Below are 144,179 nucleotides of genomic sequence, written 5' to 3' on the forward strand. Positions count from 1 at the left end.
GCAGGTCTCTTCATACAAGCGGGAAAATGTGGATTTATGATAAAAAAAAGTAATGATGTACTTGTATCGTGCCTTTAACGAAAAAACTTCAAGAAGTGCCGGAAAGTTAATGTTTTTTCAATGTTTAGAAGTTGTAATTTATTTGATGGTTATCCATGACTATTACGACGATCATTCTCATGATTTCCGGTGTTCGTTGGAAAGAAGGTCGTGTTTATTCCAGGGTGCTGCTGCTATGAGTTTTAATTACGTAACACACACTTATGTTAGTTTGTTTATGAATTTACAGTAGCTTTATCAACTATAGATTGAAATATAACACGCGCGTGTTTTTGTATTTATTCACTTCGAAAATTCGTATGCATTCATTAAGAGGGCCGATACTTACGGAATCCGGATAGTGCCTTCAATAATCTCGCCCTTCTTTTATCAAGGGCGACGCTAGACACACGAAGCGATACACGATATTTTTCGCTACAGTCGCGGCGACGCACGATATTTTTCGCGACAGTCGCGGCGAAGCACGATATTTTGCGCGACAGTCGCGGGACGCACGATAAATTTAACACGATATATCGCCCTTGTGTAGGTAGCCCAAAATGCGATATACTAGTATCGTGTTTAATACATCGTGCGTCGCCGCGACTGTCGCGCAAACTATCGTGCGTCGCCGCGACTGTCGCGAAAAATATCTTGCGTGGCCGCGACTGTCGCGAAAAATATCGTGAATCGCTTCAAGGGACGCACGATATTTTGCGCGACAGTCGCGGCCACCCACGATATTTTATTGTTCAAATATCGCCCATGTTATCGGAATCTCGTGTATTGCGGTCTAATTTCAGACCGCGACACTAGACACACGAAGCGATACTCGATATTTTTCGCGACAGTCGCGGCGACGTACGATATTTTTCGCGACAGTCGCGGCGACGCACGATATTTTGCGCGATATATCGCACTATCCGGTTTCCGTATAGACATGCTAGTAGGAGTATTTTAGTAAGGGAAGTAACTCGTACGAGCTTAATTTATTTTTCGCGGGAAATTCATCTGAGTCAGTCAGCGCTTGAAATACGATCAAGCGTATAAAGATGATGGGAACAAAAGCCAAGAGCTGATAAACTTATGCAAAGAATTCGTGCCTTTTACGCAATGTGTAGATATTCATCAGATTAAGCGGCGATTATATATTGTCAAAGGAAATTCTATATACAGGTATGAATTTATTTTGTTTGTTTGCAAAATATTATCTTGCCGACGCACTTCTTAAAAAGCAAGTTAATTGATAAAATCGGTGTAGTTGAACGCTCTTTGAAACAATGCGGGATATTTAATTTACGAGTTATTATATCTGACATGTCAAGTGTATGTTTTCTTCTTTCATCGGTCATGATTCACTTATTTATTTAAAAGAGATTGTAATTTCTGTTGGAATGGCATTGATTGGTGTTGCTGCTGAAGATGATGATAATGAAGAAAATACCCATGGATGGTGTCTTGTTGTCAATAATAAATTTGGCATGCTGAGGTAAACATGTTTTTGAATTGAATTCATATGGCATACAACTTATCTGCATATTAAATGTCAATAAATATTTATCTAAAAAAAATAATAATGGTACCATCAGAGCTCCAGATAAGGTTTTGTGAAATTCTTAATGTTACTACCAGATTTTCAAAAAGAATTCTTAACTCTGAAATTTTATTCTTAACGTTACAACTAAGTTTTGGAAAATAATTCTTAGCTTTTTTAAATGACCTAAAAATAAATAATAATGGTTATTTTCAAGCAAAAAATCATAATAAACATACTAGCAACTTTATTTATACGAGTTCAACAGTGTCTATTCAGTATTATACAATTTTATTTTTCAAATACCTTCATTGTCGCCATTGTTTTTTGACAGATAGACTGTGCACGCCGCTTTTATTGGAAAAAATGCGCTTTGTTAAACAAACCCGATAACCATTTTATATAAGCACCGAAAAAGATCTTTAATACGCGAAAAAAACTCAATAAAAATCGATATGAACCGATGTAAAAATAATATTCGTAACTTGATTTTGTAATTCTTTATGGCATACGTCCCGGATTGTCCGGGATTGTCCCGGAAATGAAGGACGTGTCCCGCAGTCCCGAAAATCTGTCAAATGTCCCGGATTTTACAAAATCCATATATACATGTACCTTATGCTTAACTGCACCTCGAGTCCGTGTTCCCACTAATCCGCAGCGTCTCCACGGCAATGCCTACCCAAATAGGTGACTACGCTACGTGTCAAAATCAATCAATTAACAGGGGTCCTGTTATCATATCGATTGTCTCACGTTCGCAGTCAAAGCAAAAAGGCGGCATTGTTTAATGTGGTTGTTAATTGTTACTACGTTATAATTTCCCTCTGTGTAAGGGAAAGATTCTTGCGGTTGTGAATTAGTCATGCATGAATAACCCCGTGCCACTATCAATCTATAGTTTCAGTGGCTTTGATATGTCACACTAATCGGTACGTATTGTGTACTCCTCCACGATAAAATCGTGGACCGTTATTTTGGAGACTTTTGATGAAAACATTGATGATGTCCTCGTGGAAATTGTGCATTTCATGCATAGTTCAGTTACAGTTTGTAGATCTATATGAACACATTTATTTGTACGCGATATTAAATTTATTTAAAAAAAGTGTAACTTTATCGTCTTTAAGATAATTAATTATTGAACCAATTATTATAAAGTATACTAATTAAACAAAATGCGAATCGCCTATTAGGCAGATATATAATGCGATTTAACGTTGCTAGGCGCACCTGCCGCTTACATCATTTCAATGAAAATAAATTGTGACTCGGCAAACATGGCAAAAAAAGATCGAATTAAGGATGGAGATCATACACTTAGAAAAGATTAATGAAATGCCTGTGATAATCAACAATGCATAAGATCGATTTAGATGCTAACAACAAATTTATTAGTAATGTACTCAATTTACGATGTGAAAAAAAAAATGCGTGCCATACATGCATATATGTCTATATATATATATATCGCTATATGTATACATGTCCCGGAAAATCGGCAAAAGTCCCGGAAAATTGAGCTCAATGTCCCGGAATTGGTCTGAAAATTTATGGCAAGTATGCTTAATGGTACGACAAGATTTTAAAATAAATACGTAACTAACTTGAAAATAATTCGTAATTACGAAAATACAACCCTTATCTGGAGCTCTGACCATGCAGGTGGATCTTTCTCGGACTTTCTCATTTGAATGGCTTTGATGTGTAGGTAATGGTCATTGAAAGAATTTTTACTGTGATTAATTTTTACAGAATAATGGCCCTTTGTGAGTTTTAACATTTTAAAACATGTAGTTCATCAATTGTGTGGTATAAACTCCCCTTTAGTTATTATGGGAACAGTGCTCGAGCTAGGATTTGAAAATGGCAGGGGGCGTTTTTGTCAAAAGGGCATTTTCGACACGCAGTTTTTTGTCAAAAGGGCACTTTCTAGCGTGAAGGCATTTCTGTAATGCTTCCTGTTGCATGTTAATTATATGTTATTAATAATTGTTAGAATATATTATTCCCATTATTATTAAACCATTCAAATTTAATGTCTATAATGAGGAATAAATTAATTACAATGTATTACGAGATTCATTAATTATCATATGCAGAATTTTTTCTTTTTTTTAAAGGGTATCTGGGGGGGGGGGGCTATGAAGGGCAGGGCAGGGTGGTGCGCCCTTCAATTTAGGCCTAGCCTGAGTACTATGGGAATCTTGCCCTTACTTTAAATTAATACATAATGACCTCACTGTGTATTTTACTCTAAAGAAAGGGATTTTGACTCAGACCAGGTATTTGTTAAATTATGCCACTTTTTCTTTTTGTCCACAGTAGAATAAATAGTGGATTTGTATGTGTGGTTACCTCCAACAGTTTCCTGCAGCAGCATTTCATGTTTTAATGCCATTCCTTAATAAGAACTAATAAATGAACTGGAAACTCATCTATCTGAGGAAAATCGCTTTGAAAAACCATGCTAAAAACATGGTTCAACCTGTTTTATGTCTATGTCTTGCATTATTTAAGACATTTTATGACCATTGATGAAATGGAACAAAACTACATTGAAATAATCATAATGTTGCGTTGCATGCTCTTTGCAGCATTAAGATCATACTAGAGGTGTGTTCTGTGCCCTATGCGTAGTAACCTCAACAAAGTTACTTATTTGTTGAAACATGAATTTTAAGGGTACTAAATAGATCGTGTCTCAATCGATATAGAAAATGTCCCTTGGTTTTAATGAACAGTGAGACATTTGACGCACCTCATGTGTAACATTGCCAGAACATTATAAGTTTAATAATAATTTCAGAATTTCAGACAACTCAGAATTAATTGACGCCCAAATTGGAATAAAAACTGTTTTGGAAGTCCATGCATTTTACAATACAAATTTTAACATCATTTCACATCCTTGTAAGTGTTAAATATTCCATTGTTATAAAAACTGTCCAAAAAAAGCAAACATTAAAAAGTTGTGTTGATTCAGCAGTTACCGTCTTAGTCCACTTTTCTTAGCGATGAATCTTTTACAGATATTGTTCTATTTTATTCAAAAATTTAATATTACTTTAATTCAGATTTAGAAAAATGATTATAAACTAATTAAATTTAACTGCAACTTATGCAGTTATATGATTGGTAACACAACACATTTTCAGTACCCAATTTACATGGAGAGACATTACAGTTTCATGTAAACCAAAGCCTGGTGCCAGACTATAGCATCATTTAGGAGCATGTGGTTTTGCTTTAGGACACGAGAAAGAACCAATGTTGGTACCTGTATCAATTCAAACAATAATGTGAACTGAAGTTAGATACCAAACAGAATAATGTTAAAAAAATTATATTGCAAAAGTAAACTGTACAAACATCACACAAAATATTTTAGAACTAAAATAATAAATCAAAATGTCAAATATATTTATAAATTGTCATGTCATATGTCATATTTAATTTTTTGGTTTGATAATTTTTTATCTGTAAATATGTTATTTTGATGAACACATATTTATAACAGCTATTTTTATATTAACCATGGTTATATTGCTATGCTTCATTGTTTGTTTACAGATTAACCACAAACAAGTAAAAATATCATAATGCATAGAAAGACCGTGAGTGTACATGTATGGAATTGAAATCATATGCATTTCATAATAAAATGAAACCTGTCTAAACTAGACAGATTCAGGATGGGGCATATTTTCGAGTTGTCTTGTTTTTTTAAATGCCATTTGGACAGATTTTCTTTAATGACCGAGTTCTGTTTTACAAGATTTTTATCCCCACACTCTGAATCCTTTTTGGAATTTTGATCTGACCCCTGGGTCAAAAGTTTCGGCATAGGGAAACGCCGCGGACATGCCATTTCTAGATTATATTTGAAATGAGAAGGAAGCAATAAGGACCTACAAAGCCATTTGGTTGTCAGGGATTCGGTTTTCTATTCGTTGGTTCAGACAAGTTTCACTGTATTATGTGTAAGAATGTTTCTGGAAACTGATAATAATCTTATTTTGGCCTTATTCACAAGTTGTCTAGGACTGGTGTATGTAAAGCTCTTAAAAAAAATAAACATGCTAGAAAACATTTAAAATATGGCCTAATGTTCTGTGACAAAATTTTGTTGGATAATATCTGAGTTTAAAAAACAAAATTAGTTGAATGTGTGTTCTTAATGGTTGGAATGGAAATATTGATTGTTTTTTATGCTTGTGATAAAAACCGATAACTTATGGAATTTCTTTCAACGTGTCAATATTTTAAATGGAAGTACTGGTAGGTAAAAATTAAGATAGTTAAAATATAGTAATAGGTATAAATTTGATTACATGTATAATTGTTTGTGACTTAAATGTGTTTTCAAAAAAACACAACTGCCGCTAAATACATCTTGTTTAATTTACATATCAATCAGTTGTTTCCTTTTTTTGCAAGATCTACAACAACATTTTAAGTCTAGTAAAAACCCTATTTATATTAGTTATCATAAAGCCAGAAGACATTTATTGAGACATGAGAGTTCTTTTCCAGGGTAGAACCTGTACTTTGTTTATCAAGAGAAGACCCTTTTGGAGCTCCTCTATTGGGGAGCGGACCTACCTCCTAATTGCTTGGCAGATATATTCATTTTCCCTATGCCACCACACCCACAAAATGAGTTGTCTGCGAAAAAATCTAATGCCATGTTTACTTTACAATTTTTTTTTCAGACGGTGCTGCTGTTTTGATGGACACAATTTTAGAGTGGAATATAACCCTTCAGGTGCTCTGAAAAATATTTGTGGCATCAAAATGAGAAACCATGACCAAGGACCCTTCAAAAGCTGTGTATCCCATATTCAGCCCTAATTTTGCTGCTACGAAATTTAACCTTCGACCTCTGCCGCCAATAAAACCCGTAAAATCTGACGACAAAATGTGCATTGGGCGAATAGGATGTTCCGGGCGTGTGGGGATTTTCCTGGTGCTTGGAGTGATCTTGATTGTTTTGGGACTGGTTTCGCTGGGGCTGAACATGAATATTGGGGGAATTACAACGTCCAAGGAGCATACAGAGTTGATGCCCCTGTATATACCTTGCGGATTGGTGAGTTAATACATGTAGATAAAAGATGCACCAACTACTGGCAATTAGGTGCTTTATATCTTTGCAGGAAGGGAGTATATTTGGAGTTACTAACTCTGTCAGCATAAAAATGTTACATGAATTGTATGAGTTAGTGGAGAATTGCTTCCATATTTCTCAAGCATTTTAATTAAAACAAAAGATAAAACATTTCATCATCATTCAGTGTAGAGGTACATGTACAAGACACATGGGTAATGTATTAATATCCACACATTCATGATTACAATGTGTGTGCCCTTGAGCAAGCAGTGACATTAGAAATGATTGTGTTGAAGTAAGTGTCCCATTCGCCATTCCCCAATAAAGTATTTAAAAAAAAAATAGTCTTACTTTTTTGGAAATAAACACAAAATCACTTCTTAGGAATTAAATGTTTCAAATAAATATTTGTCAGATTGCTCTTGAAGATCACTAAAACACAATAAAGAACAATATGATGTACATCATGAAAACAGCACAGTTCTCTTATACTCCAACAAACCAATACATGTACCTGTAGGAGCCAGACTACTTGCTTTTTTAATTACCGCCATGCAGACTGTATTCCATCTGAGAACTATTTTCCCACGGTAAATGCCAGGAAATATAAACAAGGATGACGGCTAGGAGACCCTAACTGCATCTGTTCTCAGAACACAGATAGATGCTTATTGCTGTTGGATGACACTTTGCTAGCACACTGCCATTGTCTGTAGTCAGCACAGAGGGTTGGGGGGAAGTGTGACTCAGGCCTAGATTTCCTAAATTTGTGGTGGATTTAGTTGTTCTGCATTCCTTTCCAGATGAAATTGAAAATTGGTGTCTTGAAATATAGCACTATAAAAATAACTTATATATAATAAAAGTGAAATGGTAGGTTTTCCAATTTTTAAAAGTTGATAATTTTGGCAAAAAGTGTGTATTTATTGTTGTAATAATAATTTATTTGGGTTGTTATACTAGTTATATGAATTAATTTGGAGGTTTAAATACAGACTTTAGACTTTTACCTTCATTAATACAAACAGGATAAACATCACCTGCAGAAATAACTCATCGTTAATTACCCAATACAAATACTTGAGTCCTAACCTTGTTTATATCTTTGTAATAGACATTCCAAAGATTGTTATTAGGTCTGTGTGTATTTTTCAGTAACTGTGAGAAAACCAGATTGCAAATTTTCTCAGAAAATGCTTCAGTTAAATGTGAAGTTTTGTAATTGTTTGTGGCAGAGATGTAAATCACTGCTTAGTGTTGAGGAAATATTTAATTTCTTTTTCAATTTTGACCTTATTTTTGTGTGGAATATTTGAAAATGAGAAACTCTTAAAGTTGTATAATCTTTTTGAACACAAGTGTTATAACATTCATGGTGTTTCATTTTTGAGACCAAAAACAATACCAAACAAAGAACATAATGTCAACATCAAAAACCTATTGCGTTAGTGCCAAAATCGCACTCATTATTACCAACAGAAGTGTCATTGTCATAGTGCCTTTATTATTGTGATCATCATGATCATTATCATCGCCAGGGCTTTTCACCCTTACATAACAGGGGCCGAAATTCGAATTTCGGCCCATTCCCAATTGAAAATAAGGTAATTTTTTCCAAAATTGATAGAGGAATTTCCCAAAATGTAAAAAAGAAAAATTGGGCATCTCCCGAATTAAGAGCAATGAGCTATAATATCATTTAGAATGCACCACAATGTGTTTTTTAATACTTCTGCAAAATGAAAAATATCCTGTTTCAAAAACTTTTAAAAACACGGTCTTCCTAAAATGAGCAGTTATCGCGCATGAAATTCCCAATTTGAAAGGCTAGGGCCTTTTCCCAATTTCCTGATGAAAAGCCCTGATCACCCCCATTGTTCTCACAATCACAGCAATCATAATTATAGCATGATCATCATCACCATTATTATTATCAAGGCATCCCACCATTGCCTCATTTTCATAATTTTCCAATACCAAACAAAAATTGCTAATGTACAATTTTGGGTGCATGTGTTTTTTTTAGCGGAAATCTCAGCCTCTCAAATTTCAAAGCCCCTTTGGTTGTGGTTAACAAAAGATTTGTTGCCATGGAAACTCATGTCACTTTGGTTACCATGGGACATTGAAGAGAAGCATTTCATTCAGTTTGTCAGTGGTGGCTTAAGGCAACAAAATAATTAAAATGGAGAAGAAAAAAAAGAACGTTATTTTTCAGAGCCCTGGGTTTTTTGTGTGCCTAAATGTTTTTAAGGCTTTCCAGAACATAACATCTTTTAATGAGGTCAAAATGCAGCTCTGGTGCAACATTTTAATAAATGGATTAAATTTTTGGGAAATATAAATTTTAATAACCCTTTGTTTGGTAGTAAATCAAGGTAAAATCGGTTCCTACTTGTAGTAACCTATTGCTGAATGAAATAACAAGTTTCTGTGCCTTTTGTTTTCAATGTAATCATGAAAGGCCTTTAGTTTATTTTTTGTTAAAGTATCAAACTGTAATTTAATTTGATAACTGATTGACTTTGCATCCACGTTTAATACTATACATTTTTTAGCCCTGGGAAATAATCAAAGAGAAAGATTGCGAAAATGTTAACATTGAGAAGTACGCTATACTTGATTACAAGATTGACTCGTATAGCTCAAAATTAGTTTATAGTTTGATAAAGAACAATTTATATAGATGTGGTCTATGTAATGGTGAAGGTTATCTTAGTAAACCATTTGGTGTTTGTTGTATCTGATATTTTGATATTTAATGATATCCAACTGATAAAAGTATTTGTTTACAGTATGAATTTAGTTGCGTGCACCTGATGACCTTGGTTGGGTTAGAACCTGTTCATTTTTATCACAAATACCCATAATCATCAGTATGATTTGCATTATATTTATAAGGATAAATGGCATGATAATTGGTTTAAAAGGCATTTTCATGGTGTAAGTGACAATATAATCAGTACATGTATAAGTGTTATCTCATAGGCATCAGAAGCATCAGCAAGAACGTCATTATTTTTAGCTCATCTATTTTTTGAAAAAAAATTATGAGCTATTGTCATCACCTTGGCGTCGGCGTTGGCGTTGGTGTCCGGTTAAGTTTTGCGTTTAGGTCCACTTTTCTCAGAAAGTATCAATGCTATTGCATTCAAACTTGGTACACTTACTTACTATCATGAGGGGACTGGGCAGGCAAAGTTAGATAACTCTGGCGTGCATTTTGACAGAATTATGTGCCCTTTTTATACTTAGAAAATTGAAAATTTTGGTTAAGTTTTGCGTTTAGGTCCACTTTGCTCAGTGAGTATCAATGCTATTGCATTCAAACATGTTACACTTACTTACTATCATGAGGGGACTGTGCAGGCAAAGTAATGTAACTCTGGCATGCATTTTGACAGAATTATGTGCCCTTTTTATACTTAGAAAATTGAAAATTTTGGTTAAGTTTTGTGTTTAGGTCCATTTTATTCCTTAAGCATCAAAGCTATTGCTTTCATACTTGCAACACTTACTAACTTTCATAAGGGGACTGTGCAGGCAAAGTAATGTAACTCTGACTGGCATTTTGACAGAATTATGTGCCCTTTTTATACTTAGAAAATTGAAAATTTGATTAAGTTTTGTGTTTAGGTCCACTTTATTCCTACAGTATCAAAGCTATTGCTTTCATACTTGCAACACTTATTAACTATCATAAGGGGACCGTGCAGGCAAAGTTATGTAACTCTGACTGGCATTTAGACGGAATTATGTGCCCTTTTTATACTTAGAAAATTGAAAATTTGGTTAAGATTTATGTTTTGGTCCACTTTACCCCTAAAGTATCATAGATATTGCTTTCATACTTTGAACACTCAAAAACTATCATAAGGGTACAGTAAAAGGACAAGTTGCATAACTCTGGTTGTCATTGTTACGGAATTATGGCCCTTTTTTGACTTAGTAACTTTTAATATATGGTTAAATTTTGTGTTTCAATCCACTTTACTTCTTAAGTATCAAGGCTATTGCTTTCAAACTTCAAATACTTTCATGCTATCATGAGGTTACTGTACCTGGCAAGTTGAATTTTACCTTGACCTTTGAATGACCTTGACTCTCAAGGTCAAATTATTAAATTTTGCTAAAATTGCCATAACTTCTTTATTTATGATTAGATTTGATTGATACTTTGACGAAACTACTCTTACCTGACATACCACAATAGACTCCACCCAAACCGTCCCCCGTGCCCTCCCCCCCTCCCCTCCTCCCCCCCCACCTCCCCCTCCCCCCCCCCCTATTTTTTTTTTTTTTTTTTAAGATCATCTCACAAATGACCACCACACCCTCACACTATACCCCCCCTACCCCCCCCCCCACCCCCACCCAATTTTTTTTTTTAATTTTTTATTTTTTTTTATTTTTTCTTAAGATCATCTCACAAATTACCACCACACCCTCACACTATACCCCACCCCCCCCAATTTTTTTTTTAAACGGTTATGTTTGAAATACCGTCCAACCATCGAACCCAAAAAATCCCCCCCCCCCCATCGCCCTTCCCCCCCCCCCCCCCCCCCCCCCTGCCCCCGATTTGTTTTTTCTTTTTTTTTTTCGCTTTTTTGGAAGATAATGTAATAAATGTCCACAACCCAACACTATACACCCCTCTTAACTCCACCCCTCCCTCCTTTGTGATTGAAAATGGAGAGTCCCTTCACCTTTAAAAAGAAAATAGATGAGCGGTCTGCACCCGCAAGGTGGTGCTCTTGTCTTTATCAGCATTCCAACTAGCAGCAGCGGCATTGTAGTTTGAGCAGTTTGCCCATTTGCCCGCTTTGCTGTCTGGGTTATTCTCTGGTTAAAAGTTAACGCGCAACTTCTGCTTATCACTGCCCCCGGTAGGGGGGCATATAGCAGTTGAACTGTCAGTCTGTGAGTCCGTCCCAAAACTTGAACCTTGGTAATAACTTTTGCAATATTGAAGATAGCAACTTGATATTTGGCATGCATGTGTATCTCATGGAGCTGCACATTTTGAGTGGTGAAAGGTCAAGGTCATCCTTCAAGGTCAAAGGTAAAATATATTGCTTCAAGGCGGCGCAGTAGGGGGCATTGTACTTTCACAAACACAGCTCTTGTTTACTTTTAAAATTCAGATTATAGTTTGTAAGCAACAACTCCAGATCTCTGTATTTTACAGATATTGAAATAAACTTCACATAATTTAACCTTTTTCCACTCAGAAGCAAATTGAAAATGGCTTTGTGCAAACAGCATTATAACCAGTACAGCCTGCGAGTAACTCGCAGTCTGTTCAGGTTTTATGCTGTTTGCTGCTCATCAGTAACTAAGTCTCTATAAATGGTCTCAATGACAAAGTCCCTAAACTTAGATCAGCATGAATATGCCTCCTTTTGTTCTTAGTAAAGTGTGGTTAAGGTTTGGGTGCAAGTTGATTTTCAGTTTCAATTCCAATGCAACAAGTAGACATATGTATTAAACTACATGTGGGCTCTAAGGTTTCTTGTGTTGTTTTTTTATGCTCCCCTAAAAAAAAGTTTTTTTGGGGGGAGCATATAGTCGTCGCTTCGTTTGTCCATCCGTGTGTCCGTCTGTCCGTGCACAATTTTTGTTCAGGCTATTTCTCAGCAATTAATGACCGGAATTTAATGGAACTTTATGGAAAGCTTCACTACCAAGAGGAGATGTGCATATTATCAGCCGGTTCTGGTCGGATGATTTTTCACAGAGTATTGGCCCTTTGAAATTAAAATAATTTCATTAACTGTATGATATAGTGCAATTCTTGTCCGGGCTATTTCTCAGCAACTAATTACCGGAATTTGATGAAACTTTATGGGAAGCTTCACTACCAAGAGGAGATGTGCATATTATCAGCGGGTTCTGGTCGGATGATTTTTCACAGAGTTATTGCCCTTTGAAATTTTCTATAAAAAAATTCTTGTCCCCCCAACTACTGTGCCCTCAAGCCCTTTTCCTTTTATCTGAATATATAGTGCAATATTGTGATAACAAAAAACCTTTGGGGAGCATCACCCGTCTTCGACGGTTTCTTGTTTTCAAGATAAACTGATACATTCTTAAGGTTACAAATGTTACATTTTGAACTTTGATTGGGTTGGTCAAACATTTAACAGTCAGTATGAATATTTGTATGCCCCCGAAGGAGGGCATATAGTGATCGGACCATTCGTCCTTCTGTCTGTCTTTCCGCCACACTTTGCATTGATTTAGGTTTCGCATATAGGTTTCGAAAAATGCTCATAACTTCTATGTCGCTTCAGATAGTAACTTGATGTTTGGCATGCACGTGTATCTCATGGAGCTGCACATTTTGAGTGATGAAAGGTCAATGTCAAGGTCATCCTTCAAGGTCAAAGGTCAAATATATGGCTTCAAAGCGGCACAGAAGGAGGCATTGTGCTTCTGACAAACACATCTCTTGTTTATTATTATTTTAAGTTTTGCCTCAGGTTCTCTGTTAAGATTGTAGAATTTTTAACAAGATAGCAGTACACACATGAATTAGCTTTATTTACAAAATATAAGTTAACTTCACTTGCCATCATTTTATCTGCTGATTTGTTTAGTCTACCCAGAGGCCATAAAAGTAATACAAAACCTGGTGTATTTCTTATCACAGCATTTCAGAATGTTAGATGTAAAAGTTTATGTGAATATTATTTGGTACAAATCTTGCACGCTTCGCTTGTCGTGCAAATTGATGTACATTTTGTACTCGTGTGTCTGGCACAAGTTGGGCACGCACACGCAATGTTTGCTTTAATGCTTCATATTAGATGTGGCCATTGTACTGTATTTGTTGTGTTATCATTTCAATTTGCATCAGCAGCAGAAGCTACATGTACATTATCAGCAGTTACTCCATTATTATCATCATCACCATCAACAACAATATCAGCAGTAGCTTCATGGTCATCAACATAACATCTTCCTCATCATCGCCAGTGTCATTTTAATAATCAGCACTGTCATCACATTTTATTATGCCGCCAGTATGGTGGCATATAGCATTTGAACTGTCTTTTCGTCCGTCCGTCCAAAAACTTTAACATTGGCCATAACTTTTGCAATATTGAACATAGCAACTTGATATTTGGCATACATGTGTATCTCATGGAGCTGCACATTTTGAGTGGTGAAACGTCAAGGTCATCCTTCAAGGTCAAAAGTTAAAGAATACGATTCAAGGGAAGCAATAAGCTTTAAAAGGGAGATAATTTCTAAACCTGCCAAATGATATATTGAAATTAACATTTTTATTCCAAAGCGGTGCAATAGGGGGCATTGTGTTTCTGACAAACACATCTCTTGTTTTTACCATATTTGTGATCATGATCAGCTTTAACACCATCATAATCAACAATATTTCTTATAATTAACTTTTGTTACCGATGATTATAAGTTGATAATGGTGATGAAATGATTAATAGAAATTCTGCTGATGATTAAAAAATAATGAGAGGGATGAATTGATTGTGACCGATATGAGTGTGATTTTCTATATTACAAGTGGAAAATAAATCAAATACTGAATTCATTAAACACAAAAACATGTAAAACAGTTTAAATCTAAAGCAGGGAATTCAGTGCTCATGAATCAGTTAACTGTTAGATTAGATAAAGCAATTCTGCACTGACAAATGATAAACATGATTCACCAGTTTCAATAAAACATCAACAAGTGTATAAAACATGATACTGATGCTGACAGGTTAGGCAGGTTGCATGTAAACAGTTTTGTGTGGTTGGCTGGTGTCAGGCACATGCCATGGTAACAAAAGGTGGCAATGTTATTTATTCTAGGGCTCAAATTTAACTTTATTTTGCAACTAGCAAATGTGGCATGTGACTTACTCAAACAGTTAAATCCACAAACAGTAGCTTTTAACAATTCCATTAAGCCATCGCTGCTGCTGCTGATGATGAAGATAATGATGATAATGATATATTGGTAATGCAGATGAATTGATAAGGATGATGAAATTGATGATGATAGTGGTGGTGATGAGGATTGTCATTATCAGCAGCAGCAACACCTCCATCATCATAATCATTATTGCATTAGTTGTGGTTTGGGCAGGTTAGAAATGAAGTGCAAATATAAAGCCCTGTCACTGAAAAATAAATTTTGTATTTTTTACACACTTGTACCATGTGACATTTTTGCACCAATGTCAGCGGAATCATCTGATATCTGTCACATGATATACCAGCCACACGACAGCTGTGTTTTCATGCATGGCCTATTTCAAAACTATTGAAAAGGATGTAAACTTTACCAGCAAGCCATTCAACAAGCAAACTATTGTGTTCTTTTATACCCCCCAATATTTGGTTTGTAAAACTTCATCCATCATCACCATCCTCTTTACCATACTGTCATCACCATAATAATTATTTTCATTCTCAATCTTGATTATTATAATCAAAAGCATAAACATTAGCATAATTATTAACATCATCATCATTACAATCATCATCATGATTGGCATCACCACTTTCATCATCATCACATTCATGAGCTTACAACTACCGTCAACAACATCATCATCACCAATTCATTACACATGTTTATTTTTTATTCATTTTATAGCTTATATTCTGCAATATTCATTGCAAGACATTTTACTTACAATTTAGTACCAAATTACCATTCTAAAAAGAAATTATGGTTATGCCATCTTATGTTTTTGTTCCAAAAATTGGACTTATGATCAGGTTCCATATCTGCTGAAATAACGATTAGACCATACCTTGATTTGGATTATTTTGACTTTATTTGTGCGTCTGTTGACCAGGCGATTAACTTATTTTGCATAGAAAAAGAGGCACAACAGTGAAACTGTTCACATTGAATTCAAAAGGGAACACAATGTTGCCTAAATGTAAGTACTACTCAATTTTGTTTGGGTGAGAAAACACCTTTAAAAAAAACTTGATTTTTTTTCAAACTGGTTTTACAATCATCCACAAGTCCTTCAGTCATAAATGTTAGTTCTTAAGCAAGTATTGCTTTATCATCATTGTTGGTAATGGAAAGGAGCACATAACTGATATTATGAAAATGCAAATTGTTTTTTTTTTTTTTTTTATTCAATATCATACATATAATGTAAACATGTATATGGTCACACAACACAGTGATTGTTTAAAGCAATACAGTTCAGACATGTTATACAAGATATGCTCATATATATAGATATATATATATATATATATATATATATATATAGATATATATATATATATATATATATATATATATATATATATATATACACATATATATATACATATATATATATATATATATTATTATTTTTTTTTAGAGAGAAAAGAAAAGAACAACAGAGGAATAGTTATGAAAAATGATGAGTTGTAAAAAGTCGGAAGAAAGCATACTGTATTTGTGTGTTTTGTTGTTTCTTCACAATGATCTTGTCAGATTGAAAAACTATATATATATAGACATAAACAAAACTATTTTAGAAAGATAAACTAACATCAGAGTGAAAATGTATATAAGTGGACAAAACATTATGAGAATTTAATCCGATTCCATTTTTGTTCAAAGATTTGTAATGTGTCATTACTGAGGGCTATTTCTTTCTCAATCTGGATTTTTAGTTTAAGACTATGGACAAAACAATTAAAATTTGGTACTTGTTTTTTGTACTTCATGTTTAAGATAAAATATTTCATCAATATAACCATAAAATTCACAATATTATTACCGTCTATTGATTTCAATGAGTTAATTCCGAAACTTACATTTAAGAAAGATAGTTTAACGTTTAGTTGCTGTTGTTCAAGAAAGGATGTTAATTGATTCCAAATAGGCTGGATGTGTTTGCACTCCCAAAAAAGATGTTCTATAGTTTCAATGTTTTCACTGCAGAAGTCACACAGATTTGAGTTAGATAATTTGCATTTATAGAGATATTTATTTGTAGCTATAATTCTATGGATGTATTTATATTGAAAATTTCTCAGTGTGCTTTCAATAGTTGCTTTATATGGCATGGTAAATATGTGTTTCCAATTAAGTTCATTTTCTCCAAAAAGGACTTTCCATTTATTTTGGATTTTGGAGTTTTCCGTAGGGTTTTTAATTTGTAGTTTGTAAAATATTTTATTTGTTTTGTTTTTTCTTCCAAGTATGTTTTCTACAAATATTGTTTGAGTACATGGTGTATTATTTGTATTGATTTCAGATTTAATATGTATGGGTATGCTTTTGATTAGTGTGTAGTATTTCAGAAAATTATTTGAAGGTATTCCGTATATGTAGCATATATTATCAAAAGAGTAGAAATCCTTAATTCTGTAGTCATATAATTGGTCGACATATTTAATGCTTCGTTCAAACCAATCTTTATAGAAAAACGTCTTATTGTTTGAAGTTATGTCTTTATTGTTCCATAAAATTGTTTTACTACTGGTTTGGGTTTCTAAGTTATGAGTGACATCACTCCACGCTGATAGAACATCAGACAGAAATATGTTTTCGTTTGCAATTTCATGTAAGATAGTATTGCTGATGTTACATTCAAAGAGTAAGGAGTCACCATATTTTTTTAGGATTTTCTGGTAGAATAATTTCCATTTACTCGTATTGGTATTATCTAGGTATCTTTTAACCCAGCTGCATTTGATTGCATTCAAGAATGAGTCAATGTTCGTTAATTGGATACCTCCATTTTCTACAGATTGAATTAACTGAGTTCTTTTTATTTTATCAGGCTTACCGTCCCATATGAAATTAAATATTGTTGATTTTATATCGTTAATAACATCATTTGGTGGATTTGGGAGAACTGTTAATACATATATTAATTTAGGAAGTGCAAACGTTTTTAATACTGTGTTTTTTCCGATTAGTGTAAGTTTACGATGATGCCATGATTTTAAGCAGTTTTTAAAATTCTGTAATTTAGGTAGTATGTTTTTAAGAACTGTATCCTTTTCATTATTTGTGAAAGTAATTCCTAACGTTGTGGCTTCATCGGATGTCCAATTAAATTTCATTTCTTTTTTATATAGAACATTACTTTGTTTTAATTTACCTACTCGTAGCACGGTACATTTACTTTTGTTTAGTTTAAGACCCGATGTCATTCCGTAAAGGGTTAGCGACTCTATTAGGTTATGGAAAGAATCGTAATTGTCGTTTAAAAAGTAGGTGGCGTCGTCAGCAAGACATTTTACTTACAATTTAGTACCAAATTACCATTCTAAAAAGAAATTATGGTTATGCCATCTTATGTTTTTGTTCCAAAAATTGGACTTATGATCAGGTTCCATATCTGCTGAAATAACGATTAGACCATACCTTGATTTGGATTATTTTGACTTTATTTGTGCGTCTGTTGACCAGGCGATTAACTTATTTTGCATAGAAAAAGAGGCACAACAGTGAAACTGTTCACATTGAATTCAAAAGGGAACACAATGTTGCCTAAATGTAAGTACTACTCAATTTTGTTTGGGTGAGAAAACACCTTTAAAAAAAACTTGATTTTTTTTCAAACTGGTTTTACAATCATCCACAAGTCCTTCAGTCATAAATGTTAGTTCTTAAGCAAGTATTGCTTTATCATCATTGTTGGTAATGGAAAGGAGCACATAACTGATATTATGAAAATGCAAATTGTCAACTGAAGTTTTTGATAGATACTTTAACCCTTTGCAGGCTGGGAAATTTGTCGTCTGCTAAAATGTCGTCTGCAGAATTTCTAAAATTAGCATTTTCTTCTATTTTCTTCAAAGAATACTATCATAATAGCAAACAGTTTGGATCCTGATGAGACGCCACGTTCTGTGGCGTCTCATCCGGTTCCCGCATGGAAAGGGTTAAATACCAGTCTAGATCTATGAAAGTATGATACAATTTACTTTACACAACTAAGCACATGACATAGTGATGTGTCAAGAAGAAAACTTGTTTGTGTCATACATTTCCTGAAATTTGGATATCTTAAAGCAGAAAAAGTTTAACACCTGAAATCGGATTTACTTAATATGAAACCAGGGTTTTTTATCTGATTTTGGGGAAAGGGCCTGGCCTTTTTTTGAGGGGAAAAAATCGCGCGAAAACGACCGATTTTGAGGGGAAAAATGGCGCAAAATGCCACCTTTGGGGAAAATAAAGAAAGTTTTAAATAATCAATTTAAAATATTTAACTGTTTTAAAAAAAAATTCAAGGCAACAGATCATTTAATTATGCAATATTATTATATTTTCTACACAGGATCAGGTTAACTTATATATTTAAAGGTTATAAAAAAAATTGGGGGGGGGGGAATGAATTCTTGGGGAAAATTTACTTGCTGAGGGGAAAAAAAATCCGAGGGGAAAGGGCCGTTTTTTGGCGGGTCACAAAGAAGAAAAGAAAACATGGAAACATAAATTCCCAATTATACTCAAAATGTAAGAAAATAACCTGTCGATCATCAACATCACCCTTACCATCATCAATTTGATCACCATCATAATCATCATTTTCAATATTTAAAAAAATTGTCATTTTTGTATGTATGTATAAATACATTATAAGCACAACAATCTTGATAACCACACAATTATTAATGTTGTCCCACACATGTCTTATTCATAAACCAGAGCATTGGTTCAGTCTAGTAACTGTTTTATTATTGTGATCACATGACCTTACATCCACGCGACAGGTGCATTTGAACGCATCACCGACTGTGATAATTTTATACCCTTTAAAACATGCCAAAACCTACTGACACATTATAATTTGTGAAAAAAGCATTCAACAAGTTTACAATTAGATCGGCTTTTAAGTTTTTCATACAAAGATGTTATTTGAATATCTGTATATGGAGAATTTGGGATAAAGGATGAAATTTAAATATTTGGGGTTTATGTGGGAAAAAGTTGTACCTGGGAATTTTATTTTTTTAAATACAACAGTTTCAAGTTAAAATGCTCGACTGTTAGTTACACTGAATTTTGTGGGATTTTAATTTTGTTGTGTTTGCATTTTGGTTTAATGTGGTTGTTTCAGATCACAGCTGCCACACATATTTTTTTGTGACAAAGAAATCTGTATGTTGTGATCTGAAATACATTTGATCTCATCGTCATTTCATTCTGTAATAATATTTTTTTATGCCCCTAAAGGAGGGCATAAAGTGATCAGACCGTCCCTCCATCTGTCCTTCCATCACACTTTGCATTTAGGTCTCGAGTTTAGGTTTAAAAAATGCTCATAACTTCTATGTCCCTTCACATAGCAACTTGATATTTTCAAGCATGTGTATCTCATGGAGCTGCACATTTTGAGTGGTGAAAGGTCAAGGTCATCCTTTAAGGTCAAAGGTAAAAAAACATGTATCAAAGTGGCGCAGTAGGGGGCATTGTTTCTGACAAACACATCTCTTGTTCTACATTTGTATCTGTTGGTGTGTCCCTAAAAAGGGCAATCCGATTTCGGAAAAAATTTAAACTTAGTATTCATTACTTATAGGATGTATAAAGTGCAAATCATTAAATTGCACTCATAAAAATTCCTTAATGAAAACCTGAAACATGCTAGTTAATATTTGTTTAATTTTTCAATAATAATTAAGGGATGGAAATGAGCAGAGATCCCTAAGGCTAGCCCTTGTCTCTTAAACTAAATTGAACGGGCTCCTAGTTTTTCTGAGAAAACTCGAAACATCCTCTGAACAAGAAGTATTGAAAGGACAAGGTTTGGCAACCATGGCCAAAGTATTAATTTTTAGCTCTACTGGCCGAAGGCCTGAAGAGCTTATGTCATGGCATGGTTTCCGTTGTCCGTGCGTGCGTCAGACTTTTTCTTGTTTATGCGATCAAGTCCACAGTTTTCATCGGATTCTTTTCAAACTTGTTCAGTGTCTTTATATTAATGAGGACTGGAACCCTATTGGAAATGGGTAACATCAGAGTAAAAAGTCCATAATTGTCTCCCCTTGAATTTGAGAAAATTGTGAAATAAGGCTTGTTTACGCAATAAAGTCCACAGTTTTCATCCAATCATATCCGAACTTGCACAGTGTCTTTATCTGAATGATGAGTCAAACCCTTTTGAAAAGGAGCAAAATAAAAGTCCAAAATTATCTCACCTTGAATTTGAGAAAAAACATGAAAATCTTTAACATTTTGCCATAACTTTTGCAATATTGAAGATAGCAACTTCATATTTTGCATGCATGTGTATCTCATGGAGCTGCACATTTTGAGTGGTGAAAAGTCAAGGTCATCTTTCAAAGTCAAAGGTCAAAAAAAAAATCAAAGCGGCGCAGAAGGGGACATAGTGTTTCGACAAACACATTTCTTGTTAGTTTACATATAAAGTTCTATCCTTTTGAAACTTCAACGGATGTTTTATATCATCAAGCGCCAGAACCCCATTGAGAGTGAAGAAAATTTGTCCAACTTATTGTTGAAAAGGAGCCATTTGAAGCTTAAATTTTAATTTTTTTCTTGTTTATGCGATAAATTTCCCATTTTGGGTCTGTTTATTTAAAACTTACTCAGATTGCTCATACTATCAAGGGCTTGAGCCCTATTGATTCCAGCCAGTAGAGCGATTCAGGCCCTCATGGGCCTCTTGTTATCCAATTCAAATATTAATTATGTGAATGGCATTAATGAAATTATATAACAAATATTCTGTCATTTTTATCCACTGCAAATTTAATTATGTTAATGACATTAATACAATTATATAACAAATATTCTGTTGTTCTATTTCAGGTAATCTTCTCAGGACTTGTGGTCAGTTTTCTATTCTGGAAGAGATTCAAAGTGCTGGTGAGTACACAGTCTTCGAACTTCAGATGAGTCTTGAAGGTACATACACATATACAAAAATTCTATAGCTCAATGGAAGCGAAAGCCATAGGAAAAAAGAGGCACTATTGAGTATGTTTCCTGGGAAGAAACAGTACTTGGTGCCTTTGGGAAGATGGTGAGTATGCAGCCAGAGTGGGGATTGCAACCGGGTCTCTCAGTCGCAAGGCAGACATCATATTTGTCGTGTTCTGAGAAAACTGGGCATAATGCATGTGAGTAAAGTGTCGTCCCAGATTAGCCTGTGCAGTTCGCACAGGCTAATCATGGACAACACTTTCCGCTTAAACTAGATTTTTGGTAAAAAGGTACTTCCTTTAAACGAAAAATACCATTAAAGAGGAAAGTGTCGTCCCTTATTAGGTTGTGCGGACTGCACATGCATTAAACCCAGTTTTCTCAGAACACGACTCATATCCTTGCATCACAGGGCCAAGCTCTTGAAATGGTTTATTGCATATAAATGGCATCAGTTCCTAGGAAAATACAAGAAAATAATGATGTCACTGAAAGCAGCATCATTGCTATAAAATATATTTGATGATGATAACACTATAATATTTATAAGCACTAAATAGAAGAGACAAAGTAATCCCAAACTTGCGATGACCATCATTTTGCACATGATTTTGTTGCACACAATTGTGCTTTTCATGTTGTTTATGTACATTTGTTATATTTTGTCTAATGAGCGCTTTTATTTAACTTCTTCATTGAACTATATGTTGATATTTTTATGTCCCCCAACACTATAGTGGGGGACATATTGTTTTTGACCTGTCTGTTGGTTTGTTTGTTGGTTTGTTTGTTTGCCCCAACTTTAACATTTGCCATAACTTTTGCAATATTGAAGATAACAACTTCATATAATTTGGCATGCATGTGTATCTCATGGAGCTGCACATTTTAAGTGGTAAAAGGTTGAGGTCATCCTTCAAGGTCAAAGGTCAAATATATGGGTCAAAATCGCTCATTAAATGTACACTTTTGCGATATTGAAGCTAGCAACTTGATATTTGGCATGCATGTGTATCTCATGGAGCTGCATATTTTGATTGGTGAAAGGTCAAGGTCATCCTTCAAGGTCAAAGGTCATATATGGGGACATAGTGTTTCACAAACACATCGCTTGTTTTTTGTATTTTAAGGCCGTGTTTATGCACACATGGACACAGTTTAATACTTAAAAAAAAAATTAATACAAGTATACAGTTTTGAATTAAAAATGAATTTTACTGATGCAATTATTTTATGCAGGTCTCTACCTTACTCCTTCACATCATTTTCAATTTTCATAAATATCATAGGTAAAACTGCATATAAGACATTGTTGTAATGACATTAATTTTTCTCAAACCTTATTTCAAATTCACCAAATAGTTAGTTACTATAAACATTTGAAACATTATAGATATTGGCCTTTGTTTTGTGATTGTACAGTTGTTTTGTCTTAAATAATACATTGAAACTGTTTTTTTAATTTTAATATTATGTTTTCAAGTTGTTACCCAATACATAAATCAGCATTTATCAAAAGAATTTGTATCAATAATAAATAAAGCAAAGTAATATTTTAATAAAGCACTATGGTTACAATAATACAATAGCAAAGGAAAATTTTATCTTGACAGTGTAGAAAAGTTTGACCATATGAACTCCAGAAAATTGAGAAAAGGTTCTCACCTTTAGTTGACATGAACGTAATTTAAGCTTAATGCCTGGATGATTTGAATCCCTAACCACAATTAGGGTGAGTTGAATACTTGATTTCTATACTTTGGCTAGAGGGACATTTTCAAGTGCAAATTATGGTAATTTTCAATTCGACTTATTCATGGATGGTTACTTTAGTCCACTTTGTTTAGCACTTGAAACTTTGTGTTCGAGATTAAAAAAGTGATTACTCAATAAACATGTTTAAAACAAAAAATATTTACAAACAAACGATTACAATATATTAAATATACATTTTGGAGTTTTTAAATTTCACATTACCTATAAAATAAAGAAGAACATGAAGTTTTAAATAGCAATACCAAAAACAATGCAGTCTTAACTTTACAATTAAATTCAACAACATATTTTGCTTATAAAAGCCCCACAAAGGGACCAATTTAGAGGAGTATTGTTCAATCACTTAAGAGTCAATCTTTCTTTTCTTTTGTAGATCCAAGATAAATGATTTAATTTTAATGACTGCCCATCTTTTTTTTCCCCTTAGAAGAGACATTTCAGAGTCACAGGGCATGAAAACATTTCTGCTATCAAGATGAAGATTCTTTTGTAGACCAAAACAAAGGAATGAGCAAATTTGTTTTCTTGAAAGGGAGGTAATAAAAGAAAATAATTGATACTCTAAAAATGCACTACTTCCCTTTGTTAGGTAGGAAATGTGTGAGGATAGGGAAATAACTTTTGGTTTGCTAATTATATCAATTAATTTTATTGCTTCCCTTTCCTCTTCAACTGCTGCAGGGATACTTTTTGTTTCTTCGAGCACTTTCAAAGGGAACATTATTGCTGATAGATAAACATGCGTTTTACTTTTTCTACAGCGCCTATGTTGTGACTTTCCTGTAAGCGCAGTGGTTCGTACAAACAGTTCTCATCTAGGGAACACGTGTTCAATCCCAGTTCCCTGAAGCATGTGTAATTGGTTGGTGGTAACCATACCAGAAACGAGGGGTTTCCTGCGGGTACTCAAGCTTCCCCACCAAAACACAAGGGTGAACCGAATTTGAGAACCTTTCAGTAAAACAAAAAATTGGCTAGAAATTTAAGTCAACGTTTGTCCCATCTTTTGTGAGTCTATTAAGTTAATTATACTCCCATTACCATTGGTAATGGGGGCTATATAGGAGTCACTTTGTCGGTGTCTGTCGGTCTGTCCCGAAATTTCATCCGATCTTCACCAAACTTGGTCACAAGTTGTACATGTGTAATGATGATGTATAGGTCAAGTTTGAATATGGGTCATGCCGGATCAAAAACTAGGTCACGGGGTCACTTAGTGTGTTCTAAACCGAAAGTTTGTCTGGACCATGACCATGTCATTTATCATTAGATTTTAAAATAACTTGGTACATTTGATCACCATCATGGGACGGTGTGTTGTGTGTAAAAAGTACGTCAATATCTCCAAGGTCAAGGTCACACTTGGATTTCAAGGGTCAAATGCTTGTCCGAGCCATAACTTCATTTATTGTGAGATTTTAAAATCATTTGGCAAATTTGTTCACCATCATGGGACGGTGTGTCGCGCGAAAGAATTTCGTCCTTATCTCCAAGGTCAAGGTCACACTTTGAGTTCAAAGATCAAAAATGGCCATAAATAACCTTGTCGGGGCAATAACTATCTCGTTCATTGTGAGATTTTAAAATCATTTGGCACATTTGTTCACCATCTTTGGACTGTGTGTCCAGCGAAAGAATTACGTTGATATCACCAAGGTGAAAGTCACACTTTAAGTTCAAAGGTCAAAAAAGGCCATAAATGAGCTTGTCCAGGCCATAAATATGTCATTCATTGTGAGATTTTAAAATGACTCTGTACATTAACTTTGTTCACAGTCATTGGACGGAGTGTCATGCGAAAGAATTGAAGAGTTCAAAGGTCAAAATGGCCATAAATAATAATGGCATAATAATTCTTAAAAATCACCATAAATTATATTCTCTTGTTTTGTGAAGACAGCATGCAAAATAGTCTTTGTCAATGTGGCACGTGGGGGTTTACGTCACATCTGTGACAAAGCTCTTGTTAGATAGGAGTGCTAGGACATATTCTGGGTCCACACCTAATGCAGTCTCAGTTGCGGACAAACCTTATACAACATCTAAATACAAACATACTCACTCTGTTTTAATTTTAGGAACACACCACAAGTACACTACGGGGCCCGCGATTTTTGCCCAAATCACCGACACGCGGTGGTCATTATTTATTTTGAGTGAAAAATCACCACAATCTCGCGCCTTTCATCACGCTAGGTCGAGCATGATCACCGCAAATGCGATAGATATAATCTCCGCGGTGATTCACCGCGATTCACCGCGTTCCCGGTCAACATGGTGAAGAACGATTTTCTTACGTTACATGTACATATATAATCTTCACAGAGATTATAGCAATATGGGATTATTAGCATTGTTGGCAGATATATTTGAGTATCCTTTTTAAAATGTCAACATGTATTTCACACCCATGTCCCTGACAGTTTTTGTTTTTGTTTTTTTAAATGCTGCGTATAAAACAAAACAGTGTTCGCACCTAGCTGAATGATACCACACCTGGAGGAGTGATAATTGTGTTTTTGATTATGCAATTAACAGTTTGAAGCCATGGAGAACTCATAACTGATTGTAATGTAATCGTCGTATTTTTCCGAGTCTCTCGATTCCCCGATACATACGTTTCAACTGTCTCAATCACATACATGCAACTTCTTTCGTCTTTATCCATTACTCGATAATCCCGCATATGCCTGATTTCCATTTTAAAAGCTAATTCTGGTTAATATTGACAATAAGAGTCCCAAAGAATGTCATACACAAACGTTCAAAATTATCAAATGAATTTGGGCATATGTTTCTATTTAAAGATTTGATGAAATAAGTGCCCAATCAGATCAGTTGTATTGCACATGCGTAAATCACCTGACACGGTTTGCACGCGTCGTTACAAATTCTAGCCACAAATACATAGTGCAAATGAATTAAATTGATTTCTTTGTTCTGATAAAAAGCGCGCGGAAATTGGCGTGTGTGTATTTATTTGTAAATAAACATTTCATAGTGAGTAAAACATTGATATCATTAATTTTAATTTCCATTAAAAGTTTCGTTGTGAATTTCAACTTAATTACCGGGGTACCTCGCGAAATAATTGGCATTGACATTTCCTCTAAATAAAATATAATTAAAACACGCTGTATTGTAACTGTTACGCTGTTTCAGTTCCTTTGTTATTGAAACGATTATTGCATTGTATACTGACTACACACAAATGTCGTGTACAGTTCATAATATTCTTCAACGACCAATAAACAAATTAATTTAAGTTTAGATTTAATGCAACATGTACGCGTCATTTTCTGGAAATCGAGAAAGGGAGTTAATATTGTGAAAATAAACCAATATCTGTTTATTGAAATTGTCAAACTTATATATATATATATATTAGCAATTCTTATGAAAATAAATATCGTTATTTTAAATGTTTTATGCAAGTCTGTTTCCGAGAGCATATATGGGAATTAACTGTGTGAGCTACTTCAATATGTTAACAGCTATACAATCATTGTTTTGACAGACGACACGTGCTTATCTTAAGTTTGTTTCTGGTTATACACAGGATATTGGATGTTCGGGGCTTGATTGGATAATAAAACAAAGACGCAGTCGGCGGTTTTCAGTAGAACTTTTGTACTTACCAACTTAATCGATAGTGCACATATGCTTATCTAACATTTAGGGGTCATCAACACGGGTCCTTGCAACTTCCACGGACCATAATACACAGCCCGATGGCTACTTTTAGTAGCACATGTGGTCAGAAAATAATAAGTTCGAGTAATAAAGCACAGAGGTTATGATCTGAAAAATTGCACGAGGTCCGAAATGAAACAGACTGCCACCAAATCAAACGATTCACCGCCTAATTTTAAGAGTAACAAACTATGTTTGAAACATTTAAAATAACGATAATACCAAATGATCATGGCTTCCATTTTTAGCTCATCTATTTAAAAAAAAAAAAAAAAAGCTATTGTCATCACCTTGGCTTCGATGCCCGGTTAAGTTTTGCGTTTAGGTCCACTTTTCTCAGAAAGTATCAATGCTATTGCATTCAAACTTGGTACACTTACTAACTATCATGAGGGGACTGTGCAGGCAAAGTTAGATAACTCTGGCGTGCATTTTGACAGAATTATGTGCCCTTTTTATACTTAGAAAATTGAAAATTTTGGTTAAGTTTTGTGTTTAGGTCCATTTTATTCCTTAAGTATCAAAGCTATTGCTTTCATACTTGCAACACTTACTAACTATCATAAGGGGACTGTGCAGGCAAAGTTATGTAACTCTGACTGGCATTTTGACAGAATTATGTGCCCTTTTTATATTTAGAAAATTGAAAATTTGGTTAAGTTTTGTGTTTAGGTCCACTTTATTCCTCCAGTATCAAAGCTATCGCTTTCATACTTGCAACACTTATTAACTATCAATAAGGGGACTGTGCAGGCAAAGTTATATAACTCTGACCGGCATTTTGACGGAATTATGGGCCCTTTATACTTAGAAAATTGAAAATTTGGTTAAGTTTTGTGTTTTGGTCCACTTTACCCCTAAAGTATCATAGATATTGCTTTCATACTTGGAATACTCGCAAACTATCATAAGGGGACAGTAAAAGGACAAGTTGCATAACTCTGGTTGTCATTTTTACGGAATTATGGCCCTTTTTTGACTTAGTAATTTTGAATATATGGTTAAATTTTGTGTTTCGATCCACTTTACTTCTAGGCTATTGCTTTCAAACTTCAAATACTTTCATGCTATCATGAGGTTACTGTACCTGGCAAGTTGAATTTTACCTTGACCTTTGAATGACATTGACTCTCAAGGTCAAATTATTAAATTTTGTTAAAATTGCCATAACTTCTTAATTTGCAATTAGATTTGATACTTTGACAAAACAACTCTTACCAAAACCATCCCCACGCCCCCCCCCCCCAATTTTTTAGCCGGATTTTTTTCGAAAAAATCTCGGCTTATAGATTGATGTTGTCGGGCGGGCGGGGGGGGCGGGCGGGCGGGGTGGCGGAAAATGTTAAAGTTCTTATTTCATGGTATAACTTTGGTATGCTTGGACCTAGAGTCTTCAAACTTGACATGAAGGTTGGCCAGGATTAACAGATGACCACTGGTCATTTCAAGGTCATTCATTTGAAGGTCAAGGTCACTGTGACCTTCAATATAAAAAATGTTAAAGTTGTTATAACTTTGGTATGCTTGGACCTAGAGTCTTGAAACTTGACATGAAGGTTGGCCATAACTAGTTAGTAACCACTGGTCATTTCAAGGTCATTCATTTGAAGGTCAAGGTCACTGTGACCTTGAATGTAAAAATGTTAAAGTTCTTATTTCATGGTATAACTTTGGTATGCTTGGACCTAGAGTCTTCAAACTTGACATGAAGGTTGGCCAGGATTAACAGATGACCACTGGTCATTTCAAGGTCATTCATTTGAAGGTGAAGGTCACTGTGACCTTCAATATAAAAATGTTAAAGTTGTTATAACTTTGGTATGCTTGGACCTAGAGTCTTGAAACTTGACATGAAGGTTGGCCAGAACTAGTAAGTAACCACTGGACATTTCAAGGTCATTCATTTGAAGGTCAAGGTCACTGTGACCTTGAATGTAAAAATGTTAAAGTTGTTATAACTTTGGTATGCTTGGACCTAGAGTCTTGAAACTTGACATGAAGGTTGGCCAGAACTAGTAAGTAACCACTGGACATTTCAAGGTCATTCATTTGAAGGTCAAGGTCACTGTGACCTTGAATGTAAAAATGTTAAAGTTCTTATTTCATGTTATAACTTTGGTATGCTTGTACCTAGAGTCTTCAAACTTGAAATAAAGATTGGCCAGTACTAGAAGATGACCACTGGTCATTTCAATGTCATTCATTTGAAGGTCAAGGTCACTGTGACCTTAAATGTTAAAATGTTAAAATTGTTATAACTTTGGTATGCTTGGACATAGAGTCTTCAAACTTGACATGAAGGTTTGCAAGCACACTTAGATGACCACTGGTCATTTCAAGGTCATTCATTCTAAGGTCAAGGTCACTGTGACCTTGAATGTAAAAATGTTAAAGTTCTTATAACTTTGGTAGGTAAAAATGTTAAAGTTCTTATTCCATGTTATAACTTTGGTATGCTTGTACCTAGAGTCTTCAAACTTGATATAAAGGTTGGCCAGTACTAGAAGATCACCACTGCTCATTTCAATGTCATTCATTTGAAGGTCAAGGTCACTGTGACCTTCAATGTTAAAATGTTAAAATTGTTATAACTTTGGTATGCTTGGACCTAGAATCTCAAACTTGACGTAAAGGTTTGCAAGCACACTTAGATGACCACTGGTCATTTCAAGGTCATTCATTTCAATGTCATTCATTTGAAGGTCAAGGTCACTGTGAACTTAAATGTTAAAATGTTAAAATTGTTGTAACTTTGGTATGCTTGGACCTAGAATCTCAAACTTGACGTAAAGGTTTGCAAGCACACTTAGATGACCACTGGTCATTTCAAGGTCATTCATTTGAAGGTCGAGGTCACTGTGACCTTGGATGTAAATATGTTAAAGTTGTTAATACTTTGGTATGCTTAGACCTAGAGTCTTCAAACTTGATATGAAGGTTGGCCAGAACTAGTAGATGACCACTGGTCATTTTAAGGTCAAGGTCACCGTGACCTTGAATGTAAAAATGTTAAAATTCTTATTTCATGGTATAACTTTCTTATGCTTGGACTTACAGTCTTCAAACTGGACATGAAGGTTGGCCAGCACTAGTAGATGACAATTTTAAGGTCATTGAAGGTCAAGGTCACTGTGACCTTGAATGTTAAAAATTAAAAGTTGTTTTAACTTTCGTATGCTTGGACATGGACTTTGCCATGACTAACAGATGACCACTGGTCAAGAGAACAACTGGTCATTTTAAAGTCTTTCAATTGACAGTGACCTTAAATGTGAATATTTTTTTCATGATTTAACTTTGGTATGCTTACCACTGGTAATTTCAAGGACATTCAATTGAGGTTCACAGTTGCGGCAACTTCAAATGTGAAAGGGCTCTAAAATATTATGCATGCATTCAAAACATAACACAAGGTTTGCTCATGCCTTGAAAAGTACTTACATTTCATTTTGACCTTTGAACAATATTTCAGTAATTTAAGTATTGCATTGACAAAAACACGAAAGGTACTTTCCTGTCATTTAAATCAAAAATCCGGCTTCAATGCGGTCATCTCCGACCGCGGAACTCTTGTTTATTGTTATTTTTAAGATCATCTCAGAAATGACCACCACACCGTCACACTATACCCCCACCCCACCCCCAATTTTTTTTTTAAACGGTTAAAAAACACAAATATTAATTTTCATTATTTGATTTTTGAAATACCGTCCTACCATCGCACCCAAGAATCCCCTCACCCCACCACCACCCCCCCCCCCCCCCTGATTTTTTTTTTGATTTTTGTTTTTGCCCTGTCTGTTGGTCTGTTTGAGCCAACTTTAACATTTTGCAATAACTTTTGCTATATTGAAGATAGCAACTTCATATTTGGCATGCATGTGTATCGCATGAAGCTGCACATTTTTAGTGGTGAAAGGTCAAGGTCATCCTTCAAGGTCAGAGGTCAAATATATGTGGCCAAAATCGCTCATTTTATGAATACTTTTGCAATATTGAAGATAGCAACTTGATATTTGGCATGCATGTGTATCTCATGGAGCTGCACATTTTGAGTGGTGAAAGGTCAAGGTCATCCTTCAAGTTCAGAGGTCAAATATATGTGGCCCAAATCGCTCATTTTATAAATACTTTTGCAATATTAAAGATAGCAACTTGATATTTGGCATGCATGTGCATCTAATGGAGCTGCACATTTTGTGTGGTGAAAGGTCAAGGTCAAGGTCATCCTTCAAGGTAAGAGGTCAAATATATGTGGCCCAAATCGCTTATTTTATGAATACTTTTGCAATATTGAAGATAGCAACTTGATATTTGGCATGCATGTGTATCTCATGGAGCTGCACATTTTGAGTGGTGAAAGGTCAAGGTCATCCTTCACAAGGTCAAGGTCATCCTTCAAGGTCAAACATCATATAGGGGGACATTGTGTTTCACAAACACATCTTGTTTTTTTTTGCATTTTTTTCCGCATTTTTGGAAGATAATGTAATAAATGACCACCCCCCACACACTATACACCCCTCTTCACTCCACCCCTCCCTCCTTTGTGATAGAAATTGAGAGACCCTTCACCTTTAAAAAGAAAATAGATGAGCGGTCTGCACCCGCAAGGCGGTGCTCTTGTCAAAAGTATATGCCGTTCAACATTGCTCGAGAAATAGTAAAGACAAACGTTAACTATTGTTCCATCAAATGAATTTTACACGCTACTATTTTATTTAATAGATCTAGCAGCCCAATCGGGATTGGAGAGGCATACATCATCTGAAGCAATGTGTAAATTTAAATTTAGATGCACATGTAAAAGTCATTTTCTGAAAATCGGGACGAAGTGAAAGTATTCATTTTACAAATAAATCATTTGATTTTGTTCAAATGGTCGACATTTTTTATATTTGTGTCGTCTGTGTATTTAAGCAAGATATATGCAAATATATATTGTTTATTTCAACGTTTAAAGCAAGTCTCGTTTCCGAGATTAAACTATGTAAATTTCTTCGATATGGTTACTGAACTACAAAATCATTGACAGATGACATCCGATGGTAATTGTATGAAGTATGCAGAGAAGCTGACGAAATGTTAAAACTATCGCATAGAAGTAAAAATATCAGGTTATTATCTGTACCTGTTTTTTATATCCGCGTATTATCGCCGAGTGCCTCGGCATGATTCGGAGTGAGTACTAGTTATGGCTGCGGAGAAACTTGGAGAACAAAAGAATCTGTAGCCGCAAACTTTGTTGGTTTTGCGTGAGCCTTACTGTACAATTGTTATTTCAACAAATAAAGATATTGTTTGGAAATCAGGATTCGACATTCAGCAAGTACGGTGTTTACTTTCACATTGGAATACATTTTCGCGATATAATGTGATCGTCAATAATAATGACATTAGTTAATAAGTTGAAATTTAAATATAGTAGTCAATGCCAATCACGGCAATTCACGGTGTTTTGCGATGATTCAACAGCTGATCCTTATTGCAAGATGGTCGCAGTGAAATCACGGCAGAATCACGGCGAATCACCCGTAGAGTGTTATCACGGTGAATCACCGCGATTTGCGGCAATCACCGCGATTTGCCACGTTGGCCCAAATGCGGTGATCGGTGATTAAGGCAAAAATCGCGGGCCGCGTAGAGTATTGTATATTAAGTGAAGATGGTGATAGCCTTTATGATGAGAAATTTAGACATACATATACAGCTAGCTAATGATTTTGTTATAATTTAAACATTTAAGTATTTTCATCTAAATATTAGGAAAAAATAAGAAGGAATTCCTTGTTAATTTTGTCATGGCTTCTGCTTCTGATCTTGTGGTAAAATCAAGATGCAACTGGACTACAAATCATTACTAATTGGGCAAGTAAAATGATTTTTAAACCCCTGGATCGAATGATCTAGGGTATATTGTTTTTGGCCTGTCTGTCATTGTGTGCGTCTGTCACAAACTTTAACCTTGGCTAAACTTTTGCAATAACTTTTGTGCAATATTGAAGATAGCAACTTGATATTTGGCATGCATGTGTATCCCATGGAGCTGCACATTTTGAGTGATGAAAGTTCAAGGTCATCCTTCAAGGTCAAAGGTCAAATATATGGCTTCAAAGCGCAGTAGGGGGCATTGTGTTTCACAAACACAGCTCTTGTTTTTAATAATTTCCACATTTTCTGTTTGTATTGTCAATAGGCCTTGACACATCCCCTTAGGTTTTCTTTCTTATGCTATAAAAATAGAATTGTTTTTCATTGGCCAAAAAGTTTTGGTTTCCACAGCCATTGGCAATTGGCTTATTGGCAAATAAACAATGCTTAATTGTAATTTTTTCTTACATGTAAGTCTTTCGTCACAATTTTAATTTGCCTAAACAGAGCCTTTCATTGCCGATTAATATGAAATGCTTAATTAAAACCTTTTTCTTCATTCGCACATCTTTCCTCCATTTCTTATTATTAAACCATTCTTAATTATTAAGTAGTTCTTCATATCAAGGTATTGATATCCATTGATATAAACACAGCCATTGTGTATTAGACTACAAACAATAATAAATTATTTATTTATGCTTATACAGCTTCTGTGCTTCTTATCATCAGAACTACACATGTTTGTTTACAGGCTAACCAACAATTCCAAATCATAAATTATTTCTAGATTGTCATGTAATGATTGGTAATGATCAGCATTCATTTAATTGTTTACTTACCGATAAACAATACTAAACTAAAATTAATAACTATTTCTTAATTTTCAGGTCAAATTTTTTGAATGACCTCAAAACAGTCAGTGTTTACTGGCCATTAAAAAATGCAAAATTGTATATTTACAATGCTGAATTATTAATTTCTTGAATTTCAGGTCTTGATGTCCATTGGTCTGAACACAGCCACTGCTTTCCTGTGCATCATCGTCGGCGTTATAACGATCACTCACATTATTACGCCACTCCGCAACATGAGTTCCTGTCGGTACTACACCTCACAGCGACTATGCCAGTGCTTTTCCCCATATCAGAGAGACGTTTTTAATCTGGATTTTTCAGAAAATGGTAAATATATATTTCGTTGATTTCGAATAAAGCTTTATATAAATTTTTACGTAACTGTTAATACAAAAGTAAATATCAGCACTTATCATGTGATTGTTCCCCTTCTACCTAAGTACAATTTGTGTGATTGATTGGCCCTCTAGCAGTAATTGCGCTCTAAATTATTCATTTGACCTTGACTGCAACCTACCTGTTACAACAGATGGTAATGGATAAACATCCACTTGGTTACTGATCCAGGTATTTGTGAAAAAACTTTGTGTGGTAATGAATAATACTTGAACAAGATTTTGTATGAATTATGGTTATGCAAGATTTGGACATTTTTGTGATTTAACTGAATGTTTTTACAGAAACAAACAGTAAACAAAGTTGATGTATATTGGCCTTAGCAAACAATTGCAGCTAAGGAGGCTGAGCTACCCTACATTGGTATATAAATAATTAAAACTTTTATCTTTCTATCTTTGATATTTGGTGGCAAAGGATTAATTTATTTCTTAATTACTGGCATGTATTTTTGGATTATAGGGAGAACATTCTGTATATTGGTGGGTATACATTGTAAAAATATAGTTTTTATTGTCTTCAGTAGGTAAGAATGGTGGACAAAATATAAAAGTAATGCAATTTTAACTTAAAAGATTTTTTACTTTTATTTTTCCACTGTTTCATATTAATGGTAAATCCTGTCCAATTGATAATTAATTACAGGAAACAAATCTTAATGATATAATAATACTTGTTTGTTTTTTTAATTTACATTTTAAATAGAGTGTTTTCTGTTACTTACTTGATTTGTAGTGAAGGAAGCTCTCTTCATTTACCAGACTGGTATACATGAATGTTTTTACCCTTTCCCACTTAGAAGCAAAGTAAAAATGGCTATGTGCAAACAGCATACAATCCGGATTTATGCTGTTTGCTGCTCATTAGTACCTAAGGCTTGGAGATGAAACCTTAAAAACTCGAATCTTGTAAGAAAGGTCTTAAATTGTAAATAACTTTCTGAGGGACTACAAATGCATGAAAATACGTATCTTAGTGGTATAAAAGGGTTAAAAAAAAAGCAAATATGATGTAGTGGAATAAAGTGTTGATTAACTTCTTCAAATTGCTTATATTTTTATGCCCCCCTTCGAAGAAGAGGGGGTATATTGCTTTGCACATGTCGGTCGGTCTGTCGGTCGGTCCACCAGGTGGTTTCCGGATGATAACTCAAGAATGCTTGGGGCTAGGATCATGAAACTTCATAGGTACATTGATCATGACTCGCAGATGACCCCTATTGATTTTGAGGTTACTAGGTCAAAGGTCAAGGTCAAGGTGACCCGATATAGTAAAATGGTTTCCGGATGATAACTCAAGAACACATATGCCTAGGATCATGAACTTCATAGGTAGATTGATCATGACTCGCAGATGACCCCTATTGATTTTGAGGTCACTCGGTCAAAGGTCAAGGTCACGGTGACCCGAAATAGTAAAATGGTTTCCGGATGACAACTCAAGAACGCATACACCTTGGTTCATGAAACTTCATCATTAGATAGATCATGACTCGCAGATGAACCCTATTGATTTTGAGGTCACTAGGTCAAAGGTCAAGGTCACAGTGACCTGAAATAGTAAAATGATTTTCGGATGATAACTCAAGAACGCATACTCCTAGGATCATGAAACTTCATAGGTAGATTGATCATGACTTGCAGATGACCCCTATTGATTTTGAGGTCACTAGGTCAAAGGTCAAGGCCACAATGACCCGAAATAGTAAAATGGTTTTCGGATGATAACTCAAGAACGCATATGCCTAGGATCATGAAACTTCATGGGTAAATTGATCATGACTAGCAGATGACGCCTATTGATTTTCAGGTCACTAGGTCAAAGGTCAAGGTCACGGTGATCCGAAATAGTTAAATGGTTTCCGGATGATAACTCAAGAACGCTCACGCCTAGGATCATGAAACTTCATAGGTACATTGATCATGACTGGCAGATGACCCCTATTGATTTTCAGGTCACTAGGTCAAAGGTCAAGGTCACGGTGACAAAAAACGTATTCACACAATGGCTGCCACTACAACGGACAGCCCATATGGGGGGCATGCATGTTTTACAAACAGCCCTTGTTTTTTAATTTGTTTTAAACATCTAATAAATTACCACACACCACATTTTACCCCCGTCTCACTCCCCCCATGATCATGACTGACAGATGATCCCTATTGATTTTCAGGTCACTAGGTCAAAGGTCAAGGTCACAGTGACTCGAAATAGTACAATGGTTTCTGGATGATAAATTACATTAAGTCGAAGGTCAAGGTCACAGTGACAAAAAACGTATTCACACAATGGCTGCCACTACAACTGACAGCCCATATGGGGAGCATGCATGTTTTACAAACAGCCCTTGTCTTACAAGTGTTGAAGTAAATTTTCTCATAAAATTTGATGGGGAGTCAAGTATTTACACCTACTGACATACATGTACACCATGAAACATTTCATGCTGTTCATTGGACTAGGCTTACATATGGTCTTCTACCTGATCCCAGTCACCATTACAAGTATCTCCTTTGAAATATAAGCAATAATTTTGAAAATGACAGGTTGCAATGCAAAAACAAATTGATTTTTTACCTGCAATTTTCGAGTGTTTTGGTGCTCATTTCAAGCCATGTGTTTACGAGCATCAGTTATATAAATATACCAGCATTAAAAATAAACAGATTGCTCCATTTTAAGATTTGACAAAGTATATGTTGAAACAGCAGCAAGCTTTAAAGACATCAATTAAATGTTGGTTATTGCTTCTGTACGCAATCTCGGTTGTTACAATTGATTCATTTCGTCATTGGATGAAAATGTTGTGAAAATAACAAGCAAACACTATTTGTACTGTTAAATCATTCGTTAACAAAATTTGTCAAATGTTCCATTTGCAAATGCCTCCAAGTGTGCATTAAATTGACTGCAGATTGTTAAGGCAACAAACAAACCAGACAGAATCTTCTTCATGCAATATAGATTTTAACCAATAGATATGCAAAATCATCTAAACGCAATATCAACAGTTACAAATTCATCCATTTTCAGATTTAACAAAGTATGCGTTCGAGGCAGCCACAGGTTGTGAGGACATTCAACACACGTTGCCCAATCTTCTGTACGGGATCTCGATCGTGTTCTGCATCGCCTTTGTGATTGCGTTTGTAGCGTCTACATTGGCACTGCTGGTGTTGAGAGCGGAAAGACTTAAACGGGGATTTCTTGGTGTGAGTTCAGAAGTATTTACTGTTTATGGCAATTTTAAGGTCCCAATTGGGAAAAATATACACTATTAATATATTTAAGTAACAATACATTCCCCCTACTGAACCCAAATTTGAATAAAAAACACACACTGGCATGGATTTCCACAGGCCATTTAACGATCCCTTGCCGGGGCCCGTGAATTTCGAAATCAGTGTCCCCGGGGCGCTTGAAATTTTCTGATAAGTGTGTATTTTTCATTAACTGCAACTAGGCATTCTTAAGATCAAAGCGATATCGACTTAGCCGAAAATTGTGAGAGCCGATTTATGATCCTCTGTCAATTACGTCATGTACCTCTTTACCCACCTTAGAAAGGTGGATCGTCGTAATGTAAAATCGATATTGGCCAATGAGAGCGCACGCTTTGAATGAGCGAACAACACTAGTAGGCAGTCATACCTGCAGTAAGATCAGGCAGACGACGAGTGACGTAATTTTCATAAGCGTGTGATTTTATGGCAGTTTGTTGGCTTTGTTTTCTAACACACTCAGCGGTCCCTACGGTGTACACCTCCACGATGAAATCTCTGCAACTTACTTAGAAGACTGAGGATTGCATTCGGGTGTTATCCTGGTGGATATTGTGCATGCATAATATTGTAAAAATATGTATTCGACTCGTAATGCGCTTTAACAAATTATCGTTGAATTAATTAAGCACAACTGTAAATGTTTCGTTCAATTCTCAAATGAGCATTATTAAATTTGTAATCTGAAACATGCTTCCAAATTTTAATGCTTATGCGACATGAACAGATTTTAGAGTCAAATAAACAGTGCTTTATCATTTGTCTAAAAAAAAAAGCGCGCGAAAATTATGCAGACATGTATAGAAAACGCGGTTGTAATTTGTGTTGCATTAAAACGGGAACAGCACTCCAGGCGATTTACGCGTGTTCAATGGAAAAAAACGCCCTGATTGGATGTTATTTCATCACATCTTTAAATAGTAACATATGCCAAAATGTATTTTATACTAAACTAAAATTGGTGAATGTTTGTGTTTCTTGGAAATCTTGAGCACTTTTATCGTAAATATTTACCAGAATTTGATCTTAAAAATGGAATACTCTGGATTATCGGTTAATAAGTAGCGACGGCAAAAGTAGTAAGTATACAGTAATAGATAGAAAGTATGGTTGATACGGATGTATTAAGGAATCGATCGAGACGGGATTTTGCGTATCTATGCGGGAAAGGGTTAAAACAATTTGTTTAAATCTCGTTATCAAAGACATTGATGTTCTTCTTGAAGAGTCATTAAGCACCGTCATGAAGTCATTTCACTGTACAAATTAAAAAAAACACGTATGTAGGGTGCAGCCCTTCTATACCCCCCCAACAGCCCCGGGGGGTCTGAAAAAAATCCTGTGGAAAGCACTGACTGGTTTATCACCTCAATACTTTTTTCCAGAGAATTTTTTAATATGTCTTTTCTGTGAGATTGCAACCTTATGTGAAGTTAATTTCCAAATTGTGAAATGGATTAAAATGGTATATTTGTATCAATTATCCTATTTGTGAATTTAGGGACTTTTGTGAAAGGTACTTGATACGGAATAAAAAAGCACAAATGAGCCAATAATTGTCTCATAAATGTAGAAAAATATTAAAACAATAAATAATAACCTTTTTCGCATAAATATTTATTACAATAAAATTGTTTAAAAAAATATACTTACACTTTTCCTCAATTATTTATTCGGGATACATAGCTCCAGTCAGGTTCAAACTTGCATCTAAATAAATCACCCTTTTCTTTGAGAATTTTACAACACATAATGATAACTTGATTATTTATTTAGTAAATTACTCTTTATATTGAACATCAAATCAATAAATATTGATAAACAAGAATAACAATTCCTAACTGATTGATTATAAAAACTTGACATTAAAGGAGGACTCTTACGAAGAAGTTTACACAGTCAGTGGGTCATCACAGGACCAATCAGATAGCGAATCAGAGGTCAATAACGAGGTAGTGACCTCTACTCAAGGTCACCTCAGTATTTCTAAAAATAGCACCAGCCTCTCTCTGGGCAACACTGGGGAAAGCACCCCAGTCAGTTACAGTTCTATTAATAGATCCAATGTGGGCTCTGTAAATAGATCCAGAACCTCTGCCACTGATCCAAATGCCATCACACCACCGCAGTTAATCAGCAAGGTTCAAGTGAGTGCAGTTCAAGGTCAAAGGTTAAAAACTCCAGGACTAAATGACCTAGACCTTGGCAAAGAAAGCTTGGCAAATAGATACCGGATATCAAAAACACCCGATAATGAACTTAATGTGCGTCAGAGACTGTCAAAAACTCCTGATAGAGAAATCGGGTCAAATCGCAGAAACAGTTTCACGGCATCAAAAAGACTGAGCAAGTCCTGTGACTCTCTGGAATCATTTGGTAACGAGGCGCAAGAAAGAACCAAAAGTCTGGGAACTGAGGGTAAGAAAAAATCAAAATTAAAAGATCACAGGCGAAAAGGAAAACGGGCCGCAACAGTTCACACGCTTGACACTGACCAACTCCTATTAATACTGAACCTTCAGATGCGATATCTCCAGGAAGCAAAAGACACTCCGCAAAACAACAGCGCAAATTTAGGAACAGCATTTGCTTCTGGATCACGCAGAGCTGTCACTCCACAACCAGTTTCACATAAATCTGTTATACCTCCGAAAATTCGCTCACATACCCCACAACCTAGAAGAGCTGCAGAACGACTAAGAGCAGAAGCTTACGCTCAGAATCTACACTCCATTAATAACTACCATAATCAAAATCACCATACATTTGGTAAAGGTCAGGCAAAAGGTGTATTGGATAGTGAAAATAGCTCACGTAGAACGTCAGAATCAAGCGAGCGTACTAGTGACCTGCTTTTGGGTAACGTAAATTGTGATAGCGAGTTCCAGTACTTCCAAGGTCAAAGATCGGGAAGTCTGGGAAATTACGCTGACAGTTACTTACACTCTCAGCAGATCAAAAGTGCAACACAAAATTCACAAAACTCTCAAATTTCCATAAACAAACCCTACCAGCCATACATTTTCTCAGCAGACGTCCCGATTTCAGGTGATCAACATTTTGTCACATATTCTGATAGCATGCTGAGTAATATACCATCACAACCAAAATCCAGACCTTCAGTTCAAAATGGCCTCCTTCCAACTCGACCGCTGCAGCGCAGCCCTCATCAGCAACTGCCTGCAACTCCAGTTTCCCGTAGAAGCGATACAAGCACGCAATTGCATCAGCAGCCCATACATCGTGGAACTTCTGCGTTTAAAGTTGTGGATCGGAAGGTTCCGTCTAGAAGCCCATCGATTGGTAGTGATCGAAGTGGACAGTTGATGGTCGAATCATCGTCCTCTTCACGGCAGATGTTCGGGAAAGTTAGAGACGAAATGCGGGATCCGATTCTGGAGAACTTCAGTCTCAGTTCCAAACAGGGCATTGATGGGGAAGCAGATTTGGTGGGAGACTCGATAGGATTGCATGATAGCGAGGGAAATTTCATTCTAAGAGACAGAAATTACCGTCCAACTGAAGAGGTAATTAAAATTATTCTATTACCCTATGAAACAGGGTGCATGAATATTTCTAAACATACGATGGTGTCTCATGTTTAGTGATAATATATCCCAATAGATTTAGGTTATTTTGGTTTGAACGTTATTTAAATTTCCATTTATAATGCAGTTTGCATGAACCCTTGGTCTTAATTCCAGCTCATTTTTACCTTAAAAATCATGTTCCTGTTGTAATATCTGGCTGACACAACTTTCAATTGTCATTTACTGGCTTGAAATTAATATGTACACTTAGTACTAGTTAACCAGGTAAAATGTGAGTAGGTTAACTAACTGCCTTGACACGACTTAAATACTGTTGAAAGACAGAATTTTCAAATCCGATTGATTTCTCTTGTCTTGCAGGCCCTGCCTCCATATTCAGGTCCGCCATCCTACAAAGATCACGTTTCATCCAGTAATACCTCTGTAACCTCATCACTTTCTTCCAATCCAGATGACATCTACAGCTTTCCAAAACAGCGGTCACGTAGGAACAGCGATCTTGCAAAGAATAGCAGTAAAAAAAGTGCCACTGAAAAAAGAAGTGCCAAGAAAAGTAGTTCCAGTGACCAAGTGAATGTGGGGTCTTCAGATGGAGGGAATAGTTCTGGACGGCTCTTTAGGTTCACTGGGGCTGCTGTGACAGGGTTTAACCAACAAGACAAAAGTGTTCCTAATAGTAGCAATGAATATAAGGTCAAAGGTCATGGATCTGGGATTAAGGTAAAGGGTGAAAGCAAAGCGCCACCTCAGGGCATGGTAACTGCTGAAATTAGTTCAGGTCTAAACCGGGTTAAGCAGATTATTGTTCCGGAAGATTACTACACGAATGTTAGCAATGTGCAAAGGTCGAACACTCGTTTTGTGAAAAATAAAACACCTATTCAGGAACCAGAATATGGGAATACAAAATCTGGCGAGTTACAGGGATACAATTATCTGAGTAATAATTCAGAACCAGGACAGATTGGGTCAGATGAAAAATATCAAGAATATGAGGATGTTTATGAAACTGGGTCAAAGGATGGTGACAAAAAGAGGTGCGGGTCTATAAAGGAGAGTTTAAAACCCGGGGACAATAAATCCAAGAACAGAACATATGCATCAGACGGTGTATCAAACGTGCACGGGATATCTGATATGTCACTTATCAATTGTAAAATGTCTGCCGATGTTGCTATGGCAGTTAATCAGGGTAATGGTTCTGTCAGTAATGTACGTGCTGATGTGAAGAAAAGTGTTCCTAATATTCAGCTTAATAGTTTGAGCATCAACTCAAAGACTGAAGACGATGATGACGATGTTTTTATTGACAGTCGAGAAAAAATGGTTGATTCAAAGCCATCAAGAATTCCCAATATTTCGAATAACAATTATGAAGAAATTAACGATTTGGAGCTGGTCAATAGGGTTACAGATTCAAATAATGGGCCAAATCATTTAGAATCAACCAATCAGGATGTTCTGGATTCTGGTTATATGAAAATGACGCTTCCTTCAAAGGTAATTCAGCTTTCAAACTCCGAAACTTATGGCATAGCAGTGCACTTGACTGGCCCGTCTGGCATTAACACACCATACTATGTAACTGATCTCATAGCAAATCAAAATCATTTGTCCGGATTCATGACACAGAATCAGAGCAATAAGAATCCTTCTTTAGGAGATTCTGAGATTTCAACCAATCAAAATGGACCTTTAAGTCATGTTGACTTTGCCTCGACCAATCAGAGAGGACCTATTTGTCATGAGAAAAGGATAATGACCAATCAGATTAAAGGACAGAGAGTAGAACCTGCTGGTTTTGAGGAACCAGATGATTCTATTGATGAAGAGTTTGAAGAAACTGGTGTTTAATTTGTTGATTTTCATTTAACATGATTATGAGGCCAATGTACATGTAATTGTCATTTGATTCAATTGACATCTTAAAGCCACACACCTTATTTGGCATAGTAAATTTAAGTATAAATAAGAAACATATTTTATTTATGCCAATTAGAATATATTTGGTGGTTACAAGGTAGAAATCCGTCTTTTTGCGCTTTAAAACTTAAAAATAATCGCGTTTGTCAAAATGGACATATACCTCTAGAAATCCTACTTTCGTTTTTAAGGGCGTTTCTGTTTGAAAAATAATAAATTACTAGCTAACTAGGCTATATATTTAATTTTATCTATGCCAATTAGAATATATCTGGTGGTTACAAGGTTAATTCCGTCTTTTTGCGCATTAAGACTTAAAAAGAATCGCATTTGTCGAAATGAAAGTATACGTATATAAATCCTACTTTCGGCTTTAAAAGCGTACCTTCCGTTTGAAAAACAATAAACTACTTGCGAACTAGGCTGTAGATTAAATTACAATTTTGCACACTTTCAAATTGCATCTATATGTATTTATTAACATGTATTTCATTTCAAGGTGTGTGGCTTTAAGCAAAATTAGGTTTTAGGTCACCCAAACTTTTTTTTTTATTAATATCATAGATTTTCTTTAACTATTTTTACTATACTTACAATATGTCTACATGTTTTTTCATTACAGATATTTAATAACAAAACTTTAAATCAGTATAAAACAAACTTTTAAATGTCAATATTAATTTTCCAAATATTAAAATTTTAAAAAGACTGATGCGTAGTTAAACTTTAAAGTGTTAGCATTGATAGATTGCCATTTTGTTGTATAACCATAACTTCTAGAGCCAATCTTTGTTATGTTGGCATACAATCTTCTTAAACCATCTTTATATCAAGGAATTCAATAGAGTTTAAAAATCAGGAGTCAAATGACACCATGCTTTACATCTTTTGGGGTGAGAATTTTTAAGCCAAATGCTATTTTAATTCTGGAATACATGTACTCTGAAAATGTTGTTGTGTGTGCACTTACATGGTAAGTTAAATACTATGTAAACAACACAACTTTTGTGTGAACAAATATATTTTGGAGTTAACTTCTTGTTAGCATTTCCGTCAACATGATGGAAGGCAGATTGTTTGCGGGAGTCAAAAGTGAGAAATTTAACAAAGAGCTTTCATCAAGAGGCAGGATCCAATTTTGCTTCAATGCCTTGTATATATTGAACTTTTAAAATAATGAAATTTTGCACTATTTACTTTAAATTATTATACCCCTTGCAAAAGTGTAGAGGGCTATAGTAGACTTGATATAAATGTATACCTGTAAACACAAATTTGTTAGGATGCTTTTTTTTGTATACACATGTGTTGTTTAAGTATTCTAGATGCCCTAACAGATTTTTAAGTTGCCAAAGAAAACGGGAAAGGTGGCTGAAATGTATTTTGTTATCAGGCGCCTTGGAAGAAGTGAGGGTATTTTGCTTTTGTCAGTCTTTATTTTTATTAAATTGTCAGTCTGTAGACCTTTTTATGCCCCCTGTCGGGTAGCATATAGCAGTTGAACTGTCAGTCCGTCTGTCTGTCAGTGTGTCCGTCTGAAAACTTTAACATTGGCCATAACTTTTTCAATATTGAATATAGCAACTTGATATTTGGCATGCATGTGTATCTCATGAAGCGGCACATTTTGAGTGGTGAAAGGTCAAGGTCATCCTTCATGGTCAAAAGTAAAAAAAATACAATCCAAGGGAAGTAATCAGCATTAAAAGGGAGATAATTTCTAAACCTGCCAAAGGATGTATTGAAATTTTATTTCAAAGCGGTGCAATAGGGGGCATTGTGTATCTGACATACACATCTCTTGTTGTTTTTGGCATCATCAAGGGTACATTTTGACCCTTTCCCTCTCAGAAGCATAGTGAAAATTGCTATATGCAAACAGCATAAAACCAGAACAGCCTGCAAGTTACTTGCAGTCTGTTCAGGTTTTATGCTGTTTGCTGCTCATCAGTATCTAAGGGTTGGAAATGAAGCCTTGAACACTATAATTGAGTGAGAAAGGTCTTTAGAATTAAATATTACTTTCTAAGTGACTACAAATGCGTCAAAATACGTATCTAAGTGGTAAAGGGTTAACCTAAATAATGTGAATTGGCATAATGGTTACCAGGAAGCAAAGACAGGTTAATATTGGGGATCAAGCGGATTCTAGTTCAAGGTTACCGACACATACGATATATATTAAACAATCTATGGCACAAAGTGATGTCTTTTCTGAAAGTCTGGCAGGGGAGGGGATGTCATACATGTTTCTAAACTTTCTACAGACAGCATCTGATTGAACATACCTTGTACCTGGCTTTACAGCTATATAAACCCATTACTTATGATATACATGTAATATTCCCGTATGTGAACATTGTGTTTAATTATCCCCCACCATAGGCGGAGGGATATTGTTTTGGCGTTGTCCGTCCGTCTGTCTTTCCGTCTGGAGCCATATCTTGGAAGTGATTTGGCGGATTTCATTGAAACTTGGTATGATTATATATATGGATAAGATGATGATGCACGCCAAAAGGCATTGTACACTATCTGTTAATAACGGAGTTATGGCCCTTTGTATCTTCAAAAAATGTTTTTTTGAGTGTCAAATATAACTTTTGTGTCCAGAAGCATATTGCCCGGGGATATCAATTCAACGAATTTGCTTGTTATTATTTGTGTGATGTATAGAAAACAAACTTCCAACAATGTTAAACAATTATTTTGATTATCCATGTAAAGTTTATTCGTATGCTCTTCTGACCTCAAGTTGTGTATTTTTTACCGGATATTGTATTATTGCTTACAAATTTATGAATAAATTTTTTGTTGTGATTAAAATGTTTTTGTTTTGTGTTTTTCTGTACCTTGTTAAGAACACTAATTTTTCATAGGCCTCTAAAGGTAATGTGCTGCAAGCACCTACATTTTTTGCGAGCACTAGTCAATTGCCCTAGTTGTTATGCAACATCACTATCCCAAAGGTCTTCAACTTACCCTGAAAATGCTATAAACTTAACTGAATTTGTATTTTGTTAAAGATTACAAATTTTAAAAAGTATTTTTTATGAAAACCATGTGGAGTAGAAAAACAATTGGGACAAAGCAAAAAAGCAAAGAGTAGCGACTGTTTCTTTGTTTGGCCGGTAATGGCTTTCGTGTCCACCTTGTGACTGTTTAATCCTGGGTCTTATACCCACTATGGGAGCATTTTCAAGATTTTTCCAAACACACCAAGAACCAGTTCTGCCAAGGAAAACAACTCAAGTGTGTCTTTATAAGCAAAAGGCTTTCGCAGATACTTGTCTTAAATGAAAAGGTTTATTTATGTATGTCATACACAGGGACAAGTCACGGGACCTTTGGGTGGAAACTGATCTAAAAAATACTTGTAATTATTTACTTCAGTTGTGACTTTACTAGAGGCTAGTTTAACTTTTTTGGGTCTTCAATACACCACGCACATATTTAATAAGTAGCCCTTATATTACACCATACTAAAGATTAAAAAGCAAAACTACCATGAACCATGATTAACAAGACTTTTGTCTAGCAATAAAGTCCCCTACCTCTCCATATTGCCATCTGTCCACGTTTCAAGTTTCATGAAAAAAATATATAGAACTTTTAAAGTTATCGCAGGATCCACCATTTTCAGCAATATTTCTAGTCTATTTGTTGCCATAGCAACCAGAATTCTTGACGTAGGAACAAAATGAAATGACGTGCATAATCTCCATGTTGCCATCTGTCACTGTTTCAAGTTTCATGAAAAATTATGAAGAACTTTTAATGTTATCGCAGGATCCAGAAAAGTGTGATAGACAGACCGGATGACAGACACACAGAGAGCAAACCACAAGTCCCTCCGGGTTCACCGGTAGGGGACTAATAAGCTACAATATAACATGTCCAAAACTCAGTTTACTCACAAATAGGTTAGGACATTTTCAAACAAGTCACTGGACATGCCTTTGTTTAGGCAAACCAAGCATATTTATCTTGTTTTGAAAAAATAACAAACATTTTTTACTGTACACCAATTTTTATTTCATTTCAAGCGACTTCGTGATTTTATGGTATGGTATGGTATGATTCATGAAATTGACAATATACACTAACATTCACTTAGAAGACACATGTTTGCCATGCCCCATGATTTTTCTTCTGTTAGTTCCAATATTTCAGTGGTGGTAAAGGCAAGTCTTGCCTCATTATTGCACGAGTGTCAAGAACATGAATTATTTGCAATCATATTTTAAGCTCCAATTCTTGAAAATAAAAAAATACTTCATCCTTTACAAACTAATATATCCAATGCATTATAACTTATATTCAGCGTTTAACATACAAGTTACATATGACAGTTAATTGGAAAATGTAACATTTCGAGATTTGAGCAAATGTTTTTATACTTTCAAGAAACCATATACTTACTTTTTTATATTAAGTAATTGCATCAAAATGTATACATTAGAAAAAAAATGTATGGTGAGGTCATCAGTGATAATCAATAGGTTTTATTGACAACACAAAATATTACGTACCAAGTAAGCAAATTATTCTCTCCTTTTTACAGATGATGTAAATGTAGATGCAAACCGGGTACATACAGATCTGGATCATAAATAATTAGGAAGAAAACACTTCAATGTAGCATGCAATATATGTATGTACAAATAAACACATTATACATGTGACATCATGAATTAATTCAATACCTGGCAATACATGCAGTCTTAAAAAAGTAATTGCCAAATTCAAATCTCGTATTGTTTTTCTAAACATATTTATGTTTGTAAATATTTATATTATAAGGTAACAGAAACAAAATGTGTGACAATACTATCAAAAGTCGTATGTAGTGTATGATATTAATATACTCGCTAACAACAAACTGACATAAAGCATATTTGATTATTTACATGAAAGTTTAATGAAATGAATACAACATTTAAATTAAGACACTCATAATGACAAAGAGGCATGGCTTACATTTATGCTATCCAAATTGAGGACATATTATTCAAATCGATAACAAATCGAAATGTGATGATAACAAATGCGAAAACAAATTAGAAGTAAGAAGTAAACACGACCATTCATTTTTTCTCAACAATAACCACTCCGGCTCTCCCCCAACAAAACAATGGCTGATAATATCAGTGCTCAGAAACTGCCCTAAATGACTAGTGTTAGCTTTAATAAAATGAGCACCATGATACAGTTGGAAAATATTGTGATCACCAAATGAGCACTAAATCAAATATTGAAACACAAATCATTAACAAGGACTGTCAGAAATATCTGTCCTTATGAAAGTATGGACAAAAAAAGAAGTTTATAACCAAAATTTTCATCTTGAATACTGAAATGAAGTAGACGAAATTAGGAACGCTGTTAAAAACACGGTAAAATTTACATTATTTGGGTAATTCTCCATGTACATGATTTATTATATAACTACACGTATTGCTGATTTAAAGCACTTTGGGGTCAGAAATCGTTTAAAATAAAGGTTGACATCAGACTTAAAACTAAACACATACTTTTCATCCAAATTTCCTTTTACATGCATGCTTTCGAATATTGTGTTTTATGATGAACTTTAAGAAAAATTACATAAAGTTCTCATTATCAGAATTAAATTGTAGACATTACACATACATCACAAACTCCATTTTTCTTCAATGCTTTTGAATAGTGTAATAAGGCTCAAAACAGTTAACCCTTTGCATGCTGGGAAATTTGTCGTCTGCTAAAATGTTGTCTGCTAAATTTCTAAAATTAGCATTTTCTTAGATTTTTTTTCAAAGAATACTATCAGAATCGCAAACAGTTTGGATCCTGATGAGACGCCACGTTTTGTGGTGTCTCATCTGGATCCAAACTGTTTGCAAAGGCCTTTAAAATTCAGTTCCAGCTCTGAAAGGGTTAACATGATATATATCCATTACATGTAAAATATTGCTGGCAATTTTGTTAATATATCTGATTCAAAAAGGGACACACACGCTGTTCACACTCCATTTTTTTCTTTCACGCTTTTGAAATTTAAAAAGTGTTTCTATGATGACCCTCTTCAGCTACTCTCGATGTATCAACACGAAGAGTCCCAGACAGGCCAATATTGCATACTGAAAGTGAAAAGAAAATTTTCAATTATAGATAACAATAACCATCTCCAAAAACACCATTAGGGTTCTTCACAGGAAATTGACTCCAGAGTGTCTTTATAAGCTTATGGCTTTAGAAGTTTTCGTGTTCTTTCTTAAGACATTAAGTACTAGTTCTTCCCATGTAATCGACTCAAGAGTCTATAAGCTTATGGCATTTAAAGTTTACAAGATCTTTCTTAAGACACCAAGTACTAGTTCTTCCCAGGAAATGGACTCCAGAGTGTCTCCATAAGCTTATGGCTTTCAAACTTTTAAAGATCTTTCTTAAGACACCAAGTACTAGTTCTTCCCATGTAGATGACTCACAAGAGTATAACCAAAGGCTTATGATGCAATCACCCATAAATAAATATATTTAATCACGCATAAATAAATAGATTTAAACTAAGACCTATTTTTTTATTCAACAATGCAAATTTTTGAAAAACAATGATTAAGAGTTTACTTTCATAGGAAGGAATTTAACCATTCAAGTGCGAGGGCAACACAGAGGAGTGATTGACAGTCACATAAAAGTAATGGGATTCCACAAAGGTTTGACAAAATTTTGCTTGTGGATCTAGGCTTTCTAATCTCTAGTAAATCAGAGCAGCTCCAGCGAGATATAATAAGAGATACCAGAATTAACCATATATACTTGTGCCCATTATACATTGAAGCAGTCATTTTCATCCATGTTTTTTTTACATTTTGTTTTATTTATATAATATTTAAATTAACCAATTAACAGGTGCAATGCTCGGCTACGGGTGCAGTTTTGTACAAGAGCTGTCAGAGGACAGCGCGCTCGACTATTCAAGTGCTTGACAGTATAATGTAAGCCATCATGGAGATCGGGGGGGGGGGGGGGGTATAATGTAGGTGTGTGGTCATTTAATAATTGATCTTTCAAAAATTAGTTCAAAAATTAGGAAAAACACATTTATTAATTTATTTTATTTTTTTTTGGGTGGGGGGGGGGATTCTGGGGTGGGGCATGGGGGATGGTTTGGGTGGAGTGCATTGTGGTATGTCAGGTAAGTGTTGTTTTGTCAAAGTATGAATCAAATGTGATCATAAATAAAGAAGTTATGGCAATTTAAGCAAAATGTTCAATTATCTAAGTATAAAAGGGGTCATAATTCTGTCAAAATGCTTGATAGAGTTGTCTGCTCTTGTTTATAGATTGGGATCATGTTGGTAAAGAAGAATGCAAAATATGAAAGCAATATGTCAAAGGGCATAGAAAATATTTGAGGGGGTACGCAAACTTTAACATAGATTTATCAATAATATGCATATTCTAATAGATTGGGGTCATGTTGGTAAAGAAGTATGCAAAATATAAAAGCAATATGTCAATATTTGGGGTAGTACGAAACTTTAACATTTGCACGCTAACGGGAACGCTAACGCCGACGCCGGGGTGAGTAGGATAGCTCTACTATATATATTTCATATATAATAGTCGAGCTAAAAAATGAAAGCTTGTCAGATTTTTCTTTTAAGGTCACAGTGACCTTGACCTTTGACCTAGTGGCCTAAAAATGGGTGTGGCGTGTAGAACTCATCAAGGTGCATCTACATATGAAGTTTCAAAGTTGTAGGTGGAAGCAATTTGATTTAAGAGCAAATGTTCAAAACCTTAACAAAATGTTAAGGTTTTAGCACGACACGGACGACACGACGACTGACACGACGTGCTGGCTATGGCAATACCACGGGTTTTCTCTGAAAACAGCCGAGCTAAAAATCAACTATGTGGTTAGTTAGAGTATAACGAAACCCGTGCTAAGCAGCAGCTATTGCAGAACTGCGAACTAAATTATATGTAATGAACACGGGTATGGAAGCGTATGTTAAAATAAATAAGTAAATAAGAACTTACCTTAAATTTCGGATAATCATTCATAAGAATTGTAACTATCCCCACATAAGGAACAAATCTGAAATTAAATACATTAGAGTAAAATATTGACTTACATTTCTGGAACTTTTTATATGAATTTTGTAAAAGTATCATTACACTGTGTGTACCATGTAAACCCCCTGACATGAAATGTACGCCAGTCAACTGTCAACAGAGGGGGTAATCAGGTGACAAACAAGATGGCGACATCCATGCCAAGGCAGGTATTTTTTGTCGTTTTATACCCTTTATTACTTGTATTATTTTTTTATTTCACTCACTTTCCAGCCATATTAGGAAGAAAGTTACTGGCTTTTATTTCATAGTATTATTAGCTCTATATCTTGACTTTACTCGGTGCAAAATGTTTAGCGGGATGACCTAATTAGGGCTCCACTAAGAAAATTTGCCGGCAGTTAAGTCAAGACCTTTTTACTGATATGGCTGGAAAGTCAGCGTCATTTAAAAAATAAGCAGAAGTAATAAAGGTTAAACAAAGGCACCGCCTTGCAGGTGCAGACCGCTAAGGCGGTGCAGACCGCTCATCTATTTTCTTTTTAAAGGTGAAGGGACTCTCAATTTCAATCACAAAGGAGGCAGGGGTAGAGGGAAGAGGTGTGTATAGTGTGGGGGTGTGGACATGTATTACATTATCTTCCAAAAATGTGAAAAAAAATGCAATTTTTTTTTTTTAATTCGGGGGGGGGGGGGGGGGGGGGGGGGGGGGGGGGGGGGGGGGGGGGAGGGGATTCTTGGTGCGATGATTGGACGGTATTTCAAACCGTTTTTTAACCGTTTCAAAAAAATAAATTTGGGGGGTGGGGTGGGTGGGGGGTATATAGTGTGAGGGTGTGGTGGTCATTTGTGAAATGATCTTAAACAAAAAAAAATTAGGGGGGGGATTCGGGGGGTGGGGGATTCCGGGGGGGGGGGCACGGGGATGGTTTGGGTGGAGTCTCTAGTGGTATGTCAGGTAAGAGTAGTTTTGTCAAAGTATCAATCAAATCTAATCATAAATAAAGAAGTTATGGCAATTTTAGCAAAATTTAATAATTTGACCTTGAGAGTCAAGGTCATTCAAAGGTCAAGGTAAAATTCAACTTGCCAGGTACAGTAACCTCATGATAGCATGAAAGCATTTGAAGTTTGAAAGCAATAGCCTTGATACTTTAGAAGTAAAGTGGATCGAAACACAAAATTTAACCATATATTCAAAGTTACTAAGTCAAAAAAGGGCCATAATTCCGTAAAAATGACAACCAGAGTTATGCAACTTGTCCTTTTACTGTACCGTTATGATAGTTTGCGAGTGTTCCAAGTATGAAAGCAATATCTATGATACTTTAGGGGTAAAGTGGACCAAAACACAAAACTTAACCAAATTTTCAATTTTCTTTGTATAAAGGGCCCATAATTCCGTCCAAATGCCAGTCAGAGTAACATAACTTTGCCTGCACAGTCCCCTTATGATAGTTAATAAGTGTTGCAAGTATGAAAGCAATGGCTTTGATACTGTAGGAATAAAGTGGACCTAAACACAAAACTTAACCAAATTTTCAATTTTCTAAGTATAAAAAGGGCACATAATTCTGTCAAAATGCCAGTCAGATTTATCTAACTTTGCCTGCCCAGTCCCCTCATGATAGTAAGTAAGTGTACCAAGTTTGAATGCAATAGCATTGATACTTTCTGAGAAAAGTGGACCTAAACGCAAAACTTAACCGGACGCCAACGCCGACGCCAACGCCCACGCCCACGCCAAGGTGATGACAATAGCTCATAATTTCTTTTCAAAAAAGAGATGAGCTAAAAACGGCGAAAAATAACGGTGTCGGTACGGACGTCCACATCTTGACTATCACGTGATTACCCTGTCTGTGTCAACAGATCACAGAAATGAAGTTGTGAAAAATATTTAACATGTATCAAATTGTTGTAAGAAGATTTACCATTGATATTTTTGTTCATGAAGTTTAAGAACTTTGCTGAAAAAAACAAAACAAACACCAACATGGGTATGATGAAACATACCCCTTCACTAACAAACGAAGAAGAGAGGTCATTCCATGGACATCTGTCATTCTGACTGCCCGTCCAACAAAGTAGCAATCCTTAATTTATGATAAGGAGTGTGCGTTTGAAATGTCCATTATCACATGTTTAATGCTGTTTTTCCCAGTTGTTATCTTTCCATTTTTCTATTACAGATTTATAACATTTTGCTACATTTTACTGCATGTGACATCGGAGGATATTCAACAGTTCTGGGACTGATTCTAGTTTTACAGGTCAATTGATGTTGAGACAATGAACTTTCATCAATGACCATTGAAATCCATGCTTACCCTCTAGCACGGCCCACAACTTCCTTCTTTTCCAACCACAGCTGCCCAGGGGCATACAACCCTCGATCATCCACAGAGTTGTTGTCTCCCTTGGTTAGAAATTTTACTGTACCATTCTCCCTGAAAAAAAGGGTTATTTCCCTTCAATTTAAATTCAAAGTACCAATACCCCTACACACATTTTTTTAGGAATTACGGGATACCATTTTATTTGTTTCCCTTGGTCTGGAAATTTGTTTTATCATTTTCCCTGAAAAAAATTCTAACATGGCAAAACTAGAAGCTTGGTAACGCTGAAATTCAATAAAGAATGTCCTTAATCAGGATATTACAATCGCAAAATGTAACTGTAGGAAACCCAACATGTCCATTACAGTAACCTCCTATAAATTAAATATTGACATGAGTGGCGATTTATTCCCAGTTGCTTAAGAGAGAAGAATGTGTACGAACCAATCACTGCCCTCTGAACAAGGAGTTGGCATGTCTTACATAATATATAGACAGGGAATCCAACTTTTGAAAAGGTTCTTAAACATGAGAAGTGAACACAATATCAAGGCAATATTATACCAATATTTTTCACGTACTTCAAGAAACCTTTTATTCAAAAAGCACATCAGAATTCCTTTACATGCAAATTGAGCATAAAAAAACACTCTTGATATTTCTTGGCCATTCATTCTTGGACATGACTTTCGCCCGCACACCATCAGTATATTTGAAAAGTTGACGGATGGTTCACAACTGCATCAATACAGTGTATTATGAAGGCAGATAATTTGCTATGGTTAAAAAATGAGTTTATTGCAATATGTTTGCATGAAGAAAACAGGGTTTTGGTAATCAATTTGAAAACATTAAATAAATTACTTTTCAAGCACCTATAACTACCTTTTATGAACATTCCCAGTGAAACTACACTTTTAAATCACTAATACACAATAGAAAACCTTGAAATCAATAATTTTTAGAATTGCTTACATTTTACAAAAATCACTACTTTCAAATTATTATGACAACTCTGCTAAAATACCAAAAGTATTTGTTATCAGTTACTTTTCATGCACTTTGAGCACTCGATGAACTATGGGTATCTCCCGTCCCTCTATCTTGAACACAACAATCTCCCCTACGCGGATAGGCTCCTCGCGGTAGTTGGTCAGGAACAGCAGGTCACCACGATAGAAGGCTGGCTCCATGCTCCCACTGGAATAAAACAAACCAAATTTAAGAGGGCAAATGGACTGGTTTTTAGCATAGGTGCAACGCACCTATGCTGTTGCACCTATGCTTAAGGTATATACGACATTTCGAAAACCCACATCGATCGGTTGACCATTATGAAGCCTTACCTGATCAAAAATCAGACGAAATATCTATTTAATTTAGTATATGGTAATTCTTACAAATTTTTTTTGGAAACGTTTTTCTTACGTTTTCTTCCAAGAATATTGCTGACACCATTTTAAGTGAATTTTTCTAAGACCATTTTACGTGAAAAAACCTTCTAAGAAACTAAAACAAATTTCGTTCGTAAAACAATTCTGTTCTTGTTGATAGTGACCTCACACCAAATTTCTATTTCTTTTGTTTACTGTTCTGTAAGAGGTCAAATGTTTACATCACTGAATTCATAAGGCCCTGGTTTAAGGATATGTAACATTTCATCGGTTTATTATAAAAAGAAATTAAAACATATTCTCAGCAGGAAGTGGGGCATAAAACACTTTTTATTCTTTGAAAATGTGTAAAAATGGCGGAGTACGATGAATGTTTTCTGATTTATGACATGGATTCTGACCTGCCTTTCTATGGATTTGATGAAGTAGAGTTTGAAAGCAATAGAGATGTGTTAATTGAAGTTAAAATGATTTACTTTGAGCCAGAAATTAACGTTACGAGTAGAGCTAACGGTTTAAATGTGGCATCGGATTTAATGGATTCGCGCGAATTCTGGACGAGTGTTGTGTCTGTAAAATATTAAATGGAAAGCTGTAAATGTATCAAGTCGGAAAAGAAAACGGATGGTTGCATAATGGTATGCGTGAAATAATGTAATTCTACGTATTTATTTTCATAGTTATGTCATTTGTATCTATTCACATTCGTAACTATTTGGAAATCCCGTTTCTAAAAATAGAACAACAGGGGGGCGACTCGTGATGTCAGCAATCGTTAAGGTTACAATATACTAAATAATCGAGTCATAAAGGGCTGTACTCTCTAAACAAATCATCATATTTTCCTCGAAGGCATGTTATACACTTTAGACTGTTGTTCTGGTTTTATCGTTTGGAGATATTGATAGGGTAAGCATAGGTGTTCACTACTAAATCCCTGAAATAGGATAAAGTTGGAGATTAAAGTAAAAAATGGCACTGCAAAAGGTTACAATCCACTAGAAAACGGCCGAAAAAAGGCGCAAAAACAGTTGATTTTGATTTCAGCCGAATTCTTTTTTGGTTTGAACATGATATATCTTTTTTATTGCTTAAATCGATTCAGCTTAGAATGCCCGTCAAGAAAATGTATGGTTATGGGGGTCTCTATGTGCAAAATGTTGTCGCTTTTACATCGAAACATATAAGGAAACTATTTAGTATATTTTGACCTTAACATTTACTTCAGCAGCAACTTCCCAGTATCTTGCAACTATGCTTTCAGCGCCATCGGCGCTCTCGTTATAAATGAACCAACTTGAAACAGGGCCAATCATCTGTTTTCTAGAGGGAAAATGTGTGTTATTACCCCTATATATACCCACACACAGTGTGAATGAACATATATATATAGAAGGAGGCTCCATGCTTCCACTGTAAAAGAAGATAACACTTTTTCTAGTTTGGCATTAAATAAGCCGAAAAAGTTGACAAATTACATGCTATTTTGTAATAAATACCTTAGAAAGCATGAGAACTTGCTTTATTTTAAAATAAAAACAGAAATCTTAATACCCACTTAAAAACTTTAGTACCAAATTTAGAGCTTTTTGTAGCTATCCTCTATTTTGGCTACTGGTCATATAACAAAGCTTTGAAAGAGGCAAATTGACAGCGTAACACAAAATACACACAAAAATTTTATTAACAATTATCTCAGCAATTAACTGTTTGAGTTCAACTATCAATTATACGACTCATCAATAGAAAGACTCTATGAAACCTGTCAGACAGTCGGACAATACAAGACAAACATAAATTATGTTGTTATGCAATTTTTAGACCAAGCATATAATAAGGGAAAAAAAGGCTATTAACTAGGGATGGCAAAATTATTCGAATAATCGAATATTCGATTGAATGGTCATCATTCGAATAATAAAAATGATATTCGCATATTCGCATTTTTTTCCAAACGTAATTTCACCAATATTAAATGACCTGCGAACCTCTTACTAAAAAGCAACCGAAATCACTTGGAGTAACATGTTTGACATGACGTTCTTCGTGTCAAACTGATAACGCGGCCCGTATCAGTGTTGATTGCGCAATGCAATATACACGCTCTAAGAAAGGCCCCGACTGCTGTTTGCCAATGGGGTGCCAATTAACGGTTTCAATTGACTGGCGAATAATAATTAAGTTTTGTGATCACAGTATGTACAGCCATTAAAATGTGTGAATTACTCAAATCGCGCAATGCAATATACTAACTATAAGAAAGGGCCCGAACTGTTGTTTGTCAATTAGGTACCAATTAAGGGCTTCAATTTACTTGCGAATAATAATTTAGTTTTTGTGATCACAGTTTGAACAGACATTTAAATATGTGAATTACTCAAAAGTAACAGATGATATAAATTAAACAATCATGATGGAATCATAATTCAAATCTGAAAATGCCACCAGCCCCTTCTGCAGTATGGAAAACTTTACACTGTCTGTGGATAAGAAGACCGCAACGTGTAATGTGTGTAAACTTAGTTTTACATATGCGCGGTCTGCTACAAATCTGTGGAATCATTAAAAAATAAAATTCTATGACACGATGTTTTTCATTCTATTTGTGCCCGATCACAGTATCGGTCATAGTATTAGTCGACAGCGACACAATTATTCGATAGCAACGTTAATAAACAGCCTCTTATTTAGCAAACGAATATAACTTACAAACCAATGGAAATTAATACATAACAAGGTAAAATCAATCCAGCCGTTTTATGCGAATATTCGAATATTCGATTGAATGAATTTGCGAACATTCGAATACCGATATTGGTATTCGATGCCATCCCTACTATTAACTATGGTGTTGTTTGCTACCCACTAATAAGAATAAACAAAAGCTGTCACCATAGGATGACATATGCCCCCTATAAACGCTTTGATAGAAGTTATAGCATTTTTCAAACCTTAACGCAGATTTCGAAACCTAAATGCGGACCCTAAGTTCAAGGTAAAGGTCACAGCGGGGAGAAATAGCCCGGACAAGAATTGCACTATATGTACAGTAAATGGAAAATTTCAAAGGGCCATAACTCTGTGAAAAATCATCCGACCAGAACCGGCTGATAATATGCACATCTCCTCTTGGTAGTGAAGCTTCCCATAAAGTTTAATTGAATTCCGGTCATTAATTGCTGAGAAATAGCCCGGACAAAAATTGTGCACGGACAGACTGACACACGCACGGACACACAAAGCGGCGACTATATGCTCCACCCAAAAATTTTGGGGGAGCATAATAAAGGTCACAGTGACCTTGACCTTTGACCTTAAACCATGTTTGATTGTAGATCTCAATGAGATGCATGCACATGTGGAGTTTAAAGATCATAGACCGAAGAGTTTTCATTTTATGAGCAAGGTTACAGTTTTGGGACAGACACACAAATACAATGTCAGACAGACAGGCCAAAAACAATATAACGCCTGATCATTCGATCTGGGGGCATGAAATTAAGTAAATGGCAATTTGCTTGCATAAAAATGCAGGCTTTGGGGTCTAATGAAATCCCAGCTGAACATATCCTCTCATCTTCAATATGGTTAAGAAAGAATATTACAGTAGTTTAACTCACCCATTACAATTACTTATAAAATTTACCTGAGAACAACGACTATAGGACTTTCACTGCCAGTGACCACCATCAGTCCTTTCCAGATCATCAAGGCCGAGGACACTATCATGCCAAAGTTGAGCACCTGGTAGTACAGCTGAAAACAGATTTGAGTCGAGTTCTGAGAAAAATGCATGTGCATAAAGTGTTGTCTCAGATCAGCCTGTGCAGTCTGCACAGGCTAATCAGGGACGACACTTTCCGCTTTTCTGGTATTTTTAGTTTCAAGGCAGTCCCTCCTTACCGAAAATAAAGTTTAGGCGGAAAGTGTCGTCCCTGATTAGCCTGTGCAGACTGCACAGGCTAATCTGGGACGACACTTTACGCACATGCATTATGCCCAGTTTTGTCAGAAAGCGGCTCATTTCAATAAATTTGTTATTAATATATTATTCTTTTTCCAACAACGAGAATATCTATAAAAAATTGAGCATTACAGTCTATTTGCTCAAGCAAGCATGATTTCTTATATATTACATCATCATTACTTGAAATCTATACAAGAGCTGTCAGAAAACAGCACGCTCGACTTTTCGAGTGCTTGACAGTATAACGTAAGCCATTATGGGGAAATTGTTTATATTCAATAAGGTCAAGGTAATATAGACATATTCTAAGTAATAGAGAGGACCATAATTGAAACATATTGATCGCTTATGTTTTAAAGAAGTTGTACTTTTTAGACGATTCTGAGTTCAGGTATATTTTCCATAATCTATTGCACATTTGTGAAGACATAATACAAACTAATAAGATTTTATTCTAAGTCTGATCGCAATGGCTTGGGTGGGATGGTTGGATGGTCCTTCAAAAATGAAATAAATAAAAAAAAAATATTTTTTTTTACCATGTTTCAAACAAAAAAAAAATTTTTGTGGGGGGGGCGGTGGTGGGGGGGGGGGGGGGGTGGAGAGGGGGTATAATGGTGGGGGTGTGGTAATCTATTAGATTATATTTCAATAAAAGCAATATGTCAAGGTGGGGCATGGGGGATGGTTTGGGTGGAGTCCATTGTGGTATGTCAGGTAAGTGTTCTTTTGTCAAAGTATGAATCAAATCTGATCATAAATAAAGAAGTTATGGCAATTTGATCAAAATTTTTCAACAAGAGGGCCTGAAAGGCCCAAAGCCTCTCACCTGAGATAACAAGCTATATTTGAGACAAATCTTCTGACAAAAGATTCATGAAGATCTGAAAATAAATGTGGCCTCTAGAGTGTTAACAAGGTTTTACTAAAGCCATATAAGGAAAAATGCCCCGCCCCCTGGGAGCAATGTTTTTCAACCAACCGGCATCATTTTTGAACTCGTCCAAGATATTATAGGGATGAATCTTCTGACCAAGTTTCATGAAGATCATACAGTAAATGTGGCCTCTAGAGTGTTAACAAGATTTTACTATAGCCATATAAGGAAAAATGCCCCACTCCTTGGAAGCCATGTTTTTCAAGCAAACATAATTATTTTCGAACTCATCCAAGATATCATTGAGGCCAATCTTCTGACAAAATTTCATGAAGATTGGACATTAAATCTGGCCTGTAGAGTGTTAACAGGGTTTTACTCAAGCCATTAAAAGCCATATAAGAAAAAATGCCCCGCCCCTGGCCTGGTGGACATGTTTTTAAAGCAACCAAAACCATTTTCGAACTCATCCAAGATATCATTGGGACAAATCTTCTGACCAAGTTTCTTGATGATCGAAAATAAATGAGACCTCTAGAGTGTTAACAAGGTTTTACTATAATAGCCATATTAGGAAAAATGCCCCACCCCCGTGGTGGCCATGTTTTTCAACCAAACGGCATCATTTTTTAACTCCTCCAAGATATTATTGGGATGAATCTTCTGACCGAGTTTCATGAAGATCAGACAATAAATGTGGCCTCTAGAGTGTTAAAAAGATTTTACTATAGCCATATAAGGAAAAATGCTTCGCCCCTTGGCAGCCATGTTTTTCAAGCAAAGGTTACCATTTTCAAACTCATCTAAGATATCATTGGGACAAATCTTTTGACCAAGTTTCATGAAGATCGGAAAATAAATGTGGCCTCTAGAGTGTTAACAAGGTTTTACTATAGCCAATTTAGCCATAAATTGTATAAGGAAAAATGCCCCGCCCCCTGGCAGCCATGTGTTTTAACCAACCGGCATCATTTTCAAACTCGTCCAAGATATTATTGGGATGAATCTTCTGACCAAGTTTCATGAAGATTGGACAATAAATGTGGCCTCTAGAGTGTTAACAAGATTGTACTACAGCCATATATAGCCATATAAGGAAAAATGTCCCGCCCTTGGCGGCCATGTTTTGCAATCAAAGGTTACCATTTTTGAACTCATCCAAGATATCATTGGGACAAATCTTCTGAGCAAGTTTCATGAAAATCGGAAAATAAATGTGGCCTCTAGAGTGTTAACAAGGGTTTACTACAGCCATATAAGGAAAAATGCCCCGCCCCTGGCATCTTTTTTTTCCAACCAACCGGCATCATTTTCGAACTCGTCCAAGATATTATTGGGATGAATCTTCTGACCAAGTTTCATGAAGATCAGACAATAAATGTGGCCTCTAGAGTGTTAACAAGATTTTACTATTGCCATATATAGCCATATAAGGCAAACTGCCCCGCCCCTTGGCAGCTAGGTTTTTCAAGCAAACGTATCCATTTGTGAACTCATCCAAGATATTATTGAGATCAATCTTCTGACCAGATTTTATGAAGATTGGACAATAAATGTGTCCTCCAGAGAGTTAACAAGGCAAATGTTGACGCCGCACAATGGACGACGGACAAAAGGCGATCACAAAAGCTCACTATGAGCTAAAAATAAAATAATAATAAATATTTGTGTTTTTGTACCATGTTTAAAAAGTATTATTATTTGTGTGTGGCGGGTGGGGGGGGGGGGGACGGAGAGGGGGAATAATGTGGGGGGGGGGGGGGGGTGGTCATTTATTAGATGATATTTCAAAAAAAAAAAGGAAAAACAAATATTTTTTTTATTTTTTATTTTTTGGGGGGGGGGGATCTGGGGTGGGACGTGGGGGATGGTTTGGGTAAAGTCCGTTGTGGTATGTCAGGTAAGTGTTGTTATGTCAAAGTATGAATAAAATCGGATCCTAAATAAAGAAGTTATGGAAATTTAAGCAAAATTTATTTATTTGACCTTGAAATTCAAGGTCATTCAAAGATCAAGGTCACATTCAACTTGCCATCAAGGTCAAATTCAACTTGCCAGGTACAGTATCCTCATGATAGTAAGAAAGGATTTGAAGTTTGAAAGCAATAGCCTTGATACTTTAGAAGTAAAGTGCATCTAAACACAAAATTTAACAAAATATATAAAGTTACTCAGTCAAAAAGGGGCCATAATTCTGTCAAAATGCCATCAAGTTATGCAACTTGTCCTGAACAGTCCCAGTATGATAGTTAGCGAGTATTCCAAGTCTGAAAGCAATAGCTATGTTACTTTAGGAGTAAAATGGACCAAAACACAAAACTTAAACATATTTTCAATTTTCTAAGTATAAAAGGGGCCATTATTCTGTCAAAATGCCAGTAAGAGTTACATAACTTTGCCTGCATGTGTAAACCGTACATTAGTTTCCTTAAAAAAGTGCATTTTCAAGCAAGTTTAACACAGTAAATATCATTTATTTGCTCAAACAAATTAAACTTATTCCACAATAACTCATACATGTTATTTCTAGTTATTACATACATGTTATCCATCCTTAACTCAATGAGTCTCACATACAGTTTGTCAACCAGTTCCCGATAATCAGCAGTTCCGATTAATTTGTATTTAATTTTCCATAATGCCCCAATAAAAACAAAATGATAAGTGTCTAAGGTATACATTAGGTAAAGGAATAAATTAACAAAGTTTTAGCAAGAAATCTTTTGTAAATAGCTTACAGGGTGGAAAAATGCAGCAAAAAGTTAACCGGAACTGATTGAATGAGTTATGTTTTGAAATGTGCATATGGATATAGAAGGCTTTATTATTTTCAAATAAGTTTTTTGCTGATTGAAAACAAGTGCTATGACAATGTTTTGAAATACTAATTCTGTAAGCTGAATGATTTTTAATAATTTTCCTAAGGTTGAACTTTAATTGGCTATTTATGACAAAAAACTGCATATGCCGTCTGACCTAACCTGTTATCATACAAAATAAATATTACCCTTTATTTTTACATCTTCTCACATTGACACTAAATCCCCAAAAAATTATTGTGGTAAAAAGAATAAACGTTTTTGCAGGGTGATTCTAAACTGGTGTACTGACTGTATGTATTTACTTTCTAAAGTTATTACAAACAAACACATTGCTTCTCAATTTCATGTTTTCTTTGTGGGTTTCCCCTTTCTTGTGGCTTTTCAAAGCGCTTTCCCCCATCCCCTGACATCAACGGTCTTCATACAGACCCGACAATGTGCTTTTTGAATGTCATTTGTTTTCTGTACCCAGGAATATTCAGTTAACCACCCTGGTTTGAAATGACACTTCCCCATTGCTGCGTTTTCACTCGCGAAAATTGATCACAATGGAGAACCTCTGACGTAGTACACATAATCTGTGACGTGTACACATAACGTTTCGTACTCAATAGTGTAAGAAACTTATATATTTCGTACTCAACTTTTTGCGCGAAGGAATTTATGATAATTTTTCGTAATATTTCCCTTAAGAACGATTTAAGATTATAATTAAAGCGATGATACATGTAATTTTGAGCAGAAATAAACATTTTCAAGGCTTTTTTTAATGAAATAAGCACTTTTCAAGCACTTTTTCAAGGCCAACCTTTGTTCAAGGGCTTTTCAGTGCTAGGGCTCGTTTTCAAGCACTTTTCAAGCCCTGTGCGCACCCTGTGCTTATATATGTGATCTATTAGATTTTTTTCAATAATTATCATGTGTTGGCGCTCAAACATCACATTGTGTTTGTCTATGTTTTTGTTGCTGTTGTTCTGGAACATTTTAACTTAAATACAAAAAGCTTAAAAAAATACACAGACTTGTAAGTAAACGGTATTAAAATCTAAAATAATAATTTACAATTATCCATGCTTCATGAATTAGAACCATGTTACACTTGGATCTGCATGACAGACGAAATTTGGCACCATTGCATTTTACAAGGTCAAAGTCATTTTCGCCAATTTCCGTTTATGCTGAATATTTAAGTAGATTACTTGGAATTTATGTTTTGCTATAAAATGTTTGAAACAGCTCACCTAGGTTTGAATGCTGCAGGCAAAATTCTTTAGTTTAAAATAACACACTATTAAAAAACTACAGGATAACATGCAGATATGAATATTATTATGATGCTAGACTTACAGATTTAGATTAAGAAAGCTAACCCATAAATATTAAAATAAATCATGAATGAACCCATAACAATGGTTGTTTAAAATGCCAAGTGCACTCATTACTAAAATATGTCACAAGACATATCATGTGTAATTTAAATGTGTAATTTAAATAAAAAATAATTAAAGAATATTGGTGTGTATGACTGTTTGCATGTGTTTAATAACCTATTAGAATGATTTCAAGTACACCCACATTTTCTATTTCCCTGAAAAAAACTTTTTCTGTTGAAAAGGCACTGTACATTCTACAATAAAAGCATCACATGACTTTTCTGGAAAGTTTTGTGTTTAAAACAGATGTCATTTGGATTAAATCAGATACAGTTTAAATGTAAAATGATGGAATATTAAGGGTTTAGTTGAAATGGATGAACACTGTCTATTGTGCAAGAATGTTAGTTTTTTTATTTATTAATGCTATTTCCATAATCATTACAGTTAGGTCATCTGTTGCATAAACTGTGTATGCAAATTAAATAACATGTGACAGATGCCAAAAAATGGTAGAACGTGAAAAATACCTCTGCTTCGAAAGTAACCAATGCACTGATACCGCTAGAAATTATACGGGCAAAAGCCCGCATAGCGGGCGTTGACCTTTCATACATATGGAAATTTACAAAAATACACAAGGGATGCATCTCAAAAATTTTCGTCACGCGACATATATTTTAGCGATGCAATTATCTCCATTAAATACTAATCTTGTCCATACTCTGCCTCCGTTTGTTTAGTTGTGAATTTATTTGATCCGATTAATTCAATATCTTAATGTTATTATTATCCTCAAAAATTATTAAATAAAATTGTTTAAAAAAAATTGATTCGCTGAATTCATAAACATCGGCGTTGATTTCGAGCTCTCAAATGTTAAAGGGGAGCTTACCACTGCGCATACAGCGTCCGGTGAATAACGACACCGTAATGTTTACTTGTCAGAATTTGTGCCGCATTTACCATTCGCTATCAGAAAGCAGTTTTACTCGTGATCATGAGCAATAGTTGGGTAAGTTGCGGCTGTTATCCACGAGGAACACGTTTTTTAAACAAATTTAACGTTATTGTGATTAAACTTTTCAGCATTTTAGCTAATTTTAACTGGTTAACCAGGTTTTCCGAAGGAAAAAACTGGTTATTAGATTGGCGAATGCGGGCGGCTGGCGGGCTGGCGGAACAAGCTTGTCCGGGCCATAACTTTGTCGTTCATTGTGAGATTTTAAAATCATTTGGCACATTTGTTAACCATCATTAGACGGTGTGTCGCGCGAAAAAATTACGTCAATATCTCCAAGGTCAAGGTCACACTTTGAGTTCAAAGGTAAAAAATAGCCATAAATGAGCTTTTCTGGGCTATAACTATGTCATTCATTATGAGATTTTAAAATCATTTGGCACATTTGTTCACCATCATGGGACGGTGTGTCGCACGAAAGAATCACGTCAATATCTCCAATGTCAAGGTCGCCATGACTAAAAATAGATTTATTTTAAAACAAACTTACAAAGGGGGTTAATTTTGTTTGTTCATTTCAAAAGTTCAGTTTGAGTTGTCTCCCTTTATCATATTTTTTTTCACAATGAAAACCTGGTTTTGTGACAATTTTGTCCCTTGTTTTAACTTCGTCTGCACTCACGTTCTCAATTCTCATTAATTTTCATATAAAAGGTTGCACATCACTATATAAAGATTAGGCCTCAAACCAATTAAGTGACGTTGATGAATCCAAAACTATAATTTAAGTTCAGAAGAAGTAGCACCAGAAAATAAATAAAAGAAAAAGTGTATCTAATAGTAAATAAATTTCTGCTGTACAGAAAAAACTCCTTCCGTATGCGTGCTTACTTGCTTGTTTTACTGTAGTAAACACTATTTGATTTATGGTACCATATGAGGATTGTGAATTAATTTAATTGAACATTCTACGGTCATATAAATATGTTGGGTTGGGAAGGAAGAATACAATGTTGACATTGAAATCATATAACATACTCGCTTTAAGTAAAAAATGATCATTTCCCCCTTCTACTTCATCTTCCGTCTTCAACTTGAATATTGAAATCCCTGCATATGTTCAAGAAACATAAAACACAATTTTAATAATAAAATACATTATTTATATTTTGACTATTTAGAAATAATTTTCTTTTTCGGTGGACAACAACTTCGCATATGCATGTTTGTAAAAAAAAATGTCATTCAGTTATTCGTTTCTAGCAGGGTCAAGATGAAATCATGGATGTCACACTGCTGTAAACAGACACATGTAAAGATAGATAAAATATATGTTGATATGCAAGTGATTTAAAGATGCCCAACAACTTATATTAAAATTAATCCTGATATTTAAACATTTATTTTACTTTAAACGCAGTTACTTTCATCTATTCAAGAGGTTTTTAAGATATAAATTTTAAATATTGTTTATTTAAAAAGTGAACAACCATTAAACTTGATATTAAAACGTTTGTAAACAAGACTAGTGGTTGCTACAAATGTATATCCATTGCCTAAATCTTAAAAAAATGTTTTTGGTTCATTTCTCTAAAAACGAATTACCTTTTGGGAGTTGGGTTGTTCCATCAAAATATGCAGGCTTTTATTAGTAATCAATATGCAAACTAAAATAGACATCTTTTAAGCTTTTGTCTGCAAATTAGGTAGCACCTATAATCATATTAATAGCCGACACACAAGAATACCGGTAGCAATGCAACATGATTTTTTTAAAGTTGAATTTGCATTCAGAAAACATTAATTATGTTAAGAAACATCCTTAATGAGTACAACACACTTTATTTGGATTAAAACTATTCAGTAGAAGTTAAGTTATGGAGCTTTTTACCCTTAGCCCTGCAATACCATAAATATGCACATATAGTAAAATCATGAAAAAAGCAGCCCAACATTAGATCTACTAATTAAATTTGAATTTGCAGACAGGAAAAAATCTATATGTTAAGAAACATCATGTCTCTGTACAACACACTTTATTTTAATGAAAACTATCCAGTAGAAGTCAAGTTTTGGAGCTTTCAGTGTCGGACAGGGCTTTCGAATGGATGGTGATGGACTGGGTAGAACACTATGGGAAAATACTTCTTCAGAATCAGAACTGTCAAACAAATCTTGGCTCATCTTTCCTGAAATTCAATTTTACATGCCAAACTTGGCATGGTTTATAGGACACAAATGTCCCAAACTTAAATATTGTCAGAAAGAATCATGCAAAGATGATTTTAAAAACCTTTGTTACAAAAGAAGAAATGGTTTGTGAAAAGCCATTTTCTACTTTTGACACAATGTTTTCCGGTCCATTTTGATATAAAATTATTATTTTCCATTATTAACATGTGTTGTCGTCTGCTGATGCTTTCAATTCACACATATTGATTTTTTTATGTGGGGTTAACTTATTGGTATATTCAGAATGCAAAAAAAAATCAGCAATGAAAACGTGACGCGAAAGAGCAGTGGAACGAAGGCAATGGTGACGAAGAGTATTTCTTTCCAGTGTTTTTTTCATGGCAATTTCGGGGCCGATATTCGGCCCCATTCCCCTAAAAACGAGTATATATTTTCCCCCCATTTAAAAAAAAAAAATCCCCCCAAGATGTTAAAAAAATAATAATTTTTTTTTTGTATTTTTAGAAAGAACTGTTTCATAATCATGATAAATATATCTCAAATTTATTTCATAAATAACTAACAAAGTATATAACTATTATTTATATGATTTTTAATTATTATAAAGTGTTATATTAAATTAGATTAGATTTACCCAAATCAGTGGACTTTTCACATGAATTGCATTTTTCTCCCAAAATGGCCAGGAAAAGGCCTGATGTACAGGGTTTTCATTAGGAGGCGGCCGGCGGCCGATTTGACCGCCTCAAATGTTATTCAGGCCGGCTCAAATTCGGAAAGAAAATTAAAACAAAACATCGGCAAATTTTCACGACGATGACGAGATATTTAGTATTCGTTAATATACTAACTGTCTGAAACGGAAGTAAACAACCTAAACCGATATATGTTAACTGCTTTCTCATTGGTCGTATCGATATAATTGTCCAATCGCGGAGCGGTTAACGAGACTGTACGACTTTGATTCAAGGTCACAAACTGTGACAAAGTCAACAATTGGATATGTAAAAAAAAAGAAAAATAAACGACTATTTCGTTTGTGTTTCGAGTAAGAACGATAGTTCGCTGTTGAAGTTATCTTGTTCCAGTTTTTTTAACGTTTATCATTTACCGGCACCTCCGGATAAATGCACTTTCCTGCTACACTTACATTTCGTTTTTTATTTGATTTTCGACAGATTTCGTTGATGTTTGTTTTTTCCGCGGAGTTTTGATCCTCCGAGCGGTAAGTGGATTTATTTGTTACCACATTTTACAGGAGGGTGAGTCTTTCATTAGGATAAATGAAACTCTCGATCCCCAAACTCTCCTGATTTTTCCTGATTAAGGTCGGATTTGGTTGGCTTAAATGCTAAATATATTGAATTGGCACTGCAATGTTAAGCTATGTCCAAATTTGTATTTGAAAAAAATGGCCCAAAGAAGATTCCTCAGCAAAATATTTAAATCCTAACATTGCATCAGCTGGGGCAACATATGCCCGATTTTTTTCCCAAATAATTTCCTAAGTTAATAAAAAAAACAACAACAATTATTCTCATGTCAACAGGCACGCAATCTTTATAAACTGAATAATCAATTATTTCAGAAAAAGACAGTCATTGTGTCCTCTTAACACAGTATTACTTATAAATGTTCAGGTATTTGATCATAAAATGCTTTAGTATTATTGTTTTAATTATTGTGATGTTTATCAGACTTTATTTTTCTTAAGGTAATTTACTCCTTTGGTAATAGTATTTGAATTGCTATTCACATACTCTTGGTAAAATGGGATCGTGTTAAGTAGAGGTTAATTATATTGAATGTTATTGTTTGACATGTGATAAAGATGTTTACAGTGTGTACTGTTTCTTCTTATTTGCAATAACTACTTGTGGACAAGTCATTTAAATTGATTTAGTTATATATTTTGAAATGTCATAGTCATTATTGGAAGTTACAACTTATTAAAATGTTAAAATTTCCAGTGTTTGTTTAATTCAGATTTTCATTAATACTGTAAAGAATACATGTTATGTACTGCACAGAAATTATACATTAAGCTAGGGCCCGGGCCCTTCGCCCCCGACGGGGACATTCCACCTCAGACCCATGCATCTACATGAAAATTTAAAGAAATAGATTTTGATATTTGCTAGCCAAAGTATTTTTTTCTGTTTTGAATCTCTTAAAAATACAGGTGTCTTAAAGCTCAGGAGAAGCGATTTCTTTGTTTCAAATAAGTTAAATTGCAGGTGCTTCCGGGGACATAAAACGGCATATTCACAAATCTCTGGAAAACAAACAGTGCTAAAAAATATTTTAAGTAGTCATTTACTATTTAATTGATTATGTCCTCTGATTGTTGCATTTTTAATTTAAATATGTGTTCCTATATGCATTTATTGTTGTATTGACTTAAAAAACTAAAATGGATGCCCATTCTTAGTTTGCTGTCTTAGTCTACCCTAAAATTATACATGTTTTTTTGCATAATTGAATTATCAAAAACTGCATACTTTTAAAGGCATTGTCAGAGTTAATTGGTTAAGTTAGAGACAAAGTAAAGCAAATATATTCATTTTTCTTAAAATGAATCATCCTCTCTGGCCCCCTGGACCCCTGTCCAGGGTGTGCCCTGAACCCACCGTGGCTCTATCGGCACCCAGATTTTATTTTCAGGATTTCAAATTTGGGACAATTGACACCCCTGAGAGTTGATGTAACCTGAGGACTTTACAATTCACATTAACATCCTCTATTTTAACTGAGGAAAATCATGTAAAATATATGCGCCCAAAATCGCTCAAAAGCCACGATTTGGCACCTTTATTTCAAAAAATTTCCGGGGGGCATGAGTAAGTTTACCCCCTAGAACGTTGGCCTCCTCAAATAACTCAAAAGCCTGCTACAAAGAATCCTAATGAAAACCCTGATGTATCTATATTGTGTCAATATTTGTTGATAAAAACATTCCAATTTGGTCCATTTTACTGATAAAAAATGCTCAAATTTGCCATTTAATCGATTTAAAAAACTCAATTAGACTCAAAATGGCTAAGAAAACTGAGACTGTGCATGAAGGCTGAACTGTCTGAAACTAATGTTGAAAAAATCATTGATATATATTTCAGAAAAGGGACAGAGACATTCTACTGTGAATATTATATTCATACAAACATGTGTATTCATATAATAAATATCATTACAAATAAAAGAGTGAATTTTTAATTTTCCCCTTTTCCTAAAAAACGACGCACTTTTCCCCTTTAGACGGGCATCGCCACCATTCCCCTATAAGTGAAAAAAACACTGCTTTCTTTTTCTCAATCAACATTGTTTTGGAATGGTAAAAACTATATGTATAGTTTGTAACCATTTCATGATCAGTATTTTTATATCACGAGTTGATTTGAAAGAAAAAAAACAAAAGCGTTCACAAAATACAAATGGGCAATAACGAAAGTACGGCATTGCGCCATTTTATTTTCATTTTATGGGATCATATCAAAACCTAAAGTAAGTTATTCTCCGATAGATTACAGCCTAAACAATGCTCAAATACGTTAGTAAATACATTAATATGTCTTACTGTAGCAAGAAAAAATGCGTAATCGAGGTATAAGACTACACAAACATAAACGGAAAAATGCGATTTTACTATTCTACCTCTTTTAGCTAGTTTTCCAAGAGAAAGAATGGTTACCCGCTTCAGGGAATAATCGTATTTGAATATGCAAATTTGTTTTGGTTCCTTCTCGCACGTTTTCAGTTCTTAAAATAGCGTAATATATTCGTACTGTTCTTGGGTCAAAAACGTACCTCATAAATATTCATGAGATCAAAATAAGGGATGCTAATCTAATCAATTTTGCATTGCTAATACCGGATTTGAGTATACTATGAAGCAGGGTTTTTTTTTACTAAGAAAGTGACGCCGATATTCGGCGTCTTCCCCTACCAGAATTTTTCCCCTAAAAATACCATTTCCCCTCCAAAAATATAATTTTTCACCAAAATGTAATATTTTACCCTCAAAGAATTTTGTTTTCTTTTGGGAAGTCGACACTTATCCAATTTGTACCATGTACAACGATCTCGCTCTCTCTCTCTTTCTCTCCCGACGAACACTCAAATCTGGGAATTTATATATAGCTCTTAAAGTAGGTCATGGAAACCGGGCAACTAATCGTATTAATCATGTGACTATTTTACTGGATTCCGTTCTTGCGCGAGAAGGGTGTTTCGTAAATTAATTACCGGAAACCAGTCGAATTTTCATCCGGGTTATGTGAAAGCCAAGATATAAACGTTAAAACAGAAAAAAGTCTCACAATTGGCGTTCATACACCAACAAAATAAAACGTTCGGACTCGGAAAATATTAATTGCGTTGACGCATTTTTTAAGAATGAATCATCAAAAACCGTTGAAACCCAGCAGGATTCGGAGGTACATGTAATCAACATCGATTAATACTGTCGGATTATTGTGAAAGTGAAAGTAGACAATTGGCAGCTGCCGCACCTTTCCCTTCCAATACTGTAGCAGATCTAGATTGTCAACCCATTCATCATGAAATTGAAATCATAATATTGACATCGTTCCCTGGCCCCAGTTGAAATCATTTCTCATTATTAGATCTACACCTGCAACTTTATTAAGGACTTTGACTTTAATATCATACTTGTTCATGAGTTTAAGAACAAAAAGGTCAGACACATGCCTCTTTTTCTAAAAAAAAACCCTGAAGTCTGTAGGTGAGTTATAGACATTGAAATGAACAGTTTTTATTTTTTCCCCAAATATGTCTCTTTCGCGCTCGATTTTCCCCTTTTACCCAGTGTCCAGCGTCTTCCCCTTTTTCTAAAAAAAAAACCCTGTATGAAGACAAATCTTGCAAATTGTCGGGTAGACCTGACGATATTTATAACTCGCGATAAACGGTTATGTTGACAAGGCCACGGCATGACTAGGTCGTGGAAAATTTGAGTTTAAACTTTCCATCAACAAATATGGTCATGCTGTCATATGGTGTAGCAAAACTACCAAGAAATGTGCCATTCAAACAAAGGGACAGCAAAAAGTATACGCACCTGTCTTTTATTCATTCGACGTACATCGTCAAGAAAGTCAAAGTCCATCATCCCCATGATTTGTGGAAGTAAATGATCAAAATCTGAAACAAAACAGGCACAAATTTTCACTGACGACAACTTCCGCTTAATAACTGATGCGTTTGATTGACTAAAGAAGTTCTTGGTTTAATCGATTATGTGTCATGAAGGTTACACACAGCTATATTTCGACAATTATTGAACCAACCTTCGCGCAGAGATTTGACTGGAACCAGCATAGCTGGATTGTATGTGAGAGCAAGGAAAGTGTTAAAGTGAGCATGTTATTAATTAATCAAAGAGATCCAATTTGAATGCACAAGTAAGCACATGCGGAATTTCTTCCAATTTGACACAAAGTCCACTGTATAAGACCACGCCAAAATTGAATATCTGTCAGATAATTAATTTGAAGTCAATTGGTGAATAAATGAAAAAGTTAATATGATAGTAGGTGCTACCTAATTTACGGGCAAATGCTTAGATATTTTATTACCATGTGTTGTAATACCTATATGGAAATTATTGTGTACAAAACATTACAAGACTTTCAATAAAAAAGTAATACATCCAAAAAAATTAAATTATATTTTTTGCTTGATGATAGAATTGTTTTATATCAGCCAAGCTTAATTAAGATCTTATATCTTATAGTTGCGTGATTTTCTAGCCTCTGTAATTCAAAGCTGGTTCAGTGGCTTCGGCGTAGTGGATATGGTGTCCGCTATGCGACTGTGGGGTCTTGGTATTGATCCCTTAACTTAAGAGTGAGTGTTCTTTAGACGACCCTTAAGATGCCAAGTACTGGTCCTACCTCGGAAACAGGTTGTTTCATTAAATGTCTCAAAATCTGGCTAAATTTTGATTATCAATGTATAATTATATGGAACTGAAGGACAGCGAACGTGTTTTGAAATTGAAGTATGTCATCAATACAGGCATCTGACAGGATTTTACTTTCCTTTGGCAAAGTAGTGTCGCTTAGTTGAAATTATGCTGCCACTAAAAAACTAGTCATTGTGTAGCAATTCATAAATAACAGTCTAAACTGCTTACAATTAGTTTGTAAGCAAACAAACAAAATGTTATATCATCCATATTTTTTATTTATACATTTTAGTAACACATAAAACAAACATAGATGAATCAGTAATAATGTGAGCTTATTTAATTGTTATAATGATTGTCTTTCTATGCTTAGCTGCTAGCAGAAGCATTTCAAAGATGTTAATATATTCAGTACATATATATACAACGGTATATGGTTTGGAGATTAAAAACACTTAAATCACCTATTTTCATGTATAAGAATAGTAACAAAATCAACAAATACTAAAACACTGTCATTAACTTACAAAAATATTTACGTACATGTACTAACAAAGTGATGTTATCTTTTGAAAAAATGTGAAATCAATGGCCTATGTATCATAAACCATTTTTTAAATACATGCATGAAAAATAAGTATAACAAAGCACAGTATTCAGTTTGTTTAAATCAATATCTTAGAAAATTGTATTACATTTAAAAAATACAAAATGCTGGCTTTGAACAAGCGTTTACAAATTTATCGTGGAACAACAAGTAACAGCCAATTGATTAATTAAACAATAAACAGGAAATATCTTAATGCATTAAATAAACGAGCTTGTATATACTGTTTAGAATGACACTATCTTACTTAAAAAATGATCACAACACAGTGGTCTAGGTAGTGAGTCTTTTTACATACTTAGTTTTTTTATTACTAGTTTAACATTTATTTGCATGCACTGTTAATTTTACAACACTTGACGATGTTTGAACACCTGATCGATATAACAACGTAGCTGATTTTTGTATACAGACCTACATATATAGAATCTTCACAGTTCTATAAAAGTTAACACATGTTCCATCCAAGAAAATCCATGAACAAGGTCACCACTGGTTGTATCCTTCTTCATTGGACACTTTGATAGTGCAAGAATCACTCCATTGTTGATTTCTGAAAACTATCTGTTTTGCTCTATGGAATGGCTTGTGTGATGCCCAGAACTTGGCAGAACAGCTTCTAAAAATGGAAAACCATAAACAAACATAAAATTTGAAAAATAAATTTAAGACAGGCATTTTGTAAATGACTTTTTTGTTGATTTTGACAAAAGGATAAGGTTAATTGTGGTACAAAAATGATGTTTGCAAGCATGGCTTCTTACTTCTAATTTTCTGCAAATAAAATCACGTGTGATCTTACATTTACAATGCAATCCTAATTACATTCGGGGACGATCACAACATTATTAGATTATGTGGTTTGAGGCCTAATCTTTATATAGTGATGTGCAAACATGCATATGCATATAAATCATAAATGTGACCGGGGAAAGTGCAGACAAAGTAAAAAGAAGTTAAAAAATACTGACAAGTTTAATCGGAATTACTTTAAATTTTGTGAATACTCGTGTTCCTGAGGGATTACAACCGCAACTTACCGAAATATTGCGCTGATCACATGTAAAACTGCTTTTTGAGAGCGAATGGAAAATGCGTCACGAATTTTGACATATAAACAGTTGGGTGGCGTTATTGAAATACCGCGAGAATACTGCGAGAATACAGTTGCCGATAATAATGTTTTGATTTTTTTTATTCAAGCGTTTGTGATTTGTAAGGATAATAATAACAATAAGATATCGAAAAGATCAAAGAAATTAAATTCGAAAGAAATCGGGATTCAGGCAATACATTTTAGACGGGTTATTTTTACGAAAATTGTGTTTGGAAACGACTGTCACTATTTGTAGTGAACCAATCTATGGCTTATACCCACTGAAGGCCGGGACAAAGGAAACAGGAAGCGTAAACAAACGGAGGCAGAATATGTCTATGTAGCGGAGAAAAACATATAATGTGAGAATATTTAGTGCGACTTGCTACACAATTATGATGTCATTTGTATACTTTTTCCTGAGGTATGTATTTACATGTGAGTAAGCATATGTCAAAGTGTTATAGATTTGTTCAAGGTCTTTAATAGCATCGCGAAAATATATGTCGCGTGGCAATTTTTTTTTAAAGATGCATCCATATGTCTATTTTTATGTCTTAATTTCCATATGTATGAAGCGGTCAACGCCCGCCGCATAGCGGCGGGCTTTTGCCCGTAATATGTTAAAACAAACTTTTTGGTGGGCGTGGTCGGCCACTATCTCCTCCTACACTATTAGCACCAGAACCTTGAAACTATCACACATGGTAGCTATGAGCATATATGCGACGGTGCACTATTTGGAATTTTGATCTGACCCCTGGGTCAAAAGTTATTATCGTGTGCGTCGCATGTTGTTAGTAAAATGAGTGAAAATGTCTTCATTTTACCCCTATAACTTTTGACCCAGGGGTCAGATAAAAGTTCCACAAAGTGCACCGTCGCACCTATGCTCATTGCTACCATGTGTGTAAGTTTCAAGGTTCTTGTGGTAATAGTGTAGGAGGTGATAGTGGCCAAGACAGACGGACAAAACGCGGAGATCAATACAATATAATAATTCATTCGAATGTTAATGTTGTACGTGGATAAACATTATGTAGGAGAAGTTTTCCTGAAAATTTGCGGCGCAAGAACAGATTGACAGACCCTCATGGCTATTTCATTGTACAATATATATATATATATATATATATATATATATATATATATATATATATATATATATATATATATATATATATATATATATATAATCTGGTTGGGCCAGATTACATGTGTCTGAACATAGGAATTTGCAAAATTACATCAACAGCTTGGGCAACAGCTTTGTGTAAAGCGTGGCGTCAGCATGCCATTAAAATAGATATTAATTGCTTTCATTACTTTTAATGATAATTTTATGAGATACTGCCATATACGCTCAAAGGTTAACTACATTTTAATTGACAATTAATTGCTTCATAATGATCACAGATTCTGAGGTACTGCCACATCTGCTTAACAGATACACTCATTCTCTCAAAATCTAGACAAATAGCGTCTCTGATACTCAAACTAAATTTACTGTATTGTTAATGTTCGGATATATACAAATACGCTTGCTATCAAAGTGAAACAAAAATTATGTACATATGTATACATATAGGATCGGATATGTTCCCGTTGATAACACTGGCGGAAAGTGTGTCTTGGATAGCACATGACTATGGAAAAAGGCCATACGAAACTATTTAAGAAATGTCATAATGAATTGCAAACATGTGAATTACAACTTGTATCATTATATTAAAGTCGGCAATTTGATACATAAACATTTTTATTCAATATCTACCATATCCCAAAAACAGGAAATATGGCCAGTTGTTTTTTATCCCCACGCTTTTAAAAGCGTGGGGATATTGTGGTTATCTCCGCCGTCTGTCCGTCCGTCCTGGCCACTTTCTCCTCCTACACTATTAGCACTAGAACCTTGAAACTTACACACATAGTAGCTATGAGCATATGTGCGACGGTGCACTATTTGGAATTTCGATCTGACCCTTGGGTCAAAAGTTATGGGTAAATCGTTAAAATTTTATGGGTAAAATCTCTGACCCAGCCCCATCCCAACCGCCATAACTTTTGACCCAGGGGTCAGATCAAAATTCCAAAAAGTGCACCGTCGCACATATGCTCATAGCTACCATGTGTGTAAGTTTCAAGGCTCTAGTTGTAATAGTGTAGGAGGAGATAGTGGCCAATGGGGGTTGGGGTTGGGCCTGGTCAGAGATTTTCACTCATTGTTTAAGGTTATTTTACACTAACTATTTCATTTCTACACCGATTTACTTCAAATTGATACTGAACATCTCTTATGACCACATGGTCAATCTCAACTATGCATGGCCCCATTACCAACCCTGGGGCGCCCCCGCCCACATAGACCACGCCCACCCAACATTTTGTTTTAACATAACTTCTTCATTTATTCACCAATTGACTTCAAATTAATACTGAACATATCTTACGACAACACGGTCTATCTCGACCATCCATATTTTATCGAGAGGTCCACGGGTACTACTTCCTCGTACCCCCAATTTTTTTTCGCACCCACAATTTTTCGTACCCAATTTTTTTTTCGTACCCAACATTTTTTTCGTACCCAATTTTTTTTCCTTCCCAATTTTTTTTCCTACCCCAATTTTCCCGTACCCCCATATTTTTTTTTCGTGCCCAAAATTTTTCGTACCCATTTTTTTTCGTACCCAATTTTTTTTTCGTACCCAAATTTTTTTTCGTACCCATATTTTTTTTCGTACCCAATTTTTTTGTTCGTACCCAAATTTTTGTTCGTACCCAAATTTCTTTTCATTCCCAATTTTTTTTCGTATCCAAATTTTTTCGTACCCACATTTTTTTTCGTATCCCTTTTTTTTCGTACCCAAATTAATCTAATTGATACTGAACTTTTCTTATGACAATACGGTCAATCTCAACTATGCATGGCCCCCATAACCAACCCTGGGGCGCCCCGCCCACATAGACCACGCCCACCCAAAATTTTGTTTTAACATAACTTTTTCACTTATTCACCAATTGACTTCAAATTAATACTGAACATCTCTTATGACAACACGGTTTATCTCGACCATCCATGTCCACATTACCCACACCGGGGCCCCACCAACATAGGCCGTGCCAACCCAAAATTGCCTTTTAATATAACATCTATGCGGCCTGGGGATACGCGGCGGCCTCTGCCGCGCCATTTCTAGTTATAACTGAATTTAAGTGGCATCTCATAACAAAACACTAATTTTTATAAGCAATCGGGTTATCATACACATAATTATTTAATTTTCCCCAAAATCTAGAGTAATAACGGTATTCATAGAAAAACTGGACAATATCCCAGGAAACAGTGATATCCTTAAATAAAGAGTTAAAGAGAAAAACGAAAAGGTAAAACAGATACAGAGCTAAGGAGAGAATGGAAGTCCTTGAGTGGATTGAGCAATCGACAAAAGAGTCTTAAAGACATGCACACCGGGTGACAGATCAGTACGTGTATCAACCCTGATAAAAATGGACTTCAGTGAAAACTATCCCCGCACAACTCTAGAAAAATTCCAGCATGTTTATTGTAATATAAACGATGAAAACCGGCTTGAACAATGTAGTTCCATGTATGTTAAAGAGAAATTGAGCAATATCTCAAATATGGTCATTAACACAATAACAAAATAGCAGATCAACAGTTGGCATTGACATAATATACAAAATAGTAATGCGCAGTGTTAAAAAAAGCCATTCACATTTGTTGACGGATTCACCTTATTTAATTATCTTAACATAACGATATTTGATTTAGTGAGCATTTTTAACAGCCTTTAGATTTGACCTCATCATTGCCATACTTTGAATGTGGTCATGACAAATGCTCATGCTATAACAAATTGGGAACCACAAAGCTCAATGCAGATAATGCCGTGAAAAAAGAAGAGTTCTGATCCGAGACACATATTATCTCTGTGTATGGTGTGCCATGCTTCAACCCATGATAGTGCAATTAATTACGAATTGATGACATAAGGGGATGATGAGACCAATAAAGATATAGTTAACCAAAGGAACCTACGAAAGGTCCCATGAAGCTACATGCTGTACTTGGAGCAGAATCTGCTACCACTGTATGGGTGCGCAATGCAAGTTGTGCTTTTTCTTACTATTTTAAAGGAGTATATTTTATTGTCACATCAAACTGTATTTGGGAAAATATTTTTGGAAAAGCAAACTGATACTGATCATTCCGATGATTTCACAATAGAAGCAGGAGAAGAACATATTAGTGTTGAGATAACAAAAGATGGGCGAAATCAAAAGAGACACATGTGGAATTACAAAAGAGTCGGTTAGACAGGTCCATAATTGTTTGTCAGATCATTGAAGCTCAGCACAAAGAAACAATTTTAATACGTTAGGCTTGTAAAAATGATGATAATGACACTATCTACTATACATGTAAACGTCTTTACCAACAGTGGTAAATGTACTGATCTGTTCAACTGGACAATACAGCAGAATAAGATTTGGATTGAGCCTGAAGATATCATAAAATAAATTGTTGCCCCAGAACCAACAGGGAAAACCAACGGATTTTCTCTATTCCAAATGACATATTTGCCGTCCTTAATGAATGAATATCTTTTTGAACATCATGATATAATCAGTCTACGTATCAAGTGGGCTCCTGTCTAAATATTCATTTTATCAGCATTTAACCTTGGAGTCGAGAGGTATTTGCTCTGACCAACATCTACATTTTACGCTTGTCGATACTTGGCATACATTCCAAAAGATGTAATAATCATAATGTAGACTCATTTTCTTCTCAAGTTTTAACTAAGCGTATTGGTACACATACATTTGATAAAAGACGCTCATTGCAAACCAATAGAGACCCCGGATCGCACTTTTTGTGCATGACTGCGTATAAAGAAATAAAACATTGCCTTGAATGGATTTGCGTTCATTCTAAATTTTAATTCAATTTGCCAATGGTTGTTTTTTTATAATTTAATCTGAACTGCGCTACATAACTCACCCTCATGCTACAACCGCATACACTATCCTCATGCTCAACCAACATACCTCACCCTCATGCTCCACCCACAGAATCTACTCTCGTGCTCCACAAACATACCACAACCTCTTGCTACACACACATATGCTACCCTCATGCTCCACCCACATAGCCCACCCTCATGATTCACCCACATACCACACTCTCATGCTCAGCCCATATGCTGCACCCATATTCCCCACCCACATAACCCCACCCTCATAACCCCACCCTCATGGTTCACCCACATACCTAACATGCATTCATTGCCGTCATGCTCCACCCACATAACCAACCCTCATTTACCACCCACATACCTTACCTACATACACTTCTCTCATGCTCATCTAACATATCCACATACTCCACCCTAATGATCCACCCACATAATCCACCCTCATGTCCCCCATATACCTAACCCGTATACACTACCCTCATGCTCCAGCCACATAACTCACCCTTATGCGCCACCCACAAACACTCCCCTCTACTCCACCCACATAACCCACCCAACCGCAGACTCCACCCTTATGATCCACCAATAACCTCACCCTAATCCACCCGCATGTCCACCCACATAATCCCCCCTCACGCTCCACCCACATAAACAACCCTCAAGCTCTACCCACATTCTCCGACCTCATGCTCCACCCACATACCCCATCCTCATGATCCACCCAGATCTCCAACCTCATGCTTAGCCTTGGATACAATAATTGGATAGATTTAGTGACCGAGAACAGACGCTGAAATTATGCGAGATGGATTTTAATGCATAATTGTAACTGGGCCACAATTTGTGTCCATGTGTCGTCTGAACATGCAGAGAGTAGTCCGGAATTCCGTACATTGAACAGTGTTACATCCTTTACGCTGCGCACAGACACAGTGATGCAGCCAAATTTATGGGGATTTCTCTCGAATCAGCCTATAAAATATTCAAATAAATTCATTCTTGCCTGCTTGCGTTATGTAGAGGTCATTTAAGGTGAAAAGCTGGGTAAAACAGCTACGCCAAAAAATCACAAGAGTGTTCTATACCGATGTTAAGGTAAGAGACTGGTTGACACCGTGTGAACTACTAGGGTAACAAGAAATGCATCAACAACAAAGTAAGGGTAAACAGCGCTGTCTTTATGACTACCTAATTCGTGAGTAAAAACTACTGCTCGCAGATTTTTTAATTTTTGTTTTTTTTCATCGATTATCTTATTGTATATTTTGAATTGTATATGGTGTCAAAAAAAAGGTTTGTAAAGGGAATTTCCATCATGAAATTATATTCTTAGTATGATAATTATTCGATAGTCCAACAGTATTCATTTAATATGATGGTGATTGCAAATTTTATGTTATATTAACTGGTCCTCATTATACCAGTTTCATCATATTTTTAATGCTTTCAGACCGTCAAAAAGTGACATGGTGTTGTTATTATTTTGTACAAGTTATCTTTATAACATAAATATGTGGATAAACAGTGCACACACATCTCGACCTGTGCGTTAAGACACGCTCTGTATAAATTTGAGTGGGTTGTGTTCATTTCAAACTTGCAATTTAAAAAGCGATAACATAATTTTGAAAACGAGTTGCGTCTAAGATTATGCAATAGCGAACAACTTCAGTGCCTTCAGCGCTTTGATTTTTGTTATGATATCGTTTCATATATTACTCTCTTAATAATGGCATGAACATAACAGCCTTATACTATAATATACTATGCGATAGACCAACAACGGCACAATTGGCCACACGTAATTTATCGGGTTCTTTCTCTTCGATACGATGTGATTCGAACCCGTTCTATATGATGGTTTGCAATCGGTTACAATTTGTTCACGATTTGAAAATTACAGACACCAGAATATAACATGATATGATATCCAGTTCAAGTAACATCCGGTTGAGTAGATATTTCGCATTATTCGTCTTTATTTGACTGATTTGAGTCCCATGAAAGTAAACTGCTAAAACCATACAGGAAATATAAAGGTAGACAAGTCCTATTCATATTACATAACATGTCCTTTCCAAAGTTATCATGTTACTGTCTTGAAAGGTTCAAAATGACCAGTATGTTATACTAGCAGCAAAGCAGATTTGAAGAATCACGTAATATAACAAAAACAATAGAAACAGACACGTCTTTGTCTTTTCACGATCACCATACTCAGGTTGCATAATAAGGTATCGCATGCAGAAACTATAAGATACGTGTATTTTGTTCCTCAAAATAAATTCGTTTGGATGTTGTTTTGATTTGGTATGTTTATAAGAAACGATTGTCTACCATGTTTCATTAAATAAACATACATGTAATTAAGTATTTTACTCCACACACAAGTGACTTTACTACAGGCCTGGTACGCTGTTTAAGCATTCATTAAGACCACACTTTAATATGGTTACACATAAAACATTTGATTCGTGTGTGATTCCGAGTAAAGATTGTCATTAAGGAAAGATTATCAAAACTTCATAACACTCGCAGTTCAATATGGGAACCTGAATGCATTAGTCATAAAATAAATACGAAAATGCTGCTATACACGAAATGTAACATATGTTACTTAGTCACCTTACGCAAAACGATATGCCATATAAAACGTTTCAACCCTATCATTTAATTTCAAAGAGTTATATAAAATCGATTTTAAATAAGCACAGCAGCTTGCCAAATCAACAACATCAAAATGCAATCCTTGTACTGAAACTTCATTTATAGCTAACTAATATATGGAGAATGCAAATGAGCCTCGTTTGGGGAAACGGGTTTTAATGCTGGTGCGTTTAGTCTCGTCCCAAATAAGCCTTTTCAGTCCGCAATTAGGGACGACACTTTCCGTCTGAACAAGACTTTAGATAAGAAGATACTTCATTAGAACGACACATACAATTAAAGCTGAAAGTGTCGTCCCTGAATCTAGGACGACACTTTACGCACTTGCATTGAGTCTGGATATGCCAACAGCGACGCTCAAATCAAAAGTTTGTTTATTGTAAAACGCAAAAATAATAAGCGCTTAACGCAAAAACAAAACATCACCAAGATAGGAGCTCAAGACAATGTAATGTCAAATGAACTAATTCCTATACAAACATGGGTTTGTGGTAATTTAGCAAAACGGTACAATATGTGCCAAACCTTTACCATTTGTTCATAAAACTATTATCAAATTTTAGATTTAAAACACAAAATTTGAATAGGCTTTAACTGTCTTTAAGCTAGGTGTTTTAATAAAAATTGCATACCCCTTTAAACGGTACATTCGCCATATTCAGGTTCGCAATTGCGCCATAGAAAAAGACCTCGCTAGATCATCCTATATATACATGTACCTTGATACAGAATTTACATGCAAATGATGTTTCTCGGATGTATTAGGACGTGTTCTTTAATGTGATTGTATGGCTATGTAAACACAGACATATTGTTGGCAATTTGACAACTGAATCATATGGAAGTCATCGCTTCAACTCACAACCACCATCAACTCCTTTTATGGGCGACAAAGTTTTTTACTCGAATTTACATTTGTTCGATTACATTTCAAATACCAGATGTTTGATGGAAAATCATACGTATTTCCAAATGAAGAATCGATTGAGCATAACGGCACTTCGACTTTCCATGTAGAATCGCACATGGAAAGCATTGAGTGTAATGTATCAACTGTTTAAAAACCATTAAAATAATATAACTTTATATCTTTCTTGATTAGTTACTGAGTTAATTCTCTTTGCTTACTGTTCAAATTGCTTAGGCAAAATATGTACCTACGTTTCAAAACATATACAATTAATATTAATATATAACTCACAGATGCAAATATGATGACATTTTCAGTACCAAGAGCTTATTAGAATTAGCTATTTCATTAATATTTACGGAGGAAATGCCCTTTAATTTTTTGTGTGAATCAAAACTACATCGTTATTGAAGGGATCCAAAATTAAGGTAAACTGATGAATACGCATTGACATAAATATTGAGTCTGGAGGCTGTTTCTTCTTCGACTTATGTTAGTTACAGCTTATAATTTGAAGGCTACTTACTCAAAACAAAGTTCGATTAAACAACCTTCTGTAGCAATAATTAACGCGTTTCCCAAGTAAATATGGTCCTATATATATATTGTATTATATACCTGTTTACAGGTACAATGTACGCATCAACTAAATACAAAACGACATTAACAAATATCGAATGCCTTACTCTTTTTTATCGAGCTGTTTTACTAGCACTACCATTCTAGTGGAACAATTTAATGACGTCATCAAAGAAAATATATCCAGTTTATTCAGTTTAAATACATTCGAGGGTATGGTAAGCATGTATCCAAATGTATTGATGCTGGCTATAAATTTGAGAGAGCAGTAGATTGAAGCTTGCATCTATTTAAAACAGTTAGTGTTTAATTATGTATTTTTAAAGTGGATTTGAAATGTGATCACATGTATGATATTGTATGAATATGCAAATGTAAATACCTTCGTTCATGCGTGTTAGGAGCGTTTTTTGCTGTTCGTGGTGTTCTGTTCAAACACACAAGTCAAATAAAATACGTTAACTGAAAGAAGAACTAGACTAAAGTCCATTCAAAGGTTTTATAATTATCAGAGAGACAAAACACTCTAATAACTATCATCCAATTGCTTCAATTAGACGGTCCAATACAGCTTGATTCGTGTTTTCCAATTATCATAATTGGAAGGGATCCTGAATGTTTTCGCACCATTTGTAGTGTTTTAATGAGATAGTTACATCTATATTTAAATAAAATATATGATTAATCATCTCTGCAGATGTTAGAAAATGATCAGTAGCTCCGATATATTTCTGCTTGAGAAGGCGGGTCCTGATGGGCCATTATTCGTTTACGGTAACATGACCGATGATTTCGATTGGCTGAACAGCTGTCGACGTAACTGGTTATGTCATTCGGCTATAAAAAAGAGAGTTCTGTTGGTGACAAACACTTTGGTTCCGACACTCGAATAAGTGCCTGTGAAGCAATAGGAATTCTACGTGTAAGTATTGAACATTTTAATATCTTTGTGTCATTATATTACTGGTCGTGTTCAAAAACGCGGTCTATAAACACTCTCTCAAAATCAGTTGTCCAAAACATTTCATTTTCAAACTAAATAGACTGACATATATTTTCAATAGGTACAATGCATACAGATATTCGGTTATTACTATGCACAACTCTCGTGTTCCACGCGTTTGGACTGGAGGTTAAAAAGCGGTTCGAGTTCGAAAATGTCATAGGGGGAGCTGGAAGTGCCCGAACTCCATGGAGGTCCGCCGCCTCCGGCATCTCGTCGCTTCACATGTTCAAAGGCGACCAGATACAGCTGACGCTGTGTGCCGACGTCGCGATGACACTCAGTATTGACGGCCTAATTTATTCGAACGACGGCGAGAGCGATACTATCGATGTATCAGTGAAATATAGCACGGGTGTATTTTTTCCTTACGGAACAGTGTTTACGGAGGAAACCAGCGGCGGAGGGGGTAAGTTCTGGAACTCTTTTAAATCGTCCGTTCCTTTTCCTGCGACACCGCTTTTTCTGACACCGTGCACAAATACTACACTTAGGTTAACGGTCAATGTAGCGGACTGCTACGGTTCAGAATTCGACGCACTTGACGTCACACTTTCTACTAACGTTGCGAACGAGACGCTATGGTGTGATGCGAAGTTGATTTACGCAGCTACCACAACACCCTGCGCTGAATAATAGACAATCCATAGCTGACCTCGACGCTAACTCCCACATTGGAAATGACAACGTCGTTGACGACACCAACGCAAACATTGGAAATGACAACCTTGGAATTTACAACTTCGGAGACGACGCCATTGCCGACATCACAGGTGGGTAGCGTGTGGCTATGATATTAATTAGCGAAAACATCATTTTGAATGATAAATAATCATATTATAACGAAAAATTAACTTTTCTGAAAAAAAATATTTCACTATCAAATATATATATATAACAAGGTATGCAACTCAAAATCAGCCCAATACGGGGTGCATCGCTTTGAACAGCCATATCTTCATCAATTGTGCAGCGATTTTCACGATCTTGATCTTATTCAACGCAGAAATGAATTTCCTTTCTGGAAATGTATATGTCTTGCAATATTTTTACAAATGCTGGGTCAACTTTTTAGAAATAACACGATACACAACTCGCATGACCCAGTTGACAGTGATCATGCTGTCTTTAAGACTGAAATCTTCACGGAGAAAAGGACAACTTCCCTTCAAAGTTCATGTAGTTCGATACCATAATTCAATAAAACGTATGAAAAAACATTATTATCGTTCTTGTCGTTACATTCTGCATCAAGACTAACTGTCCAGCGCCGTTTGAAACCTTTGTTTACATACATTTCAACTAACTGACATTTTAAACATACGAGTGATTTCATTGGTCCAATGCGGAGGTGTGTCTTTACAACTTTACAATTTATTTCTGCGTTGAATAAGACCGAGATCGTGAAAATCGCTGCACAATTGATGAAGATATGGCTTTTCAAAGCGATGCACCCCGTTTTGGGCTGATTTTGAGTTGCATACCTTGTTATATATATATTTGATATTAATTTTTTGTTTTCAGAAAAGTTAATTTTTCGTTATAATATGATTATTTATCATTCAAAATGGTGTTTTCACTAATTAATATCAAAGCCACACGCTACCCACCTGTGGCCGACATCTGTAAAAACGCCAACGTCAGCAACGCCAGCACATGTTGGTAAAAATGAACCAAAAACAGAGGCGGAAATTAGAATCAGCGTCCAGCAGAACAGCTTTCAAAGCGATTGCAAAGACGAATACAATCGGCGTTCAGTATCTGAACAAAGCAAAAGTGAACTCATCCTATGTAATTTACCGAACGTTTTCACTCAGTGACAAAGTAAACGAATGGACAATTCCAGCAAAGGCTCTCTCACCGTCGTTAGAAAACGTGCTGACGCTACATTTTGACCGCCTTGAACCGGGACCTGTAAATATTGACTACTTAAAACTTGCATTCAATCCGCGGAAATGGGGCACGCAATCGGTGACCATGCCCTTGGACTCGACAAGAAATTTGCGCGCGCTTAAATACAGAGAAAATGCGAGCAAGAAGAACAAGGATGTGGAAATACCTAAAGGCATGAATTTGTACGTAGACGGGAAACGCATCGACGGCGAAATGGAAAAGGTAGTCTTGATGCATAAACCAAATTTGCAAGTTTTCGCGATCTCGGAGAATGGCAAGATTAACGTGAATCACGTGACAACGTCCGGCAGACGACAGAACAGACGGACCATCGGTGAAGACGTCGAGGATCAACTAAAAGGAGCGTCCGGCTTTTTGATCGGTAATCCCGATAACAACATTGAGGCGGTAGCGTTCAACACGAAGAATAACGATATCAAAATCACGTACGCGAACAGCACGTTTGTCACGTTTACCTTGCAGTATTCCGTACTGGAAACAAGGCTAGTCGTAACCGATACGAATATTGCCGACGGGTCAGTGACATTCTTCTCTACGCATATCTCCGATGGCCTCGCGGGCGCTAATGACGTCATCGTTGACGGTGGCGTTGCACGGAAGCACGTAATGGATCCAAGTGTCGGTAACTTGAGAGGTACGAGGTTCAAGTTCGTCAAGACGAATCCAGACCAGACGTTTGACGTCAGTGCTGAAACGGAGATCGTATTTCCCGTTCTGTTATCCGGTTAATAGTTTGCACGTCGGCTGCAGAGCCATTTACATTTGAAGTGAGCGGCTATTGTCCATTCATTTCTGTAGTTATTCTATTTATAGAGGTGTGACATCATTGATTTCGTCCGACCTCCATGCCAATGTGTCATTTCAACATGTTTTTTTTTTACGAAGAAACAGACAAGCATAATGTATTGCATTATTGATGAAAAGCCATGTTTTAACTGATAACTTTACATTTGTTTTCAATTCAAACACTCGTAAAAGTTCTATGCGTTTATACTTATACGTGAATAACATTGGTTGTACTTGCGTTGTAATTTTGTTTCTACTTTCTCTTCCGAGCACGCATACAAATATATGTATTAAAGGTAAAAAAAACTATTGTTTATTCATAAAATCCGGTGGACCAGAATAGTTCTCAAAATGTAAATGAAGTACATATTGAGCGAATGGCAACAATAGGTCCTAGAGACACAAGATGTCCTTTTAGCATAAGCGTCTTATACACATTGGCGGCATTGAAAATAGTACGTCACATAACGAGAGAAACAACGTATCAAAACACAATGCCGGTTGAGGGTAATATTAAGCAGGAGACTACATTCCAATCACATCTGCAGTTCGCCAAGTAAATAGTCCAACATCACGTGCCCTTAGTCCATTGACCATAACATTAGTGCATTAGTCATAAAATAAATAAGAAAATGTTTCTATACACGAAATGTAACATGTGTTACTTAGTCACCTTACGCAAAACGATATGTCATATAAAACGTTTCAACCCTATCATTTAATTTCAAAGAGTTATATAAAATCGATTTTAAATAAGCACAACAGCTTGCCAAATCAACAACATCAAAATGCAATCCTTGTACTGAAACTTCATTTATAGCTAACTAATATATGGAGAATGCAAATGAGCCTCGGTTGGGAAAACGGGTTTTAATGCTGGTGCGTTTAGTCTCGTCCCAAATCAGCCTTTTCAGTCCGCAATTAGGGACGACACGTTCCGTCGTAACTGGACTTTAGATAAGAAGATACTTCATTAAAACTACACATACAATTAAAGCAGAAAGTGTCGTCCCCGAATCAGGGACGACACTTTACGCACTTGCATTGAGTCTGGATATGCCACAGAGAGGCTCAAATCAAAAGTTTGTTTATTGTAAAACGCAAAAAAATAAGCGCTTAACGCAAAAACAAAACATCACCAAGATAGGAGCTCAATACAATGTTATGTCAAATGAACTGATTCCTATACAAACATGGATTTGTTGCTATATAGCAAAACGGTACAATATGTGCCAAACCTTTACCATTTGTTCATAAAACTATTGTCATAATAGTTAGATTTAAAACACAAAAATTGAATAAGCTTTAACTGTCTCAAACCTATGTGTTTTAATAAAAATTGCATACCCCTTTAAACGGTACATTCACCATATTCAGGTTCGCAATTGCGCCATAGAAAAATACCTCGCTAGATCATCCTAAATATACCTTGATACAGAATTGACATGCACACGATGTTTCTCAGATGTATTCGGACGTGTTCTTTAATGTGATTGTATGGCTATGTAAACACAAACATATTGTTGGCAATTTGACAACTGGACCATATGGAAGTCATCGCTTTTACTCACAACCACCATCAACTCCTTTTATGGGCGACAAAGTTTTTTACTCGAATTTACATTAGTTCGATTACATTTTAAAAATCTACCAGATGTTGTGCCGATGATTGATGGAAAATCATACGCATTTCCAAATGAAGAATCGATTGAGCATAACGGCACTTCGACTATTCATGTAGAATCGCACATGGAAAGCATTGCGTGTAATGTATCAACTGTTTAAAACCCATTTAAAAAAAATAAAACTTTATATCTTTCTTGATTAGTTACTGAGTTAATTCTCTTTGCTTACTGTTCAAATTGCTTAGGCGTAATGACGATATTGGACCAGGTATAATGACATCATCTATGACGTACGCAGTGGGTAACGACACCGACTTCAGAACGTTCCCGGGTATCATACAAAAGGGAAAACCAAACCAATAACATTAACAAGAGCTGACCCAAGACATAAACACTCGACTATTTTTGCGTTTTGCTAGTGCAATGTAAATATATCTGTCAGTAATCTGATATAATGACTTTGAGGACATATTTGATGGTGAATATCTTGATAAGTTACAAAGTTAGTCATATGCAAATTTAAACCTGAAACTTACAATACAAATGACTGCCACATAAAACTACACTTTCATTTTTTATCACTAAATTTATTTTAATTTAAATAACTATGCGATCCTATGCACCTTTTCCTAAGCTACCGAAACACACATTTCAACGACAAACGTTGATAAAAACTATTGTATATGCTTTGCTATGAATAATAACAGTGACCTTCACCTTTTTCTGAATGCAAACCCAAGCTAAGCCCATCGTGACACATCGGCTATCTCCGGACTCCTCCGTAAGATTGATTTATGGAATAAATCGTCTACTGATCCAGCGTGAAGCTAAGACTGCCATTTATGCAAGTTTCGCACCAAGTTGCAGCATTATTTCTCAGAGCAAAGTTATTAGCGTGAAATAAATGGCTAAAAGGTAAAAGCGACTTTAACACGAAAGTCCCCGGCTATGTCTCTTTCTACAATATATTCATATCAAATTGCAGCGAAATATATCCACCTACCGGTAAACTTACGTTATTGAAAGGAATTCGTGTTCCTAAATTCTATTTTAACAAAAAAACATAGTCTAAAGTACATAAGTAGCATTATTTTGCTAAATGGCAAGTTAGAGTTGAGGCCCTTGTTTGGTGACCCTATATAAAGACCAATTAGAAAGATTGATATTTAACTGAATAGTAGAGATAGAGATATTAAGTTGTTTCACGCAAACGCAAACTGAATTTGCCAAGTATAAAACTGGGCATAAGTCTGCGTAATTGCATTTCTTAGTTATAAGCCTTGATTATTGATCATAAATAACCTAAAGAATGGTATGAGGTTTCAAATGAATATCTGTAGTAGTTAAACAGCCATGCAAGCTTAAAACCGAATAAGTATGTTAAGTTTTATTTCAATATATGTTGTGGAAATAAAAATATATAAATATATTCATGTACACATGTATTTGTGTCTCGGACAGACGTCTATGAGGCTTCCAGTGGTTTGTGTGTGTCTACGCGGTGAGATTAAAGGGACCTTTTCACAGATTTTGGCATCTATTGAAGTTTGTCATTAAATGCTTTATATTGATAAATGTAAACATTGGATCTAAACAGTTCCAGTAACAATCCAGGAATTAAATTAAAGAAAGAAAAAAGTAACCCTTAACTGGAATAAAAGTCTATCGCTTAGACCACTCGGCCATACGCGCTCTTACCATGAGAGATGTATTTTATACTTTATATAAGCAATCCTCGTGGTATCACAAAATATAAGTCTAACAACAGAATTCTCCAAAGTATTCAATCGTTCCACGATGCAACACTATAATTTTCAGCTTTTTAAATCGTCAAAAGATGCATACATGTATAATGGACATTTTAGGGTATGGTAAATGTTCAGTAATACTGTTGCCTAGCAAATATCATAACAACAACGAAAATTTGCGAATCTGAAACATTTTTTTTTTACAATTTTGTCAATTTACCAAAACGTGAAAATGCCCCTTTAAAGGGGCCTTTTCACAGATTTTGACATTTTTTAACTTATTCATTAAATGCTTTATATTGATAAATGTAAACATTGGGTCGTAAAAGCTCCAGTAAAAAATCAAGAAAAAAAATAAAAAAAGGAAAAGAACATGGGCCGGGGGAGGTTTCGAACCAGTGACCCCTGGAGTCCTGCCAGAGTCCTAAAGTAAAAACGCTCTAGCCTACTGAGCTATTCCGCCGAGTACACATTCTTGACGTATTTTATACATTATATAAGCAATCTTCGTAGTTTCACAAAATTTAACGACAAAAACAAAACTCGCCAAATTATTCAATCGTTTCGCGTTGCAACGCTTTATAATTTTTAGGTTTTAAAATCGTCAAAAGATGCATATAATGGCTATATTAGAGCATGGTTAATGTTCAGTATTACTGTTTCCTCACAAATATCATAACTAAAACGAAAAATTACGAATCTGAAACAACTTTTTTCAATTTGGTCAATTTACCAAAGCGTGAAAAGATCCCTTTAAACCATTTTAGTTTATCTTTTACTCGTGTTTTTTACCATGACAGCGATCACTGGTGATTGTTAAAGGAAGTAACCACTACTTCCGAGCAGAGATTAAACAGGTTCAAAATTAGCCCATTGAATCCCCGGCGCACTAATAAACAATCTCATTCTGATAACCATCTACTAAAATATTGATATAACATTTGTTATGATGTTTTTTTTTCTGTTTTATTTCATTTTGTTTTTCTACCTTGAAGAGTACATAATAAATGACCAATAATTTAGAAAATTGCACTGATTTTTATTTAATGATAAAAAATACAAACTTATAATTCTTCCAGATCTGGAAGGTTTTCACTTGTGATAAAAAAGAGGTTAATGTCATGGAGATAACATCTGCGATGAATTTGAACGAACAGGTCCCCACGATATACGCACAAGCTGCAAGCTGTTCTTTTTAAGTCACCAGTTGGCCATGAAAACATTTCTAAATAAAAATAATATTGTACCTTTTAATAATTATAAATACCAGATTTTAGTTGTATTTAAATAACATGATATTAAAAATATATATTAATTGTTGATGATGAAAACCAGGCTTCATTAAAAGAAAGAAGAAGGGAGAATCACACAATTCGTTAACAGGTTTATTTTAAGCTTCGGCCACAATTTTTCGATGAAATTCAGACGGACAAACGACCATGAAAAAAAACCCTCATTTAATCACAAGTTTTCACTGTTTTAGAAAAAATTAATTGGAAATAAAGCGTTAAAAAATATGGTGTAAGGACTGGCAGCAAATGTTCAATTGTTTGTTAAAATTGCTTTAATTGCATTGGAAGAGAGGTGGTAGAGATGCAAGTCTTGAAATAAAACATGCTAAATATTTAAGCGCAATTGATTTGAAATGTGTTTCCTTTTAATTAAAGAAGCTTCAAGCTAAGTTATATTTAAAATGTGCTTAGTTTATTTTTAGGTATTGTGGTACTGCATTTATGGAAAGGGATTGATGTTCGATCATTGATGTTTCACGAGTTGAAGTGCTTGGTATAGAGCTGCCTGTGGTTAATCTTAGTCAGGGGTGATCACTCAGTAAAACTCGATTCGGCGAAGGTTTATCCTTCTTTATTCCCTTGCATATTTCAATTTGTGTGCATACCTTCATCGTTCATTCTTCAATATTGGTATTTTCAAACGCCACAGTAAAATTCACCAATTATATATAGAATTAATAGTCTGCCATTTTCATTTTATTCGGTTTACAAATCTACATTGTTAAAATAACTCTCAATCCTTGAACACAATAAACCCACGATGTGAGTACACATTATACGTACATGATGTATAATTATGATATAGAGTCGATGCGGCTAATTCCGTACGGGCGTCTAATTTCGTACACTATTAATTTATTGTTTATATCTTCTTAGTTGGGTTACACAACACTGAATTAGCCGCATCGACTCTATTTGACACGACGGAAAATGGGTCAACAAGAATGTGATTCCTTTCTCAATTTTAATCACGATAATTAAAACTTTTTCAGTTTCGCGTAAAGGCTGTTTCTGATTGGATAATTAGATCGCGTGACATGATTTTTTCATTTCTCGATTGACAATTTCCGTATGCATATTTAAATGTATAAATACATGACCGTCATACGTTTTGAGCGATATAAGTTATAACTTTACCGGTTCATAAAAAGAATGTGAAGTGTGTAACGTTTGCTTTCCGTTGCGCGCTTTGGTGCCTTCAATTCTGAGTTCTCAAATCGGTCATTTAAATGGAAGAAAAACTCATTTTGGAAACCCTCGTAAGAAAGTCAAGTTAATTAACGAAGTACATGTAGTTAAGTTCTATGAATGAAATTCCATTTTGATGACGCATTTTCACATATTTTCACACGTTATTTCACCTGACAAAACAATCATGTTTGATTGGTTTAATTTTATAGAGTTGCAGAGCGACACTAGAAATGTGAACAAGTCATAGTTATGCATGTTACGTTCTTTATGTTTATGATATAAAGAGTTAATAGAGATATTTAGTATGAGTAACATATGGAGATCCAATGACCGGTACATCAAATTTGCGTACCATATGTGCGTTAATTTCATTTGTTTATTTGTTTTGTTGAAAATGTAATGCATACATGAATATTGGGCCGTGCTCTGTGAAAAGGGGGTTTAATGCATGTGCGTAAAGTGTCGTCCCATATTTACCTGTGAAAACCGGACAGGCTAAGCAGGAATTAACCATTAATTAGTTAAAATAAATTAATTAAAAACGTGGTTAAAACATACCTGCAAAATTATTAAAATAATTCAACAACAAACATGGTTAAAATAATTTAATCGAAAACTTGGTTAACACTAACCTGCAAAATGATTAAAATATTTCAACCACAAACATGGTGAAAATAAATTAATCAAAAACGTGGATAAAACTAACCAGTAATTTGGCTAAAATAATTCAACCACAAACATGGTTAAAATGAATTAATTAAAAACATGGTTAAAACTAACCTGCAAAATAATTTAAACAATTCAACCACAAACATGGTTAAAATAAATTTATCAAAAACATGGATAAAACTAACCGGTAATATAGCTAAAATAATTCAACCACAAACATGGTTAAAATGAATTAATTAAAAACGTGGTTAAAACTTACCTGTACAATAATTTAAACAATTCAACCACAAACATGGTTAAAATAAATTAATCAAAAACATGGATAAAACTAACCAGTAATATAGCTAAAATAATTCAACCACAAACATGGTTAAAACACGGGATGAGCCAGCCGCGCATATTCTTTACTACTAAAAAACACGAAATTTCATGCCGGCACATATAATGATTTACAGTATGCGGAAAAAGGGTTATATTACATTTCATTAAATATATTAAAATATTCAACATTTAAATATTGGTTGCCAGTTTGTATGTTTCGTTCAGTTCCGATGCGCAGGAATTGTTTGGAGTTCAACAATAAAACAAAATTTTATAATCATTCTAGTAGATCTCATGCAAAAACACAGTCTATGGAAGCCATGTACATAATATGTCTTCGGACGTAAGTGTAAAATGTAATAGATTAAGTGTTCCAGTGCTGTAATGTGACAACATTCAACGTCAACGTATCATTAACGAATATGTTTCTATCAAAATAGAATACCACTGAGCATCGCTCTGTGATAACTGGGCTTAATGCGTGTGCGTAAAGTGACATCCCAAATAACTGGGCTTAATGCATGTGCGTAAAGTGACATCCCAAATAACTGGGCTAAATGCATGTGCGTAAAGTGACATCCCAAATAACTGGGCTTAATGCATGTGCGTAAAGTGACATTCCAAATAACTGGGCTTAATGCATGTGCGTAAAGTGACATCCCAAATAACTGGGCTTAATGCATGTGCGTAAAGTGACATCTCAAATAACTGGGCTTAATGCATGTGCGTAAAGTGACATCCCAAACGAGCGTCTGCATTCCGCACGCCTTAGAAGAGACGACACTTTCCGCCTAGACTGGTTTTTTGTTTAGATGAGACTTCCTTACGACAATAAAAGCTTGCTTATAATTCTTTGAACTTCCTTAAAACTTAAGACAATATTTGAGTTTAAACAATAATACATTATCCTTTTTGCAATGCATACACAACGCTACATGAAAAGGTGTCTATACATTTATATACAAAGCGGAAAGTGTCGTCGCTGATTAGCTTGTGTGGGCTGCACAGGATAATATGGGACGACACTTTACGCAAAAACATGAAGCCCAGATTTCCCAGAAGGCGGCTCAGATCTGCAGTGACAACAGACAGTCCAAGTTCTCTCTGGGCGGCTCAGATCTGCAGTGACAACAGACAGTCCAAGTTCTCTCTGGGCGGCTTAGATCTGCAGTGACAACAGACAGTCCAAATTCTCTCAGGCTTTTTGCAGATCTAGGTGTCCGCCTTGTGATCAGGAAAATGCGAGTTCGATTTCTAATGAACTAGTTAGAGACCACTTCGTCACATCTATATTGTTGGTACGTTGTTAGATTTCACAGGCAACTGAAACTTTGACTGTGAGGGTGTTTGTAATAGAAATGTTCATTTAATCGATGATTTACAGAAAGAAAATACAGTGTCTCCAGATGGCATTGTGTAGAAATTATCACCAGCATATTACGTTGTCACTAGAACTAAATTACAAGATGGCTAGCAATATAAATTAGCAGCAGAAGATCATGAAAGTAATAACATGACGGCTATCGCTAGACGAATATCACTATTATATGGGCCGTGCTCTGTGAAAAGGGGGTTTAATGCATGTGCAGTCCACACAGGCTTATCAGGGACTACACTTTCCGCTTTTATGATATTTTCCATTTTAAAAAAGTCTCTTCATAGCAAAAATCAAATTTAGGCGGAAAGTGTCGTCACTGATTAGCCTGTGCGGACTGAACATGCATTAAACCCTTATTGATAAGTGCTCCACCGTGTTCAATATGAAACCTAATCCACACGTTTTATTAAATGGCGTCTGTAATATAGAAAAATGAACGAAAACACCGCCAGAACGCATGTCCTGTAACGAAACACTCAGATGCGAACGTCCAGTATGTGATAACATTCGATCCTCAAATCAGACTGTAATATTCGGAAAGTAAATGGACATGACGTAACGTCAACCGACGTGAACGTGACGTTACGCGCCAATACTCTGAAGTCACTGCGTTATATGCTGTTTATCAATGCTGCATTTACTTCCAGTATTGTAAACAAACGGAAACGCTATGTTAAATTTTCTGTATAATCGGTTACTGAAGATGGCCTGTGGCCGAAATATTTAATAAAAGAGTGACCCTATCAAGTTTTAATAATTTCCTCCCTCTGAAGATCCAATGTATAGAGTAGTTTATATACACATGTATATATATATATATATATATATATATATATATATATATATATATATATATATATATATATATATATATATATATATATGTTTACACATCGTAACACTCGATAATGCAGGCGCAGGATGAGATAACTGTAATGCACTGGTTGCCGTGTCACATAAATATGGAAAATGAATACATGATTTACATTTTAAATAAAACTAGTTCATTAACAATATTCGAAAAGAAAGTTAAACAATATAAAACTAACATTCAAACAACCATTTTCAGAAAAACAAAAGAATTGATTGCATGTCATAAATTCATCAAACCTTCAAATAATTTCTTAGTGGAAAATGTGTAAAGCATAGAAATGAATTCATATTGGATCTACGTTACATTTTAATGTATAGAATTAGCGCAAAGCTTACTATACCCTTCTCAATTACTTAGGACAACTAAAACATCATACATAAATTATGTATGAACTGCGGACAAGTTTTAACAACAAGAGCTTGCAAATAATTTTGTCAAGTTGAATTTACATATACGGTGAACCATGATACAAACAAGAATTAAACAACAATTATGGTTCATTATTTTCAATTTCGCCAACTATGAATACCGCAGGATACCACTATACGATATCATTTTTTAGGGGCGTTGCCTCAATCGCAACCATAACTCTTTGTTTTAACAACTTAACGACGTGGGTAGCATCGGTCATCTCCTTGTTGGAACGAGAATATGGACGCAGCGAATCTGGTGAAATTAACATAAATGGAATTCAGAAAAATGACATAATTATATTCCGATTTCTATGGAATATTGTCGTTTGTATCTTATTTTTGTCAATGACAACAGCAATGTATGTGTCGCTAAAGAGACTTTTTCAGCTACTATACTTATCGCCGTACAAGAAAATAGAATTGAAACAGACCAATGAGCAACACTGTCTTCAAATTTAGGAAGGAAAATCGGATGGCATGTTCAGTTAACCCGTTATAACGACCGACACGGAGACCTTGTCATTTGAGCCTGATTTCTGACGTTCGGTGTAAAGCCGTTCACACAGTACAGTGAACTCAATTCGGCGATAATTTAATTATGTATTTAGTATCTGATGCATTGCGCAGCTGCACACAAACGACCACCCGTTTAAGAAGAGAAACCGTAATAACTGTCAGTTTTCATAGAAAGGCAGTTATCTTTGCCGGCCCCATAATTAGCCAAAGAGCTGAGCAAAGAGGTTGGGACCAGAGGTCCCGGTGCGATCCTGGATCGATGAATCTATCCAAGAATATTCGCCTTATATCGCTGATTCAAAGATGGCAAAGCTGTCAGTCTCCAGTAGAAATAACGAGGAATTTACACGAAGTTCTACCTAGACGGTTCCTGAAAAACTGACGTTGTGTAACCAAACTTATTGAAACGGCCATAAAAAAAAAACTAACGGTCACCTTGGTTTTCCAATTTTCAACCAATTTAAAACAATCATTTTTGTCATTTTTTACTAAAACTTAACGTTTTTGGTCAAAAATGAATTTATATTACCACTTCGGTCGATCTTCACCGCAGCTGATAATTATAGACAATACTGACCACAAGTGACCATTTCGGACAATACTTAACATTTTGTATTAGTCATATATTGAAATAATGAGCCTTCAGCTCTTTTAACTAGTCATGCATTGAATTGCACTCATTATGTAGCTCTGCTTCAACTCTTACCTAGGTACATGCAGTCAAATTATAAGTAAACATTGTGCAGCTATATTTCAACAAATGAAACTGTTTTAACTAGTCATATATTGAATTATATGTGTCATTGTGTATCGAAACTTTTTATGCTGTTGGTTTGAAATATACTTGAATAACTTGACAATGTGTTACTTGTATGACTTTATTATGATAGTTTAGTTTTTTGGGTGCAAGGATATAAAAATTTAGATGAAGTACATTGTCTTAAAACAAATCATTTTTTGATCAGAAGTAAATGATTTCTGTTTATTTTAATGAGAGAATGATACTGAATTTATTTTTATCAGAAACAGAGCCCCCAACACCCAAAAGCAGTTATGTGCCAGAGATGTAAGATATGTGTCAGACAGCATTGATTTTCAGTATAAAATAGATTAATCATTCAGAGTCTAAAGGCTTTCTGAGAGCCTGACAAATAGGGTTTAGAATGCTCAAAATCATTTTCGTCCGGGGGGCTTCGCCCCCCTTGTCCCCCTACCAGGGCGTTGCCCCTGGACCCCCTTGGGGACCTAGGCAGCCCCCAAACCCCCGGCCAAAGTTTTTCAGGCCTGGCCTTCAGACCTTAATATCAGGCCTGCAAATATTTCCTATGTCCCTTGACATATTGCTTTAATATTTTGCATACTTCTTTACCAACATGACCCCAACCTATAAACAAGAGCAGACAACTGTATCAAGCATTTTGTAAAAATGATGGCCCTTTTTTCACTTAGAATATGCATATTATTGATAAATTTATGTTAAAGTTTGCGTACCACCTCAAATATTTTAAATGTCCCTTGACATATTGCTTTCATATTTTGAAAACTTCTTTACCAACATGACCTTAACCTATAAACAAGAGCAGACAACTGTATCAAGCATTTTTGTAAGAATTATGGCCCTATTTCCATTTAGAATCAGATATTGAAAGAGGAAACTAGAAAATGACTCCTTTTAAATTGCAAGTTTCAGAGATTTAATCTATGGTGTGTTACATCGTCTAGTAGTCCTTTACAAATCATGCCCCTGGGGTAATAAGATTGCAAATTGTCTGAGGGATCACATGTTTTATATATGTAGACTGTTATAGGAAATAACTTTAAAATATTCTTCGTGGAATTTTTACGGCACAAGCGTTTAATATTTGGTGTGTTATATTATCTAGCTGTCCTCTAAAAAGATTGTTAATATCTTGAACCTCTTTTTAGCTCACCTGATTGCTCAGGTGAGCTTTTGTGACCGGTCTTTGTCCGTCAGTTAACATTTGTTCGTAAACACTCTACAGGCCACATTTATTGTCCGATCTTCATGAAACTTGGTCAGAAGGTTCGTTCGTCCTAATGAAATCTCGGTCGAGTTCGAAACTGGGTCGTGCCGGTTCAAAAACTAGGTCACTGGGTCAAAAAAAAGAAAAAACTTGTAAACACTGTAGAAGTCAAATTAAATGCCCAATCTTCATGTAACTTTGTCTAAATGTCTGTCTAAATGTTATGTTGGTTGAGTTCAAAAGTGGTTCCGGTCCGTTGAAAAACATGGCCGCTAGTGGGCGGGGCAGTTTTCCTTATATGGCTATAGAGAAACCTTGTAAACACTCTAGAAGTCAAAATTTTGGCCCAATCATCATGAAAGTTAATCAAAACATTGGTATTATTGATATGTCGGACGAGTTCGAAAATGGTCCAGATCGGTGAAAAAACATGGCCGCCAGTGGGCGGGGCATTTTTCTCTATATGTATATAGTGAAAACATGTGAACACTCTAGAAGTCACATTTTTGCCCAATTTTCATTAAATTTGGTCAGAACATTTGTTTCCTTAATACGAGAGTTGAGTTGGAAAATGGTTCCGGTCAGTTGAATAACATGGCTGCCGGGGGTGGGGGCAGTTTTCTTATATTTATATAGTAAAAAAAAGCTTGTGAACACTCTAGAAGTCACATTTTTTGCCCAATCATCATGAAACTTGGTGAAAAGATTGGTTTTATATATATCTCAGATGAGATTGCAAACGGTCCCGATGGGTCAATAAAAATGGCTGCCAGGGGGGTGGGGCAGTTTTCCTTATGTGGCTATATAGAGAAATCTTGTGATCGAACAATATATATAGAAGTCTTGCCTTAATCATCGTGAAACTTAGTCAATACATTGGTTTTATTGATTCCTTGGACAAGTCGGAAAATGGCTCAGATCGGTGAAACACACTTTTTAGCTCACCTAGTTGCTCAGGTAAGGTTTTAGGATTGGTCTTTGTCCGCTGTCCGTCCGTCCACATTTGGTTTGTAAACACTCTAGCATTCACATTTCTCAAGCATTCTTTATCAAAGTTGCTGAAAGATCTCATTCAAGTTTGATGATGAGCAAAATCGCATAATTAATGCCATAATTATTGCCCTTAGTTTGTCCAAATTTTCATTATATTATACAAAATCCTTGTAAGCAAAGTTTGATGTTTGGTAAGGGGGGTCAACTCAAAATATAGGTCACCATTTCAAATCTTTCAAAAACAAAAACACTCCCTTCGCCAGAGTTTTGGTTCAATAATGATGAAACTTGACCAGGATGTTTGTCTGGTCAATATCAAGGTCAAGTTTGACATTAGATAAAGATTGAATGAACCGACTCCTCTCAGGTGAGCGAACTAGGGCCATCTTGGCCCTCTTGTGTCAAAACTAGCTGCATCCCAGGGGTCAGGGGGGGGGATTTTTGATGTGAAACATCATCCCGTGGTCCTTAACAATATTTTTCAAATTGTACCTCCAGGGTAAAGCTGATCCCTCCCCCCCTTCAGGGCAACAAAATTTATATCGACTTCTTTAGTAAACTTTATAAAAGGTACATTGATCATGACTGGCAGATGACCCCTATAGATTTTCAGGTCACTAGGTCAAAGTTCAAGGTCACTGTGATTAGAAACAGTAAAATGCTTTCCGATGATAACTCAAGAACGCTTACGCCTAGGATCATGAAACTTCATAGGTACATTATTCATGACTGGCAGATGACCCCTATTGATTTTCAGGTCACTGGGTCAAAGGTCAAGGTCACAGTGACTCGAAACAGTAAAAAGGTTTCCGGATGATTACTCAAGAACGCTTATGCCTAGGATCATGAAACTTCATAGGTACATTGATCATGACTGGCAGATGACCCCTATTTATTTTCAGGTCACTAGGTCAAAGTTCAAGGTCACGGTGACTCGACACAGTAAAATGGTTTCCGGATGATAACTCAAGAACGCTTACGCCTAGGAACATGAAACTTCATAGGTACATTTATTATGACTGGCAGATGACCCCTATTGATTTTCAGGTCACTAGGTCAAAGGTCAAGGTCACAGTGACCTGGCTGCAACTACAATGGACAGTCTATATGGGGGGGGCATGCGTGTTTTACAAAAAGCCCTTGTTTACATGGTAATACAGAAAACAGTACAAAATTAACAGACATTAATAACGCAGACTTAATGCACATGAACCTGATTTTACACAGATCCACTAACATTTAAATCAAACCATGTTGTCTTTTTACTATTCCAACAATAATCTTGTTAGATGTATCTTTTTCGTTAGTAGACTGAACTCCAATTTGCAAACACTCATTCTGTGACATTCAGTGTATACATTTCCATTAACAAAAAAGTATATAATTGTTGAACTTAAAGGACACACTTTCTTGAGCTCACCTGAAGACAATGTGCTCACTGTGAGCTTTTGTGATCGCCTTTTGTCCGTTGTGCGTCGTCAATATTTTCCTTGTTTACACTCTTGAGGCCACATTTATTGTCCGATCTTCATGAAATTTGGTCAGAATATTTGTCTTAATGATATCTTGGACAATTTTTTTAAATGGCCACCATTGCTTGAAAAACAGGGATGCAAGGGTGGCATTTTTTCTTATATGGCTATATATGGCCAAAATAAAACACTCTTAAGGCCAAAGTGATTGTCTGATCTTCATGCAACTTGGTCAGAAGATTTTTCCCATTAATATCTTGGAAGAATTTGAAATTGATTCTGGTTGGTTGAAAAAAATTGCTGCCATTTGGCGGGACATTTTTTCTTATATGGCTATAGTAAAACCTTGTTAAAACTCTAGAGGCCACATGTATTGTCCGATCATCATGAAACTTGGTCAAAAGATTTTTTTTTCAAGATACCTTGGATGAGTTTAAAAATGGTTCCAGTTGGTTGAAAAACATGGCCACCAGGGGGCGGGGTATTTTTCCATATATATATATAAGAAATAGAAAACCTCACTGAGGGTCCTATGGCAGAATAGTGACCAGCCAGGCAGCCCCAAACAGTATATGGACCGAAGCTGAAGGCTGAGATCCATATACTATTTGGGGCTGCCTGGCTGGTCACTATTCTGCCATTGGGCCTGAAGTGAGGTTTTCTATTTCTTATATTATACCAAACATTTTATGCAGATAAATGTCAATAATAAAAAAATAACACAATATAAATTCCATCTGCCACCACCAGACAACATTTTTGTAAACAAAGGAAACAGTACTCGAAAAATCTTTGCGTTGTAAAACTTGCTCAAATGTTGCAAATAACTAACATTCTAGTGGGCACTATTGGATGTGCGCGCATCTGGTCAGCGGGCGCTATACTGTATAGCGCCCGCTGACTTGCTGTGAGCATCTTTACCGGGCACTTTTCAAACTAAAGGACCTGTGGAGTTTATATACGCAAAGAAAAAACAAATTTATGTGAGGTATAATATATGGCTATATATGGCTGTAGTATCTAAAATAAATCCTGTGTGTGATGTCTCTGCAAACCTAAAATAAATCTGTTGTGTGTTGTCTCTGCAAATCTAAAACAAATCTGTTGTGTGATTTTCTAATTAAAATTGTGTTCTTGCCCAGACCTTACAGAGTCTGACGCCAGCTCTGGACCGAGATGAGTGTGGGGCTGCCATGGAAATCCAGAGTCAGTTACATCCTGCCTGGTGAGACTCGAGATTTTCACCTTGCTTCTTGTTTCACCTTGGTTCTGATTCAGAAAACAATTTTAGTTATGTCTCAATTTTGTTTTTTCTTTTTATGTAACATTAAATAGATAATATTGTATTCGTGTCCTGAACTCGAAAGCTTGCTTGTTCTTCATATTTTGTTAAAATTGTAAGATTTTGCTGTATGCTTATTTGTGAGGAGTGATACAGCTAAGAACAGTTACCGGTTTCCTCTTTAGGATGACATTGATTGTAAGATTCTTTTTAAAAGCTGCCTCTAGGTTCTTATTTAAAAAATATATTAATTGAAATCTTGTCATCATCCTTAGGTTGACTGTTAATTGAATAGTTAAAGCTATACTTGTCAACCATTTGTCATTATTTGCGTAATATTCTTGTCAAGGTATTATGTAATATCTCCATATCATTAGGTCTATTACAGGTAAAATTTAAACACCTTACATGTGTTTAGGTCATTGCGTGAGGTCACTGAAAAGTTACATTTCTCTGTCCTGCAACTCGTGAAGTGAAACTTATGGTGTTTCTGGAATGTGGTCCATGGGTTGCATAAAACACTAGATATGTTAATTAGTTACCCTAGCTAATTTTCCTAAAATCTTAAACACAAAGTTTTTTATTTTACACTGTCAAATATTACAACACATAAAAAAAAATCTTTAATAAAAAATATGTTTTTGAATTGAATTTCTAAAAGGACAAAAATTTATACAAATTGCAGTTTTTCATTTTGAGATTGTTGCTGTTTTTCAGCAAATCGTTTTAGGCCTCAACTGTTCACCGCAGTTAATAATTGAAACGATTTCATCAACGCAGTGTTCCTTCTAGTACGTTTATGTGTTTGTTACTGAGTTTTATACTGAAAGTTTGAAAATCCGCATATATAAGTGAAAGGTGATGAAATATGTACAAGATTTTAGGGGATTATTTTAATGTTTTATGAATTTTTATTCATGACTATTATATTGTGACTCATGAAGTTTCTTAAAACAATTACCTTTTCATTTTCTTTCAACTTAATTAACTACCATTAAAATTAACACCTTTTCCAGTGAACAAATTGAATGGTATTTTATTTGATGTGGTAAAGTTGTTCCTACAGTTCTTGTTTTCATAAGTGTTATGTTTTGTTTTGTGCATTGACTAGTTTCCCTTGAACTGTTTGACTAGTCTCCCTTGAACTGTTTGACTAGTCTCCCTTGAACTGTTTGACTAGTCTCCCTTGAACTGTTTGACTAGTCTCCCTTGAACTGTTTGACTAGTCTCCCTTGAACTGTTTGACTAGTCTCCCTTGAACTGTTTGACTAGTCTCCCTTGAACTGTTTGCTTTTAATAGTTTGTTTAGTTTCTTGTCTATGTTAAACTTTAATTTTCCTTATTTTATGGCAATACACCATTTATTGAAAGAATACAATTTAAAAAATGTTCCATATATAAATTCAAACATGTGTATTCCATTAATCAAGATTTGAACCATCATTCAGTAATAAGCCAAAATTAAAATAAGAACCGTAAAAATTGACTTTCCTATGTATATTATTTTTAATGATTTGCTTAATGCACAAGAAGATTTGTACCAAAGATTTTATTTGTTCATAGTCTGTTGATATTCTGTTAATTGGAGTAGTTGTATTTACACCTATATTTTAAAGTTTAATTCATAATGTAATTTTATTAGCTCCACTGGCCAGAGGCCAGCGGGGCTTATGTCATGGTCCTGTGTCCGTCGTGTGTGCGTTAACTTTTTTTTTTAAACATCTTCTTCTCCTAAACTGCAAGTCCAATTCTGATAAAACTTCTCACAAATGTTCCTGGGGTGAACCTCTTTCAAATTTATTCAAATTATGCCCCTGGGGTCATTTTTGACCCGCCCCTGGGGTCAATAAATTGAACATATGCTTATATAAAGCCTATTTTGTGCAAACTTAAAAAAAAAATTGTCCATAACCATTGGCCCTAGTGCTACCACATTTGGTATATAGTGACATTTAATAGTTCTCTACTTAGTTTGTTCAAATTATGCCCCTGGAGTCAAATTTGACCCTGCCCCGGGGTCACAAAAAACTTTTTCTTTAAACATCTTCTTCTCCTAAAGTACTGGTCCAATTCTGATGAAATTTCTCAGGAATGTTCCTTGTGTAAACCTCTTTCAAATTTGTTCAAATTATGTCCCTAGGGTCAAATTTGACCCCGCCCCGGGGTTCACAAAATTGAAAATTTGCTTATATAAGGCCTATTTTGTGAAAACTTTCACAATCCTTCCGTCCATAACCATTGGGCCTAAGGTTATCAAATTGGGTATGTAGAGACATCTAATAGTCCTCTACCAAATTTCTTCAAATTATGCCCCTGGGGTCAAATTTGACCCTGCCCCGGGAGTCACAAAATTGAACAAATGCTTATATAAAGCCTATTTTGTGCAAACTTTAAACATCTTCTTATCCATAACCGTAGGGCCTAGGGCTACCAAATTCGGTATGTAGTGACATCTATTAGTTCTCTACTTTGTTTGTTCAAATTATGCCCCTAGGGTCAAATTTGACCCTGCCCCGGGGGTCACAAAAATAAACATACGCTTAAATAAGGCCTATTTTGTGCAAACTTTAAAAATCTTTTTGTCCATAACCGTATGGCATAGGGCTACCAAATTTGGTATGTAGTGACATCTAATAGTCCTGTACCAAGTTTGTTCAAATTAAGCCCCTGGGATCAAATTTGACCGTTCCCCAGGGGTCACAAAATTGAACATATGCTTATGTTGGGCCTATTTTGTGCAACTTTAAAAATGTTCTTGTCCACCATTGGGCCTATTTCTACCAAATTTGGTATGTATTAAAATCTTAAAGTTCTCTACCAAGTTTTTTCAAATTATGCCCCTGGGCTCAAATTTGACCCTGCCCTGAGGGTCACAAAAATGAGCATATGCTTAAATAAGGCCTATTTTGTGCAAACTTTAAAAATCTTCTTGTTCATAATTATAGAGCCTAGGGTTACTAAATTTGGTATGTAGTGACATCTAATAGTCCTCTACCAAATTTGTTCAAATTATTCCCCTGGGCTCAAATTTGACCCTGCCCCGGGGGTCACAAAACTGAACATATGCTTATATAAAGCATCTTTTGTGTCAACTTGAAAAATCTTCCTGTCCATAACCATTGGGCCTAGGGCTACCAAATTTGATATGTATTTTGCATATGTCATGAACTATATAAGTAACAGAAACTTTGAAACCTACAAACACTTTTTGGAATTTTGGAAAAAGATTCATGATTGAATGAAGGAACTTTCATTAATCTTGTAGAACATAGATTTGATCTTCAGCTTCTAAAAATATGTGAAATAGAAAGAATGACAATATCTTTTGGAGAGATAAATGTACCTACGTTATAAGCAAAGGACCTGTGCGACAATTCCCGGGCTTTTTAGTCTGTTTAGTTAACACCGTAGTAGCGTTTTCCATATATAAAAATGCTCACCCCTCCAACTTTATGCGCCCAGTGGGACGTGGGTAAGAAAGAGAAAGTCACATGCTTGAGTACATTTCAACCCATGCGCATTGCACGCTTTTTTCGAATAAAAAAACAGTGGAGCGATACATGGCCATCATGGCCCTCTTGTCTATTTTATATGTTGGATTACAAAACATAAAGGATATTCTAATGCATCCTTTTCAAACAAGATATAGGCATTTATTTACATGTATGACATAAATTTTCTGACCATTTCATTTCTTTGAATTGTATGTGGTTTAAATCAAGAACCTTAAATACACTAAAGCTTGTCCCTCAAAGAACGATTATTGGGTGTCTATTTAACCTAAGAACCCAATACACATGATTGAACAGCAATTTGGTCAAACAGCCCAATTTTGTTTACTTTCATGGGTACAAGCATATGTTACAAGGCCACTGAGTGTAATTAAAGGGGCCTTTTCACAGACTTTGGCATGTTTTGAAATATGTCATTAAATGCTTTATATTAATAAATGTAAACATTTGATCTAAAAAGCTGCAGTAAAAAATCAAGAATAAAATTTAAAAAAGAAGAAAAAAGTAGCCCGCAGCAGGGCTCGACCCAGTGACCCCCGGAGTCCTGGAGTAAAAACCAATTAGGCCGCTCGGCCATCCTGCCAAGTATGTATAAGAGACGTATTTTATACTTTATATAAGCAATCTTTGTAGTTTCACAAAATTAAAAGACAACAACAGAACTCTCCAAATTATTCAATCGTTTCGCTTTGCAACGCTTTATAATTTTCAGGTTTTTAAATCATTAAAAAATGCATATAATGGCTATATTAGACCATGGTAAATATTCAGTATTACTGTTTCCTCTCAAATATCTTAACTAAAACGAAAATTTGCGAATCTGAAAGAACTTTTTTCAATTTTGTCAATTTACCAAAACGTGAAAAGATCCCTTTAAGCCCTGAACGCTCAGATATGCATTTTGACTCCTTTTAGTCTATTAGAAAAGTAAGAGACCTTTCGTAAAACATTCAAGTTTAAAGGCTTCATTTCCAACTCCAAAGATACTGATCAGCAGCAAATAGCATGCAGCTTGAACTTCCTGAGAGTTTATCACAGGCTGTTGTGGTTTTATGCTAGTTGCATATACCCATTTTTACTTTGCTTCTGGTGAGAGTGTTAAAACTATTAATTATGCTTGAATGAATTGAAAGCCTTTCACTATACAGACACTCTTTAGCCTGTTTCCTTGTACTCTGTCAGTACCTTACAGAGACGAGAACTACGTGGGGCTTTTGCCGCTAGAAAGGCATCATAGTGATTAAGCCATTACTCATGTAATAATAAACTCATGATGTGTGCAAACCATGTTCAAATTTGAACCATTTAGGTCGTATGTGGTTATGTCAATGTCCATCACTTCCATGAAAAATATCTTCCATGAAAAATGATCCCTTTTCCAAGAGACCTTTAAAAGAAATTACTTGACGATATTGATGTATTTCTAATTCAGAGTTACACCCAGAATGATCACTATATTGTGACCCAGATGCCCCTTCCAAACACAGTGGCTGACTGCTGGCGACTGCTCTACCACTTCCATTCTGATACAGTGGTGATGCTCAACGAATTTGATAGGAATGACAAGGTTTGTGAATATGTCTTCCAATAGATAAATGAAAATGTTATCTTATGATTACAAATACATGTACTCAAATATGAAACCTGAGTCATGTGAAATGGATTGCTGTTATGTTTCTCTTAAAAATGAGCTTTGTTCAAAAGATATTTATAATTTAAATCAGAGCATTGCTATATTTTCTTATTGTTGAAATTGAGCTTTTGGTAATATGAATGTTATAAGAAATTGTTGCTGATAAATTTAATGTAAATGTAATATTTAGTATAAAATATTAATGGTTATAAAAATATCTTAAATCAAGCATGCTTTGTCTGCTTTTATAGTGGTTGAAATCAGTCAAACATATAGTTTGATGGTTTTGAGATACTGACTTTAACTCATTTTAAGATTTGTCTCCTTTTACACAATGTAGCTGTAAATAATTACATTGCGATGCTATTGATCATAATAAATAATACAAAAATCTGTTAATTATTGGATCATTTTTTTTTATAAATGTATGATGCAAGTGTGAAAATTATTGAATATATAGAATAACTGTTGAATGTAGAGAAGTTTATCTTGGTAGGCTTGTCAGGCCCGTACACAGGGGGGGGGGCCCTCCCCCCAAGTGGCTGTCATGTTAGGATTTTTTTAAATAATGGACTTACTGCAATTGTTCTCATGAAAAGGGCCCACAGTACACTTCCCCTCAATACAAAGAGGATATGGGTTGTATTGTCCCTGATAAATTAGGGGATTAGCGCTATTTTACTTGCCAGTGGAGATAAGCCCCTAGGCAATGTTTTCTTATGGCCGTGCATGCAAATCCCCAATCAGTCAATTCCCCCTGTGATCCTGAATGCTTCATCTATTGATGGTTGATGTAACACTTTTTTGATTGGCCAAGGAAAAAGAAGCAGCGAATCAAGCAAACAGGACGTCCTAGGCCTGAATATTGCTGACGTTAATAATTTGTGAAAAACAAATACTGTTGGAAGCAATTAGAGAGGTGATATGGAAAATTATTCATTACTTTGAACCAGCAAGTTTCTTTGTCAAAGTCCAAGACCCATAACTCTGCCAAAAATCAATGGACCAAAATGAAAGTCATACTTCATCAGAAAGTCTTGTAGGTACACTCACACACCAAATATCCGGTCAATATTCTAAAGTGTTTTGACAAAAGTATGGATATTAAAATGCCGGACAGATGTATGGACAGTCCAACTGTCATATGCCATCCTAACGGGGGCATAATAATCAGCTTAATATCTGAAAGAGTTGCGAAAAAACCCTCAGGAAAATGATTATTATAGTGAACATTTAAGTCCAAGGCCCATAACTTCGCCAAAAATCAATGGTCTGGAATGAATTTCACACTTTATCTTTCGGTCATGTAGGTTGACTCTCATACCAACAATCAGCTCAATATCTGATATAGTTCTGTAAAAAAGACCTAGGGAAAAAAGTTATTATAGAAAAAGTTTCAAGGCACAATCTAATGTCACAGTTGTTGACAATTTTGATGGTTTATTTGTGTTGATAGTGGTGAAAGTAAAACTGTGTAGTAGATGATAAACATTTTTTTAGGAATTTACTTTAAAACTTTAGAAGGAGGCTTGAATTCAAAGAGAAAATAGTATGATGGTTATATGTCAGTCATACTTTATCATACATTTCTTTAGAAAGGTTTTTTATGTTCAAAGTTTGCTTTCCTTTTTCATCAAATATCATAATTATATTTGATTTCTGAAAATGTTGTTCACACCAATATTTAAAGCTTTAGACTTCAGAAAGGTGCTGATTCATTTATATATATATATATATATATATATATATATCCATAAATTTATATTAAAAAATAAGTTTTGTTAACCTTGGAGAGTGCAAAATAAAAAAATAGGGAGGGAAGACCTCTCTCGCACGGGAAGATCCCTCCCGCACCCTCCCTGGTTGGGCCCCCCATGCAAGATTCCTACGTACGGCCCTGCTTGTGCATCTACTGTTCTTAGCCTTGAAAGATCTACTTTTCCATATGCAATAAAAACCTGACATACTCTATTCCATTCCATCTATTGTTTAACCCTCTGAGTATCTTACCATCATATGATTGTATATATTCTCTCCCTTGTCCAGTCCTATGCCCTGTACTGGCCTGAACAGTACGGGTATACAGTGTAGTACGGTCACCTGTGTATCTCACCATTATATGATTGTTTGACATGAGTTCATTCCCCTGACTGTATGTATTCTCTCCCTTGTCCAGTCCTGTGCCCTATACTGGCCTGAAGAGTACGGGTACATAGTGGAGTACGGTCCCCTGTGTATCTCACCATTATATGATTGTTTGACATGAGTTCATTCCCCTGACTGTATGTATTCTCTCCCTTGTCCAGTCCTGTGCCCTATACTGGCCTGAACAGTACGGGTATACAGTGTAGTACGGTCCCCTGTGTATCTCACCATTATATGATTGTTTGACATGAGTTCATTCCCCTGACTGTATGTATTCTCTCCCTTGTCCAGTCCAGTGCCCTGTACTGGCCTGAAGAGTACGGGTATACAGTGTAGTACGGTCACCTGTGTATCTCACCATTATATGATTGTTTGACATGAGTTCATTCCCCTGACTGTATGTATTATCTTCCTTGTCCAGTCCTGTGCCTTATACTGGCCTGAAGAGTACGGGTACATAGTGGAGTACGGTCCCCTGTGTATCTCACCATTATATGATTGTTTGACATGAGTTCATTCCCCTGACTGTATGTATTATCTCCCTTGTCCAGTTCTGTGCCCTGTACTAGCCTGAAGAGTACGGGTATACAGTAGACAAAGTTCCCATGAGTATCTCACCATTATATGATTGTTTGACATGAGTTCATTCCCCTGACTGTATGTATTCTCTCCCTTGTCCAGTCCTGTGCCCTGTACTAGCCTGAAGAGTACGGGTATACAGTAGACAAAGTTCCCATGAGTATCTCACCATTATATGATTGTTTGACATGAGTTCTCTCCCCTGACTGTATGTATTCTCTCCCTTGTCCAGTCCTATGCCCTGTACTGGTCTGAAGAGTACGGGTATAAAGTGTAGTACGGTCCCCTGTGTATCTCACCATTATATGATTGTTTGACATGAGTTCATTCCCCTGACTGTATGTATTATCTCCCTTGTCCAGTTCTGTGCCCTGTACTAGCCTGAAGAGTACGGGTATACAGTAGACAAAGTTCCCATGAGTATCTCACCATTATATGATTGTTTGACATGAGTTCATTCCCCTGACTGTATGTATTCTCTCCCTTGTCCAGTCCTGTGTCCTGTACTAGCCTGAAGAGTACGGGTATACAGTAGACAAAGTTCCCATGAGTATCTCACCATTATATGATTGTTTGACATGAGTTCTCTCCCCTGACTGTATGTATTCTCTCCCTTGTCCAGTCCTATGCCCTGTACTGGCCTGAAGAGTACGGGTATACAGTGTAGTACGGTCCCCTGTGTATCTCACCATTATATGATTGTTTGACATGAGTTCATTCCCCATGACTGTATGTATTCTCTCCCTTGTTCAGTCCTGTGCCCTATACTGGCCTGAAGAGTACGGGTACATAGTGGAGTACGGTCCCCTGTGTATCTCACCATTATATGATTGTTTGACATGAGTTCATTCCCCTGACTGTATGTATTCTCTCCCTTGTCCAGTCCTGTGCCCTATACTGGCCTGAAGAGTACGGGTACATTGTGGAGTACGGTCCCCTGAGTATTGAGCTGTTGTTCTCATCAGAAGCAGACGCCAACATCACTGTGAGGACATTCAAGTTGACACACAGGACAAAGGTTTGTAGACAGCAAAAAAAGCATGGTATATTTTGATGGTATTGGACACAGGAATTCATGTTATTACTGATATCGGTTTTTCCTAAATTGCATAAGGAATATCTGCTTTGTAGAGTTTGTGTTTGTTAATTATTAAAAGCCAATTGTTTAGAAATACAGATTAATGTTTTTAATGTTTCCTATAGTGTGGTATATTTATGTAATCTTATGTAATATTAGTTGAATACAGTAAAATACATCATTCAATTAGCGTTTAACAATTTAAAAATCTACTTTTGAATTAGACTGAGCTAATACTCATAATATTTTATTGATTAATTATGAAATTATGGTCATGATTGTGTATTGTTCTAGAAAACCTTAAGAGAACTTTTTTAGACATCTCGAGTGATTTAGTGATGTTTGTTGTTATGCCCCTGGATCAAATAATCCAGGGTATATTGTATTTGGCCTGTCTGTCGTTGTGTGTGTCCCAAAACTTTAACCTTGGTCAAAACTTTTGCAATATTGACGATAGCAACTTGATATTTGGCATGCATATTTATCACATGCTATACCCTTTTTCCAATGCAATATAACCATTACATATTTTTTATATTACACATGTGTAATACAACATTTTTAAGCGTTTTCATTGGCTTAGTTTTCGTTTATTGACCAAGCGCATTTTGTTATTTTGCTTTGTAAAAAGACGTCAGGAAATGTAAACACTATTCGAGATTTATCATTATGTTTTCGTAAATATTTATTTAATTTGCTCATTTAAAAGCATGTGATAAAAAAGATCTGACACTCGTCATATCATAGACCATATTTTATTAAACTCATCCAGGAAATTTGTTAGTAAAGCTCGCCAAAGGCTCGCTTACTAACACAATTCATGAACTCATTTAATAAACTATGGTATGATATGACAACTCGTGCCAGATCCTATATGTATCTCATGGTGCTGCACATTTTGAGTGGTGAAAGGTCAAGGTCATCCTTCAAGGTCAAAGGTCATTTTTTGTTTCTAAATAGCTGCCATGCGGTTTCAAAGCGCAGTAAGGGAAATTGTGTTTCACAAACACAGCTCTTGTTTCAATTTTGTTACTGCTCAATTCACTTAAGTGGCAATTTCCTACCAATATCAGTGAGTCACTGTCTATAGAACTAATATTGGACTGTAACCTACTAGTAGGTTGTGTGTAGCCTTTTTAAAACCCCTTAGTGCTGAGCAGCATGTCATACTGTATCCCATGCAGGGAGAGGACCGTGCTGTGAAGCAGTTCCAGTTCAACGCGTGGCCGGACGACAAGAGTGTCCCAGTGGGGATGTCCAGTCTGCTGCGGCTCACTGATGCCGTGCAGGAGTGGATGAGACAGAACGGCAAGGGACCTGTCACCGTACACTGCATGTACGTTCTGGCATTGGCAGTAGAAGTGTTTGTAGACCCAGTGTTGTGATTGTTACTGATTTCCGGAAAATTTCTCCCTTAATGTCAAAATAATTTACTAATAATGATAAAGTTTAATGGATTTATATACAAATGAAGAGTCTTGTTGAACTTTGTAAGGGGGGCATGTCATTTTCTGCAACTGAGATTGTTTTTAAATCAATCCCCTTGTAGTGAGACTGCTGCTGCTTATGTGATTTTTAGCTCCACTGGCCAGTGGCCAGCGGGGCTTATGTCATGGTCCTGTGTCCGTCGTGTGTGCGTGCGTGCGTCCGTGTATTAACTTTTTCTTTAAACATCTTCTGCTCCTAAAGTACTGGTCCAATTCTGATGAAATTTCTCAGGAATGTTCCTTGGGTAAATTCAAATTTGTTCAAATTATGTCCCTAGGGTCAAATTTGACCCCGCCCCGGGGTTCACAAAATTGAAAATTTGCTTATATAAGGCCTATTTTGTGAAAACTTTCAAAATCCTTCCGTCCATAACCATTGGACCTAAGGTTATCAAATTGGGTATGTAGAGACATCTAATAGTCCTCTACCAAATTTCTTCAAATTATGCCCCTGGGGTCAAATTTGACCCTGCCCCGGGAGTCACAAAATTAAACAACTGCTTATATAAAGCCTATTTTGTGCAAACTTTAAAAATCTTTCTGTCCATAACCGTAGGGCCTAGGGCTACCAAATTCGGTATGTAGTGACATCTAATAGTTCTCTACTTAGTTTGTTCAAATTATGCCCCTGGGGTCAAATTTGACCCTGCCTCGGGGGTCACAAAAATGAACATATGCTTAATATATCCACGGCCCGCAAAATCTTTCCGCATTTTACACTGGTAGATTCTGCCTAAGCACTTTTAAAATGAGCGAATTGGCTGTCGTTTCCCAATCTTCCAATTAAAATCGGTTTCATAAAATGTGTTTGGTATTTCGTATGCAAATGGCGCCGTTGTGAAGCGAAAATTAAGATTATTGAAATGACAAATATCAATCGAATTAACGACTGACATCATATAGTTTGATAGGAATAATGAAATGTGTTTGTCAACTAAAAAGACTACGTTTTAGATACAAGAAATACATATTTTGTTTAGAAATGTGCACAGTGAATTTGTGTCACGGACACCAGTGTTTCTGTTTGCAAATTGGGAGTTCAGTCTACTCGCGAAGTAAAACAATTTAGAAGAGGATCTTTCGAACATGGAAGTAGACAAACATGATTTGATTTAAATGTTAGTGGATCTCTGTATAATCAGATTCATATGCATATTCTGCTTTATTATGTTTGTCACGCTGTTCAGTTAATTGAAATAGCATAAACTAAAGATGTGAAATGCAAGATATTGAAAGGTAAACAAATTATATATATTAATTTAACTCAGTTTAATACATTATTAACACAAGAAGAACACTCAAGTGTGTTTGTTTATATTGAGTCCATTAACCTTGTTTGTATATAACATTTTATATAAAAAATTGTATTGTTTTGTTTGTTTTCACCAAATGGTTAGTATTATTCTTATATTTTTACATTCTCAAAATTCTTGTTTTATTATAGGCCCTATTTATCAAAAAAAATTGAATGACATCATTTTATGATTTATAAACAGATTGCAAAAAATATTTGTTCAAGATAAACTTTACAAATAATTGTTACATTGAAATTAAGTGATTTTAATATTCAGTAGCAAAAAAGTAAGGAGAATCCAACTTAAAAAAGATTTATCTACTAAAAGTATATTCTACCAATGCCGTAAACAATCCCCTTGTTTATAACATGACTGATGCTAAGTCCATTACTAGCAACCTATCAGAGAATAAGTCAGATACCTTATTTCAATATATGGCAATCCTAGTATTTTTCAAAAACAAACATGACAGGTAACCAATGTCAGATGGAAAAAGTAAAGGAAAGTTAGGACAAAGGTCAAGCTAATTGTTTGTCATGATATCTCTACTGCCTTTCGGCACCTCATGAACCTGAAAAACTCGTAACTTTATGTTTCCTCAAGCAAATATCTTCTTTGTACAATAAACAATTTCTTCACCACGTTAACAATCCTGCTACACTCACTAATGCCTCAAGAATGAAGTTAAGTTCAGGTGATCTACGTCATTAGGTATTTTGCATATGTCATGAACTATATAAGTAACAGAAACGTTGAAACCTACAAACACTTTTTGGAATTTTGGAAAAAGATTCATGATTGAATGAAGGAACTTTTATAAATAGTGTAGAACATGCGTAGATTTGAACTTCAGCATCTAAAAATATGTGAAATAGAAAGAACGGCAATATTTTTTGGAGAGATAAATGTACCCACGTTATAAGCAAAGGACCTGTGCGACAATTCCCGGACTTTTTAGTCTGTTTAGTTAACACCGTAGTAACCTTTTCCATATATAAAAAATGCTCACCCTTCCGACTTTAAGCGCCCAGTGGGACGAGGGATAGAAAGAGAAAGTCACATGCTTGAGTACATTTCAACCCATGCGCATTGCACGCTTTTTTCGCATAAAAAAACAGTGGAGCGATACTGGGCCATCATGGCCCTCTTGTTATATATATTTTTGTTGGTTAGCATGACTTACATTCATCCTATTAACGGTTTCATATTTTAAACTGTTAGACTGGTAGACTAAATAAGTTATTTTTATGCCCCCGAAGGAGGGCATATAGTGATCGGACCGTCTGTTTGTCTGTCCGTCTGTCCTTCCGTCACACTTTGCGTTTAGGTTTCGCGTTTAGGTTTCCAAAAATGCTCATAACTTCACATAGCAACTTGATATTTGGCATGCATGTGTATCTCATGGAGCTGCATTTTTTGAGTGGTGAAAGGTCAAGGTCATCTTTCAAGGTCAAAGGTAAAAAAACATGTATTAAAGCAGCGCGGTAGGGAGCATTGTGTTTCTGACAGACACATCTCTTGTTGTTAATAATTTTAATGCTAATTACCCTTCTGTATTTTAATGTTGAATGAATGTAGATTAACACTAAATGTCACCGTGTCTCAAACTTTGATAATAATAAATGTGGTATTTATTTAAAAAAATCATTTTCATGCTCATAATTTTGTTAAATTTTGAAACCAGCATTTTGCTGCCCTGGAATTGCAAATTTAATGTCTTCATGTGTTATTTTGTAAAACTGTTCGATTACAAAAGTTATTTTGTTCAATATGATTTAGGCTTATTACCCAAAGTTTACATTTTAATGAGTTTTTAGATCAACACTTTATGTCAATATGCCTCTACTTTTGTTCATAATACATATGGTATTTATTAAGAAATTGTATGTTCCTTTTAATAATTTGGTCAGATTTTAAAACAGCTTCTAGCCTCCCTTTAATTGCAAATTGTTTCTACAGTTGTAATCATAATGCACCTAATATCATTTTAATAAATTAACATCTGGTCAGTATATTTGCTGCATGGTATTGTTGCATAACTTCACTCAGAGAAAAACATGTTTTAGATGCTATTTAGTATTCAAAAGTAGATTTTGTTTGTCATTAATTTGCTGTTTATCAAGAAATTTCATTTTCATGTTTAAAATTTGGTCAAGTTTTAAAACAGCTTCTTGCCTCCCTTGAATTGCAAATAGTTGCTATAGATAAATATGATGGTGTACCGGTACATAATATCAGTTTAATGAATAAACATATGTTGAGTATATTTGCTGCTCAATTTGGTCACATAACTATATAAATATATATATAATAAAATTGTTTTAGAAAATATTTATTATTAAAAAGTAAATTGTGATTGGGATAAAGAAACAAAAGACAAATTATTGGGTTTCTTCATGAAAGCAAGTAACTATTGAAAAAAAGAACTTGAAATATCATTGTTGAAATATTATCATAGTTCCAAACACAAATATTTAGTCATTTAAATTCATTCTTTAAGGTTATTTCAAACATGTCTCAAGACTCTGGGATTATCATATCTCTTTTAGTTGGTTATTATTTCCAACTATCCATTATATGATTGTCTTCATATTTTATACTGTAAAACTGGTTTAGTAAATATAGTACAATGTATCTAGTGAAAAGTATGAATAATTGTTTGTCTAAAAACCATAAGTATTCAATGTTTAATGATTTTGTAGGTTAATGTTTTAAGTCAACATATCTTGAATTTTCTTGATATTTAGTTTGGAATTTGTCACGAAATCTCATTTAAATTTCTTGCTCATAAATTGGTCAGAATTTAAAACAGCTTCTTGCCTCCCTTGAATTGCAAATTTAATTTCGTTATACATAGTATTGTAAACCTGGTGGAGTAAATAAGCTATTATTTTAAACATGTTTTAAATATGTATTAGGCTAATTATCTACAGAATTTAATGATAAATGAGTTTGTACGGTAAGACTTTAGGTCACTATGTCTCAAATTTTGTTAATAATAATTTAAGTGTTTATCAAGAAACTTCATTTTCCTGCTTATAATTTGGTCAGATTATAAAACAGCTTCTAGCCTCCCTTTAATTGCAAATAGTTGTTACAGTTGTAATCATTTTTAGCTCGGCTGTTTTTTTTTGAGAAAATATAGGTATTGTCATAGCCAGCTCTTTGCCAGCCGTCCACGTCATGCAAAAACCTTGACATTTGTCTCTAAAATCAAAGTGCTTCCACCTACAACTTTGAAACTTCATATGTAGGTGTACCTTGATGAGTTCTACTCGCCACACCCATTTTTGGGGTCACTAGGTCAAAGGTCAAGGTCAATGACAATGTGACCTCTTTCTTTTATTCAAAACTGCACCCGCAGCTGAGCGTTGGCACCCGTTATGCGGTGCTCTTGTTATCTTTGATGTTCTATGGATCAGTTACTTTAACTTTGCATTACCAACTGAAGACTTAGTAATGGGCCAAAAAAAATGTCTGGTCTTCGATGACTTGAAATCGATATAGGTATTACCTTGTAATGTTAACTTTGTTTAGTGTTCTTTTTACATGATTTTGTTTTTAGTGACATTGATAATTGTTACACCTTAGCTGATTAAGATAGATTTATCATTTACTTCAAACCATGATCGGAAATCATCATCTAATTCTTAGACTGATTATAAAAAATATAGTAAGATTTAAGTTAGCACACAACCGCCTGGCGGCTGTGCTGGCTATATCGCCACCTCAAATTAAAATCACTTCTGTTTGAAATAATACAACTAGTTTGATTAACAATAACTGTCTTAATATAAAAGCAAGCTATTGCAAAAAGAGTTTTTATTCTAATGGCAACACATGTTCTGGTAGGTGGAGCCCTGGTAAAAACTGTCCAAGCATATTCGAGAGTGTCGCTCGATGTAAGCATGAACATGTACTCCAGCGACCAGATTACGCGCATTTTCTCAAAATAGAAGTACATTGATATTTTACGATTATGATAGGTTAAGGGTGTGCCTGGTAGCCATTAACATCATCAGCAGATTAGCTGTTTTATGAATACCTACTGTATTACACTGTTCACGTAAATATATTCAAGATTAGCCAATACCAGCCAAAACGTCCTTTTCAAAATCACTTAATGGCATGAAGTTAACCATGAGTAAATTATTTGTGAACGACAGCAGACACGGTATCTTTTCACACAGAAGCCGTTTTAGTATTAGCAGTGCTTTCCGCAGGCTATATAACGGTCCCTCGCCAGGGCACTTGAATTTCGAAATCAGAGTCTGCGGGGCGCCTGAACTTTTCCAATCAGTGTATTTTTGCAGCGATATTGACTTTGCCGGAACTTTTGAAAGCCGATTTACGACCCTGTGTCAATAAAATGTAGCGCTTTATCCAACTAAAGCTGCCTAAAGGAGGAGCGTCATTGTATTGATCAATGCGAGCGCACGCTTTATGAGCCACAGCACCCGTAGGCATACATTACCTGTAGTTAAATCATGCAGACAACTCATGACGTACATGTAATTATCACAGAAATCTTGGCCAGTTAATTAGAGCAATGATGATGGCAACCGGCTGTTATCCTTGTGGACATTGTGCATTTCATGCATTATACTGTCAAAACATTGTTTCGACTTGTTAAGCGTTTTAACAAATTATTGTTGAATTCATAAGGCAGCTTTTAATGTTTTGTTGAAATCTCTAATGAGCTTAAATAATTATGTAATCCGAAACCCACTCCAGAATGTTAATGTTAATGCGATTATAATCCAAATCATTTCGGAATGTAAATGTTAACGTGACGTTGACAAAATCTCGCTTCAAATAAACAGTGCTAATTCATATCCTGTTGATTCTTTGTCTATTTAGAAAGGGCGCGAAAAATTATATAGAATGTACAACGTCATGTAATTTGCATGGAAAGCGTGGGTGTATTGATTGTTTTATAAACACTCGCGCATCATGCCATGTGATTTACGCATGTTTAGTGGGAGTATTTCATCAAATCTTAAAATAGCCACATATGCCAAAATTCAGTTAATACTTTAGTACAAATGTGTTCATGAAAACCTTGAGCACTTTTATTGTTAATATTTACCAGAGTTTTCTTTTAAAAATAATATATGGGATAATCGGGTGATGAACAGAAATCGGAAAAGTAGTTAGTATGCACTAATAGAGTCGGATTGATACATATGTGTTCGGGAGTCTGGATTATACTATCTATACGAAACATGTTTTAAACAATGTCAAACCTTGGTTAAACTTTTGCAATAACTTTTGCAATATTGAAGATAGCAACTTGATATTTGGCATGCATGTGTTTCTCATGGAGCTGCACATTTTAAGTGGTGAAAGGTCAAGGTCATCCTTCATGGTCAAAGGTCAAATATATGGCTTCAAAGCGGCGCAGTAGGGGGCATTGTTTTTCTGACTAACACATCTCTTGTCGAGATAACAACTGGCATCAAATGGAAATAAAGAGCATGATAGTACTTATTGCCCATGTTAAATTATGTTGTACTTAACAGTTTACAGTGGTGTCACCATTTTTACTTGTTTTTTTTTTAATAATGAAACTTTTTAAAAGAAGCTAATTCATATAAAATAACAACTATCGAGAATTGTTTTACAGTATTTGCGATCATAACTTCAATTTGTCTAAGTGCAGTATTTTAATTAAGGTTATTTTTGTGTTTTCTGGCATCCAATAGCACTTTATTTCATGTTTATTCAACATTCCTACGTAGATTGTATCTTAGTTACACGCAACGCACAATGGAGACTTGTTGAATGGTAATACATGCTTATTGTATACAGTGTGGAAAGTGTCTGAGTGCCACTGCTTGTTAAAATTGTGTCTTATAGATTATCTGAAACAGTAAACTCAACAGAAGATGTAATGCAATATAAGGTGAAATTTTGTCATATAGATTATCTGAAACAGTAAACTTAACAAAAGTTGTAATGCAATATAGGTAAAATTCAATCGAAAGTTTTTTTGATTTACAAAGAGGCCATGATGTGCCAATAGACTTGAAAAAATAAATTGCGAATTACAATACATTCTAGTTAGAAGTGCTTTATAATGTTTGCCTAGTGTATTTATTATTGTACAAATGAGTATACTCAATTACTCATATTTTTAATATATGTAAGTATTAAATATGGAGTAAGAAGTAAAATATAAGGTATAATAAAGTATATGTATGTGTTTATGGGATTTTAATGTGTAAGCTACTTTGATATGTTGACTGACTTACACTATCTTTGTTTTGACAGATGGCACGTGCTTAAATGTACATAGTTCAAAATATGATGCTAAAGGAAAACAAATTGACTAAAATAAAAAAAATTAGCAATGTTCACAACCAAGATATTTGCTTGTGTAATATGTCACATTACACAATAACAAAAATTGTAAAATGCATATTTGGTCAGAAAATCGATGAAAATGGTAAAAAACGTGTTTTTGAAATCTAAAACGTGTTGGGCAAGCTCTAAATATTAATTTAATAAGGAAATATTTTGGCTACTGAGTTTTTATATGGCACATCATCAAATGGTGGGTTGATGGTAAATAAATACCTTAAGTATTTTTTTATGCCTCCCTTCGAAGAAGAGGGGGTATATTGCTTTGCACATGTTGGTCGGTTGGTCGGTCTGTCGGTCCGTCCACCAGGTGGTTTCCAGATGATAACTCAAGAACGCTTGGGCCTAGGATCATGAAACTTAATAGGAACATTGATCATGATTCACAGATGACCCCTATTGATTTTGAGGTCACTAGGTCAAAGGTCAAGGTCACGGTGACTCGAAATGGTAAAATGGTTTTTGGATGATAACTCAAGAACGCATACGCGGCCAACAGGGCAAACTCTGAACAATATAACTGAAGCAACTGGTCTGTAATCCTAAATCTAAAATTATCAGTCCAATGAAACAGCATCATTTGAGTAAAATAAAGTGGATCAGTAAAAATATTATCAGAATATGAGATTTTTTTGTATATTTTGTATATTTATGCCCCTCTTCGAAGAAGAGGGGGTATATTGCTTTGCTCATGTCGGTCGGTCGGTCTGTCCGTCCACCAGGTGGTTGTCAGACGATAACTCAAGAACGCTTGGGCCTAGGATCATGAAACTTCATAGGTACATTGATCATGACTCGCAGAAGACCCCTATTGATTTTGAGGTCACTAGGTCAAAGGTCAAGGTCACGGTGACCAGAAATAGTAAAATGGTTTTTGAATGATAACTCAAGAACGCATACGCCTAGGATCATGAATCTTCATGGGTTGATTGATCATGACTTGCAGATGACCCCTATTGATTTTGAGGTCACTAGGTCAAAGGTCAAGGTCACGGTGACCCGAAATAGTAAAATGGTTTCCGGATGATAACGCAAGAACGCATACGCCTAGGATCACGAAACTTCATGGGTAGATTGATCATGACTCGCAGATGACCCCTATTGATTTTGAGGTCACTAGGTCAAAGGTCAAGGTCACGGTGACCCGAAATAATAAAATGATTTTCGGATGATAACTCAAGAACGCTTTTGCCTAGGATCATGACACTTCATAGGTACATTGATCGTGACCAGCAGATGACCCCTATTGATTTTCAGGTCACTAGGTCAAAGGTCAAGGTCACAGTGACAAAAATCGTATTCACACAATGGCTGCCACTACAACGGACAGCCCATATGGGGGGCATGCATGTTTTACAAACAGCCCTTGTTAATATTGTGTTAATGTTTAATTTTGTTGATTAATATAAATATAAGCAGGACAGGGGGGTAATACACTATTATATCTTTCTTATATACAGGGGAAACAAATGCAATAAGTTTAAATTTCATGTTTAATAAATAGAGGATATTTGTTCATGTCAGCGTGAGATCATTTATTTTTTATGATCACATTTTATTATTACTTTGACAAAACAACACTAACCTGAATACCACAATGGATTCCACCCAAACAATACCCCACCGCCCCTTCCGGATCCCTTCCCCCCCCCCAACCTCACCCCCCCATTTTTTTTTAACATCATCTCATAAATAACCACACCTCACATTATACCCCCTCTCACCCCCACCCCCCCTACCCCCCCCAATTTCTTTTTTAACATCTAATAAATTACCACACCCCACATTATACCCCCCTCTCACTCCCCCCTACCCCCCCTAACCCCCCACCCCCCATTTTTTTTTAAAAACATCAAAATTAATTACCACACCTCACATGATACCCCCCCTCTCACTCCCCCTACCCCCCCACCCCACCCCCACCCCCCCCCACCCCCCACCCCCACCCCACCCCACCCCAACCAACACCCCACCATGCCCACCACCCCTCAATTTTTTTTTTAAACATCTAATAATTACCACACCACACATTATACCCCCTCTCACCCCCCCCACCCCCCACCCCCCCCCCTAATTTTTTATTATTTTTTAAACATCTTATAAATTACCACACCCCACATTATAACCCCTCTCACCCCCACCCCCCTACCCCCCCACCCCCCAACCCCCCCGCCTCCCCCCAAAAAAAATGTTTTTTAAACATCTTATAAATTACCTCACATTTTACCCCCTCTCATTCCTCACTACCCTCCTAACCCCCACCCCCCCAAAAAAAAAAATTATTTTTAAACATCTATAAATTACCACTCCCCACATTATACCCCCCTCTCAACCCCCTACCCCCCATGCCCCCCCCTCCCCAATTTTTTTTTTAAAACATCTATTAAATTACCACACCCCACATTATACCACCCTCCCCCCCCCCTAACCCTGCCCCCCCCATTTTTTTTCTGTTTAAAAACATCTAATAAATTACAACACCAACCCCACATTATACCCCCCTCTCACTCCCCCCTACCCCCCCCGGCCCCCCCCGGCCCCCCCCCAAAAAAAAAAACTTGCCCCTTTGATCATGACTGGCAGATGACCCCCCCCCCCTATTGATTTTCAGGTCACTTGGTCAAAGGTCAAGGTCACAGTGACTCAAAATAGTACAATGGTTTCCGGATGATAACTTACATTAGGTCAAAGGTCAAGGTCACAGTGACAAAAAAACGTATTCACACAATGTCTGCCACTACAACTGACAGCCCATATTTAACCAGGTTTTCCGAAGGAAAAAACTGGTTATTAGATTGGCGAATGCGGGCGGGCTGGCTGGCTGGCTGGCGGGCGGGCGGAACAAGCTTGTCCGGGCCATAACTATGTCGTTCATTGTCAGATTTTAAAATCATTTAGCACATTTGTTAACCATCATTGGACGGTGTGTCGCGCGAAATAATTACGTCGATATCTCAAAGGTCAAGGTCACACTTTGAGTTCAAAGGTCAAAAATGGCCATAAATGAGCTTGTCCGAGCCATAACTATGTCGTTCATTGTCAGATTTTAAAATCATTTGGCACATTTGTTCACCATCATAGGACGGTGCGTTGCCTGAAAGAATCACGTCGATATCTCCAATGTCAAGGTTGCCACGACTAAAAATAGATTAATTTTCAAACAAACTTACAAAGGGGGTTAATTTTGTTTGTTCATTTCAAAAGTTCAGTTTGAGTTGTCTCCCTTTATCAGATTTTTTTTCACAATGAAAACCTGGTTTTGTGACAATTTTGTCCCTTGTTTATTTTTGTGGTGGGAGGGGCGGGGGATTTTTCTGATTATATAGTTTTAACCTAATTATTTTAGCTCCATTGCATCCTTAGGCTTATTTGAAATGCGGTAGGGTCCGTTTCCTGGGCCTAGAACCAGTACTTGGGGTCTATGGAGGAGATCTAAAGAACGCTCCCACAGTGGGGATCAAACCTGTGACCTCCCAGTCACTAGGCCGACACCATATCCACTACACAAAGGCAACTTCAAACTTCTGATTATTTAGGTCCATACAGGGCTAAAGATAACGTTTGGGGTAAATTGGGTAATCACCCCCTGTTTTTGACAACATTAGGGTTTTTGTAAATTCAATAGAGTTTTAGCAAAAATTGTCACCCCCTACTTTTGAGCTTAATTGGGTTTTTCACCCCCGGTTTTTTAACTCAATTGATTAATTTAGGGAATGACAGATATAATATAATAAAATTCTACTAAGGTTACTATATTATTTATACAAATGGAATTCAGAAAAAGGTACCTGTACATAACAACAAACAATTACTGAATTTCTGAAATGTATTTCAAAGTTCATTCATTTTTGCGATTCATTTTTGCGTTGAACAATACCAAGTTGGTGAAAATTCCTGCACAATTGATGAAGTTATGGCTGTTAAAAGTGATGCACCCCGTTTTTAGGTCATTTTGAGTTGAATACCTTGAAAATGAAAGTAGAAATTGGACAGGTCTTCTACAAATAATAACAATAATACCCCAAAGATTGATAACCGCTTGAAAGACTGCCTTCTTTTCTTCATAGGACGGCATATAAACTATAAGGTACATTTGTGTAGGGGAAAATAACCAGTCTAAAAAATACGCCCGGTGTCCGTAAGCATTGCGTTTCGTGACGCAATGTTTTTTATGGGAATTTCGTTATTAAATTTGTATTTGCATTTTTGTACTTTTTATTTTGAATTTAATAACATTTTTGGGTTTTTTTATTGTGTAATAACGCAAATAAGCTTGTTATCTATAGCCCTGGTTCATATTCATTATTGATTGTTGTAATTAAATGTTTGTTTGATAAACATAATTATCTTGAACTGGGTTTGAAAATGTCTTGAACGTTAAATCAAAACATTCGGAAAAAGACACGCCTTATAAGCTAGATATTGTTCTGCTATAAACACAGAGTAGATCATCCAAATATCATAAGACAGCAGTTTTAGCACTAGCAGTTTTATTTTGGTGTCAGGAATAGTGACACATAATGTAAACATGCTCTGTTCTATGGATTTTTTTAGGTTACTGATATTTAGCACTTATTTACTCTTAGTTCACCTTAATAATCAGTATTGAAACCTTCACTAGGTCCCCAAGACAGACAACTATCTTTAGCTCTTTTGTAGCCTGGGCAATGATTAACCCTTTGCATGCTGGGAAATTTGTCGTCTGCAAAAATGTCGTCTGCAGAATTTCTAAAATTAGCATTTTCTTTGATTTTTTTCAAAGAATACTAACAGAATAGCAAACAGTTTGGATCCTGATGAGACGCCACGTTCTGTGGCGTCTCATCTGGATCCAAACTGTTTGCAAAGGCCTTTAAAATTCAGCTCCAGCGCTTTAAGGGTTAAGGAGCCCAGAACCAAGTACTTGTTATTATTAACTAACACTTACTTTTAAGAAAACAAAATCAGACAACAATACAACATGGAGGACATGACTTCATTCACTCTGCCAATTTATGATGCTTTAAAAAAAAGATTCAAACAGCAGGGAAAATGGTTCAATCTTTTCTAAAAAGATAGTTGCCTGGTCGGTTTACCAAAGTTTGAAATTGACTGTGACGGATAACCACAATTTTTCTATCCTTAATAATGAAGACTGACAACTATTTCAGGTTTCTTCGGCCTCGGGTACAAAGTCTAAGGTCAATTGAAGCCGTGTTGTCAAGCATATGTCAGGTTCCCTGACTAACAATCAAATATCTAAAGCATTATCATAGATGGACCTAAGCCTAGTTGTGGGAGAACTGGGCTCAATGCATGTGTGTAAAGTTTCGTCCCAGAGTAGCCTGTGCAGTTGTTTTTATGGAATTTTGTGTTAAAAAAAGTCCTTTCTAAACAAAAATCAAGTTTACTTGGGAAGTGATATCACTGATTTACCTGTGCGGATCTTGGACAACAATGTATGCACATGCATTTATTATAGTTTTTTCAAAACATGTTATGGTCGTTCCTGCATTTGTTCATGTGAACTAAGATTTGTTACTTATTCCTTGTTACTGATAAAAGACAATTTGATGTTACATTACATTTTTAAAACATAATGCAATAAAAGTGTGTATCTTTATGTTTTTTTTTATCAAGTGGAATCTCATTTGATTTTCTTTAAAGTTTTATGATGATAACCACACAGTTTTAAATAGTGTATTGAACGTTCTTACTAATCTATACATTATTCTTTGCTGATCTGGTTATATGTGAAAAACGTTTTCTTCAGTTGCCTTTTACACATAATCATTGTATCTGAAACCATGCAAGTAAACAGTTCCTTCTTGTCACATACACTTCTTTTAATGTGCAATAGAGAAATGGACTTATGCTTTATTACTTGGTCTCGTCTAGTTTTCATCGAAGCAATTTAATGACTTTGAGTGCAAGTTAGTGTTTTTTAATAGTAATACAATCTGCAGTGTCATACAAATAAATTAGCTATTCGGTAGCTTGTAAACAATTTAATAAGCTTGCAATGTCTTCTTGCTATATTTTTGTAGATGAGCCTGGTTCGCAGAAAACTGGACTTCATGCATGTGTGTAAAGTGTCATCTCAGATGAGCCTGTGCAGTTTGCACAGGTTGATCAGGGACAACACTTTCTGCCCTAAACTGGATTTTTGTTTACAAGAGACTTCCTTTAAACGAAAGGAAGTACATAAAAGCTGAAAGTGTAATCCCTTATTAGCCTGTGCAGACTGCACAGGCTAATCTAGGACTACACTTTACACACATGCATTAAGCCCAGTTTTCCCATAACTAGACTTGTATGATAGTACAGCTCACACCAGTAAAAGAACATAGAAATAATGTGAACACCAATACATGCAATGTATTCATTCAATTACGTCAGATGGCAGAAAGTGTTTTAAACTTTCATTGTATTATTTAAGCATTCCAATTTTTGACCAGTATTCATCTGTTTCATTTGGACCACAGTTTTTATCGATGAAAAACATTTTCCTAACATTACGAAATTGTAGGCTAGTTTATATACCAGTACTGTTGGTTGTATAGGATCGGTGTAATTTCTTTTCTTGAGTAGAAATTGTTAATAATTTATTGAAATGATCTGTATATATTCTAGTATATTGTTTTTATGTATACATTAATGTAATGGCAATAACATAATATTCTGATAATTTGTATGTCTTAATATTGTGTTGTAAGGCTCTTCTTTGTGTCTTAATTGGCAGTTACATTTTTATAATATGCAATATATTTTTCATATTGATAAACTTTCGTTACTTTGAATTCAAATAAAGAAGTAGATGATATTTGTAGGTTATGGTAGATAACAGATTTTAATTTATGAGTGATCAGGGAAATATTTATCTTTTATGATCACAAGTGAATAACTCTTGATAGTCTACCGAATAACAACAAATTTTCTTTTTATTAATGCATTTTTGTTTATGTACATTCAAAATAGTTAAACTTAAGAATTACCCTGGAATAATAACATCACAATATAATAATAATTGGGTTTTACAGTTAAACAGTGAAGTTGTCAATAACTTTCACTTGTATTTTTAACTGTTAGTCATTGTGAACTATTGTTTTTAAATCACTGATATTTCCTATAACTCATAGAGAAGCATTACATAAAAAAGGTCCCTGTTTTTATTTGAGCTGAACTTCCATGATCTTGAAGTCAGCAATTATGTATCATAGCCAAATAGGGACATATCCCGTAACAGATTTCAAGAGTACGAGTTGAAAAGATTATTAAATATGAATAAACTGGCAGTTCTGTATACCTTGGCATAGATCTTTTTACATTCTCGTTAATACAATATATGTGTGTGAATAATAATTTGGCATAACAAAGTACTTTTACTTTTCTATTTTACCAGTAATATGGTTATAGTACCGGTAAATAATCATACAGAAAGGCAGTCAGTGCGATTGTTTACCACTTCATCACGTTGGGACAGGCCGGTATTTTGTTGAATAAGTGCCTATAACCCTTTACCACTTAGATATGTATTTTCATGCATTTGTAGTCCCATACAAAGTTATGTTTTATTTAAGACCTTTCTTACTAGATTAAAGTGTTTAAGGCTTCATCTCCAAACCTTAGATCCTGATGAGCAGCAAACAGCTTAAAACCTGAACAGCCTGCGAGAAACTCGCAGTCTGTTCAGATTTTAAGCTGTTTGCTGCTCATCAGTATATAAGGTTTGGAGATGACGTTACTCTCAGTATGTTCTTGTTTTATGCTGTTTGCACATAGCCATTTTCGCTTTGCTTATAAGTGGGAAAGGTATAAGGGCTTTAGTACAGCCAGCTACAAAATCACATACCTTCAATGTAATTTTCAATAATTGTTTGAGTGCATAAGAACAGCATGACCAAATAAAACACAGGATTTTTTAATGGCATAATATTTGTAAAGATATATAAAAAAATAATATCAGTATTATAAAGTTTGTCATATTCTTATGTGTATTTGTTTGTCAAGTCTTTAATTCAGGTACTCTCCAAATGCTGTATTTTCAAGCTAGAACTTTCATGTTTGAATCTGTCCAGTGTGCACTGTCTCTTATCAACAATCTGTTTGATAATTTATATAAGGTGCATGGTAGTTTGGTGTCATCTAGTCATTTTTAAGTAACAAATTAAATTAAAATACATTCATATTTCTGATATCATTGAGCTCAAAAGTGCAAAGTATAATTAACTCTTTGCATGCTGGGAAATTTGTTGGCTGCTAAAATGTCGTCTGCTAAATTTCTAAAATTAGCATTTTCTTAGATTTTTTTTCAAAGAATACTATCAGAATAGCAAACAGTTTGGATCCAGATGAGACGCCACGTTCGGTGGCGTCTCATCTGGATCCAAACTGTTTGCAAAGGCCTTCAAAATTTGGTTCCAGCACTGAAAGAGTTAATATCCTATTATATTTTGTTTTAAAGATACCACGTATTTCTGTGGGCCATTATGAAATTAAAGGCAATTTTGGGTGGGCAAAGCCTATGGTAATGGGGCCCCGGGGTGGGAAATGTGGACATGGATGGTTGAGATAGACCATGTTTTCATAAGAGATGTTCAGTATTAAGTTGAATTCAAATGGTGAATAAATGAAGTAGTTATGTTAAAACAAAATTTTGGGTGCGCATGGTCTATGTATGTGGGGCACCCAAGGGTTGGTAATGGGGCCATGCATAGTTGGGATTGACTGTACTGTCATAAGAGAAGTTCAATAGCAATTAGAAGTGAATCGGTGTAAAAATAAAGAAGTTAATGTAAAATAACCTATAAAAAATGAGTGAAAATCTCTGACACGGCCCCATCCCAACCCCCATAACTTTCGACCCAGGGGTCAGATCAAAATTCAAAATAGTGCACTGTCGCACATATGCTCAGAGCTACCATATGTTTAAGTTTCAAGGTTCTAGTGCTAATTGTGTAGAAGGAGATAGTGGCCAAGACGGACGGACTGACAAACAGCGGAGATAACCAAATAATCCCCCGCTCCAATTTGGAGGGTGGGGATAATCAATGACAATTAAGAATCAAAGTACTGACAGTACTGGTGTTATGATGCTTTTGAAGAGGGTGGATATAAAAGCATCAAGTTTAGTTTATCGACATCACCACAATTGTGTATGTGGGTACAAAAATTGTGGGTACGAAAAAAATTGGGATACCAAAATTTGGGGTACGAAAAAATTATGCCAAAAAATAGGAATTTTGATCTGACCCCTGGGTCAAAAGTAATTATCATGTGCGTCGCATGTTGTTAGTAAAATGAGTTTTTTTTACCTATTTTACCCATTTATTTACCAGTAATTTTGTACCCAGGTGTCAGATCGAAATTAAAAATAGTGCACCGTCGCACATATGCTCATAGCTACCATGTGTGTAAGTTTCAAGGCTCTAGTGCTAAAAGTGTAGGAGGAGATAGTGTCCAGGACGGACAGACAGACGGCGGAGAAAACCAAAATATCCCCACGCTTTTAAACGCGTGGGGATAATTAAGTTTTTGCCCTGCTTTTATTGCGAAATCATCAGAATGATCAGTATCGGTTTGCTTTTCCAAAATTGTTTTCCCAAGTACAGTTTGATGTGACATTAAAATCCTCCTTTAAAACAGTCAGTTAAAGCATAACTTGTATTGCGCACCCTTACACAGTGCTTTCCACGGGCCATTTAAGGTCCTTTGCTGGGGTGCTTGAATTTCGAAATCAGAATCAACAGGGCGCTGGTTATTTACCGATTATTGTATTTTTCTGAACCTTGCACTTCTTAACATCAAAGCGGTATCAACATCGCAGAATATTTTGAGCGTTCCAACCTAAAGGCGGAGCGTCGATGTATTGGTAAATCGATATTGGCCAACGAGAGCGCACGCTTCGCATGAGCGACAGCAGTCGTAGGCAGTCAATACCTGTTGTCAAATCATGCAGATGATGAGTGACGTAATTGCAATAAGTGTTTGATATTGTGAAAGGATTTTGGCATTTTGTTCTACCGGAACCATTGGTCCCTGCGGTGTACATCTCAACGATGAAATCTCGGAAAGTTACTCAGCAGACTGCATATCGCATTTGGGTGTAATCCCCAAGGAAATTGTGCATTTCATGCATAATATGGTCACAACATGTATTTGACTCGTAAAGAGCTTTAATAAATTATTGTTGCATTCGTTATACAAAGTTATTATAAAAATTAGTGTTTTGTTATGAGATGCCACTTGTCATATTTCCTGTTTTGGTTGATATGATAAATATTGAATTAAAGTGTAAATGTATCATATGGCCAACTGTAAAATAATGATGCATAATTATTCATATGTTTGCAAAGCATTATGATGCTTCTTAAATAGTTTCATATGGCCTTTTTCTATAGTCATCTGCTATCAAAGACTAACTATCCACCAGTGTGTTCAACAGGATCATATCAGATCCTATATATATTGTATACGTATGAACATAATATTTGTTTCACTTTGATAGCAAATGTATTTGTATATATCCAAAAATTAATCAAAAGTTATTGTAGTTTGTGTATCAGCGACGCTTTTTGTCTAGGTTTTGTGAGAATGAGTGTATCTGTAAACAGATGCGACAGTAATATTCTCAGATCATTATAAAGCAATTAATTGTCAATTTAAATGAGTGAATCAGTGAAGCAGATGTGATATTACTTTTCTCAGAACATTATAAAGCAACTAATTGTCAATTTAAATGAGTGAATCTGTGAAGCAGATGTGACAGTATCTCTGTAACAAATCTGTGACCATTATGGCTGCAATTAATTGTCAATTTAAATGTAGTTAATTGTTGATCAGATATAGCAGTATCTCATAAAATTATATGTGAAATTAATGAATGCAATTAGCATCAATGTTAATGTGATGCTGACGCCACGCTTTACACAAAGTTGTTGCCCAAGCTGTTGATGTAATTTTGCAACTGCCTATGTTCAGATACATGTAATCTGGCCTCACCACTTTTAGCTGGATCTGCGCAAACTGCATTTAACAACATGGCTACTTGTATAATTATATATATATATATATATATTATATATGTCCCCCTTCGAAGAAGAGGGGGTATATTGTTTTGCACATGTCGGTCGGTCGGTCCGTCCCTCGGTCGGGCCGTCCACCAAATGGTTTCCGGATGATAACTCAAGAACGCTCAGGCCTAGGATCATGAAACTTCAAAGGTACATTGATCATGACTGTCAGATGACCCCTATTGATTTTAAGGTCACTAGGTCAAAGGTCCTGGTCACTGCGACTCGAAACAGTAAAATGGTTTCCAGATGATAACTCAGTAACGCTTGGGCCTAGGATCCTGAAACTTCATAGGTACATTGATCATGACTGGAAGATGACCCCAATTGATTTTCAGGTCACTAGGTCAAAGGTCAAGGTCACAGTGACTCGAAACAGTAAAATGGTTTCCAGATGATAACTCAAGGCCTAGAATCATGAAACTGCATAGGTACATTGATCATGACTGGCAGATGACTCCTATTGATTTTCAGGTCACTAGGTCAAAGGTCAAGGTCACATTGACTCGAAACAGTAAAATGGTTTCAGGAAGATAACTCAAGAACGCTTAGGCCTAGGATCATGAAACTTCATAGGTACATTGATCATGACTGGCAGATGACCCCTATTAATTTTCAGGTCACTAGGGCAAAGGCCAAGGTCACTGTGACTCGAAACAGTAAAATGGTTTCTGGATGATAACTCAAGAATGCTTAGGCCTAGGATCATGAAACTTCATAGGTACAGTGATCATGATGGCAGATGACCCCTATTGATTTTCAGTTCACTAAGGCCAAAGATCAAGGTCACATTGACTCAAAACAGTAAAATGGTTTCTGGATGATAACTCAAGAACGCTTAGGCCTAGGATCATGAAACTTCATAGGTACATTGATAATGACTGGCAGATGACCCCTGTTGATTTTAAGGTCACTAGGTTAAAGGTCAAGGTCACAGTGACAAAAAACAGATTCGCACAATGGCTGCCACTTCAACTGACAACCCATTTCGGGGCATGCGTGTTTTAAAAACAGCCCTTGTTTACATTATGGATGGGGGCACCTTAATAAGTATTACGCATAAGTCGTCGTGAAACCACACAGGCAATATTAAGGCAGACCAATCCGCTTTTCACTTGTCCTTGCAAAAGTTATACTGTTACTGCCTTGAAAAGTTCAAAATGAACAGCATGCTATAGTAAAAGCATATCAGATTAGAAGAATCAGTTGATATTACAAAACAATATTTGTAAGAAACCACTCCAACAGTCTATTTCTTTTTTTATACTTTCATCACCATCAGGTTGCCCAAATTAGTACGTTATTCTACCAGGTTATACAGTATTCTAAATTAAACAATAAACAAATACAAGGCATCGATAATGTAGCGCACGCAGAGACTTTAAAATAATTTTATTTTGTTTCCCAAAAGCAATAAGTTTATATGGTCTTTAAATTTGAAAAAAATATGTATAAGGTATGCAATGTTTCATTTAACATGCGTGTAATTAAGGACTGCTTTTTAAGCCCATACTCATGTCATATTATTGTAGTCCTCATACGCTGTAAAGCATGCACTTGGACAAGACTTTCATATGGTTGCACACATTAAGTATTATACGTATCTGATTCAGAACAAAACTTGTTGATGTGGTAATTAAGGAACTGTTCACAATACAAAAATATTATTGCTATTAAAGGGGCCTTTTCACAGATTTTTGCATGTTTTGAAGTTTGTCATTAAATGCTTTATATTGATAATTGTAAAAGTTGGAAATAAAAAGCTCCAGTGAAAAATCGAGAATAAAATTTTAAAAAAGAAAAAAAGGTAACCCCCACCTGGATTCGAACCACGGAACCCTGGAGTAAAAGTATAAACCATTTAGCCATCCGTGCTCACACAATGACGAAGGTAATTTATACTTTATATAAGCAATCCTCGTAGTTTCACAAAATATAACGACAACAACAGAACTCTCCAAACAATGCTTTATAACTTTCAGGTTTTTTAATCGTCAAAAGATGCATATATTGGCTATTTTAGAGCATGGCAAATGTTCAGTATTACTGTTTCCTCACAAATATCATAACGAAAACGAAAATGTTTGAATATGAAACAACTTTTTAATGTTTTGTCAATTTACCAAAATGTGATAAGGCCCCTTTAACCATAATTACAAACTATCGCATGAACAAACTGTAACATTTGTTACTTAGTCATCAAGGGAACATCATTTTGCAAATCTATATGTTTTATAAAACATTTCAACCTGATCAATATATTTCGAAGTTGTATTTAATCGGTTTTAAATAAAGGCAACATCTTTCCAAAACAATTGAAAATGGTGTGTATCAAATTGTAAAACTCAACAAGAAACTTTATTTATAGCTAACTATGAGCCTTGCTTTGGGAAAATGAAGTTTAATGCATTTGAGTAGTGTTGTAATGTGTCAGCAAAGGCTTATCAGGGTTACAACTTTCCGCCTAAAATTGATTTTCAGTAAGAATAGATACGGACTGCATCTGGGATGACACTGTATACAGATACATTAAGTCAGTTTTTTTCAAGGGGTAGGCTCACATTAATGTTATGTTTATTGTTCAAAAACAAAAATAAATAAGCACATTACACCAGAACATGAAATGCCACAAAGAGCAGAGCTTAATTACACAATCATGATGTCAAATGAACTGATTCCTATGCAAATGAATGTTTGTTGTTATTTACAAAACAGTGTAATGGGTTAAATCTTTACCATTTGTTTATTAAAGTAGCAGATACTTTCATCAATTGTAGATTTAAAACACAAACATTTAATAAGCTCGAACTGTCTTAGAGCTAGGTGTTTTAATTAACAAATGCAAACCTTTTCAAAGTAACTTCTGCGGATTCAAGTTTGCAACTCCGCCATATTACAAAACGCAGTGTGTTAATCATTAATATGTTAATAAAGAAAGATGCAATGGGCTCAGGGACCAATGTTCCTCAGATGTATTAGAGCATGTGTTCTCTTTTAATGTGATTAGAGTGTTCTGTAAACAAATATATTGAACGGCTGGACCATCTACAAGTAATCAAATTTTCCACCAAGTCCTTGCATGTGCACTTTCTGAGATCTGCCTGTTTAACTTTATGCAAAAACATCAATTTTGTAATGACAAAGTAGAGCCACATTTACATTTATTGACAATCATCTATAGCAAAACCTACCCATACCCACATCAATATTCACAGGATGTTGCCTTGAAAAATTATACTAAAACATAACAGCAAGCCAACTGGCCACGTAAAATCGATTTGTATATTAGCATGTTTCAAACATTATTGTTTTATTTAAGGTAAAATAACCACTGAGTCAACTGTGCAGTCTGGTACAATAACAACATATGTAACAAAGATGTATTTGTCAGATTGTGATATTTCAGGAATAGTCAAATGTAATTACCATTGTAAAGTCTGACAAACAACATATGTCGATACATTTGAAAGCCATAAAATTAGATATATACATTTTTGTTAATTATCAACTGAGAGACATCTGCAATCTCTATTCCAAATTAGAAATATTGGAAATGTTGTGAATGTTCAATTGGTTTTTCCAATTTGATAGCATTGGATAGGAAGTGTTCAAAACCAAGTTTATTGTGTTTGGTAAATTATACAAATTGGTTTTTAAAAGTTATTCTGTCTGTGTAAGGATATTATTCAAACAAATTTCTTGCAGACAGCACAAAATAGAATTGTATGAATTGCACCATGGCATTACAATAACGTAAAGAAATACAATATTTAGTTCACAAAAATCCAAACTTAGCAAAACATATTTCTTATATTTAGATTTTTTAGAATGAAAATATTAAATACAGCTTCTTTGTCTGAATTTGTAACATTAGTGTTTAGTCCTTAACCTTTTGAGAACATTTATGAGTTAAATACTGTCCTTTCAATTTTTAGATTTATTTCCAACATTCTCTCAAACAAGTAAACACGTATAGGGTGCAATGGCAATTCATTCAACGTTTTACGCCAAATGCTTTAACTAAAATTATTTCAAAATTTACCCCAGTGTACAAAGAACTTAAACAGTAAATGTTTTGTAAAAGCGATATAATATTTTAATTGCATGCATTTGTTTAGTTTTACAGTATATCACTGAATATGCTTTTGTTGTTTACCTAACCTTAGAACATTCTCATGGTAAGATGTTGTGATCGATTTTTGTCTGCCGTGCGTTGTCCGTTGTGCGTTTTCAATATTGTCCTGATTAACACTCCGGAAACAACATTTATTGTCTGATCTTCATGAACTTTAGTAACAAGATTTGTTCCCATGATATCTTGGCTGAGTTTGAAATTGTTTTTCATGAGGTCACATTTAGGGCAATATGTAAAATTATAGAATAGACTTCAACGCACATGTAAAGATAGCTAAATAATATTAATAAAACTATATGTAAATGGATGCATTTACTTCGATGTTAATGTTTAGTCCTTGTCATACAGTACAATTTTTTTATATTACTAGGTAATTACATAACATTTGCAAAAAATTAAACACACACACAACAGTTAGATATGGAACATTTCTAAATGCAATGATTTACAATTGTAAAGTAGTTTATAATTATCTTGCAGAAGACATTTTGGCTAGGTTTTGCCCATAAGGGTGGCACTGAGTACTCCTTTAACAAAACTTAAGTCTATCAATTATTTTATTTACAAAAATACTGTTGAATTACTCAATCATATATGTTTTACTTTGTTTATTTACAGATGATGTACATACAATAAATTAGTCAGCCAGAGAAACAAGATCTGTGGGAAGCGGGAATAGAATTCGAGTAAGACACTGTGCATGTACTGACCTTCATACTGCTTGGATTGAAGAGACAGCAGTTGAAACAGTTTGTATAATGAGCAGCAGAAATGGAACTCAAGCCAGACACTGGACCTGTACTGACCTCCATGCAGCCTAGATGGGAGTGACTGTGTTTGAGATTGTTGTTTGGTGAGCAGCAGAAATGGAACTCAAGCCAGACACTGGACCTGTACTGACCTCCATGCAGCCTAGATGGAAGTGACTGTGTTTGGGATTATTGTTTGGTGAGCAGCAGGAATGGAACTCAAGCCAGACACTGGACCTGTTCTGACCTCAGTGCAGAATAGATGGAAGTGACTGTGTTTGGGATTGTTGTTTGGTGAGCAGCAGGAATGGAGCTCAAGCCAGACACTGGACCTGTACTGACCTCCATGCAGCCTAGAAGGAAGTGACTGTGTTTATGATTGTTGTTTGGTGAGCAGCAGGAATGGAGACTAAGCCAGACACTGGGCCTGTTCTGACCTCCATACTGCCTAGGTGAAAGTGACTGTGTTTGGGATTGTTGTTTGGTGAGCAGCAGGAATGTAGCTCAAGTCAGACACTGGAACTGTTCTGACCTCCATGCAGCCTAGATGGGAGTGACTGTGTTTGGGATTGTTGTTTGGTGAGCAGCAGGAATGGAGCTCAAGCCAGACACTGGACCTGTTCTGACCTCCATGCAGCCTAGATAGAAGTGACTGTGTTTGGGAGTGTTGTTTGGTGAGCGGCAAAAATGTAGCTCAAGCCAGACACTGGACCTGTACTGACCTCCATGCAGCCTAGATGGAAGTGACTGTGTTTGGGATTGTAGTTTGGTGAGCAGCAGAAATGGAGCTCAAGCCATACACTGGACCTGTTCTGACCTCCATGCAGCCTAGATGGGAGTGACTGTGTTTGGGATTGTTGTTTGGTGAGCAGCAGGAATGTAGCTCAAGCCAGACACTGGACCTGTAGTGACCTCCATGCAGCCTAGATGGAAGTGACTGTGTTTGGGATTGTTGTTTGGTGAGCAGCAGGTATGGAACTCAAGCCAGACACTGGACCTGTTCTGACCTCCATGCAGCCTAGAAGGAAGTGACTGTGTTTGGGATTGTTGTTTGGTGAGCAGCAGGAATGGAGCTCAAGCCAGACACTGGATCTGTACTGACCTCCATGCAGCATAGATGAAAGTGACTGTGTTGGATTCATGTTGTGGATTGCCACCTTGGTTCTTGCAAAGGTAAGATAACATGGATATCAATAACAGGTACTCCCTTATTTGTATGCATTCAAAATAGAGACTTTAGGGTCAACTGTTCTGCTCATGATTTCAATTGTGTTATCAGTCATCATCTGTTGGCAAGTGTTTGTTGGCTGTCAATGCGTGGTGATCCTTCTGGCTTTGAAACCAATCCATAGAAGTTGAAAACCAAAGTTTGGCATTTGTGGTCGGTCCAAGCATTATGGAGAATATTATTACAAGTATTTATAATATAGTTTATTATACATGGTGCATTAAAGAAAAGATTTCATTGCACTGACTATAGGCCCTAATCACACCAAGTTAAGCATAGTATTAGCAGTCAAGTTTTGTCCAGTGAGTTAATCCATGACAATAAGTCTGATATTCTTTCAATTTCATCTTGATTTTCCATGTCTTTAGCGTCAAAAGTGAGGTAATAGTGGATACTTGCTTCATGAAGATATGAACTTCTCAAAGTTATTGTATAACATAACAATACCTCTTAATTTGCAAAATGTGTCATAATATAAGATTGAAAAATTGGTAAACTTGCCCAATGTTCAGTTGTTTCCCTTGTACTTCTTTAGTATTTAATATGACTTATCATGGCATAATCAAAACTGTTCTAGTTTGAGTAAAGGTAAGTCCTTCTAAGACTCTTAGATAAGAGGCAATGCTAAATATCTTTATAGTAGTATTCCATCTTTCACAAATAATATCAATGCACACAACGGTGGTTTTCTTAACTCTGATATATAATGCACGTTTTATAATAAAATTAAATAATTTGCTGGGATAAAATATATATATGAAGGTTCGCTTAATGTTCAATTCAGAGCTACAGATAAGCTGCGTATTTGCGTAAATACGCAATCCAAAATAGGTGGATACGCATTTATTTTCAAAATCTGTGCATACCGGTACGCAAAACAAATCGCCGATGCGTCTGTTGTGGTAAATAAATATAAATCTGATGGCGTAACAATTGCAAAGGGCATAGTTAATGACATAGGGCATATTTAATGACATAATTAACTCCATGTTATGTTCTGTGGACACGTGCAGTAGTATTTTAGATGAACTTGACGATTGGGTTTGTGGTGTTTCCAAATCGAAAGTACTGGCCCATACTGGAAAAAAAAACAAATAGAAAAACATTCGATTCGTGGGTTGAGAAATTCCCTTGGCTTCAGATCGTTGAATCTGGTAGCAGTTATAGGCTTGTTTGTTAACTTTGCAAAGAGATGGAACAACCTATACTTCAATTAAATATATAACTATATGAAGGTAAGTTTTTTAAAGCTAAATTAATTTTTTATTGCAAGTACCTGATTCATTTGTTTGTTTTGGTTCGAATACCAAATTATTTGTATGCCCCCAACGGGCGGCATATAGTTTTCACACTGTCGGTCGGTCAGTAAGTCAGTCTGTCTGTCTGTATGTCCGTCCGTCACACTTTTCGTGTCCGCTCTCTTATTCAAGTAGTTCTCATCGGATCTTCACCAAACGTGGTCAGAAGTTTTATCTAGATAATGTCTAGGCCAAGTTCGAACATGTGTCATGCTGGACAAAAAACTAGGTCAAGGGGTCACTTAGTGTGTTTCAAACATTCAGCATGGTGTCTGCTCTCTTATATAAGATGTTTTCATCCGATCTTCCCCAAACTTGGTCAGAAGTTGTATCTAGATAATGTCTACGGGACAAGTTTAAACATGGGCCATGCCGGGCAAAAAACTAGGTCACAGGGTCACTTAGTGCGTTTTAAATATTCAGCATGGTGTCTGCTCTCTAACTCAAGTACTTTTCATCCGATCTTCACCAAACTTGGTCTCAAGTTTAATATAGATGACTTTTTTGCTCTCTTATATAAGATGTTTTCATCCGATCTTCCCCAAACTTGGTCAGAAGTTGTATCTAGATAATGTCTACGGGACAAGTTTAAACATGGGCCATGCCAGGCCCAAAACTAGGTCACGGGGTCACTTAGTGCGTTTTTAACATTCAGCATGGTTTCCGCTCTCTAATTCAAGTAGTTTTCATCTGATCTTCACCAAACTTGGTCACAAGTTCTAAATAATGTCTAGGCCAAGTTCAAACATGGGCAATCGGGGCCAAAAGGGGTCAAAAACTAGGTCAAGGGGTCAAAAACTAGGTCAGGAGGTCACTTAGTGAGTTTTAAACATTCAGCATGGTGTTTTCTCTCTATTTCAAGTAGTTTTCATTCGATCTTCACCAACCTTGATTACAAGTTTTATCTAGATGATCTCTAGGCCATGTTCAAACATGGGCCATGCTGGGCCAAAAACTAAAAAAAAGTTGCAGTTGAGCGCATCTGTGTTTGTGGACACATTTCATGTTTATATGAGCGGGTATCATACGTTTGGATACCCAGTCACTTTTTGCATTACCCAATTCATTCTTATTGTGAAGGGTATTACCCAATTACCCCTAAAAGCTTATCTGTAGCTCTGCACACATATATTTATTAAATAAACAATTTATATTCAAAATAGAGTGTATACTGCTATCTTCAGTTGTCTTATGTATTAATGAACATTAATATTCAGGACTTGACTATTATGATTATGATTACAGGGCTTTTTTATTGATTTTGGGAAAGGGCCTGGCCTTCCATTTTGGGGAAAAATACAGAAAAAACTGAAAAAAGGGAAGAAATTTCCCAAAGAGTACTTGAAATTTGGGGAAGATGAAATCATTTAAAGAAATTCTCTTATGGGAAGGAGCCTGCCTACATTTTGGGGAAAGGGGCCTTGAAAAAGATGGGAAATTATTATGTACATGATTCTGGAGAGAATCTGAGTAAAACTTATGAATATGCTTATGATAATAATTAGTGCTGTAACAATACGCAAAAAACGTATTGCAATATATTGTCAGTTCAAAAACCCGTATTGCAATATATTGCAATATATTGAGAACTGGTGCCAGAATTATAACTCTCCAGCTAATCACCAAAACCAGCTTAATTACATGAACATAACTTGTGTATTGTATGTTTAGGTTCTAGTTATATCCTATTGGCAATTCAAGCCTTTTTTACAAAATGCTGTATAAACACAATTAACTCGTTTTCTGGCTTTACAAAACATTTTGTTATGAAAGATTAGTATTGTCATTTTGTCCATTGGATATTCCCATTAAACATGCTGTGCAATTTTGTACTGTATACTGTATTGTGTATAGAATAAATACCTGGGACGTACATTAACATTAATTGATTATAAATATGGTGCAAGTACAACATTACCAAGTCATTATTTTATTAAAACTGGTAAAGCATATTTATGATTATATTCATTTGCTGACTCCCATGTAACCACGCTACTCCGTAAAATAGACTTTTTAGAATGCTATTTGTACAATTTTTCTTAACCCTGATTTGCTTTGCTTAAATGGATAGCATTATTTCGGATGACTTTTCTGGAATGAATGTAAATGAATTTTTGTAGAATTTTTATACCGGTATGATGAAAATCGTATCGCAATACAATATGCGGATTGCTAATTGCGATATATACCGATATACCGGTATATTGTTGCAGCACTAATAATTATCCCCACGTGGGGCTATTATGGTTATCTCCGCGTGCGTCCGTCCATCCTGGCCACTATCTCCTCCTACACTATTAGCACTAGAACCTTGAAACGTACACACATGGAAGCTATGAGCATATTTGCAACAGTGCACTATTTGGAATTTTGATCTCACCTCTAGGTCAAAAGTTACGCCGCATGTTGTTAGTAAAATGAGTGAAAATGTCTGACCTGGCCCCACTCCAACACCATTACTTTTGACCCAGGGGTCAGATAAAAATTTTAAATACATGTAGTGCACCCTCACACAAAAATCAATCATACTGTTAAAGTGATTCACACTGCTTGTATGACTTCCTCCTACACTAAATTGTACCACTCTTGAACCGGAAACAAAACATGTATTCTTTACTATGGCCAATGTATCTTATATATTTCCCATGTTGTATTGAAGAGATATTAAGTATTGTTCTGTCTGTCTGTCTGTCATCTGTCTGTCTGTCCATCCGTCCATCTGTCCATCCATCAGTCGGTCTGTCTGTCTGTCTCTCTGTCATCTGTCTGTCCGTCCATCTATCCGTCTGTCCATCCATCCATCCGTCTGCGTGTCTGTCTGTCTGTCTTTCTGTCTGTCTGTCTGTCTGTCTGTCTGTCTGTCTGTCTGTCTGTCTGTCTGTCTGTCTGTCTGTCTGACAAGTGCAAGCAATTGCCTTTTTTACATTTTCTCTGATAACATTTTTTATCTAGTGTTTTTTTCCAGGACTTTTGGCCGCCTTTCTTAAGCGCCACTCTGCCTTTTTCAAAGGCACAAGCCGCCACCCACCCTTATTGATAACATCATAATTGCCCCTTGACCAAACTTCTAAGCCTACTGTATCTGAGTATGGCCCCAAGGCAGCAAAGATTTTTATGTCACTAGGTCAAAGGTCAAGGTCACAGTGACAAAAAACGTATTCACACAATGGCTTCCACTACAACTGACAGCTTTTGTAAGCAAAGTTTGGTATTTGGTCATGAGGGGTCAAAATATAGGTCACCAGGTCAAATTGTAAACACTCCATACGCCAGAGTTTTGGTTCAATAAGGATGAAACTTGACCAGGATGTTTGTCTGGACAATATCTAGGTCAAGTTTAACGTTTGGTAATGTGGGAACAAAATCTAGGTCATGGGGTCTAATCTTACAAAAACCCTTTAAACACACTAGAGGCCATAGTTTTGGTCCAATAATGATGATACTTGACCAGGATGTTTTTTTGTGATGATATATAGACAAAGTTTGCCATTTCTTACAAAAACCTTGTAAACACATGTAGAATTAGCATTACTTGCAAATGTTTGCATTGCAAAAACCCCATGCAAATAGACAGTACTCAATCAGAATTAATCATATGCTCACACTGCAAAAGTAAACAGACGAGAACCAATCTAATATGCTCAAGAGTACTGAATTTTCAACTAAGCAATGAACAAGGCCTTGTAAAAAAAGCTGAACAAACTATGGCCATCTTGTCCCTCTTGTTTTCTAATTGGGAAAGTGCCATTTTCTGGTACTTTATAAAGAAGGGAAAAAAATGCTGATCAAGATTATTCTTGACGGGAGAGTACCAAACAGATTTAGTATAGTATTTTTAACTCACCTTAGCACAATGTGCTTTTGGATCGCATAAGAGTCCGTCGTCCTTTGTGCGTTGTGCGGCGTCAACCTTTGCCTTGTCAACACTCTACAGGCCACATTTATTTCCAATCTTCATGAAATTTGGTCAGAACATTGGTATCAATAACATTTTGGATGAGTTTGAAAATGGTTACGTTAGCTTGACAAACATCGCTGCCAAGGGCCGGGGCATTTTTCCTGGCAATTTATGGCTATTGTAAAACCTTGTTAACACTCTTAAGGCCACATTTATTGTCCGATTTTCATGAAACTTGGTCAGAAGATTCATTCCAATAATATCTTGAACGGGTTCGAAAATGATGCTGGTTGCTTAAAAACATGGCCACCAGGGGGCGGGGCATTTTACCTTATATGGCTATATGGCTGTAGTAAAACCTTGTTAACACGTCTAGAGGCCACATTTATCTTCATGAAACATGGTCAGAAGATTTGTCCCAATGATATCTTGGACAAGTTCGAAAATGGTTCCAGTTGCTTGAAAAACATGGCCACCAGCGGGCAGGGCATTTTTCTTTATATGGATTAATTATGAATCTTCATGAAACTTTGTCAAAATATTTGTTGTAAC

The 144,179-nt window shown here is 35.5% G+C and overlaps 2 protein-coding genes across 3 annotated transcripts; one reads left to right on the plus strand and one right to left on the minus strand.

Moving 5' to 3' along the window:
- Positions 1-1,070: 1,070 nt before the first annotated feature.
- LOC127848484 (uncharacterized) lies at positions 1,071-45,759 on the plus strand. Of its 2 annotated transcripts, none has more exons than XM_052380970.1 (7): positions 1,071-1,215; positions 6,289-6,665; positions 21,472-21,528; positions 33,920-34,109; positions 37,212-37,390; positions 39,331-40,986; positions 41,371-45,759. In XM_052380970.1, the coding sequence occupies exons 2-7, from the start codon at positions 6,381-6,383 to the stop codon at positions 42,862-42,864; spliced, it is 3,861 nt and encodes a 1,286-aa protein (XP_052236930.1). In that variant the 5' UTR covers positions 1,071-1,215; positions 6,289-6,380; the 3' UTR covers positions 42,865-45,759. The 2 variants fall into 2 exon arrangements, with proteins under 2 accessions (XP_052236930.1, XP_052236929.1); XM_052380969.1 differs by lacking the exon at positions 1,071-1,215 and adding an exon at positions 5,668-5,854.
- A 1,184-nt stretch (positions 45,760-46,943) lies between these two features.
- LOC127848490 (signal peptidase complex catalytic subunit SEC11A) lies at positions 46,944-72,158 on the minus strand. Its single transcript, XM_052380983.1, has 6 exons — positions 72,004-72,158; positions 58,380-58,489; positions 54,390-54,539; positions 53,331-53,450; positions 50,965-51,022; positions 46,944-49,055 (listed from the first exon to the last, which is right to left on the minus strand). Exons 1-6 carry the CDS (start codon positions 72,058-72,060, stop codon positions 49,005-49,007), a joined length of 546 nt encoding a protein of 181 aa, XP_052236943.1. The 5' UTR covers positions 72,061-72,158; the 3' UTR covers positions 46,944-49,004.
- Between the last annotated feature and the right edge of the window lie 72,021 nt (positions 72,159-144,179).

This window comes from Dreissena polymorpha, chromosome 10, assembly GCF_020536995.1.
Source record: "Dreissena polymorpha isolate Duluth1 chromosome 10, UMN_Dpol_1.0, whole genome shotgun sequence".
In the NCBI taxonomy this organism is placed as follows: Eukaryota; Metazoa; Mollusca; class Bivalvia; order Myida; family Dreissenidae; genus Dreissena; species Dreissena polymorpha.

What these genes read in the sequence shown, in the direction of transcription:
- LOC127848484 (XM_052380970.1), top strand. Translation starts at nt 6,381, where the DNA reads ATGACCAAGGACCCTTCAAAAGCTGTGTATCCCATATTCAGCCCTAAT. An exon ending in TCTGGATTTTTCAGAAAATG is followed by an intron (nt 34,110 to 37,211) that starts GTAAATATATAT and finishes ATCCATTTTCAG; the next exon opens with ATTTAACAAAGTATGCGTTC. An exon ending in TTAAACGGGGATTTCTTGGT is followed by an intron (nt 37,391 to 39,330) that starts GTGAGTTCAGAA and finishes TTGACATTAAAG; the next exon opens with GAGGACTCTTACGAAGAAGT.
- LOC127848490 (XM_052380983.1), bottom strand. Translation starts at nt 72,060, where the DNA reads ATGGGGATGATGGACTTTGACTTTCTTGACGATGTACGTCGAATGAAT. An exon ending in GTCGAATGAATAAAAGACAG is followed by an intron (nt 58,490 to 72,003) that starts GTGCGTATACTT and finishes ATCTGTTTTCAG; the next exon opens with CTGTACTACCAGGTGCTCAA. An exon ending in GTGCTCAAAGTGCATGAAAA is followed by an intron (nt 53,451 to 54,389) that starts GTAACTGATAAC and finishes CCTTTTTTTCAG; the next exon opens with GGAGAATGGTACAGTAAAAT.